This window comes from Salmo trutta, chromosome 1 (genome assembly GCF_901001165.1).
Source record: "Salmo trutta chromosome 1, fSalTru1.1, whole genome shotgun sequence".
In the NCBI taxonomy this organism is placed as follows: Eukaryota; Metazoa; Chordata; class Actinopteri; order Salmoniformes; family Salmonidae; genus Salmo; species Salmo trutta.
This window is the reverse complement of record NC_042957.1, coordinates 47,205,333-47,349,194: the sequence shown is the minus strand read 5'-3', so window position 1 is coordinate 47,349,194 and position 143,862 is coordinate 47,205,333. Positions and strand designations below refer to the sequence as shown.

Sequence of the window (143,862 nt, the reverse complement as noted above, 5' to 3'; positions counted from 1 at the left end):
AAATTTCTGTACTGAATGAAATATTACCACTACCTGTTTCCCAAACACAATTCAACACCATCACAATCACTTTGTAGTCTTGTAATAATTTGAAGCATCTTTTAACACTTGCCATTGGCTCAACCATTTACCCCACTGCCATTGGCTCAACTTACCCCAAGGCAAACATTTTGACTAAATTAGCCCACACAGCTACAAGAATGCACTTTCATGCTAGGTTTAGGACCTCATATTGAAGCTTATAGAGACCCCAAATTATGTATAGAACAATTTTTCACAGACTCCATGAAATGTTGACCTCTTCCTAAGTATTTTGTCAAATTATTAATTTTGTGTATGGTTTCCTAAAAACAACTAACCCCTTAGGCTCAACTTATCCCACTCTCCCCTATCTGTTTTCATGTGTTGGGTTTATATTTTTGTATAATAAAATCTGAAGTGCTTTTCACTTTTTTTCTGTGTTAACCTGTTGACCCGTCTTAATAAAAAAAAGTTTAATACAACTATCACAAAGACCACACACACACACACACACACACACAGAGTAAATGGGGAGTGGTGATGATAGATTAATCTACGCCTGACTGATTATCAGCTGTAAACAACATGGCTAACTCATGACCTTGCACCTACAGGCTTCTGTTCAGGCAGCAACAGCTGAACTGGGTTAGACACTTCAACACACAGCTTTATTAGCGAGGTAGAAGAAATATGGTCAAGCTCTGGACTAAGGAGAGTACAGATGTAGGATCTTAATTTGAGCAAGTTTGCTACAGCAGGAAAATAGTCCTGCAGTAACAAGAAATGTGAATTATTATGTGGATTATAATTAATGGACATTTTTGTAGGGGCTTATGTATTTTTTTGTATTGAAAATCAAGTCTGAAATTTCAAAGTGGAAATTACATACTTCAGAAGATTTCTCAAACTTCAAATACACTACAAGTTTTAAATTTCCTGAAAGTTCCCCTGCAACAGGGTGATACAATTAGTGCCTAACATCTTACCATAAGGATGGAAACGTAAAACTTGTAAACTGACTGAGCTGGACATCTCTACTGAATTCTTGTTTATACAGTGCATTTGGAATGTATTCAGACCTCCTGACGTTTTCCACATTTTGTTACGTTACAGCCTCATAATAAAATGTATAAAATTGTTCGCCCCCCCCATCAATCTACACACAATACCCCATAATGAAAAAGCAAAAACAGGTTTTTAGAATTTTTTGCAAAATCATAAAAAAAAAATGAAAACAGAAATATCACATTTACATAAGTATTAAGACCCTTTACTCAGTACTTTGTTGAAGCACCCTTGGCAGCGATTACAGCCTTCAAGTCTTCTTGGGTATGATGTTACAAGCTTAGCACACCTGCATTCAGAGACTTGTCCCAAAGTCATTCCTGCATTGTCTTGGCTGTGTACTTAGAGTCATTCTACTGTTGGAAGGTGAACCTTCACCCCAGTCTGAGGTGCTGAGAGCTCTGGAGCAGGTTTTCATCAAGAATCTCTCTGTACTTTGCTCCGTTTATCTTTCCCTCGATCCTGACTAGTCTCCCAGTTCCTGCCGCTGAAAAACATCCCCACAGCATGATGCTGCCACCACCATGCTTCACCATAGGGATAGTGCCAGGTTTCCTCCAGACGTGACGCTTGGCATTCAGGCCAAACAGTTCAATCTTGGTTTCTTCAGACTGGAGAATCTTGTTTCTCATGGTCTGAGAGTCCTTTAGATACCTTTTGGCAAACTCCAAGTGAGCTGTCGTGCCTTTTACTGAGGAGTGGCTTCGGTCTGGCCACTCTACCATAAAGGCACAATTGGTGGAGTGCTGCAGAGATGGTTGTCCTTCTGGAAGGTTCTCCCATCTCCACAGAGGAACCCTGAAGCTCTGTCAGAGTGACCATCAGGTTCTTGGTCACCCCACCTGACCAAGGCCCTTTTCCCCTGATTGCTGAGTTTGGCCAGGTGGCCAGCTCTAGGTGGCTCTAAACTTCTTCCATTAAAGAATGATGGAGGCCACTGTTTTATCGGGGACCTTTAATGCTGCAGAAACTTTTTGGTACCATTCCCCAGATCTGTGCCTCGACATAATCCTGTCTCGGAGCTTTACGGACAATTCCTTTGACCTCATGGCTTGGTTTTTACTCTGACATGCACTGTCAACTGTGGGACCTTATATAGACAGGTGTATGCCTTTACAAATCATGTCCAATCAATGGACTTTACTACAGGTGGACTCCAATCAAGTTGTAGAAACATCTCAAGGATGCTCAATGGAAACAGGATGCACCTGAGCTCAATTTCGAGTCTCATAGCAAAGGGTCTGAATACTTACCAAGGTATTTCTGTTTTTCTCTGTTTATTGCTTTTTCCCCAGTAGGCTAATATCTCCATCGGCTCTCTGCCCAGGACACACTGTTCCAGTCTCGACCCACATACTGTAACCTCTCTACTACTTTCTCTCCCCTGTCCCTTCATGTTTACTTTTTCCTTCCAACTCAGTTTCTCCAACTGGGAATGTTTTGGGAACATTTTCTCCCACTTCCCTTTCCTTCGGTCTTTCTCTCCATCTCTCCCTCTCTCTATCATTTTGGTGTCTAGTATGGCTCTGTGTAGGAGTCTCGGTATTATTAGCAGGGTAAACATTGCTATCACTAGAGAGACAGAGCCAGAGAGACAGCCGTATCTGCCTGTTCTCCTCTGAGCTCTTAATCCCTCACTGTTTTATCAGATCTTTGGGTCATCTGGTCTGCTTCCTTTCCCCCCTATCTAGAATATTACCCCCATCTAACACCCCCCTAAACCCTATCTGCCACAGCCACACCCCAAACAGGCCGAGACAGAATCCACCATAGACGCTGCCAAGTCATGAAACTCCCCTCCAGTAGCCAAGGAATGTCAGTTGACACGGAGAGTGAAGTTCATGTGGAAAATCTCAACACAACACGGACTCCCCCAAGTCTCAGTCCATCAGATAGCCCTCATCCCATTTCTCCTACTCCATCCAATAACTGTACATGCATTCTAGCACATATATTAATATTGTGTAACTCCATCTTGATTGAATTGATCCATCCTTCCATTTTTTGAATTACCGGTATGTGCTGTATTGTCTCCCATTTCAAGACTGACCCCAGATTTGGTTGTATTCTTCATCACCTTCAGGGTTCATGGAGTCAATTTGCTTTTGATCTCCTGCCTTCTAACCCCCCTGTGTACTCATCACAGTACATTGAAACCCTCAGGGGGTCATGGGGGGGCATACTGTGGTGAAGTACGGTAGAATGCAGAGTCACTGTGAACGCCTGTCAAAACATAAAAGTGTTCAATTCTCTTGTAATCTATCAATAGGCTCTTAAAAGCACTTATGTCACACTCTGATCTACTTCACCTGTCTCCACGCCTCTCACCAGGTTTATCCCATTTGTCCCTAATATCTCCTGTGTATCTACTGTATACCTGCGTTTTCTGTTTGTCTGTTGCCAGTCCGTCTTGTCCAGTCAAGTCCTACCAACGTTTTTTCCAAATTTTTGAGTTTCCATAGTTGCTGTTTTCTAGTTCTCACGGTTTTTCCAACATTTTCAAACTACTAAAGAACAATAGCGATAAAAACAGGGTGGCAGGTACCCTAGGGGTTAGAGTGTTGGACTAGTAACCAAAAGGTTGCAAGATCGAATCCAGGAGCTGACAAGGTAAAACTCTGTCGTTCTTCCCCTGAACAAGGCAGTTAACCTGTTCCTAGGCCGTCATTGAAAATAAGAATTTGTTCTAAACTGACTTGCCTAGTTAAATGATAAACAGGAGCTGCCTCCACTATTGCAGCACCATTTCAACTTCTAATCACCTATGCTTAGACAACTAAAATAAACCAAAAAATGATTTAGTTCAATCAACATAAGCGATATGATGTGGCTCTAGAAAAAACATGTTGACTGACCCTACTTGTAGAGAAACATCAATGCCATCCTCCTCTTTCATGTTGCCTAAAACTTTTAGTTTTTATTGTCCTAGACTACCTGTCTAAAACGTTTGCTTGCTAGCCTAACTTATTTTCATAGACAACGATGCGCCAGGCCATCTAGTTAACATTAGCATACTAAACTCAGCAAAAAAAGATACGTCCTCTCACGGTCAACTGCGTTTGTTTTCAGCAAACTTAATATGTGTAAATATTTGTATGAACATAACAAGATTCATCAACTGAGACAAACTGAACAAGTTCCACAGACATGTGACTAACAGAAATGGAATAATGTGTCCCTGAACAAAGGCAGGGTCAAAATCAGAAGTAACAGTCAGTATTTTGGTGTGGCTACCAGCTGCATTAAGTACTGCAATGCATCTCCTCCTCATGGACTGCACCAGATTTGCCAGTTCTTGCTGTGAGATGTTACCCCACTCTTCCACCAAGGCATCTGCAAGTTCCCGGACATTTCTGGGGGAAATGGCCCTAGCCCTCACCCTCCAATCCAACAGGTCCCAGATGTGCTCAATGGGATTGAGATCAGGGCTCTTCGCTGGCCATGGCAGAACACTGACATTCCTGTCTTGCAGGAAATCACACATAGAACGAGCAGTAAGGCTGGTGGCATTGTCATGCTGGAGGGTCATGTCAGGATGAGCCTGCAGGAAGGGTACCACATGAGGGAGGAGGATGTCTTCCCTATAACGCACAGCATTGAGATTGCCTGCAATGACAACAAGCTCAGTCCGATGATGCTGTGACACACCGCCCCAGACCATGACGGACCCTCCACCTCCAAATCGTTCCCGCAGAGCACAGGCCTCGGTGTAATGCTCATTCCTTCGACGATAAACGCGAATCTCACCATCACCCCTGGTGAGACAAAACCGCGACTCGTCAGTGAAGAGCACTTTTTGCCAGTCCTGTCTGGTCCAGCGATGGTGGGTTTGTGCCCATAGGCGACGTTGTTGCCGGTGATATCTGGTGAGGACCTGCCTTACAACAGGCCTACAAGCCCTCAGTCCAGCCTCTCTCAGCCTATTGCGGACAGTCTGAGCACTGATTGAGGGATTGTGTGTTCCTGTTGTAACTAGGGCAGTTGTTGTTGCCATCCTGTCCCTGTCCCGCAGGTGTGATGTTCGGATGTACCAATCCTGCGCAGGTGTTGTTACACGTGGTTTGCCACTGCGAGAACGATCAGCTGTCCATCCTGTCTCCCTGTAGCGCTGTCTTAGGCGTCTCACAGTATGGACATTGCAATTTATTGCCTTGGCACATCTGCAGTCCTCATGCCTCCTTGCAGCATGCGTAAGGCATGTCCACGCTGGTGAGCAGAGACCCTGGGCATCGTTCTTTTGGTGTTTTTCAGAGGCAGTAGAAAGGCCTCTTTAGTGTCCTAAGTTTTCATAACTGTGACCTTAAGCTGTTAGTATCTTAACGACCGTTCCACAGGTACATGTTCATTAATTGTTCATGGTTCATTGAACAAGCATGGGAAACAGTGTTAAACCCTTTACAATGAAGATCTGTGAAGTTATTTGGATTTTTATGAATTATCTTTGACAGACAGGGTCCTGAAAAAGGGACGTTTATTTTTTTGCTGAGTTTACATCTAGCTACATGTTGAACTTCCATTCTCCCAGGCCAGGGGCACAATGTATGAATCTATGGTTGGATCAGAATCGCCCTTATAATTATTGGCCAGTACGGAGAATTAAGTAAAACCACAAGTCCATATCCCTATCTTCATCCATGGCTAATTTAGGAAAGGCTAATTTTAGTTAGCTAGCTAACCACCGGAGGACAACGACAAAGCGAGATGCAACAATATACGTTTTTTTCTGTCAATGACGTTTGGTTTCTGATGTGATGTGACTGGTGTGAAGCCAAATCCAAACTGGCTTCCGTTGACACTTTTTGGGGGGGGTGAGCCAGGACCATCTTCTTCTTTGGTATCATGGCATTTGCACATTTTGTTTGTGCATGCTGCCACCTAATGTGCGGTGGTGTCAATCACATTCCATTTGTGATAATAAAATAAAAAGGAAGGGGGAAAAAATATAAAATTGCACCACCAACCAACCCTACACCAATAGTTGAAGTCGGAAGTTTACATACACTTAGGTTGGAGTCATTAAAACTCGTTTTTCAACCAATCCACAAATTTCTTGTTAATTAACAAACTATAGTTTTGGCAAGTCAGTTAGGACATCTACTTTGTGCATGACACAAGTACATTTTCCCACAATTGTTTACAGACAGATTATTTCACTTATCATTCACTATATATCACAATTCCAGTGGGTCAGAAGTTGACTGTGCCTTTAAACAGCTTGGAAAATTCCAGAAAATTATGTCACGGCTTTAGACGCTTCTGATAGGCTAATTGACATCATTTGAGTCAATTGGAGGTGTACCTGTGGATGTATTTCAAGGCCTACCTTCAAACTCTGTGCCTCTTTGCTTGACATCATGGGAAAATCTAAAGAAATCAGCCTAGACAGAAAAGAAATTGTAGACCTCCACAAGTCTGGTTCATCCTTGAGATCAATTTCCAAACGCCTGAAGGTACCATGTTCATCTGTACAAATAATAGTACGCAAGTATAAACAACATGGGACCACGCAGCCGTCATACTGCTCAGGAAGGAGACGAGTTCTGTCTCCTAAAGATGAACGTACTTTGGTGCGAAAAGTGAAAATCAATCCCAGAACAACAGCAAAGGACCTTCTGAAGATGCTGCAGGAAACGGGTACAAAAGTATCTATATCCACAGTAAAACGAGTCCTATATCGACATAACTTGAAAGGCTGCTAAGCAAGGAAGAAGCCACTGCTCCAAAACCGCCATAAAAAAGCCAGACTACGGTTTGCAACTGCACATGGGGACAAAATCGTACATTTTGGAGAAATGTCCTCTGGTCTGATGAAACAAAAACAGAACTGTTTGGCCATAATGACCATCGTTATGTTTGGAGGAAAAAGGGGGAGGCTTGCAAGCCGAAGAACAGTATCCCAACCGTGAAGCACGGGGGTGGCAGCATCATGTTGTGGGGTGCTTTGCTGCAGGAGGGTCTGGTGCACTTCACAAAATAGATGGCATCACGAGGGAGGAAAATTATGTGGATATATTGAAGCAACATCTCAAGACAATACTCAGGAAGTTAAAGCTTGGTTGCAAATGGGTCTTCCAAATGGACAATGACCCCAAGCAAACTTCCAAAGTTGTGGCAAAATGGCTTAAGGACAACAAAGTCAAGGTATTGGAGTGGCCATCACAAAGCCCTGACCTCAATCCTATAGAAAATTTGTGGGCAGAACTGAAAAAGCGTGTGCGAGCAACGAGGCCTACAAACCTGACTCAGTTACACCAGCTCTGTCAGGAGGAATAGGCCAAAATTCACCCAACTTATTGTGGGAAGCTTGTAGAAGGCTACCCGAAAGTTTGACCCAAGTTAAACAATTTAAAGGCAATGCTACCAAATACTAATTGAGTGTATGTAAACTTCTGACCCACTGGGAATGTGATGAAATAAATAAAAACTGAAATAAATCATTATCTCTACTATTATTCTGATATTTAACTTTCTTAAAATAAAGTGCTGATCCTAACTGACCTAAGACAGGGAATTTTTACTAGGATTAAATGTCAGGAATTGTGAAAACTGAGTTGAAATGCATTTGGCTAAGGTGTATGTAAACTTCCGACTTCAACTGTATATACCACTATTTCATACACATTTAAAACCTCAGAACATCTTATAACTCTTCTGCAGTAAAATCTCATACACCCAGGTACTTCTCTGCAGCTGCCACCTACACTCAAAAGCAAGCAATAACAAAATGTACTGAATAATTCACATTCCTTTCAATCTTATAACCAGATTTTAGCAGAGATGCAGAGAATCATATTTAGTTTCTTTAAAAATTAACAACTAGTCTGGAGGATACAGAGAGCTCAAGGAAAATGCTTAGATATGCAATACAATAAGCATATTTTTGACATACACTAAATATACAGAAGTATGTAGACACCCCTTCAAATTAGTGGATTCTGCTATTTCAGCCACACCTGTTGCTGATAGTTGTATAAAATCAAGCACACAGCATTGCAATCTCCATAGACAAACATTGGCAGTCGAATGCCACCTTTCCAACAAGTCAATACGCAAATGTCAGCCGCTCCTAGAGCTACCCCGGTCAATTGTAAGTGCTGTTATTGTGAAGTGGAAATATCTAGGAGCAACCACAGCTAAGCCGCAAAGTGGTAGGCTACACAAGCTCACAGAAAGGGACCACTGAGTGCTGAAGCGCATAGCGCGTAGAAATCGTCTGTCCTCGGTTGCAACACTCACTACTGAGTTCCAAACTGCCTCTGGAAGCAACGTCAGCACAAGAACTGTTCGTTGAGAGCTTCATGAAATGGGTTTCCATGGCCGAGCAGCTGCACACAAGCATAAGATCACCATACACAATCCCAAGCGTCCGCAGGAGTGGTGTAAAGCTCGCCGCCATTCCTGTTTCAGCATGACAATGCCCCCGTGCACAAAGCGAGGTCCATACAGAAATGGTTTGTCGAGATCGGTGTGGAAGAAGTTGACTGGCCTGCACAGAGCCCTGACCTCAACCCCATTGAACACCTTTGGGATGAATTGGAAAGCCGACTGCGAGCCAGGCCTAATCACCCAACATCAGTGCCCGACCTCACTATTGCTCTTGTGGCTGAATGAAAGCAAGTTCCTGCAGCAATGTTCCAACATCCAGTGGAAAGCCTTCCCAGAGGAGTGGATGCTGTTATAGAAGCAAAGGGGGGACCAATTCCATATTAATGCACATGATTTTGGGATGAGATGTTCGACGAGCATATGTCCACATACTTTTGGTCATGTAGTGTATATATGAACTTGTCAGAAACTCACTGAAATAACAAGTGACATGCTGATAGACATGCTGGTAGACATGAACATAAACGAACAGCTTGACATTTGTCATGAATCTTGCACTGGAGGCAAAACTGAGCGATTTCCGCTAGATGGGCCAGTTGCAAAGTCAAAATTGTCTAAATCGTAAACATGTATGAATACAAAAATGTGCTTTTTGGTCTTAATTTAAGGTTAAGGTTAGGCATTAGGGTTAGCAGTGTGGTTAATGCTAAGATTAAGGTTAGGTTTAAAATCAGATTTTATGACTTTGTGGCTGTGTTAGCTAGTGACCTCTGCAGAGCTGCCTCCAGATCAAGATTCATGACAGTAAATGCCAACCTGCTATAAACTAACTCACACGCTCATGGAAAAACACCCTCTGACTTTGTCATGACAAAGATGATGCTGCTGCTCCCTGCTGGATATTTTGTGTAATGCATGTAGAAATAAGGCCAAAAACGGCTATAATATTGGATAATATATGCCATTTAGCAGACATATATCCAAAGCAACTTACGGTCATACATTTTATGTATGGGTGGTGTCGGGATTCAAACCCACAACCCTAGTGTTAGATGTGCCATGCTCTACCAACTGAGCCACAGTACAAGTCTGGAAGTGAGCTTAAAAACATTGAACAATGCCGAACAATGATGATCTTGGCCTTTTCTTTACTTGAAATAACAAATCTAAAAAAGACACACATTAAAATGTGTAAAAAAAACAGAACAATGGCGAGCATTATACGATTTCTGCAAGATACAGAAACATGATATTATGAATAACTATTATCAATAGTTAAATGACTAAAAATGTAAATCAAGAACAAAACGGCGGTGCCTCTGAAATGTAGTTCTGTTTACTATGACACGTTTAGGATGACTCTATCTTGCTAACGATGAATGGAAGCTGTAGATTTCTGCTGTTGTTGTCACTGTCTTCTCTCCGTAGCGTCATAGTAATCTACACACAAGAGACAGAGAGAGACATGGAAAGCATCTGACGAACACATTCTTCACGAGTGTTTAGTATAATCAGCCTCGTTATAACCCACAGTATCGCAATCAGCAGCACTGTCAGCACCCTCATCAGCATCATTATGATCCCCCACCAACCAGCATCACAGAGCTCTCACATCATCTAACAGAGGGTGCTAATTGGGATGTTAGATCCGTAGAATTAGGAATTAGTAGTAGTAGTAATTTAATAAGATATATATGGTTATATCCTACATGTTAGAAGACCCTTACGCAGCCCCTTACATGCCCAATAAGGGCTTTGAGACTTCCCATCCCCCCACTCAATGTTCTGTATGTACAGTACCACATATTATTGAGTCATTCTATTTCTATGGTAACTCCCTCCCAATGTTTTATCTGGTGTTCTGCTATGGACACCCGTGTGTTAACGCTAGTGCCGCGATATGTGTTGTACAGACATACAGCGGAGATGTACAGAGTGTTCCAGTTGTGTACCTGTTGCTGGAGGGACGTCAGCACCCACGGTCCTGGTAGCGCTGGGTGGGGGAGGAGGTGGGACCGCCCTCCTGGATGACATCACACATGCGTATCATTGTTATCTCCGGCCCACGTTGTGTCACAACATCCGTCTATGTAAGTGTGGGTACGGTAGGTGTTGTGAATGGGCTTGTGTTGTGAATCACCTGGTGGTGTCTCTGTGTGGTGAGGGTGCTAGCTCCAGGGGTTCAGGGGTGTTGCGGTAGACCAGGCTAGGGTGAGGCTGGGGTGGAGGAAACCAGGTTGGGTAGGGCAGGTAGGCCGGGGGAGGCTGGTAATGGTAGTGGTACACCTCGGAATCCTCCTCCTCCTCCTGTAGTATTTAACCTTTATTTAACTAGGCAAGTCAGTTAAGAACAAATTCTTATTTATAATGACGTCCTAGCCCTGCCAAACCCTCCCCTAACCCCAGACGACACTGAGCCAATTGTGTGCTGCCCTATGGGACTCCCGATCACGGCCGGTTGATCAAACCAGGGTCTGTAGTGACGCCTCTAGCACTGAGATGCGCCACTCAGCTGTAAAAATCACTGGGGGCCAGCTGGCCTGGAGGGGAGGATAAAAAACAGCCCATTCAGACACAGCATGTGTCAAATGGCACCCTATTCCCTATTAAAAAATAATTATAAGAAAATAGTGCACTATATAGGGAATAGGGTGCCATTTGGGGCACATCCTTACTCTCCACTTCAATGGATTGGACGACCAACTGCTTATGGAGCCTCAACTCAACCACTAAACTGACAAGGAACAGTGTGACCCAAAAGAGACTCCAAAAATAACTTTTAGGTGCATTAGCTAATGTGAGGAGCCACTCTGACCTCGGTCTGTTTACGTTTCCAGATTGTCATATCAGATTAGGTATGTCTCTACCTACTGAAACACATGTTTTCAGATGAATAATGTAAGATGAGTGTGCTGCACACAGACAGGCTGGATGATAAGTTGGCACATGTGACTAACAGTAAATGTACCTCAGCGGTGGAGAGTGGGGCTGGGAATAGCCAAATGACTATACCTCAGAGGTAGACGGAGGGTGGAGCTGGGGCTGGCCAAATGAGCTGAGGGCTGACATGGTCATGTTGTTCATGATGACCTGGTGCATCTGAGCATTTTGGATCATCATCAGCTCCACCAGGTCTGGAGAATAGCAGAGAGCAACATTATACACACACACACACACACACACACACACACACACACACACACACACACACACACACACACACACACACACACACACACACGGATGCTAACTTCTATATGCCTGTTGTGCTGTCCTTTCTCCTTTAAGTGACAATCAACCCGTTTCAACCGGCATGGTGTCCAATCACGAGATCTAAATCCTGAATGTTCTATCCTCTCCCTTCCTCAATTTCTGTCTAACATCCTTCCAGCAATATGAAAATATAGATTTTGCCCGCTGGCTGCTTGTCAGGGTACTCTGGCGACAGCCTGATGCAACATTTCGCAAAACGACACTATATTATACAACTCTGTCAAAATGAGAGGAATCCGAACTACTCATTGAATAACATCAGAAATAATGCCAATGCTGAAATGAGCCTCAATATAAGTGAGTTGAAAGTAAGAAGAGCAGAAAAAGGTCAGTCAGTCAGAGCAAACAATCACTGCCCTGGCCTGAGCGACCAACAGACAGACAATGATGAGGCTAGAGGTGGAGAAGGAGTGCCATAAAGAGCATGACCGCCATTATAGATGGTTGAGCTCTGGCCCTTAGGTCCAGCTGGCCTCTGCAGTGCCATTCAGAGTTTCACAGACACACACACACACACACACACACACACACACACACACACACACACACACACACAGAACGAGTGAGGTGAGAAAACACACTTTATAATATTGCACGCATGTGTTGGAGGCAGAAAGCCATGTCAGAGAAGCTGAGAGACGTGGGCTCTGTCTGAAAAGTTATCTTGACAGCTTGCCTGCCATACGCACCCTGCTTGACGTGTCCTGGCCGGATGGAGGGAGTGGGAGATGACACAGCAGCAGGGAGCTGCTGTAGGATGGTGGTGGGCTGCTGGGAAGCCTGGGATGGAGACATGAGACTTTAATGAGGCTCGCTGACTGGAGGCATACAGCCAGGGAGAATATCTATCTCCCATATCTAATACTGCCATGGATGAACTACTGTTAAGAGGCAGGCAATATCAGCCCACTCTCTCAACATAGTTAACAGTAGCAATGTGTGATAAAACATCCAATTAAAACTATAAGGTAGTGAGCCAGAGATATGCATCAAGAAGATATGACTAATCAAGCTATTACAACAATACTCAAATCCCAGCTGTTGGAAGCTAAAGATGCCTCCCTTAATGATGCTGCAAATGAAGTCAATGGCATATAGAGAGCCAACTTTCTCTGTAAATGAGCGTGGGTGTTAAATATCACATAGAATTACAGTCTCTTTGATATGCCAAGTAAACAGGTCAACTGTATTTTTTGCTATTGAAAAAAATCCCTATTTGCTACACTTACAGGCTGTTGAATGATCTGCACATTCTGTGCGTCCTGGTTCCACTGCTGAAATTGTGGGTAATTATCATCTGTCCATGCCATTGAGTTTCATATGTCGGTAAAAAAAAACAAATAGAGCCGTTAAACAGTAACTGAAGATAAACCTTGTTTTGATCCCACCCAGGCTTGGAGTATACACTCACCAGTTGGGTTGCCAAGGCTTTAAAGCGCAAACAAAAAGTACGAGAAATATGCGCAGGTTGTTGCGCACCTATAGGCTGGTGCGTCACTTACTGTAATGACTATGCTGCTGCGGGATATTTAAATTAGGACTAATTAGTCGCTCTCTTTATCACATTTATTTTCTTACCATTTAGGCTTGTATGATATAATCGAGTTCTAAACGTTTCTAAAAGAGCAAATGAGGTGGTCACACTTGAACTGATTTTGACAGCTGTGGCACAAAGATAGCCTTCTTCCATGCAGCTAAGTGAGTGAATTCACAAAAGTAGCCTATAATTGGGATTTCCCGCCCCTAGACAATGAGCTTGGCAAGTCCATATGGTCACATGCATCAATGTTGACGGGAGGGGCAGGGAACTGGTGGGCCACCGCTACGTAGGTCTCTCACTTTAAACTGAGTGTGCTAAGTTATGGACACCTGGGATAGGCCTGGGCCAGCTCTCTTTCACTTCAAAGACCACTAATTACAGATTCCATTTGAGGAGTATTTCGCTCTGACTCTCGCTATCTCCGTTCTCCTCCTCAGTGTTTCTCTCTTCTTTCCTTCTCCTACACGCTGTCACTGTCTCCCACGCGGATCCATCCGCCCCCACCGCAGCATTTCAAGCGGTGTAATTAATCAATGTGTGCGCCATCTCGGAATGATCGCCTCTATTTTTAAAAAGCCCTGTCACCACAGCCATTTCTAGCATTTTTGGGGACCTAAGTGAGATTTGTTTGTGGGGCCCCACCACCTGGGGGACAAAACATTTTAGTGGGCCACCTATTGGCAGAGGATAGAAAAAAAATTGCAGCTTTAAAGTGAATGTTCTGCAATTCCAAAATAATGTGCCATGGGGCATAGAGTCATTTCTTGCAGTTCTACACATTTTGTCATGGGATGGAGATAAAATGTTTCCGTTTTAAAGCTAATTCCTGTAATTCTGAGTGAGAATGACTAATAAAATCAACGGGGCCCCCTGGAGGTCAGGGCCCCTGGACACCAGGGTTGGGCTCAATTCGAATTGAAGGCAGTCAATTCAGGAAGTGATTTGAATTAAAAAAAATCTAAAACACTTTTGAAATAAATAGCTTCTACTTTTCAGTTTATTGAGAAGTTGTTGAAACATTTAAAAATTGTATATTATTGAATTGTGATTTTAGTTTACTTCCTAAATTGACTGCTGGGCATGTGCCTTGCAATTTGGCCATGATTACTACAAGGTTAACATGGCTAGAAACGTACCTTCCAATCTATAAAATGTTAGTTGACATGGTCTAATTGAGTGACTGTCAACCACTGACATAGAGGAAACTGCTGATGGGTCTTTCTATAAACTAGGGAACCAGTTAGAATTTCTCTCTCTGTTTGGAGCTGTTACAAAGTCATTCATAATAATTCGATTTTTTTCAAGTGACCACATTAAGATGTAAAAGGGGGAACATAGATACATTCAATACATTTCATGAGTTGAACCAAAACCTATGTTCAAAACCCTTTCTCATGCTTGGAGTCTTTACCGATTTGGCAAAAATCGCGTGACATAAGAAACGTTGACCTTGATCCTGTGAAATTCCTGGATATTGCTGTCAGACTCTTTTTTTGTATGGAGGTCTCATAAGTGTACTGTGACCGCTTAACATTTCGTATCTCCCTATCTCATGGTGTGAAAACAGTTTTTATGGGCACACATATTCAAAATAATGTATGTGATTGCAAAATCCAATGCTTCAAACAGAAATAGTAGCTTTAATATGATTAATAAAACTAAAATAGAGACTGTCATTTAGTGAGGTTCTTTATTAATAATTATGCATAATAGTTGTTTGATGTGCTTTTGCAGCCTGGTCTCATAGACTAGACAAAACATAGTAAATGTAAATCAAATTAGTAATCAAATCAAACTCAAATTAGAATGACACACTACATGGCCAAAAGTATGTGGCCAAAAGTATGTGGACACCCCTTCAAATGAGTGGATTCTGCTATTTCAGCCAAACCTGTTGCTGACTGGTGTATAGAATCGAGCACACAGCCATGCAATTGTAACTGCAAGTGCTGAAAGTGCTGTAAACTATAAGTCCTGTTATTGTGAAGTGGAAACGTTTAGGCGTAACAACAGCTCAGCCTCTAAGTGATAGGCCACACAAGCTGACAGAACGGGACTGGAGAGTGCTGAAGCCCGTAGCATGTAAAAATCGTCTGTCCTTGTTTGCAACACTCGCTGCCAAGTTCCAAACTGCCCCTGGAGCAACGTCAGCACAAGAACTGTTCATCGGGAGCTTCAATGGGTTTCCATGGCCGAGCAGCCGCACACAAGCCTAAGATCACCATGCGCAATACCAAGCGTCAGCTGGAATGGTGTAAAGCTGGCCACCATTTGACTCTGGAGCAGTGGAAACGCGTTCTCTGGAGTGATGAATAACACTTCACCATCTGTCAGTCCAGCAGACGAATCTGGATTTGGCAGATGCCAGGTGAACGCTACCTTCCCCAATGCATAGTGCCAACTGTAAAGTTTGGTGGAGGACGAATAATGGTCTGGGGCTGTTTTTCATGGTTTGGGCTAGGCCCCTTATTTCCAGTGAAGGGAAATCTTAACGCTACAGCATACAATGACATTCTAGACGATTCTGTGCTTCCAACTTTGTGGCAACAGTTTGGGGAAGGCCCTTTCTTGTTTCAGCATGACAATGCCCCAGTGCACAAAGCAAGGTCCATTCAGAAATGGTTTGTTGAGATCGGTGTCAAAGAACTTGACTGGCCTGCACAGAGCCCTGACCTCAACCCCATCCAACAACTTTGGGATGAATTGGAACGCGGACGGCGAGCCAGGCTTAATTGCCCAACATCAGTGCCTGACCTCACTAATGCTCTTGTGGCAGAACGGAAGCAAGTCCCCGCAGCAATGTTCCAACATCTAGTGGAAAGCCTTCCCAGAAGAGTGGAGGCTGTTATAGCAGAAAAAGGGTGGACCAACTCCATATTAATGCCTATTATTTTGGAATGAGATGTTCAACGATTAGGTCATGTAGTGTATGTTACATTTGGTATGGTTACGTTGGGGTTGATGGGTGGGCGTATAACGCAAACGTCTAGCAACCCAAAGGTTGCGAGTTCAAATTCATAACATATTGTACATTTTGCAAATTCATAACATATAGTATGAATTGTAATTTGTAACTTATACTAAATGGAGTGTCCTCGGATTAACATACAGAATAATATGAAATGCTCTGAGCCCAGGTTCGCGTTTTAGTCTGAATGACATCAAGTGATAAAGAGATTGTGTGATACTGAACTCAATTTAAAAACAGCCAAAGTGCAGGAATTAATGTTGATCTTGAGGATTGACAGAACATTTGTGTCTATGTTGTTAAGTGGTTAAGGTAATGTGCCTACTTCATAGATGACATTAAATCAAGATTCCTGAGGTAAGATTAAGGCCTGTGTACATTTTGATCCTTTGTTTTCCAAGCAAAGAAATAATGGGGGAGCATGAACAAATTGCTTGTTCGTGTTTCAATGTTAAAATGTGGGTGGGGTTAAATGTGGAATACCTGGTCAAGTGCACAGCCAACACTTCCCGTCCTTTCAAAGTAGGAAGTCACCCTTCTAACTCCATTCATGAATCTATTCATGAATTGATTTATAGCTGCTCATAACATGCCACAGTGCCAAGATAAGGTAAGGTCACTTTCTGCATAAGATTCAGTGTGTATTGACTTATTAATGAACTGCTGTTACTGTAAATGGTTAGCTGACTGATATATCCTAGTTACTTGACTAACCATTGGTAATCTTATTAAATGATGGCATACAGCCATTACAACAGTATCTATTTCTAGACTAGACATATGCCCCTAGTTTGATGACAGGAAGGACCGCTGCTCCACCTTCCTGTTCAAGTGAGCACAGCACAACAAGGTGAGTCCAAAAATGTATGGTATGCTTCTGCATAAGGATGTATTATGCCAGGGAGATATGTATACTGTAGCTAAGAAAGTAATACTAAGTGTATGTTGTGTAGTAAGCTGTTAGTAGCCCATGTGCCTCACCCTAATATTTTGGTCCCTTTCCCCCTCATAACTTAGCCTACCGTTCTGACTTGGTCGTGCACATGTAGCCTATAGCCTGTTTTAGAGAAATGTCATCATCAAATATTATAAGAGCTTTCATTGTCTGTTTATATGCCCCCTTTATTTATCCTACAATTCTGACTCGGTGTACAGGGAGAATACTGTAAGAACGGCCCATATTCAGAATTCAAAAGTGCTGAACAAATAGTTATATTGACTAAGTCCATCTAAGCTTGCTCATTAATGTCTTAATCGAAAATACGGATTGCGCTCATGGTTCCTTGGTTCCCTTATGCCATAGTTTGTACATCTCAATTGTCAGTAGAAACCACATTTGTTTAAGGAAGTCAACCATATCAGCTCTGTTTTTTTAAAAGGCAGTAAATTAGGCTGAATTAACTGTTTCGCTGCCAGACAAGGCTCCGTTGATAGCCAGGTGTATCGGTGGTAAAGATTCACTTAATGGTGCTGAAAAGAAAGCTCTGCTGTTAGGACAGCTTTGTGTAGGCCCTAACAATTTATGGGTACCATTTGTCACCATTATAGTGCAATTAATGTATTGTTTAGTGTTGTGTTGTGTAGTGGCTTTGCTGGAATGCATCGAAAAAACATTTTGGGAGTTTGCCCCACCAAGATTTTCATGCTGAAATTGCTACTGGTCAGTGGTTGCACATCTAACTAGCTGGAATGAAGCAAGGGTGTGAATAGTAGACATGTAAATATATCCTTTCACTGTTTGCAGCAGGTCTTCAGTTCACTGTTTACAGCAAGTCTCTGGCTACCTAGACCTGCCTGATGAGCCTGATAGGGTGCCGTGGGTGTGTCCAGTTTACACCTGTGCAAATCTGTGTGTATAGCAATTGAATCAAACATTCAACCAATGCCTCAAGTGTGGTGCTGTACGTCCACCCCACACCCAAATGTTTGTGGGGTCGTGTCCAGAAACAACCCCAAGACACTACCCCTAGACACTGTGGAGATCTGAGAGAATTGGACAGATTTAAGCAACACCGCCAAAATTCCACCAAGCCTATCAGAGGGTAAGGTGGAGCTCTCACCATGTCACCGCCCATCAATCCCTCTCAGATCTCCACAAATGTCTAGACTCTGGGCAGTAGGGGTAATGGGTTGTTTCTGGACAGGCCATTGGTATTAGGGTAGCTCAGTCAGTCTGGCACTGTAAAAAAAAAGTTTAACTGTCAAATACTTGCTTCCTCTGTCCTCAATTGCATTTCCTTGATTCGTTGCGTCTTCTGTCCTCGTCTCCTTCTCAAAAACTATTGGATGAAAAGGTCAGAGGTCACTCCCCTTCAACTTCTTATCTAATGGGTTTTGAGAAGGATGCGAGGATGTTTGGAATGAAGGAAATGCAATTAAGATTCTCCCCTTGTTTCCTCCATTCCTCACCTCCCTCTCAAAGCACATTGGGGGAGTGGAGGGAAGAGGAAGCAAGAATATGATGTCTAGTTTTCACACACACACACACACACACACACACACACACACACACACACTCACACACACACACACACACACACACACACACACACACACACACACACACACACACACACACACACACACACACACACACACACACACACACACACACACACACACACACACACACACACACACACAGCTTGAAGGGTTTACTGATTATAATTATTTCATTATTTGTTATTATTATTGTCAATTATTTTATTGATAGAACCCATTGTATTATATTATTGTATTAAATTATTATATAAACTGCTTAAAAATATATAGAAATGCGGTTGTTTATCTTTTTCATTCTTCTGGAAGGTTCAGCATAGCTATAAATGATAGAGAATTTGACTAAAGCAAGTGACATTTGAAATGACTTGTAGATGTTTTGTTGTTGCTAGGAGTTATGGACTCATTGTGCCTATCTAAACTCTTATTCCTGTAACTACACATGTGAAGCTACAAGACAATCATATTTAAATATATATCAAACCATTTAGAAATGTTGACCCTTGTGTCACACATTGGCCCCTTTTTCTATACACTGAACAAAAATAGAAACATACCATGTAAAGTGTTTGTTCCATGTTTCATGAGCTGAAATAAAAGATCCCTGAAATTTTCCACAAGCACAAAAACTTTATTTCTCTCAAATTTGGTGCACAAATTTGTTCACATCCCTGTTAGTGAGCATTCCTTCTTTGCCAAGATAATCCATCCACCTGAGTTCCCCTCGCCATTTTAGCAGCCAGACATTTTGCATTTCCCAACATCTTTGCAGGAACTAGTCGTTTCTAAGCGACGTGGCGGCAACTACGTCACACGGTGCAACCAAAACAAAGATCTACACACATGCAAGAGGCTTTTCTCACTCGATACAAAAAGGGGTTTTAATAATTTTCTGAATATTCTCTGGTTTTTGGTGTTCCACCTGCAACTGGACACAGAAGTTTATAATAGGCCTTGTTTCTTCCGAGTCGAGAGTTGAAAAGTTGCTGCCGTGGCTTTCCACTAGCTAAGGTGTAACGGCTCTATGGAAGCGTTCACATATCATCGTTACAATGTGCAGCGAGTAAGCATTTGTAGTCATGTGTGAATGTTGCTGTCTTATCCGACTTGCCAAAAACTGAAGATCCTTCTGGAAAAATCAAGTAATTCTATTCTATACAGTTAAACCTGAGTGCTCAATTAAGTAAATATACACTTGGCCCGTTGCACTATCCTAAATAAATCTCCAATGCCTGTTGTGTGCTGCCTGCATCTGAATTATGCTTAAATTATCTTCAGTAATATTTAATGAAAACGCAAATACACTGGACAGTGTGGGTTAAGGGTTAGCTCCATCCCATTAAGGATAAATTATTAATGCTTTAAGCCCCTGATATAACCTCATGCCTGAGATGAGTTCAGCTCCCCTTCTCATCACAGATAACATCATTAACATTAACTCAGCATTAACTCAATCCTCCGCTGAATACATTATAGAAAATAGAGTGACAACGCTGCAAATGCTATCCCATTACTGTAAATGTTATCCTATTAGTGAGTTAATTTTGTGTGCTGGTGTTGTCACTATGAACAAGTGGCTAGTAATGTTGAGGGTGCGGTTATGAATGTGTAGACTAGAGAAGGTTTTTCTCTTTTAACTTCAACCCCTCATCATCGGTCCTTATTCTGACTCACTTGCATCCCCCTCGTCCCCTCCCCTCCTTTGCCCCCCTCACCCCCTGCGGCATGTGCTCAAGAACATGGCCATTACCTTTATTGGTTCCTATGGCAACCCTACCCTGCTCTTGCAGCCCATAGGTAATGGTGGTAGCAGTGACAGTATGTGTGCTCAGTGGGGTTTGTTGGTATAACAAAAATGTATATGTTTACAGTTAGGATAGATAAGTGCTATTTTGGAACATACACTCAGTCTCTCCTTCTCAGTCTTCATCTCTATCTCTATCTCACTTACTCGCACGCGCACACACACTCACACACACACACACACACACACACACACACACACACACACACACACACACACACACACACACACACACACACACACACACACACACACACACACACCCACACACATCTCTTCATAATTCTTTAAAACACTAATGCACCCAACTAGGGATGAAGAGAGAGGGGGGGGCAGAGAGAGAAAGAGAGAGAGAGTAAGTAAATGTTATTCTTTCTTTGACATATACCTTTTGAAAGAGAGGGAGAGGGAAGGACGGAGGGAGGGAGATAAGGCCATGAATACATGTCTGTCCTCCCTTTTTCTTGTCAGTACCCCAAGGAGACTAGTTGAATGACAGACACACACACACACACACACACACACACACACACACACACACACACACACACACACACACACACACACACACACACACACACACACACACACATTCACACACACTCTGCGTGGTAGCAGGCAGCATGTGTGTGGTGCACCCCACCACCGACTGCTTCTAATTAGCACGTCTCTGCACACACACTCAGCTCTTGAATACTGCATTACCCAGTTAGCAACAGACTCCAATTTCATTTGGTCTTTGAGGGAGCTGGGAAACGCTGGGGAACGCAAGCTCATTACTGGTGATTTTCAGTGGAAATCAATGGTACAATACCCTGAGTCCTCCTGGGATAGAGGGGTCAGTGAGAGACACTTTCATGTCAATTGTCTCAGATATCATCCTGGCAATTCTAAGCTCTCCAGAACCCATTGTTGATTGTTTCATGTTTTTTTTACAGGCAGGCACAGAAATTGAGACCCATTAATACTGAAAAATACCTGCCTCTGTCTGCAGTGAATGTGGCAGAGCTGTCATGCCCGTCTTTATGCTACTCCCATCTCCCCGTCTTTATTACTCCCCGTCTTTATGCTACTCCCAATTGTTTTGTCATTACTGATCACAGAACTGCTCATGAGTTGCTTTAGGTGCTAATGGATGTGGGGGATACCTTATGGAAAGTACCCCCCCAAGACCATTGTGATTCGCTTTACCGAAAGAAAGATTCCAGTCCGTATGTAAACACACAAATTCTCCCTATAACCCAGGGGTGTCAAACTCATTTTGCCCCAGGGGCCGCATTCAGTTTTCAATGAGGTCTGGGGACTGCACAAAAAAAACGTGTTATTTCCTCGTCGTCAAAACGTGCAAAAAAAATCCCCCATATTCCCTGACTGTCTGGGTTTAATTCCGGTGGCTATTAGCAAGCTAGACACAGTCAAGAAACTGTGTACATGTAGGTTCATTATAAGTTTTACACAGTTTTAGTCATTTTAAGCAACTCTAACCACCTGCGGGCCAGATTGGACCCCCCCCGGCCCGCGCACCGTATGTTTGACACCCTCGCTATAACCCTTTTAGCTTGTTAGTGTGATTGTGCATCTGTTTTTTTCTATCATGCAGCATAGGGCTGACCTGGACATGCTCCTCAACTAAATACATAAACAGAGATAAAAGATGGGTCAATACAGTCTCTGATGGCCCATTCCTCTTCATGGGAATTTGATTTGGCCACAGTGCCAAAGGGCTGCCTCTGCAGACAACGAGCGCTGCAGTAATATAATGCTCAGTCTCAAATGTTCATATGGTTAGAGTATCATTAGATCTATTCAATTCAGAATCCTATATGTTTGGTAAATGAAGTCAAGAGGTCTGAATGTCAATATATGAGAGGGAGTCATAGACATAGTCTGCCCATTATTCAATCTTTTATAATGATGTTGAACTTCACTGCAAGCGTCAATATCGTCAATTACTTCATAAGAATCTGTATTTTAGAGGACCTGTATTCCATATTGGTTTAGGTGTAACAGTGGAGACGAATGGCAAACTGAAGGCTGAGTTAGCTGGCTGAATTTCCATAATAATTCCTTTCACATCCTGCAGTTTGAAGTCTCTTCAAATCCACCAAAAGCATCTGTCTCATCAGTTGTTACCTGGCACACCTGGTGCATGCTGCTAAAAGATATGTCTTCTACATTTGTGTGACGTGAATTCAGGGCTAGGGCTAGAGAAGAACAGCAGATGGAAAGCTGAGGAAGAAAGAAGCAGAAAGGAGGATGGTGAGGAGGAGGAAAGAGGATAACATCAGGACATGCTGACAGCTAAGGAGCTTCAGGACTGTGCAGTTAAATAACATTTCACCCTGGAGCTGAAGAATCCACACGGTTCATATTTGACAGCATGCCATTATACTGCACATTCAATTAACTACCATCACCATTGACTTGCATTCAACAGGCCAAACCTTCCCCTCTCACTGTACTATAGTAAGAATATTTATGTTTGTGAAAATGTGACACAGTGGAAGAGTACAGGTATTTTTATTGACTGTTTTATTGGCTGAATATGTTTATGCGTGTGGGTGTTTCTCGAGAAGAAGACCGGCGTCAAAATGGCTACCAGCCTTACAATATGGCTAACAGTAGGGTTGCAAAGGGTCGGAAACTTTCCGGGAAATTTCCGGAAATTTTCCTTGGTAAGTTAATCCCTGGAATTTGGGGAAATTTCTTAAATTAATCAAAAATGTAGCTTATAACAGTGAACTTTTTTTTGTGGGATACACATAAGGTCTTGTGGCATATTTTGGTTACACTATCCCCATTTTAATGGAATTGCAACCCGCTGCAAGCACAGTGCATTCTTCCATCGCATGTGCAGTGCACTTTTCCATCACATGTACAGCTGATTCTCAAGATCTTGCACACTAATGAGATGTTATTGAGCCCACACTACTACACTGTCTGAGCCAAGGACTACATGCTTTCTGGTAAGTTTTGATTAAAATACTGGGTGGGGTGAATATATTTTATATGACATACATGATTTTTTGTTAATAAATAGTTGCCTACAACAAAGTGTGTTTAAATAATTTCTAACTTGTTAACAATTTCTGCTAGTTAGTTTTTGCTACCATGTGGGTTTTAGCTTGCTTGAGCCTGCTAACTGAGGAGTGTTAATTCACCTGTTTCCATACATGTTTCATTTTAAATCATTTATCTTACAAAGGAGTTGTTCAATCTAACTGCTGAACTATTTATCTGTACATGGAATTGTGTTAATTTTTTCCTAATCTTTACAGGATAATGTCACGGGCACTATCTGATGTGTGGAGATATTTCACTGCAGCTAATGTAGAAGGAAAGCTGTGTACATTTGCAAATACTGTGCCAAATCATATGTGAAGAATGCAACAAAGATGCAGAATCATCTGGCCAAGTGCATAAAGTTCCCTCAGTGCTCACAACAAGCAACCTCTGACAAAAGTCCCTCTACTTCTATTCAAGGTGAAAATTATGAATGAGACACCTTATCGATAGCAACAGCTCATGGTCCTCCTGGAATCAGACGTTTTTTTGACTCAATGGAGGAATGTAGTCAGAGAAATGCTGATGAATGTCTTGCTCGAACTGGTTCACATCTGATGCTCACAGGCAATGTGTATTAGAAGAGATTTCTGAATGTTCTTCACCCAGCATACACCCCTCCAACCAGACATGCTTTATCTACTCATTTGTTGGATGCAGAGTTTAACAGAGTTCAAGTGAAGGTCAAGCAAATCATAGCGAAAGCAGACTGTATTGCAGACTGTGGTCGAATGTTCGTGGGCAAGGAATAATTAACTTCATCATCTCCACCCCTCAACCAGTATTCTACAAGAGCACAGACACAAGGGAAAACAGATACACCGGTCTCTACATTGCAGATGAGCTGAAGGCTGTCATCAATGACCTTGGACCACAGCAGGTATTTGCACTGGTGACAGACAATGCTGTGAACATGAAGGCTGCTTGGTCTGAAGTGGAGGAGTCCTACCCTCACATCACACCCATTGGCTGTGCTGCTCATGCATTGAATCTGCTCCTCGAGGACATCATGGCACTGAAAACAATGGATACACTCTACCAGAGAGCCAAGAAAATAGTTAGGTATGTGAAGGGTCATCAAGTTATAGCAGCCATCTACATCACCAAGCAAAGTGAGAAGAATAAGAGCACCACATTGAAGCTGCCCAGCAACACCCATTGGGGTGGGGTGTTGTCATCATGTTTGACAGTCTCCTGGAGTCTCTCCAAGAAATGGCCATATCACAGTCGGCCAATATGGACAGCCCCATCAATAGGATCCTCCTGGATGATGTACACTACCGTTCAAAAGTTTGGGGTTACTTAGAAATGTCCTTGTTTTTGAAAGAAAAGCAATTTTTTGTCCATTAAAATAACATAAAATTGATCCAAAATACAGTGTAGACATTGTTAATGTTGTAAATGTCACACACTGATCTGTTTCACCTGTCCTTGTGCTTGTCTCCACCCCCCTCCAGGTGTCGCCCATCTTCCCCACTTATCCCCTGGGTATTTATACCGGTGTTTTCTGTCTGTCTGTGCCAGTTCGTCTTGTTTGCCAAGTCAACCAGCGTTTGTCTCTCAGCTCCTGGTTTTCCTCAGTCTCTCTTTTTCTCATCCTCCTGGTTTTGACCCTCTCCTGTCCTGACTCTGAGCCCGCCAGCCTGACCACTCTGCCTGCCCCTGACCTCGAGCCTGCCTGCTGCCCTGTACCATTTTCGACTCTGGCTATGAATGCTTGCCTGTCCCCGACCTGCCTTTTGTCTTTCCCTTGGATTATAATAAATACCAGAGCTCAAACCATCTGCCTCCTGTGTCTGCATCTAGGTCTCGCCTTGTGTCGTGATAGGAGGAACTGGCCCTGACTGACCCAGGAGACTTGGACCAGCTCCGTTACGCTGTCTCCCTGCAGGGAGCTACCATTAAGAGACAGGAGGAGCTACTTCAGAACCTGATGGAGGGGTTCCGATCTCTGGCGGAACGCCACGACCTGGGGTTCATGGCATTGACGGAGCAGCCACTTAGTAACTTCCCTACTAGTGGTGGGTTTGTTCAGCCTACCCCGGCTCCCCGAGAACCTCGCTTACCTCCTCCAGAGCGATTTTCTGGTGATCCTGGAACCTGCCTGGCGTTTCTTTCCCAGTGCTCGCTCATTTTTGAGCTACAGCCATCTTCGTTCCCTTCGGATCGATCAAAGATAGCGTATCTATTTACGCTAATGTCCGGAAGGGTGCTCTCCTGGGCGACAGCCGTTTGGGAGCAACAATCCGCCGTTTGTCATAACCTGAAAGATTTCATGGTGGAGGTGAGGAAGGTATTCGATTCTCCAGTGTCCGGGAGAGAGGTGGCCCGAAAACTAGGGACATCAGAACTCCCGTAGTGTGGCAGAGTACCCGGTAGAGTTTCGCACATTAGCTGCCGAGAGTGCCTGGAATCCGGAGACTCAATTCGATACCTTCCTTCACGTGCTATCGGTGGAAATAAAAGATGAGCTCGCAGCGCGGGAGTTACCATTGAACCTCGATTCCCTCATCGCCCTCACGATTAGGATTGATGGGCGTCTACGAGAACGCCAGAGTGAGAGGAGGTCGGGTCTCGTGAACATTCATTCATCCGCTGCTGCCTGCTCACCTCCAAAGGAATCCGAAAGTCCATGCATTGACTACCGGGGCCTTAATGACATAACGATCACGAGTCGTTACCCCATACCACTCTTCTCCTTGGCTTTAGAACATCTCCAGGGGGCTACCATCTTCTCCAAGCTGGACCTTCGGTTCGGATACGTGAAGGGGATGAGTGGAAGACAGCCTTCAACACTGCCAGTGGACATTATGAGTACCTGGTCATGCCGTTTGGACACACCAACTGTCTTCCAGGCCCTGGTCTTCCTGGCCACGCTGTCTTCCAGGCCCTGGTAAACGTTGTGCTCCAGGACATGTTAAATAATTTTGTGTTCGTCTACCTCGACGACATACTGTTTTTTTCCCCTTCTGCCCAAGAACATGTCCTCCATGTTCGACAAGTCCTACAGCGCCTCCTGGAGAACCAGTTATTTATGAAAGCGGAGAAGTGCGAGTTCCACCATTCTACACTCTCCTTTCTGGGATATGTCATCGCTGAAGGAAATGTCCAGATGGACCCGGAAAAGGTGAGAGCGGTGGTGGATTGGCCCCAACCCACGTCCAGGGTACAGCTACAACGTTTCCTGGGGTTTGCCAATTTCTACCGCCGTTTCATTCGAGGCTACAGCACCCTGGCGGCCCCCCTCTCTGCACTCACCTCTCCCAAGGTACCATTCACATGGTCCCCAGCTGTTGACAGAGCCTTTGTGGACCTGAAGCATCGGTTCACTACAGCCCCATCCGGACCCATCTGGTCAGTTTGTTGTTGAGGTTGATGCTTCTGACATTGGAGTGGGGGCTATCCTGTCCCAGTGATCTGCCCAGGACCAAAAGCTCCATCCCTGTGGCTTACTGTCCCATTGTCTCAACTCTGCAGAAAGAAACTATGACGTGGGTAACCGAGAACTCCTGGCGGTCAAGATGGTACTGGAGGAGTGGAGACACTGGCTGGAAGGAGCAGAACATCCGTTTCTGGTTTGGAACGACCACAAGAATTTGGAATATCTCTGCACAGCCAAGCGCCTTAACTCCAGGCAGGTCCGGTGGACTCTGTTATTCACCAGGTTCAACTTCACAATTTCCTATCGCCCAGGGTCCAAGAATGTTAAACCTGATGCCCTCTCTCACCTATACAGTCCCGCTGCCATATCCTCTGACTCCCAGACCATCCTCCCTACCTCATGCCTTGTGGCTTCTGTGGGCTTGGATATTGAGACCCTGGTCCGCAAGGCACAACATTCCCAGCCTGCCCCTGGAGGGGACCCGGCAAACCGGTTGTTCATCCCTAATTCAGTCCGGTCCTGGAATGGGCTCATTCCTCCAGGCTTACCTGTCATCTGGGTTCCTGTCGAACCCTGGCCTTCCCTCCGACAACGTTTCTGGTGGCCCACAATGGTTCCTGACGCCTCTGCCTTCATCGCCGCATGCACCGTTTGTTCTCAGAACAAGACTCCAAGGCAAGCCCCGTCCGGCCTCCATCAGCCAATACCTGTCCCTCATCGTCTCTGGTCCCATATCTCCCTGGAATTTGTCACTGGGCACACCTCCGTCTGATGGCAACACCGTCATTCTGACAGTAGTGGATCGGTTTTCCAAGGCCACCCATTTCATCCCTCTCCCCAAACTATCCTCTGTCAAAGAGACGGCCCAGCTCATGGTGCAGCACATCTTCAGTATCCACGGACTCACGGTGGACATGGCCTCCGACTGGGGTCCTCAGTTCTCGTCTCAGTTCTGGAAGGCGTTCTGCACCCTTATTTTGTTGTCGGCAAGCCTGTCCTTCGGATTCAATCCCCAATCCAACGACCAGTCGGAGTGAGCAAACCAAGACATGGAAACAACCTTAAGATGCCTAATCTTGGCCAACCCCAGTACCTTGGGCCGACAACTGGTCTGGGTGGAGTATGCCCGGAACACTCTTTTTGTTTTATTTTTTTATTTTATTTCACCTTTATTTAACCAAGTAGGCTAGTTGAGAACAAGTTCTCATTTACAACTGTGACCTGGCCAAGATAAAGCAAAGCGACACAAACAACAACACAGAGTTACACATGGAATAAACAAACATACAGTCAATATAATGCAATAGAAAAAAGTCTATATACAGTGTGTGCAAATGATGTAGGATAACGGAGGTAAGGCAATAAATAGGCCATAGTGGTGAAATAATTACAATATAGCAATTAAACACTAGAGTGATAGCTGTGCAGAAGATGAGTGTGCAAGTAGAGATACTGGGGTGCAAAGGAGCAAAATAAATAACAGTATGGGGATGAGGTAGTTGGATGGGCTATTTACAGATGGGCTATGTACAGGTGCAGTGATCTGTGAGCTACTCTGACAGCTGGTGCTTAAAGCTAGTGAGGGAGATATGAGTCTCCAGCTTCAGTGATTTTTGCAGTTCGTTCCAGTCATTGGCAGCAGAGAACTTGAAGGAAAGGCAGCTGAAGGAGGAATTGGCTTTGGGGGGACCAGTGAAATATACCTGCTGGAGCGCATGCTACGGGTGGGTGCTGCTATGGTGACCAGTGAGCTGAGATAAGGCGGGGCTTTACCAAGCAAAGACTTATAGATGACCTGGAGCCAGTGGGTTTGGCAACGAATATGAAGCAAGGGCCATCCAACGAGAGCATACAGGTCGCAGTGGTGGGTAGTATATAGGGCTTTGGTGACAAAATGGGTGGCACTGTGATAGACTGCATCCAATTTGCTGAGTAGAGTGTTGGAGGTTATTTTGTAAATGATGTTGCCGAAGTCAAGGATCGGTAGGATAGTCAGTTTTACGAGGGTATGTTTGGCAGCATGAGTGAAGGATGCTTTGTTGCGAAATAGGAAGCCGATTCAAGATTTAATTTTGAATTGGAGATGCTTAATGTGAGTCTGGAAGGAGAGTTTACAGCCTAACCAGACACCTAGGTATTTGTATTTGTCCACATATTCTAAGTCAGAACTGTCCAGAGTAGTGATGCTGGATGGGCGAGCAGGTGCGGGCAGTGATCGATTGAATAGCATGCATTTAGTTTTACCTGTGTTTAAGAGCAGTTGAAGGCCACGGAAGGAGAGTTGTATGGCATTGAAGCTCGTCTGGAGGTTAGTTACCACAGTGTCCAAAGAGGGGCCAGAAGTATACAGAATGGTGTCGTCTGCGTAGAGGTGGATCAGAGAATCACTAGCAGCAAGAGCGACATCATTGATGTATACAGAGAAATTGAACCTTGTGGCACCCCTATAGAGACTGCCAGAGGTCCGGACAACAGGCCCTCTGATTTGACACACTGAACTCTATCTGAGAAGTAGTTGGTGAACCAGGCGAGGCAGTCATTTGAGAAACTAAGGCTGGTGAGTCTGCCGATAAGAATATGGTGATTGACCGAGTTGAAAGCCTTGGCCAGGTCGATGAATACAGCTGCACAGTATTGTCTCTTATCGATGGCGGTTATGATATTGTTTAGGACCTTGAGCGTGGCTGAGGTGCACCCATGACCAGCTCGGAAACCAGATTGCATAGCGGAGATTGTACGGTGGGATTTGAAATGGTCGGTGATCTGTTTGTTAACTTGGCTTTTGAAGACCTTAGAAAGGCAGGTTAGGTCTAGAGTGTCTCTCCTTTCCCTGTTTGGCCACAGGACTCTCCCCTTTCGAGTGCTCCATGGGGTATCAGCCTCCGCTCTTCCCGGAACAAGAGCAGGAAGTCAACATACCCTCGGCCCAGATGTTCATCCGCCACTGTCGGCGTACCTGGAGAAGAGCCCAGGCGGCACTTCTCAAAACCAACTCCAGGTATCATCGAAAAGCAGACCGCCGCCGGACTCCAGCTCCTCTCTATCGCATTGGGCAGAGGGTATGGCTATCCACACGGGACCTGCCCCTTCTTGTGGAGTCCCGCAAACTTTCCCCCCATTTCATTGGCCCTTTCCCCATCTCTAGAGTCCTTAGTTCCACTGCTGTTCGTATTTTGTTACCCCATACCCTCCGTATTCACCCTACGTTCCATGTGTCTAGGATTAAGCCTGTGTCTCACAGCCTTTTGTCTTCTGTTTCCAGGCCCACCCCTCCGACCCTTGTCATCGATGGCCACCCGACATACACGGTGAGACGCCTCCTGAGTGTTCGACCGCAGGGCAGTGGTTTCCAATACCTGGTTGACTGGGAGAGTTATCTCAGGAGGAGAGGTGCTGGGTCCCCGCTAGAGACATCCTGGACCCAGCCCTCATTGCCGACTTTCACCGCCGGCACCACGGTCAATCAGGTATGCACCCAGATAGGATGCCAGGTGTCGCCCCTGGGGGGGTTCTGTCACACCCCACTTATCCCCTGGGTATTTATACTGAAGGAAATGTCCTCAACTGGCAGCTTCATTAAATAGTACCTGCAAAACACCAGTCTCAACGTCAACAGTGAAGAGGTGGCCCCGGGATGCTGATGATCAACTAGCCTTTTAAAATGATAAACTTGGATTAGCTAACACAACGGGCCATTGGAACACGGGAGTAATGTTTGCTGATAAATGGGCCTCTGTACATCTACGTAGATATTCCATTAAAAAAAAATGTCTACACTGTATTTCTTATCAATTTGATGTTATTTTAATGGACAAAAAAATTTGCTTTTCTTTCAAAAACAAGGACATTTCTAAGTGACCCCAAACTTTTGAACGGTAGTGTATTTTGGGAGAGAGTGGTAAGCAGCCTGAAACTCCTGAAACCTATAGCGGTAGCCATTGCACGGATTGAGGGAGACAATGCCATCCTGTCTGATGTTTAGACTCTGCTTGCAGATGTAAGAGAAGAAATCCGTACTGCCCTGCCCACTTTCTCCAAGCAGAGGAAACTGCAGTTCTGAAATACAGTTGAAGTCGGAAGTTTACATACACTTAGATAAGTCATTAAAACTCTTTTTTCAACCACTCCACAAATTTCTTGTTAACAAACTATAGTTTTGGCAAGTCGGTTAGGACATCTACTGTGGGCATGACACAAGTAATTTTTCCAACAATTGTTTACAGACAGATTATTTCACTGTATCGCAATTCCAGTGGGTCAGAAGTTTACATACACTAAGTTGACTGCCTTTAAACAGCTTGGAAAATTCCAGAAAGTGATGTCATGGCTTTAGAAGCTTCTGATAGGCTAATTGACATCATTTGAGTCAATTGGAGGTGTACCTGTAGATGTATTTCAAGGCCTACCTTCAAACTCGGTGCCTCTTTGCTTGACATCATGGGAAAATCCAAAGAAATCAGCAAAGACCTCCACAAGTCTGGTTCATCCTTGGGAGCAATTTCCAAATGCCTGAAGGTACCACGTTCATCTGTACAAACAATAGTATGCAAGTATAAACACATTTACATTTACATTTAAGTCATTTAGCAGACGCTCTTATCCCATGGGACCACGCAGCCATCATACCGCTCAGGAAGGAGACGCCTATGCAGATATGCAGATAGCCCGGTTGGCCAATTTGCGGGAGCAGTGGTTGGTCGGCCCAATTGAGGTAGTTTGTACATGAGTGTATAGCTATAGTGACTATGCATATATGATAAACAGAGAGTAGCAGCAATCAATCCCAGAACAACAGCAAAGGACCTTCTGAAGATGCTGGAGGAAACAGGTACAAAAGTATCTATATCCACAGTAAAACGAGTCCTATATCGACATAAGCTGAAAGGCCGCTCAGCAAGAAAGAAGCCACTGCTCCGAAACCGCCATAAATAACCCAGACTATGGTTTGCAACTGGACATGGATAGAACTGTTTGGCCATAATGACCATCGTTATGTTTGGAGGAAAAAGGGGGAGGCTTGCAAGCAGAAGAACACCATCCCAACCGTGAAGCACGGGGGTGGCAGCATCATGTTGTGGGGGTGCGTTGCTGCAGGAGGGCATGGTGCACCTCACAAAATAGATGGCATCATGAGGATGGACAATTATGTGAATATATTGAAGCAACTTCTCAAGACATCAGTCAGGAAGTTAAAGCTTGGTCACAAATGGGTCTTCCAAATGGACAATGACCCCAAGCATACTTCCAAAGTTGTGGCAAAATGTCTTAAGGACAACAAAGTCAAGGTATTGGAGTGACCATCACAAAGCTCTGACCTCAATCCTATAGAACATTTGTGGGCAGAACTGACAAAGCGTGTGCGAGCAAGGAGGTCTACAAACCTGATTCAGTTACACCAGCTCTGTCAGGAGGAATGGGCCAAAATTCACCCAACTTATTGTGGGAAGCTTGTGGAAGGCTACTCGAAACGTTTGACCCAAGTTAAACAATTTAAAGGAAATGCTACCAAATACTAATTGAGTGTATGTAAACTTCTGACCCACTGGGAATGTGATGACAGAAATAAAATCTGAAATAAATCATTCTTTCTACTATTATTCTGACATTACACATTCTTAAAATAAAATGTGGATCCTAACTGACCTAAGACAGGGAATTTTTACTAGGATTAAATGTCAGGAATTGTGAAAAACTGAGTTGAAATGTATTTGGCTAAGGTGTATGTAAACTTCCGACTTCAACTGTACATTAAAAAGCGTTAAGACTTCTGCCTGAAGCCCATACACTCCGCAGCGTACATGCTGGCAAGAGCATCCTGTCTGGTGCAGAGATCAACAAAGCCTATGGTGTCATCACTACCATGTCTCGCCACCTTGGCCTGGATGAGGGCAAGGTTCTTGGCAGTTTGCCGAAGTACACTTCCAAGCAAGGGCTTTGGGATGGAGATGCAATATGGCAGATGTGCCAACATATCTCATCACCCACGTGGTGGAAGGGACTTTGTGGATCTGAGGCTCTTTCCCCTGTTGTCCCTATCATCCTCCAAATCCCACCAACATCAGCCGCCTCAGAGCGCAACTGGTCCTTGTTTGGGAACACACACACCAAAGCACGCAACAGGCTGACCAATACAAGGGTTGAAAAATTGGTGGCCATCCTGGCAAATTTGAGGCTTTTTGAGCCTGACAACGAGCCATCCTCAACAAGGTTGGAAAGTGACAGTGAAGATGAGGCCTCAGTCTGATGTTCAAGAGGTGGACATTGAGGAGGTCCAGGGAGAAGACATGGAAGCCTGATTGTCTAGAAACTAAAGCTTTGGTTGTCTTCCTATCATTTTACAGATGTATATTGAAAAGGTTTTTGAGAGATATGATGGATCATTGGGGATCATTAAATATTCCCTTTCTTTTGTTGTTCAGTGAAATCATCCCATGTGAAGAGTCGACTCATTTAATACATTTTTCTATTGGAAGGATTTAATAATTTGCAATTATGTCTACTTATGTTAAAAGGTAAAAGGTTTATGTTTCTGTTTCCACATGATATGGTAAACATCTACATTTAAATGGTATTAATATTAATCGGCATATTTTTCCATTAATTCCCATATATTCCCGTTAATTCCCACAGAAAGTTTCCACCTCTGAATATTCCCCAAAATGTGCAACCCTAGCGACCAGCCTCAGAAAATGGCTGAATAGGAATGCATCTCCGTCTATCTGAGAAGAATCAGAAAGGGGGATGCAAGGGGAGAGATGGAATAGTAAAACCCCTTTTCGATGTCGCTATTGTCTAGTGTCACTGCTATGCCTCCGTTCTCTCTGTCTCCGTTCTCTACAGCACGTCCCATTAGAAATGACTTGAATTGGGTTGAGAAAGGCCACTTAAATTATAGTGAGCCTGGTGCCGGCACAGAAATTGTGTCTATTGTGGATTGCTCTCCCCCAAGATACAAGGAGAATAGCTACTTGTTTTTGTAAAAGGTTGGACTCATCTCTCCCTGGCAAATTTGTATTTTGGATATTTCTCAAATACTCAAAATCATTCCCAGACAGAACATATTCGGCAACACCAGAAAACAATGTAATATGTGAAAGTTTCATTCCAGACAAAATTTCTATGCTGGTAAATCATTTAATGCATTATTCCGCTAAGTGTTAAATACCAACCATGACTTAATCACCATTTCTTCTGTCATGTTTCCAGTCCTGGTGTAGCGTTCATTATATCCACTGCTGTTTCTGTTGTTAAAAGTCACCGCTGACGTTGCCTGACAAGCTAATATAGCTCTATGGAGCGCTCCGAGCAGTGTACCAGAGCAATAAAGGGCCACATTCTCCACAAAGGGGAAGGGTTAACGTCCGTCAGTCTAGCACTGAATGACTGCATGAGAAACAGCTCCTGCAACAGTACAGTGTACTTACTGTGTGTTTACACAGCATAGCGATCCAATGCTCTTGATGCCTCTCAATCTTCCCCATCAACCGTTTTGAAACAATCATCCCTATCTCTCCCACACCAGTCTTCGTCATATCATTTGCATTTTAATTTATCCTTGTCACACAATCAATCAATCCTTCAAAGTGGAATTTGCATAATTAAGCATGTCATTCCTTTTAATCTTCATTAAGGGACTTCAGATATGACAGTTCCAATTAGGTCCCATTGTTTCCATGATCCATCAGTGAGTGTTGTAGCTAAGCATTTTCCTTTTTTTCACATCTAAGAGTGTTTTCCTGTTATTGTCATCTTCCCTGCTATAACTAGTGGTTCATGATAGATGTTGTTTTTCCTCCGACACAACAGTGTGCTGGACTCTCACCATCCCCCTCTCCCTCCCTCCCTCCCTCACCCCCTCCTCCTCCCTCCCATCCTCCCTCCCTCCCTCACCCAGGCAGTCTGGGGTCTCATGTAATTTAGTTAAGAAGTGAACCGCCTTTTCTTCTAAATATAGAGCAGCACGTTGTTCTCGCTCAATCAGCATTCACCTGCAGATCACGACTGTATCTCAGAACACTACAGTGTGTTTGTTCTCCAGATCACAGTGGCAATGAAGAAACATCTAGATTCATTATTGTTATTGTGCCTTATAAGCAGGGGTTAGCCAGTGATCAAAGAATGGTCATATCTACAGCAAAGGGCTTCAAGTTTCATGGGCTTCAAATCTAAGTCTAAGGGTTTTGTGGTCTCCATGTCAACGGGCCCACATTCTCAGAACGTTGTGCTGTGTTGTTTTCTTTCACTTCTTTTGATTAAATGGATTTCAGCCTGAGGGTATGTGGATGCCTCAGTGGACAAGGAGCTAGTGTGTGCGTGTGTGTGTGTGTGTGTGTGTGTGTGCGGGCGTGCGTGCGTGGACGTACTTATCCACCTCTTAGAGACTCAGCTCCCCTGACAAGTGATAAAATAATAATGAGAACATTTGTTGCTTCTGAGTAGAGAGTCAGAGAGGGAGAGGGAGTGAGAAAAGTAGAGAGGGTCGGGGAAAGCAGAGAGGAGAGCAGAGATAGGGATATGGGTGAGGGAGAGAGAGAGAGAGAGAGAGGCAAAGAAAGAGAGGAAGATGGGGGATAGATTTTGACGTAGACTCTACTCGGTATGATTTCCTTGAAATGCAAAGAAACTTCAAGGAAGACAGGGAAAGTGGTGAAAAGTATGATGGAGCGAAAATAATGATGGGTTTTGGTGATGGGGTGAACAGAGTGAGATCTGCTTTAAGAGACGTGACTGCAGGTAGAGATGGAGAGAGGAAGGGAGAGAAAGAGAAAGTGAAGGATAGATGTCTGAAGGTGCTTTGACAAGCTGTTTCTTGGCTGTATAATGCCCAGAGATGTCAGCCATTCTGAGACTGCATTCAGCTGCATACGCTCCCTCTTTCGTTCTCTGTCTCTCCCTCGCTCTCTGTCTGTCTGTTGTTCTCCCTATCTCTGTCTTTCCTCTCTCTCTCTCTCTCTCTCTCTCTCTCTCTGTCCCTCTCTCTGCCCCAGCATTGTTTAGATCCTGAGGGAAAGAGATTAATGTGGATGTCTTGAGGACAGACAGTGTGCCTGGACCAAAGCCCTTAGGATCCAGTAGATAGATGCCCCAGGGGTGTGAGGAGGTGTAGAGGGGTGAAAGGGTTCCTAATTGTGGTCAACTGGTGCGGTCAGTCAATTGCAGGGTTTGACTAGAGAGAACTGGTCAGATCCTGTGAATCCAATATGGTGTGAGTCCAGTCCTATGGGTTTTAGCTGAGGCTGGGCTCACATCTCAAGGTAGACAGTGTACATGGTTTTATTATTAGGTTTACAAGCGCTTGTTCAGTTTAGAGTTTAGATTGTAGGCCTTGGACTGGGAGTATATGGTTAGCTGTTCACAATGTTAGCTGTTTACAATGTTAGCTGTTCACTAGCCAGTATTCCTCATAACTTTGGAGATTCATGAGCCCACAATACCGTGTGTGTGTGTGTGTGTGTGTGTGTGTGTGTGTGTGTGTGTGTGTGTGTGTGTGTGTGTGTGTGTGTGTGTGTGTGTGTGTGTGTGTGTGTGTGTGTGTGTGTGTGTGTGTGTGTGTGTGTGTGTGTGTGTGGCAACCAAAGAGTCTCATGGACTGGAGCCTGCATTGAGAGAAGACTTAGCACCTTGCTGAGTGCTAAGAGTATTTGACCAGACTTGCAGGCATACCTCAGTCTGACTTTGAAGTCTGAACCATATCGGTTACTGTCCCACTGGGCACACCACATCATTTCAAAGTGAAATTTGGGTAACATTTGGTGGAAATTAGGGTAATATTTTGTCTAGACATTAATCAATGAGATTTCAACCTTTATTCACCCACTCAAAAAGACAGCCAGAGATTTGTTGACTTTCGGATGTGTTAGCACTATGCTTTCAAGCATCTAAAAGCACAACCAAATTCCAATGGAAAAATAATATCAGATTTTTGGTTTAGTTATCATCTAAATGTGGAACCACTGCACTTTCAATCATTTTTAAAAGCAGGAGATGTATATTTTGTGCTACAGACTTAGTCTGGCTTTAATTCCAGTTTGTCTAAAAATGTATAATTGATATGTTGGATTCATGTCTCAATTTCAACCAAAAATATAAGTTAAAGAATAGGACTAAATCAAATCAAACCGTTATATAAGTTCCATTCATTATCCGACATGTCAATTATTAATTTGTAGACAAAGTGGAATTAAAGCCAGACTTAGCCCTAGTTCAAACACCGCTCTAAAACGTCACTTTCTCACTGGAAGAGCGGGGATCGAGTGCCGCCTGAAACGATTATAAGTGCGCCTCGTCGGACTACTGATAATAGTTCAGCAGCCTCGGCTCTTTCAGCGCAGTGCGGGTGAAGCGCGCCTCTGTTTCATGTGGCGCACCAGAGCAGTTCTTCCACTGTCGGAAGACATGGTAATGCATATTAACACATGTTAATTGCATGCAAATAAAGGTTGCTTCGCTACCACACCCACAACGGAAGCACAATCAGGGTCTCGGATTCGCAGGTGGAGGACTTCTGTGAGAGGTCGCTGTTATGCCTGAATTCGACCCAAAACCGACAAAGATGTCGCTGCAGTGTTAAGCTGAGAAACCAATCCGTACGTCAAGCGAAGTTTATAACCGTGCCAGCCCGTTCTTAATTTCTACTCACTTCAACTCGTCATGAATTCGGCGTCTGGACGGTGCGTAAATCAGTGGCACAGGTGGAACTATCCAAGCTGAAGATACCTCTCCTTCAAACGTTGATATCTGGTTGCGATGACAACCAAACACAATTCAATATCCAGTTTGTCTACACATTAATAATTGATATGTTGGATTCACATCTCCATCTCAACCAAAAATCTAAGTTAAAGCATAGCCCTAAATCGAAGTTAATGATCTGATCAAACTTTGAATGCACTTTAAATAAAGTTTTGATTTAGTGCTATGCTTTAACTTTGATTTTTGGTTGAGTTGGAGATGTGAATCCGACATATTAATGATTAACTTGAAGATTACATTTGAAACCAACCAAAGCTTGAAACCATAGGCCTATACTGTATGTATTGTCTATTTTGTAGTTGAACCACGGGTTGAATTGAAACAACAGCTGTTGATGACTTGCAAATGCTATCTAGGAATAAATACTATAATATTGATGATATATGACTTATAAAGTATGGTTACATTTTATTTGCTCTGTTTAAACCTACTCTTTGGACTGACTTTGATAACAACAGTGAATATATTTCGTTATTTAGAAATCAATAATCCTTCTCATGATAGCACATTGGTAGTAGCCAGTGACAAATATGAAAACTAGCAGAGTTTGGGTAAAACTCTGGATGGGCGACCAGTCGGAGCTAATTGGGTGGGCGACCAGTAGGAGCTAATTGGGTGGGCGACCAGTAGGAGCTTATTGGGTGTGCGACCAGTAGGAGCTTATTGGGTGGGTTACCAGTAGGAGCTAATTGGATGGGCGACCAGTAGGAGCTTATTGGGTGGCCGACCAGTAGGAGCTTATTGGATGGGCGACCAGTAGGAGCTAATTGGGTGGGCAACCAGTAGGAGCTTATTGGGAGGGTGACCAATAGGAGCTTATTGGGTGGGCGACCAGTAGGAGCTTATTGGGTGGGCGACCAGTAGGAGCTTATTGGGTGGGCGACCAGTAGGAGCTTATTGGGTGGGCGACCAGTAGGAGCTAATTGGGTGGGCGACCAGTAGGAGCTTATTGGGTGGGCGACCAATAGGAGCTTATTGGGTGGGCGACCAGTAGGAGCTTATTGGGTGGGCGACCAGTAGGAGCTAATTGGATGGGCGACCAGTAGGAGCTAATTGGGTGGGCGACCAGTAGGAGCTAATTGGGTGGGCGACCAGTAGGAGCTAATTGGGTGGGCGACCAGTAGGAGCTTATTGGGTGGGCGACCAGTAGGAGCTAATTGGGTGGGCGACCAGTAGGAGCTAATTGGGTGGGCGACCAGTAGGAGCTAATTGGGTGGGCGACCAGTAGGAGCTAATTGGGTGGGCGACCAGTAGAAGCTAATTGGGTGGGCGACCAGTAGGAGCTTATTGGATGGGCGACCAGTAGGAGCTAATTGGGTGGGAGACCAGTAGGAGCTAATTGGGTGGGCAACCAGTAGGAGCTAATTGGGTGGGCGACCAGTAGGAGCTAATTGGGTGGGCGACCAGTAGGAGCTTATTGGATGGGCGACCAGTAGGAGCTTATTGGATGGGCGACCAGTAGGAGCTAATTGGGTGGGAGACCAGTAGGAGCTAATTGGGTGGGCGACCAGTAGGAGCTAATTGGGTGTGCGACCAGTAGGAGCTAATTGGGTGGGCGACCAGTAGGAGCTTATTGGATGGGCAACCAGTAGGAGCTAATTGGGTGGGAGACCAGTAGGAGCTAATTGGGTGGGAGACCAGTAGGAGCTAATTGGGTGGGCGACCAGTAGGAGCTAATTGGGTGGGCGACCAGTAGGAGCTAATTGGGTGGGCAACCAGTAGGAGCTAATTGGGTGGGCAACCAGTAGGAGCTAATTGGGTGGGCAACCAGTAGGAGCTAATTGGATGGGCGACCAATAGGAGCTAATTGGATGGGCGACCAGTAGGAGCCCAGCCTATTGTTTAGTTTCTTTTTGATAGTGGATATAACATTGAAGATCTGACATTGTTTTAAAGGTACAAATTCAAAATATTTTATACAAGGTTTGTCTATGTTGAAAATTGTTTACAATTACGACATAATCCTTCGGTTGAAATTCCATCCTCAAAACATGTTTACGTTGATTACCTTTTTCAATCCATGCCACAATAAATTTACAAATGACATTGAAACAACGTCGATTAAACCAGTTTCTGCCCAGTGGGATATGTCTCTTCTCAACCTTGACTTTATTTGACTGCATGGATTTTATAGAGAGAAGGCCTCTATGGGCCATACCCTCCGTGGATTATCTCCAATTTATCGTCAGATAACAAATTCACAAATACATTCTGATAAAAGTCAAGGCATGAGTGCACAACATGTAATAGTCTTGAGTAATTGTTCACCTGTGCATTAAAACGGACTAGTCTTACAGCCAATTAAAATCTATGCATTTGAACAATATTAGATTTTACACACAGTTATTTACGTGCGTAACTGTGTGCAAATGGTGAATAGTTTAGACTTGTGTCTATAAACCATTAATATGCATCCTTATAATAGATTATTATAATTATAATAGACTAATAATATAATCATTATTATTGTTATTATTATAATCGTTGTTATTATTACTGCCTTATATTATTATTATTGTTACTGTTATTGGTATTCCTATTACAGTACAGTATAACATGCACAAGATCCTTGATCAGATTTAAATGTAATTCACTTGTTTAATTTATACTGCATATTTATGCTGCTTTGTGCGATAGGCCTATGCCATACTTGATTAAATCGAATCTACTGCAACAGGTAGCTTAGGTACATTATGTACAATGGATATCAATGAAGAGATACGACAACGTCACGTTTATTCGTAGCATGCTGCACTTTTCATTCAAGTTTCATCTTTGTACAAAAAAAGTCATGCAGCATCAGGTGCTTTCAAAAAGTGCAAAAACAGTAGGTCCAAATACCACCTTGTACTGCAGGCTACAGACCAAGCCGCTTGCATGCTGAACTGGACCAGAAAACACTCTTTCAAGCAGTGATGGGGTTAGTTAAACATGCAAAGATCCCAGCACCTTGAGTGTTTGCCCGACATGCTACTAAGAAACGGGACCAAGAAAAATATATTTTCAGAGAATTCCCACATCCAAAACGTATAGCCTACTGTCAGAACTGGAAAGGAAAAAAACATAACATCTGCATGCGTAAAGTTGCTGACGAGTTAGTTTTGTTACTTAAACAATTATGAAATATCGACTTTTGCAAATAGAATGAGGTAACAACGTGTAAACACTTATATCACAAGAGTCCATTACTTTGTTCAAGTTGACAGTCAATAACAAAACCATATCCAACAGCCTATGCGTAAACAACGATGCATTCCTTGTTCTCTTTGAACTTTTGATGTGAGGAATTGTCCGCGCTTGAATGCAATTGCAGTCTTTATTGGCAAACATATTTCGTAAGGAAATCAAACGCATTGCATATCATCGTGCCGCCCCAAAGACAGCGTGGTGAGGCTATGGGTCCGTGGCGCGCTGCTACACACCATTCTCCATCCCGGCGCCAGAGACTAGCTGAGTCCTATCATCCCCGGCGCTTCTACGTCTTTGGAAGGTCTCCGGTCCTTCACCATAAAGTTAATCATACTCTCCGATTTGATCATGAGGTTGCAGCCGAGGAAAAAGATACCAAACATGACGGTGAGCGACAGTACGCACAGGACGGCGATCTGTACGACGCGACTGATGAAGAGTTTCCGCTCGTCCGGAGGTAGCGCCAGCGAGCCGCCGTCACTGGTTGCCACGTCGGTCGCGTTGCAGCAGTTCACCAGAGTACCAGCGAGGACTTGGCTCCTGTTGAATAGTGCGCCCTGGGCTTGGTCGAAGAAGGAGATGTTCATGTCTCCGTGGATGTCAGTCTGACAGCGCTTGGCAGCTATGGGCGCACGCGGTTCAACAGAAACACACTCACGGCTAAAACTTGGCTCACAGTTGCAATTTGCGTCATGTGACTGGGAAAACAAACCAAAGTAAAAATCAAATGAGAAATGTATAATCTTCTTTTAAATTCGATAATAGCAGCACGGCCAAAAGCTGATATGTCGGTGCGTGTCAGCTGAGAGAAACTATCACAGTCCTAACCAGATGCCCTATTCAGCATCATACTTGCGAGTCAAAGTAATAAACTGAACACAACTTCTACACAGCTCGAACCTCTCAAGCGGGTCCTCTTGGACATCTCGAAGGAGGTGTAAATCTGTACGTAAGACTGCCCTGCATGCGCACATGTGCCCGCTTGAGTGCGCTTTCGTACCAAGTCTCACGTGCATTTTAAAGAGATGATGAGTTCCGCTCTCCATGAGGGGGGTGGGGTGGGGTGGGGGGGGTGCGGAGAGTAGACAATTGAACGATTTACGCAACCTTCATCGACTGTCAGTGACAGGCAGTTATATGGAGTGTTATTATTAGAATATGTAATCAAAGGCATAAGTATTGGTTATGGTCTGTCACCACCACTGAAGAACTCCCATTATATGAATTCTGATGGATGTAGAATGTGGCAATGCTTTGTAACCTTAATTATGGTAGATGAATGTATCAATCTCGACAACACTTTGCTCAAGCTGCATTTCTCCCTGAAGTGCCAACATTCGAATATCCACAGCATAATAAACAGGAGGCATAACAACAAAGGAGGGTTCTGAACTGTACAGTTACGTTCTGCACTCACCCTCTAAATGCCACCGTAACAGTATAACATTGGAGTAAGCACAGTCATAGAGAGACACATTCAGAGACAGACTACTTGAATTGAGAGCTGGGGAAATGTAATCAAGTTGATCAATCTGGGCAAACTTTCCAGCAGAGAAGTCTATTTCCGTTCCTCCTCTCTCTCCATACTTTCCCCGTGTGTGTAGACGCCAGTGCTATTTTCGCTGAGATTAACTTGCTGGGTAGCAGCCTCTCTCTGTTTTATGAACATGCCTTATTCAAATATCAGTTTCTCTCTCAAGTGCACACAGTCAAGCTATTTCAGCCAACCCCCGACGAACAGTAGGATCTCTGCAGCACTATACGGCACTGTACTATACGGTACTGTAGCCTATACCGGTCAACCAGATGCGTAGGTTTAGATGCTCTGACAAACTGAAAGCAACCATAAATCACCATCATCTACATGCAGATTGAAGATTGGGTATGAGAGCTTATTGTCTTTGCCTCCTATGGACTCAACCTTATCAACCATGCCTTTGTAATGAAAACCATATATGTGCCCTAGTGATAGGCTATATGATTGGCTCACATTATACATATCTTTAATGGTTTGTAAGGTCTTTTTCCCTCCCCAGTTTGGCTTTCAGTGTTGAGCTTGTGTCAAGATAGAGGACCTCACACAGGAGCCTTAAAGAGGCAAATTGCATCCAACTGTTCACATTCTTCTTCTCGTGATGATCCCCTGCTACAGTAATATTATTCTCCTGCTTCCATTACCATCTGTTATCTTTAGTACCATCAAGCCCTCTTTAATGGCCAAACGGGGGACTGTATTCTCATAGGTCATTATCTCTGGCATCCACAATGACTTTGATTGTAGAGAACATTGACTTGGAACAACAGCAGTGATATCATCCTGAGTAGTAAACAGTATCTCTCATCATCGGCCAGACCGCTACTATTATTCACATAGAACCTCCATGGTTCAGTATTTATTACGTTTGAACAGGAGTATTATAATAACCTTACAGTCATTTATACTTGTCCTGTCCCTGGGCATTGTTGAGTAGGCTATTATATGAAGAAGCAATGGCACCGACGTTATGGTGAGCAGGTATAGGCAGGGGCGGAAATCACGGGGGGGACGGGGGGGACACGACCCCCCCATCCTGGGAAAAATATGATTTGTCCCCCCCAATATATCACTGAAACATAACTATGTAATTTAAATAATATTAATAATACGCAATGAAAGCAATTGTGCTGATTATAGACACTTAATAGCGCGTTTTTAAGTTTCAAAAGAGTGCGACCCGCCCCACCCTTTGCCTCACAATGGTTTGATCCACTGCCAGTTCCTTAGTTGGCAAGGTAACAGAGGGGTCGTATCTACTGTCTGAAAGGCACTCAATGAACGTAACTGATGTGAGGTTAATCCAGTCAATCGCGCACACACACTAGCTGAATATGCAGAGCTAGCGCGCAAATATTAACTATTAAGCTAGCTAGTACCTATTCCATTTATGTGGCCTCGTCAAAGATGGAATCTTTGCTATCGTCAATTTATTCCAAGATCAGCATGCAGATGATGTAAGTTAGTGCTTCAAAGTCCCTGTGATAAGGTTAGCGATAAACTGAAGTCCAAACTGAACAGAACTACACTCTCTTCTACCATTGTCTTAAATATATTTAATGGTCTCGTTGCAAAAGCTAAATTGTCGCAAGGGAACTTTTATTTATTTATTTTATTTAACCCGGGTAGCAAAGATTATAGCAAACACCACTGAAACGGAATTGGTGCTCGCTTGCTTTGCAAATTGAGCTATTGTTGGAAGCCAGCCAATATGAAACAAACTATTAAAATTACAAAAGGTTGCAGCATATGTTATGTAAATGGTGAACTCATACAGCTGTCAACTCTTGTCATTTTAATCCGTTTCACATTTGCTAGCTACCTTTTAGATCGAAGCCCAAATAGAATGATAAAAGATAAGATGACAGAAGCCCATCTCCTACTGTAAATAACCTACACACTGTGTGTGTGTGTGTAGCCAGCCAGCCAGGTAGAAAAATGGCAGAAAAATAAAAGACAGACATCAGAGTATTTTTCAGTACACCAAAACGCAAAGTAAGAACCCTAGTAGCCTAATATCTCAAAGACTAGTTGATAAAATGTTCATAAGAAAGAAATGAAATTCTAATGGAAATGTTTCACAATGATGTCATTAGGCAGAGCAGGCAACAGATGGCACACAGACAGCAGAGTTGGGGACAGATATGCAGGGACAGACTGGCAGAGACGGAGTCTCAGGTAAGTTTGTTGAGTCTTTGTTTGGCAACATTATGAAAGGTTCTCAATTTTTTTTACTTGTAAAATAGGAACATAATTGGAAAATGCCATGCATACCCCCACTCTCAACTTAAACTGGTGACTGAACTAAGATTTGTTAAAGGCAATGGTATTGCTGTTGTGATTAGTTGTGTAGTTTTGGGTACCGGTAGTTAGGAGTACGGCAAACACCTTATTTCTTTGCTTCCTCAATATACATTTACCATATTACAATGTAGGCTATGTGTTACAGCACTACTTTTGGTCTCCCCCTCAGGAATTGCTCTTGAGAATATTTCATGTAATTGTCCCCTCCAAAGTTGATATCAGATTTTCGCCCCTGGGTGTAGGCTATGATGATGCTTTCAAAATAATCCCTCAGATAGTGTGAGAGAATATTAAAGCCCCCCCAGACCTAATATTTTGTTTATCTGCTCAACAAAGCCTGTGAAAGCCAATTTAGGATGCTCACAATATGTCTGGGTATATGCGCTTTAGGCTGCGAACTGACAAGCGTGTGTACAAACAACAATTCGCTCTTTACACAAATATTTAATTACACTTCTAGGGGGTCAGTTACAGTTTATTTATCACTGTATAATAACTGGAGATCAAACAAAGTGTTTGGTGTCCACCAAGGTGGAATAATCCTATTAGCTTATCTAATTTCTATCAGGGACTTGTAAATGACAACAGTTGGCGGTATCATCAACTAATGCTGTGTAGATGTCATTCTGTTCATTCATTTAATAGTGTATTGTAATTATAGAAACAGGTAAGGATTTAAATGTTGATTCCTTTGTAAGTACAGCCTGCCTCCCCGTTAACAATAAAGCAATCAGTCGTCTATTTATGAAACATTAAACAGCAGCCCACGCAAAGTTAAATACGGTTACAATACAAAGTACAGCCAGGGACTTTAATTCCTGAATCAAAGTGAAGAGAAAGTTCTTGAATGAAAATTCTGTTACTTTCGAACATTTTGATATGAAGCAGCTTACAAAGACTCGTTCACAACATTTCAGCAGACTTTGAAGTTAATGAATTATATTTTTCTTTCATTTGCTGCATACAACCTGTTGGTTAAACTGAGGCTTATATGTGAAATACAGAAGTTATATTTTCTGTGAAGCAGCACGTTCTGTTAAAACCTCTTAAGGATCGTACCCTTTTTTTCAATTGTCACTTAAAACGACATACCCAAATCTAACTGCCTGTAACTCAGGCCCTGAGGCAAGGTTATGCATATTGTTGGTACCATTTGAAAGGAAACACTTTGAAGTTTGTGGAAATATGATAGGAATGTAGGAGAATATAACACATTAGATCTGGTAAAAGATAATACAAAAGAAATAACCAACCTTTTTTTATATTTATTTTACCATCATCTTTGAAATGCAAGAGAAGGCCATAATGTATTATTCCAGCCCAGGTGCAATTTAGATTTTGGCCACTAGATGGTATGTGCAAAGTTTTAGACTGATCCAACGAACCATTGCATTTCTATTCAAAATGTTGTATCAAGACTGCCCAAATGTGCCTAATTTGTTTTTATTAATAACTTTTCATGTTCAAAACTGTGCACTCTCCTCAAACAAAAGCATGGTGTTCTTTCACTGTAATAACTACTGTAAATTGGGCAGTGCAGTTAGATTAACAAGAATTTAAGCGTTCTGCCAATATCAGATATATCTATGTCCTGGGAAATGTTCTTGTTACTAACAACCTCATGCTAATCGCATTAGCCAAAGTTAGCTCAACCGCTCCGCAGGGGACCCACCGATCCTGAAGAGGTTTAAAAGTAAATGATCGACATCATTAGTGACACTAGACGCAATACAGAACTCAACACAGGTCACAGGTGGCATGAGCTCATTGTTATTTCATATCATGACACACAGCATGTAGGTCTGTGTATAAAGATATAAATAGATATGGAAAGTACATATAGACATGTATGTGTGTCCCAGACTTGTTCCTTAGCAACAGTAGACCTGTGAGCATAATGATAGATGGTTGGTAAAGTTATTTTGGTTGAGAAAAGGAGGGGGGGAAGAAGAGAGGGAGAGAGAGAGAGATGGGGTGCCTGGACGAAGGAGAAGGCAAAACGCTTCCACTTAGCACGGGGGAATTGGCAGCCTAGCAACACAAACTAAGTAAAGACATCCCCTAGCAACACGCAGGGGTTTAGCCCATACCTCCCACCTCCCCCTTCCACCTCCACCCGTGTCTTTAGAGGCCTTCACACACGGCATGGCAGCATCTGAACACAGCAGAGTAGAAGCCCACACCCTCCTCCATCCCCCACCCCAGCCCCTTCATCTCCACATCCCTTCTCCAGAGGTGCAGCTGGGGGCAGACTTCTTAGGATGTTGATCCACTTCAATTAGTCTAATAGATTACCTACAGCCAGGTCTTCATTAGATGAACAAAGTGTGTGTGTGTGTGCGACGGGCGTGTGTGTGAGTGGAGGTCAAGATTAAATGAGAGAGTGAGGGGATTAACCAGCAGGAAACACAAATAAACAGAGAGAAGGTTAGGGAGTATAGAAGAGAGAATCAGAAAAAGAGAGGGAGAGAGAGAAGCAGAGAGAGAAACAGAGAGAGAAACAGAGAGAGAGAGAGCGAGAGAGAGGCCATGTCTGGGGTTGCGGGCACTGTCACCTGTGGGAGAGTTAATCACATAGAGCTAAATGTAGTCATTAGTTCCCTCCTGACAGAGACTCCAGGTACACAGCAGCAGAGTGTTTCTGACCGCTCCGCTCAAAAACCCCTTAACAGGCTGCATCCATTAGTCATTCAACTTATTTCAGCGAGATAATGGCTTCATTACCTTCATTTGTTGTAGCGTTGTCCTGTGTGTGTGTGTGTGTGTGTGTGTGTGTGTGTGTGTGTGTGTGTGTGTGTGTGTGTGTGTGTGTGTGTGTGTGTGTGTGTGTGTGTGTGTGAGTGAGCGTATCTGTTTGTGTGTTTGAGGGCAGTGAATTTGAAATGCATGGCCTTAATTGAATTAACTTACTTTTTCTGCCTCCTATCTCCAGGGACAACGTCTCCCACACTTCCCTCATTGAATAATCTCCTGGCCTGAACATGTTGGCAGATCTACACATCTCTCATTAAACTTTCTAACTTGATTCCTCTCCTTCTTTCGCCCCCTCTTTCTCTCGCCACCTCTCTCTCTCCCTTCCACCATATCTTATTCTCCGCTCTCCCTCCCTCTCTCTCTTTGTCTCCAGCTTTCTGTGTTACACAGCAAGCTACGAAACAACCCCATTGTGCCAAAGAGTGGATGTGCTTTTAAAAAGAGCCGTGGAAGAAAAATGCTCACCCACTCCTTATCCCTCTATCCCTTTCTCCCCTCCGTTAAATGCCAGTTAAGAGTCTTTCTTTCCCTATGCGTTCTCGTTTGAGTTGCTCTTTACCTAGGGACACCTGTTGAGGAGAGGAGCAGTGCTCTCCGAGCCAGAGAGGCAGGGGGCCAGCGGGGTCAGAAGGCACAGCGTCACAACACCAACAACATGTCCGCCATGAGAAGAGCTAGGCCACATCTCGTAAGGTAAACCCCGATGATACATAGACTACCTGAGTTGCAACAAACCCCAGGTGGACCCTCTCTTACACGACGAGGTGGTCTTCATTATGTCCAGACCCAGTGAAAAGGAAAGGGGGGACGTGGTGGAGGTTGGTTATCCAAACACTGATATTAGGCAGAGCGATTGCATTCTCAGGCTCAGTGAAAAGCTTGACAATGTGTTCCGTGGAGCGGAGACAGAGGTCAAGACAAATCTCCTACCCCTCCCCCCCCCCAATGGTCCGGCTCACTGTCTTAATTGGGTGCCATCTGACTCCCTCTTTAGCTCTTTACCAGTACAATGTGAGCCACGGAGTATTATCCCCCACCCGCAGCCAGGAGCAATCAGAGCCTAATGTAAGCACACTGCCTGCCTTCCTGGGTATTACAGCTTATCTATTTCTCTTTTTCTATCACCCCACCTCGCTGCAATTCCAGAACACTGGCTGGTGGCAGTAGCTTAGCAACCAACGAGACAGAGAGAATAACGGTATAGAGGGAGAGGGACAGTGATTCAATAAATGGACAAGCTTAGAGGCAGAGAGAGAGATAGAGAGAGAGAGAGAGAGAGAGAGAGAGAGAGACATTGTCTGGCTCCCACTTCCCCGGCCCCCCCCCCCCCTCGTTTTTGTCCCCCTCCTGCACTTTTAGAGGTACACAATTTCTCTCCTGCTCCATTACTCCACAATGGACAGGCCTGGGAGGGCCACTAAACAGGTCAGATTCAGATAAAGGAAGAATGGATCAAACAGGACTACTGAATCCTTCTCTAAAGAATAGATGGCAGAGAATGGATGTAAATAGTCCAGCCTACATGCCCACATGCACAACAAGCAAAATATGCTCAAAGCCCTGTAAACCCTTATCTGAAAACTAAACAAAGATGCAAACAACGTTTACAAACACTTTTCTCTGCATTGTTATAACAGTGTATTGTTTTTTACAATATGTTTTTATTTCTATACATTTTCTATTTCATGTGTCTTATTTTCATTCATACATTTGTTTAGTTTATATATAAATGTATTCATTCATTTATTTCAGTTTTTTTTGAGGGGGGGCAGGGATATTGTCGAATAGACTTCAAAAGATTAGCAGGCAATTTGTATGTCTTGAATCACACAGATGCTTGCTACCATTATAGCGACAGACAGATCTATGCCACTGACATGTGGAGAATAGGCCAACAGCATATTCTTTAATATAATGCATATCCATACTCTAGTCTATATATTATGTCTTACAGTTACATTTCTATAAAGTTGCCTGAACGTGTGTGTCAGAGCCTCTCTGAATCATAATCAGCATTGCATTTTGCAAGAATGAGGAAAAGCATTCTAATTGGTGATCCACTGGTTTGAGAGTAGGCTACTAATACTACTACAGAGGTGGAGCAGGCAGAGAAAGTCAAGCAGTCAGTCCTAACCGGTCTCTCCAACATGGGAACTTTTTTTGACCGACTTTGGATATTTTCTGGTTTATTATTAGCTTCTTCTGAAGTTCTTGGTAAGTATTTTCTTTTTCATTTAATCATTTGTATGTATTACGTTTTCCTCTGCCATTCTATAAGTCATTTTCTATTCTAGAATGCCGACTGAATTTGAATTATACTTTTGTTTTATCCTATGTTTTTAATAAGTAATACGTCTTAAGTTCCAGGAAAACTCACAAAACGATAGTTTTTGACGATTTTATTTGCTAAAACAATAAAACTGTATGGTACTGTATTGCGCTACTGGAATAGAACATTGGGCATGTTGATTGCTTAAAAGGGATCGCTAATTCGCGAGAAGTTGTGCCAGAGTGCGCTCATATTTGTACAGGCCACACCTTTGCATCGTAAGGTAACACTTTCACATAGTATTTGTTTTGGCCTCCTGTTTTTATAGAAACAGTGCTATATAGACAAGCAATCACTTCAACATGCACAATAGCGAATAGCTTAATAATAATAATAATAATAATAATAGAAAAGGATATCTAACACATAATTAAACCTCAATACATCGAACAGACAACGCGTGTACATCTCATAGATTGTTTTGTTGTTGATAAGACTGCAATCAGGTCTTAACCAACTGTTGCAAGACATAATGTTTAACATCAGAGACTTATTGAGCAGCGTCAACGTGACACATTTTAGCGTCATACAGTGGTGGAAATTACTGCAGTGTGTGCCTCTTTCACTAGCATCGAATTGCCTGCATGACGTTACAAAATACTGTGCGTGACAGGACAGGCTTGAGGAGCAAGCAGTATGGCGTAACAGAAGAGGCGAGAAGTAGAGCCTGGGGCAGAGAGGGAGCAGAGGAGGAGGAACCAGCAGAGAGAGAAAAGAGAGTGTGTGGTAGAGAAACGGAACCGTCTGTGGCCCAACTAACTACTGAAGTAGTGAGAAAAGAAGAAGAAGAAGAAGTGTAGTTTAAATGCAGAGTCAGTGTGGAGAAACGGTCACGAGTCACAATTACTGGGCAAAACAGCAGGTAGAATAACATTGTCAGAAACACTCAAAGCTAATAAAGAATCAATCTAAAAGTGTCCATACAGCACATAGCCTATATGATTCCTATTCAAGTGTCCATATATGGCTTATTTGATTCCCACTACTGGACCTCCTACCGATTCACTCATGTTTCAGGCTCAAACATCTGCACATCTCGAGGGGTGAGCACCTGCAGACAGTGTTTGGCTATCCACCCTAGCTGTGCTTGGTGCTTTAAGGAAGTAAGTATATCCCTGGGGGACTATGTACAAAAAGTGCTGTAATTTCTAAACGGTTCACCCAATATGGATGAAAATACCCTCAACTTAAAGTTTACATGCTGCACTTTAATGCCATAGTCATTGCATCATTTCAAATCTAAAGGTCTGGACTACAGAGTCAAAACAACAACAAATGTGTCACTGTCCAAATTCTGTATTCATCTACCGAACCCCCCTTCCACTGTATTGCATTTAGATGCACTTTTTTTATTGATCACTGTCCCTTTACTGGTTGTCTCATTGGGAAGTGTTACTCTCACCAGTGTGTGTGTGTTGTTTTCATGGGGTCAGGAGTTTGGCCAAGGGGGCTCCAGTGTGTCCCGTTGTGACCTGAAGCAGAACCTGTTGGATGGGGGGTGTACGAAGGGGGGGCTAGAGTTCCCCTTCAGTAGCCTCAGTGTGCAAGAAAACACGCCCCTCAGTGACAAGGCATCAGGGGCTGCTGACGACGTCACCCAGATCAGACCCCAGAAACTCAGCCTCACTCTGAGACCAGGTACACTTACATACCAACACCCATATACACTGGCTTCACAACTCATCTAAAGTACATTGAAGTACATCTTTCGCCTCTCCTCTCTCACAAATTCATCCACCTCCTTTTTATCCTATGTACCCCACCTGCCCTCACCGCTTTTGACATTTCCCCACATCTCTCTCTCTCTCAGATGATGCCAGGCGTTTCACAGTGACAGTGAAGCAGGTGGAGGACTACCCAGTTGACCTGTACTATCTTATGGACCTCTCCTACTCCATGAAGGACGACTTGGCCCGCCTGCGCTCCCTGGGCAACCAGCTGGCTGCAGCCATGGGCCGCACCACCAGCAACCTGCGTATGGGCTTTGGGGCCTTTGTGGACAAGCCCCTGTCCCCATATATGTACACCTACCCTGAGGAAGCAATCAGTAACCCTTGCCATGGGTGAGTGGGGGGTGGAGGGGACGGAGAGGTGGAGGAGGAGGAGGAGGGAGAGGAGGAGGAGATAGTTCAGAGGGGAAGATTTTGATTTTGAAAAAGGTTGATATTCTGTGTTGAAGCTCAAACTTCCTCAGGATGTGTCTTTGTTAATAGCTGTCAAATTGTGTCCAACAGCAATGTATTTATCTTTCTTTCTCTATCTCTCTCCACCTTTTTTTGTCAATTTCCTGTTTTCGTCATGGCATGGGGTGTGATGTGTAGGATCCAGACGCGGTGCCTGCCTCAGTTTGGCTACAAGCACGTGCTGTCTCTGACCAAGCAGGTGGAGCGCTTCACCGAGGAGGTGGCGAAGCAGCAGGTGTCTCGTAACAGAGACTCTCCAGAGGGAGGCTTCGACGCGGTCATACAGGCAGTGGTGTGCAAGGTGATACACACACACACACACATGTACGCATACACCTAGAGACATACAGGCGCACACACACACACACTCAGTGGTTTAGAAAACAGCTCACAAACTTGAACACGTACCGTTTCTCTCCTCTCCTCTTCTTTCCCTCTCTCTCCCTCCCTTTGTCACTAGGACAAGATAGGCTGGCGTACGGATGCCTCCCACCTGTTGGTGTTCACTACCGATGCTACGACACACGTAGCCCTGGACGGCCGGCTGGCTGGTCTAGTGCAGCCCAATGATGGACAGTGTCACATCGGCAGAGACAACAACTATGACAAGTCGTCAACCCTGGTGAGTGGTGTGTGTCAGGGGAGTTTGTGTTTGAGTTCTATTCTTTTGTTATCACAAGAGAAACATTATGATAACGATGGTCTCCTCCTTCAGGACTACCCCTCTCTGGCTCTGATCACAGAGAAGATGTCGGAGAACAACATCAACCTCATTTTCGCTGTGACCAACAATGTGATGCCCCTCTACCAGGTGAGTACACCTGGCTGTTATCAGGGTCACCATGGTTACTAGGTGTAGGGTTATGGTACAGTACCTATTATGTCCCCTTGGACCCTCTTTCCTCAGAACTACAGCCAGCTGATTCCCGGCACCACAGTTGGAACGCTGTCGGATGACTCTGGGAATGTGATCCAACTCATCCTGGATGCTTACGAGGTAAGAGACAGCCGTATATGTGAGAGTTGGGTTTCGATTTCAATCATGCTCAGTCATGCCCACTTTACCATTAACACGAGTTGGTAACACCTAGGGAGAATTGTCATGCACTGAGAAACAGCTGCGCTGAGTGCGCTCTATCCAATCGTAGCAGCAGAATCAACCTCCAGCCCGGCCATTTACAGACAACAGAACTACCCATTAGCATGCAGCACCTCGTAGCCAATGTTATGTTGAAAGGACAGGAGAAAACATCACCGACACAACTGTCATAAAAAATACTGATACTCCAGAAAGCAGGAAATGCCTGGAGCTTGTCATGCTGCGTCATGCGTTGCTAAGCCATTCGTCACGTACATTGGCTGTTTGAGATATTTCAAGAGGAACACACAACAGTAGCGAACATAACACTCCCACTTCAAACTCTCATCGCTTCTAGCATTTTTTAATGAGGATGTGGAAAGCGAGGCTAAATGAGTGAGTTCAGCCCCCCTTAAATTCTCAAACAGTCCTATTTGACTTCCCACGAGCCCATGGACACACTGTATCCATTTCCACAGAGACTAAGAGTAGAGGTTTTCTGAATCGTTTATGTTTCTGATTGAGTTCTTTCTGACCTCTGACCTCTGCCCATTGACCCCTGACCTGTGGAGTAGAGGATCCGTTCCAAGGTGGAATTGGAGTTGCTGGGTGTTCCAGAGGAGCTGGCTCTGTCGTTCAACGCCACCTGCCTCAACGGAGAGCTCATCCAGGGACTCAAGTCCTGCTCCGGACTTAAGATCGGAGACACAGTCAGTACCTGTACCACTCACCATCTGGATGATAAATGCTGGCCTAGTGTCAGATCTTAGGTATAGGAATAATGCTCTGTTCTTACAGCAGGTTACATTTGAACTGTGCAGTATCACACACACACCTTTCCCCCCAGGTGTCTTTCAGTGTGGAGGCAAGGTTACGCGGCTGCCCTAAGGAGAAGAACCGTACCTTCACCATTAAACCTGTGGGCTTCAAGGATGCCCTGGAGGTTACGGTCCACTTCGCCTGCGGGTGTGACTGTGAGGCCACAGCCCAGCCCGAGAGCCCTCTCTGTAACCAGGGGAATGGGACCTACGAGTGTGGTGTGTGCCAGTGTCACCCGGGGCGCCTGGGAGACCGCTGTGAGTGTGCCGACGGGGACTACAGGCCCTCAGACCAGGGCAACTGCAGCCCCAAACCTGAGGACCCCATCTGCGGTGGGAGGGGCAACTGTGTGTGTGGCCAATGCTCCTGCCACACTAGTGGCTTTGGAAAGGTGTGGGGCAAGTACTGCGAGTGTGACGACTTCAACTGCCTGCGCTTCAAAGGAGAGATCTGCTCAGGTGAGTGGATAGACCACTGTGGTGTCTGTCAAGGAGACAGCCATCTTGGTTTCTTTTTGTGTTTTTTTTTTTTTACCCTTTTTTCTCCCCAATTTCGTGGTATCCAATTGGTAGTTATACAATCTTGTCCCATCGCTGCAACTCCCATACGGGCTTGGGAGAGGCGAAGGTCGAGAGCCGTGCATCCTCCGAAACCCAACCCAGCCAAGCCGCACTGCTTCTTGACACAATGCCCGCTTAACCCGGAAGCCAGCCGCACCAATGTGTCGGAGGAAACACCGTACACCTGCTGACCGTGTCAGCGTGCATGCGCCCGGCCTGCCACAGGAGTCGCTAAAGCGTGATGGGACAAGGACATCCCGGCCGGCCAAAACCTCCCCTAACCCAGACGACACTGGGCCAATTGTGCGCCGCCTCATGGGTCTCCCGGTCGTCTGCGACAGAGCCTAGACTCGAACCAGGATCTCAAGTGGCACAGCTAGCACTGCGATGTAGTGCCTTCGACCACTGCACAACTCGGGAGGCCCCGAGTTGGTTTCTTTTACTACATGTTCTTTTCTGCTGAGTTTTGAAGCTTATCTCATCAACACACGTTGTTTTTGTAACATTCCGTGTCTGTGTTTGCTTTAGGGTTAGGGTTTTTGGCAGACTTACGGTTTTAGCAGGATAGAGGAGATTTCCATAGAACATGTCCACAATGCCTCAGTTGACCCTTATCCAGACCTCTCTCTTTTACTGTTAATTTAACCCAGTCCATGATTAGCTTGGCTTTAATCGTAGTTGAGCCATTGTTACCACAGTTTCTTCGTTTTTCTTGCCACTGTATATGGTATTAACTATGTGAACCCTTTGGAAATACCTGGATTTCTGCATAAAATGGTCATACAATTTGATCTGATCTTCATCTAGGTCACAACAATAAACAAACAGTCTGCTTAAACTAATGACGCACAAACAATTATACATTTTCATGTCTTTATTGAACACACCTTGTAAACATTCACAGTGCAGGGTGGGAAAAGATTGTGAACCCTTGGATTTAATAACTGGTTGTCCCGCCGTTGGCAGCAATAACCTCAATCGAACTTTTTCTGTGGTTGTGGATCAGACCTGCACAACGGTCAGGAGGAATTTTGGACCATTCCTCTTTACAAAACTGTTTCAGTTCAGCAATATTCTTGGGATGTCTGGTGTGACCTACTCTCTTGAGGTCATGCCACAGCATCGCAGTCGGGTTGAGGTCAGGACTCTGACTGGGCCACTCCAGAAGGTGTATTTTCTTCTGTTAAAGCCATTCTATTGTTGATTTACTTCTGTGTTTTGGGTCGTTGTCCTGTTGCGTAAACCCAACTTCTGTTGAGCTTCAATTGGCGGACAGATAGCCTAACATTCTCCTGCAAAATGTCTTGATAAACTTGGGAATTCATTTGTCCATTGATGATAACAAGCTGTCCAGGCCCTGAGGCAGCAAAGCAGCCCCAAACCATGATGCTCCCGCCACCATACTTTACAGTTGGGTGTTGGTGTGCTGTGCCTTTTTTCTCCACACATAGTGTTGTGTGTTCCTTCCAAACAACTCAACTGTAGTTTCATCTGTCCACAGAATATTTTGCCAGTAGCGCTGTGGAACATCCAGGCGCACTTTTGCAAACTTCAGACGTGCAGCAATGTTTATTTCAGACAGCAGTGGCTTCGTCCGTGGTGTCCTTCCATGAACACCATTCTTGTTTAGTGTTTTACATATCGTTGACTCGTCAACAGAGATGTTAGCATGTTCCAGAGATTTCTGTAAGTCTTTAACTGACGCTCTAGGATTCTTCTTAACCTCATTGAGCATTTTGCGCTGTGGTCTTGCAGTCATCTTTGCAGGACGGCCACTCCTAGGGAGAGTAGCAACAGTGCTGAACTTTCTCCATTTATAGACAATTTGTCTTACCGTGGACTGATGAACATCAAGGCTTTTAGAGATACTTTCCAGCTTTATGCAAGTCAACAATTCTTAATCTTAGGTCTTCTGAGATCTATTTTGTTCGAGCCATGGTTCACATCAGGCAGTTCTTCTTAATAGCAAACTCAAATTTTGTCAGTGTTTTTATAGGGCAGGGCAGCTCTAACCAACATCTCCAATCTCGTCTCATTGATTAGACTCCAGGTTAGCTGACTCCTGACTCCAATTAGCTTTTGGGGAAGTCATTAGCCTAGGGGTTCACCTACTTTTTCCAACCTACACTGTGAATGTTTAAATGATGTATTCAATATAGACAAGAAAAATACAATCATTTGTGTGTTATTAGTTTAAGCACACTATGTTTGTCTATTGTTGTGACTTAGATGAAGATCAGATCAAATTTGATGACCAATTTATGCAGAAATCCAGGTAATTCCAAAGGGTTCACATACTTTTTCTTGCCACTGTAAATAGTAGATAAATACCAGCTTAAACCAGGCTGTAAAATAAGGTGTTACCCCACATTCTTATTATATGCCATATACTGAACGCTGTTGGCTTTGAAATAGACCAAGAAGACTACACAATGTTATGTAGCAATAAACAGAGAATGCAGTGGTTCACCATTGGTCGATGTCTTTGACCTCTAATGTTTGCTGAAATTCACTATGCTTACTGTACTGTAGCGCCAATGGATATACCTAGTCTGCTCTTACACTTAGATTGTATTACGAAGGTGAAAACATTCGAAGGAAACGGAACATGTTTACAATATACTTACTCACAAGAAGTTATTCAGATTATTCAAATCAAAACCACGTCTTCTTCCATGATCATTTTAGCATAGTAAATGAGCTCACAGCACTCACTGATTCTATCAATCTTCTAACCACTCTTGGGAATGAAGTATGAGGTGTCATCACTGATCATCTCTCCCTACTGCATGCCTGCACAGCACACCCGTTGTGAAATCAAAGTAGAGCGTTGTAATAGGTCCTGTCATTGGATAATTGAATGTTGCTGCATAGCAGATGAGTCATGGTGCCGTAGCTGCGTTTATATACACTGACATTCGAGAGTTTGGACCCACCTACTCATTCCAGGGTTTTTCTTAATTTTTTACTATTTTCTACATTGTAGAATAATAGTGAAGACATCGACGCTATGAAATAACGCACATGGAATCATGTAGTAACCAAAAAAAGTGTTCAACAAATTCAAGTATATTTTATATTTGAGATTCTTCAAAGTAGAGACCCTTTGTCTTCATGACAGCTTAGCACACTCTTGGCATTCTCTCAACCAGCTTCATGAGGTATTCACCTGGAATGCATTTAAATTAAACAGGTGTGCCGTATTAAAAGATCATTTGTGGAATTTCTTTCCTTCTTAATGCATTTGAGCCAATCAGTTGTGTTGTGACAAGGTAGGGGTGGTATACAGAAGATAGCCCTATTTGGTAAAAGACCAAGTCCATATTATGGCAAGAACAGCTCAAATAAGAGAAACGACAGTCAATCATTACTTTAAGACATGAAGGTCAGTCAATCTGGAACATTTCAAGAAAGTTTAAAGTTTCTTCAAGTGCAGTCGCAAAAACCATTAAGTGCTATTATGAAACTGGCTCTCATCAGGACCGCCACAGGAAAGGAAGAACCAGAGTTACCTCTGCTGCAGAGGATAAGTTCATTATAGTTAACTGCACCTCAGATTGCAGCTCAAGTAACAGGCACATCTCAGCATCAACTGTTCAGAAGAGACTGCATGAATCAGGCCTTCATGGTTGAATTGCTGCAAAGATACACTACTAAAAGACACCAATGGGCTAAGAAACACGAGCAATGGACATTAGACTAGTGGAAATCTGTCCTTTGGTCTGATGAGTCCAAATATGAGATTTTTGGTTCCAACCGCCATGTCTTTGTGAGAAGCAGAGTAGGTGAGCGGATGATCTCCACATGTGTGGTTCCCACCGTGAAGCATGGAGGAGGTGTGATGGTGCTTTGCTGGTGACACTGTCTGATTTATTTAGAATTCAAGGCAAACTTAACCAGCATGGCTACCACAGCATTCTGCAGCGATACGCCATCCCATCTGGTTTGCTCTTAGTGGGACTAGCATTTGTTTTTCAACAGGACAATGACCCAACACACCTCCAGGCTGTGTAAGGGCTATTTGACCAAGAAGGAGAGTGATGGAGTGCTGCATCAGATGACCTGGCCTACACAATCACCCGACCTCAACCCAATTGAGATAGTTTGGGATGAGTTGGACCGCAGAGTGATGGAAAAGCAGCCAACAAGTGCTCAGCATATGTGGGAACTCCTTCAAGACTGTTGGAAAAGCATTCCAGGTGAAGCTGGTTGAGGGAATGCCAAAAGTGTGCAAAGCTGTCATCAAGGCAAAGGGTGGCTACATTGAAGAATCTCAAATATAAAATATATTTTGATTTGTTTAACACTTTTTCTGGTTACTACATGATTCCATATGTGTTATTTCATGTCTTCACTATTATTCTACAATGTAGAAAATAGTAAAAATAAAGAAAAACCCTTGAATGAGTAGGTGTGTCCAAACTTTTGACTGGTACTGTATGTGTTGGCTGTAGCTATAACTCTGTGTTTTAACCACAGCCATTCCCTTATGGATGGACTGAGCTTTATTAGACAACCAGAACTTATGGTAACAGAGGTTAAAGTCAGACTGGCCAATCGCTGTTGTAGTCACTGAAAGAATGAGAGGCACTGGATACCTGTAGAGAAGTTATGTCTGTTTCTCTTTCAGGGAAAGAGCTATGTAGTCTATTATAGTAATTTTACTAAAAATAAGACATCCTTTGTGGTCAAATAGATGGTTGCCATTAGTTCCCAGCGTAGCCCTGAGTCTTTCGACCTAGGAATGAGGATGTTCCCATGGTCAACCACTTCACATGTTTGTTTTCACATTGTCCAGACTTTTCCTCATCCCCCTCTCCCCTCACCCAGCCATAGCATGCCTCCACAGGGATTTAGACGGGAAGGCGGGGGGGGGGGGGGGGGGGGGGGGGGGTCTGAGTCGTGTGAGACAGCATCTCTTAACCTAAGCAGTCTGGCCCTTTGGGAAGGCACTATAGAAAGGGCCCGTGGGCTGAACAAGAGGGGTAATGTGCACCGGAATATTTTTTTTTAATTCAACGTACCTAAGGCAACCAGCTGCAATAGGATTGTCAGTTTGCTCAAAATTTGGGCATATAGCTGAACCAACATACAGTCTATTCTACTTTATCTGCATATTTCCCAGTGTAAAATTAAACTCTTCACGACAGTTTAATACATATATCATCAGGCTTTTCTTTGAGGGACTAATTACACCCTAACGCAGTCGTCTGAAACTCCTGGTGTACAGGCCACATCAAGCCTGCAAGTCACATTATGATATGTAATTCCTATTGGAATCCAACTAGAGTGAGGATATCCAACAATTGGAACTTTCAATCACCCACAACCTGCAGTGAGAATGACTGACAGGGTAGAAAATATTGATTATTGAGACTACCTAAATCATATAAACCCGGAACAGCCATCTCAGTAACGGGTACAAAAAGTCCAACTACTAACAGATTGGATTAGTTTTGAAAAATGTATGTTTTTTTATTTTTGTGTAGCATAAGATTAATCAATCAATGTACATGCAAAAACATAGATATTGAAACAAACAATTCTGAAAATCAACCTGCAATAGAGCATGCTGGGAAATATAATAACGATGGGTGTGGTTTTTAGCAAACATATTTGTAATTTTACTCCAAAAGGAAAACATGAATTTGTAATTTGTCTCAACAAGTTCATATACATTCGTTCATATACATTGAGCAAAGTTTGTTGAATGAACAAACCTTCACACATTAGCTACATTTATTTTCCTTCAATTCACAGAATAATGCTGATTAAGCAATTGGTTAAGTTGGCCTTTTTGTGTGAAATGTGTGCTATGTGTGAAATATTATGTATGATGGTTAGGGTGAAGTCAGGACTTGAGAATGGGATATATTTGGTTAAAACAGTAATTACTGTCTTAACTCAGCATTAGCTATGGTTTCGTCAGTGGAAAATATGTTGTTTGTGGGATTGTGGTCTTAGTCATTGAGATGAACTCTTGTCTATGATTGGCACAGAAATGCAACAGTCCAGAACTCCATATTTAGTGAGTAGAGCACGCTGAAGGAGACTCAACTTAGTCAGCCTGTGTCTCTGGAGTCTTGTTGGCATTATGTCATTGCTGTGTGACGAACAGTAAAGTATCAGAGTCCCTGGGTCCAGCTCAATTTGAGTCTCCCCCGTCCCGTCCTCCCAACCCCAGGCCCTCCCACATCCCCCGGAGGGTGTGTATTTTTCCCTCTACTCTGGAGCTGGGGCTGTGGCAGTGGAGCACAGTGGAGCAGGAGTCAGCAAGCACATCCACAGGGCACACAAACAGGCAAGAGAGAACAGGAAAGTTAGCATTCTTCTGGCACTCTGCCCTTTCTATCCTTCTCTATCTCCCTCTTTTAAAGTTAATCTCCATCACAAATACTCCCACTCATCTCCTCTCTTTTTTTACATTTGTATTATTCTCTCATCGGTGTGTTTACAGTACCCCCCCTCTCTCTCGCTCTTTCTTTTTCTCTCTCTCTCTAATTGTAAATGAGAACTTGTTCTCAACTTGCCTACCTGGTTAAATAAAGGTGAAATGAAAAAAAAAATATATATATATATATATTTATGTCTATGACTTCCTCCACTGCTTCGCTCTCGTTCGCTCTGTCCTCCCTCCTGGACTCCATGTTTATGTGTCTCTGTAGTTCATGTTTACGACTTGATAAATTGGAGGATTAGAGTGCCGTCTCAGACTGAGGCAGATTATTTGGATATGCATGCCAAATGGCACCCTATTCCCTGTACAGTGCATTACTTCTGACCAGGGCTCACGTCAAAAGTAGTGCACTGTGTAGGGAATAGGGTGCCATTTGGGATGTATACCTAGAAATTCCTTCCCATGTCTCTGACTCGACCCTACAACAAGTACAGTAGAGAGAACAAGGTACAAGCATGAACTCACTGTACGGATGAGGTAGAATATAAGGAGCATTAGCCAAACACAAGAACGTTTTTAAGAGAGGAAAACCGGGACTTTCTTTACCATGTATTGATTGTGTCCCAGTCAAAAGCATTCAGTTGTGTTCGTGCTCTGTTTGTGGGATACATACTGTAAAACATTAACCAGCTCAACTCAGACAGCTTATGTGCCTGCAAGACAGTAAATCGACTTTTTATAACTATAGCTGCCTCTTTCATTAGAAACACACACACGCATACACACTCACTTATCTCATAGTGATGACAGAGTCAGATAGGGTGTGGGAACTGGGGAATTTAGCTGACGGAGGTGGTTTCACCTGAAATCAACAATGCCCATGTCTCGAGGGCCTGTTTTTACAGTTTACAGACCTCTGTTCAGTTTCCATCGGTCACTCTAACCCAGTTGAGCTCTGAGACAGTGACTCACTTTGTCTCTGCTCTTCGTCATTCATTGCCCAGCCCTGTTGCATTAACCTTCAGTCGGTATGTCTGTCTGAGGGCAATCAAACAATCATTTCTCAATTTTGCTGGCTAGTCTGAGAGATATTGTGGAGGCTCCTGGGAGTGGTCATCGCAGCCAGGGATTGTCCCAGTGTTGGGAGGGGATGAGTGGGATGGATTACCAGTTTGCTTCATTAAGAAGGGAGCTTATCCTGCCATGACTGTCTGGTCATGAATTGATGACTTAATGTTTTGGGAATTATTACTCAATATGGACTCATCACACATGTGCCTGCCTGCCCATGCTCTCATTAATACAGAGACAAACACATGCAGAATTGCTGACAATTATACTGAACAAAAATAGAAACACAACATGCAACAATTTCAAAGATTTGACTGAGTTATAGTTCATATGAGGAAATCAGTCAATTTAAATGAATTCATTAGGCCCTAATCTATGGATGTCACATGACTGGGAATACAGATATGCATCTGTTGGTCACAGATACCTTAAAAACAATGGGCCTCACAATGGTCCTCAGGATCTCGTCACGTTATTTCTGTGCATTAAAACTGACATTGATAAAATGCAATTGTGTTCATTGTCCATAGCTTTTCACAGTGTTGACATCAGCAAACCGCTCACCCACTGTAGAATAACTATCTTCAAAGTAATGACTCGGGACGTCGGGTTTGAAATGAAAGCTTCTTTTAGTAATATTACTTGTTCACGTTACATTTAACAACTTCAGATTCTACAAAACAATAAAAGAAAGTTGCTAGCGAAAGTCAGGATAATCACTTGTTACTTGTACATAACTGGCGCGTTCTCTCTCTCTACCTCCTGTCGCAAGGCATTCTGGAACATGCAGTCAATAGCGTAATCCAATACTAACCAATACAACAGAGATATGTATGTAGTTCTCTCAATCTCCAACACACAAATTCTAATACAATTATATATGTAAATACTCCAAAGAAAATATCTTTAGATACAGCTCAATGAATTAACTGTAAACATTAACTCTGTAACACATTAAAGTTACAACATCCTCCTCCTGATGAACAAGTGTTCATCTAAATCTCTAAGCAGTATATCAACTGAATAGGTCTCCTCAACAAAGTCCCTGAAGCACTACGAACTGAACATGACCTAACTAGGCCATCTCGGCCTGGAAACACTTCCTCAATCTTTCCTAGTTTCCAGGTTTGTCTGGGTGAGTTATCTTCTCCGATGAGTACAACGTCACCCGCTTACAGTGGGGTGGGCTGTGGTGTGTCACAGCGGTGTGCTGACTTTAGATCCAGCAAGTAGTCTCTTCGTCAGCTGTTCCAGAAGCTGGTCACAAGTCTCTGCCTGTACTTCCATCTGCGTGTCATTTCCTCCTTGTTTAGCGTTGGGAGCTGATTGTCAGCTGGAAATGGCTTTGTCGGCAAAGAGGTTATTCTTTTACCCACCAGGAAGTGTGCTGGTGTCAGGGGTTGTGGTTCATCCACTTCATTGTGCACGAAGGTCAGAGGCCTAGAATTTAGGATAGCTTCAACCTCTGTCAGGACTGTGCACATCTCTTCAAAGTTGAGTGAAGCTCTCCCAAGAACCTTTCTCAGGCATGTTTTCACTGACCTGACGAGTCTTTCCCAGAATCCCCCCACCAGGCTACTCGCTCGGCGATGAACCTCCAGGTGATGCCCCTTTCTGAGAAGAACGCCAAGCGTTGGGGCTCTTTGATTGCCTTCCACAGTGCTTTCAAGCCCTGATCAGCTCTCTTGAACGTTTTTGCATTGTCTGAGTAGATTACCTTGCATAATCCTCTCCTTGAGATGAATATTTTTTAGAGCTAACAGGAATATCTCTGGTGACTGATCTGAGACCAGTTCCAAATGCACTGCTCTGGTTACAACACAAGTGAACAGTGCAATGTATGACTTCTTCACAGAACCATTTTCTTTCACGTAGAGCGGTCCTGCAAAATCCACACCTGTGACTTCAAATGGTGGGGATTCAGTTATTCTGTCTTTTGGTAAAGGCACAGTGACCTGCTGTCCGGCCCTTGCCTTGAATCTCTTGAACACTATACATCTTGTCACTGTGCTCTTGACTAGCTGCCTAGCACGCAAGATCCAGTATCGCTCTCTGATTTGTACTAGAGTGTCTCTTGCTCCAGAATGCATCACATTTTACATTACATTTACGTCATTTAGCAGACGCTCTTATCCAGAGCGACTTACAAATTGGTGCATTCACCTTATGATATCCAGTGGAACAACCACTTTACAATAGTACATCTATATTTTTTTTGTGGGGGGGGGGGTAGAAGGATTACTTTATCCTATCCCAGGTATTCCTTAAAGAGGTAGGGTTTCAGGTGTCTACGGAAGGTGGTGATTGACTCCGCTGTCCTGGCGTCGTGAGGGAGCTTGTTCCACCATTGGGGTGCCAGAGCAGCGAACAGTTTTGACTGGGCTGAGCGGGAACTGTGTTTCTGCAGAGGTAGGGGGGCCAGCAGGCCAGAGGTGGATGAATGCAGTGCCCTTGTTTGGGTGTAGGGCCTGATCAGAGCCTGAAGGTACGGAGGTTCCGTTCCCCTCACAGCTCTGTAGGCAAGCACCATGGTCTTGTAGCAGATGCGAGCTTCAACTGGAAGCCAGTGGAGTGTGCGGAGAAGCGGGGTGACGTGAGAGAACTTGGGAAGGTTGAACACCAGAACGCCACTGCCCGTCTGGATGAGTTGTAGGGTTTTAATGGCACAGGCAGGGAGCCCCGCCAACAGGGAGTTGCAGTAATCCAGACGGGAGATGACAAGTGCCTGGATTAGGACCGGCGCCGCTTCCTGTGTAAGGCAGGGTCGTACTCTGCGAATATTGTATAGCATGAACCTACAGGATTGGGTCACCGCCTTGATGTTAGCGGAGAACGACAGGGTGTTGTCCAGGGTCACGCCGAGGCTCTTAGCACTCTGGGAGGAGGACACAATGGAGTTGTCCACCATGATGGCGAGATCATGGAAAGGGCAGTCCTTCCCCGGGAGGAAGAGCAGCTCCGTCTTGCCGAGGTTCAGCTTGAGGTGGTGATCCGTCATCCACACTGATATGTCTGCCAGACATGCAGAGATGCGATTCGCCACCTGGTTATCAGAAGGGGGAAAGGAGAAGATTAATTGTGTGTTGTCTGCGTAGCAATGATAGGAGAGACCATGTGAGGATATGACAGAGCCAAGTGACTTGGTGTATAGCGAGAATAGGAGAGGGCCTAGAACTGAGCCCTGGGGGACACCAGTGGTGAGAGCACGTGGTGCGGAGACGGATTCTCGCCACGCCACCTGGTAGGAGCGACCTGTCAGGTAGGACGCAATCCAAGAGTGAGCCGGGCCGGAGATACCCAACTCGGAGAGGGTGGAGAGGAGGATCTGATGGTTCACAGTATCAAAGGCAGCAGATAGGTCTAGAAGGATGAGAGCAGAGGAGAGAGAGTTAGCTTTAGCAGTGCGGAGAGCCTCCGTGACACAGAGAAGAGCAGTCTCAGTTGAATGACCAGCCTTGAAACCTGACTGATTTGGATCAAGAAGGTCATTCTGAGAGAGATAGCAGGAGAGCTGGCCAAGGACGGCACGTTCAAGAGTTTTGGAGAGAAAAGAAAGAAGGGATACTGGTCTGTAGTTGTTGACATCGGAGGGATCGAGTGTAGGTTTTTTGAGAAGGGGTGCAACTCTCGCTCTCTTGAAGACGGAAGGGACGAAGCCAGCGGTCAAGGATGAGTTGATGAGCGAGGTGAGGTAAGGGAGAAGGTCTCCGGAAATGGTCTGGAGAAAAGAGGAGGGGATAGGGTCAAGAGGGCAGGTTGTTGGGCGGCCGGCCGTCACAAGACGCAAGATTTCATCTGGAGAGAGAGGGGAGAAAGGGGTCAAAGCATAGGGTAGGGCAATGTGAGCAGGACCAGCGGTGTCGTTTGACTTAACAAACGAGGATCGGATGTCGTCGACCTTCTTTTCAAAATGGTTGACGAAGTCATCCGCAGAGAGGGAGGAGAGGGGGAGAGGGGGAGAGGGGGAGGAGGATTCAGGAGGGAGGAGAAGGTGGCAAAGAGCTTCCTAGGGTTAGAGGCAGATGCTTGGAAGTCAGAGTGGTAGAAAGTGACTTTAGCAGCAGAAACAGAGTAGGAAAATGTAGAGAGGAGGGAGTGAAAAGATGCCAGGTCCGCAGGGAGGCTAGTTTTCCTCCATTTCCGCTCGGCTGCCCGGAGCCCTGTTCTGTGAGCTCGCAATGAGTCGTCAAGACACGGAGTAGGAGGGGAGGACCGAGCCGGTCGGGAGGATAGGGGACATAGAGAGTCAAAGGATGCAGAAAGGGCGGGAAGGAGGGTTGAGGAGGCAGAATCAGGAGATTGGTTGGAGAAGGATTGAGCAGAGGGAAGAGATGATAGGATGGAAGAGGAGAGAGTAGCAGGAGAGAGAGAGCGAAGGTTGCGATGGCGCAATACCATCTGAGTAGGGGCAGAGTGAGTAGTGTTGGAGGAGAGCGAGAGGGAAAAGGATACAAGGCAGTGATCGGAGACTTGGAGGGAGTTGCAGTGAGATTAGTAGAAGAACAGCATCTAGTGAAGATGAGGTCAAGCGTATTGCCTGCCTTGTGAGTAGGGGGGGACGGTGAGAGGGTGAGGTCAAAAGAGGAGAGGAGTGGAAAGAAGGAGGCAGAGAGAAATGAGTCAAAGGTAGACGTAGGGAGGTTAAAGTCACCCAGAACTGTGAGGGGTGAGCCATCCTCAGGAAAGGAACTTATCAAGGTATCAAGCTCATTGATGGACTCTCCAAGGGAACCTGTAGGGCGATAAATGGTAAGGATGTTAAGCTTGAATGGGCTAGTGATTGTGACAGCATGGAATTCAAAGGAGGAGATAGACAGATGGGTCAGGGGAGAAAGAGAGAATGTCCACTTGGGAGAGATGAGGATTCCAGTGCCACCACCCCGCTGACCAGATGTTCTCAGGGTGTGCGAGAACACGTGGTCAGACGAGGAGAGAGCAGTAGGAGTAGCAGGGTTTTCTGTGGTAATCCATGTTTCCGTCAGCGCCAAGAAGTCGAGGGACTGGAGGGTAGCATAGGCTGAGATGAACTCTGCCTTGTTAGCCGCAGACCGGCAGTTCCAGAGGCTACCGGAGACCTGGAACTCCACGTGGGTCGTGCGCGCTGGGACCACCAGGTTAGAGTGGCAGCGGCCATGCGATGTGAAGCGTTTGTATGGCCTGTGCCGAGAGGAGAGAACAGGGATAGACCGACACATAGTTGATAGGCTACAGGAGAGGCTACGCTAATGCAAAGGAGATTGGCATGAAAATTAACTAAACAACTGGGGAAGCGAGAGAGCAGGGCCTCCCTCACTAACAATTCACTGAAACACTAAAACGCTAAAATATAACTTTTCTAGCTACCACTAGAAATTAAAATTGATGTAAACTACAGTGGTTCAATGTTTCCAGGAATAGGCTCAAACTTAGTTTATTCCGCTAGATAACTTGGTACAGTATTCTTCCGTGAAAACCCACCTAGTGCACCGTGTCCTATGACGCCGTAGCTAACTAGCTAACTAGCATGCTAGCATCCTATAACACACGGTTAGCACCAATACTTGGTAACAACAAGCTACCAATGGATCATTCGTGTCCGTGTCTAGTTCATAACGCAGAAGTAATTAAACGTTGGCTAGCTAACACAAAGTCAGTCCTGCTAGCTACACAAGTGGACTACACATCTAGAATGTTCAGAAAGTTAAGCTTACGTTGCAAAAATCTTATTGACTAAAAATGATACAGCTAGCTGGTAGGGTTAGCTAGCTAGCAGTGGACGCTTTGTTGACTATGTTAGAAAATGTAGCTGGCTAGCTAACCTCGATAGTTACTCTGTACTACGCCTTTATCTTGATACAAAGACAACTATGTAGCTAGCTAACATTACACTAGTCAAATCGTTCCGTTGTAATGTATATAGTTTCTACAGTACTGCTAATTGGTAAAGTTGGCTAGCTAGCTGTGGTGTTATGGTGTTGATGCCGTTTCGAAAACGGCGCGAACGAACAAATACAGCTGGCTAGCTAACCTTGTTAGTTCCTCAGAGCTACACCTTTATCCTTGATACAAAGACAGCAGAGACAACTATGTAGCTAGCTAACAATAGACTAATCAAATCGTTCCAATGTAATGTAATGTAATGAAATGTAATATTACCCGCGGAGCGAGGTGCAGCACAACTACTCACTCCAGCATCACCTTCTCATGGTGGTACTGTATCAGCATTTCTGAGTATCTGTACTTGTTGGGCAGAACCCATGGGTGCTGCTCTCTGAATGTAAAGTTGGACTGTTGCAGTCTCCCTCCTACACTGAGTAGTTTGTGTTCGTCCAAGAACGACTTCAGTTCTCTGATTTTACAGTCATTGTTTAGGCTTTTTCCTGCCTTCAGTAGTTTGAGCTCCTGTCCGAAACTCTGTTGTTGGGTTACCTAGATCTAGTACTTTTCTGCATCGAACAGTTCGTCAGCAGTCAGTTCACCTTGCATCTTTATGTTTGTACGAGCATTGGCTATGAATCTCTTTATCCAGGCAGTGACTCTGAACACTCTTTTCAGTTTGCTGTACCTTTCAAGCTCCAACACAGGTTCAGTGTTGTCTGTGCTGTTTGCTGCGAGTCGTACAGTAACCTGGCGACTGGACTTGAGTTCTGTATTTACCTCTTCTGGAACCTTGTTATCATCAGTCTCCTCGGACTGATTGGGTGATGTCAGAATTCTGGGTCCATTCCACCATAGCTGGCTCAGTGTCAAGTTTCGAACAATTTGTCCTCTTGTAGGGAGATCGGCTGGATTAGTTTTCCTTTCAATATGTGACCATGACTATGGATTGGTCAAGGACTGGATCTCGGTCACTCTGTTCGCGACAAACTGTTTCCGTTTCTGAGCTGAGCTGCAAATCCAATGCAGCACGATCATCGAGTCTGTTCACATTTTGATCTGTTTTTCTTCCATTTTCATTGTGGTCATCAGGTTGTTTGCTAGTCTTGCTCCAATCACAGCTCCCATGAGCTCCAGGCGTGGCAGCGCCATTTTCTTGAGTGGGGCTACCCTGGACTTGGATGCGACTAGACTTGTCGTTGTTCCCCTGTCTTGTGATTCACCTTGCAAGTAAGCTACTGCACCTTAAGCCCTTTCACTTGCGTCATAGAACGCGTGTAGGTTCAGGGTGTGGCTGTCCTGTGGCCGCATGTCTGTTCTCTACCACCTTGGTATGGTGAGCTGGTGTAACTGGGGTAGTTCTGAACACCACTGTTGCCATTCTCGTGTCAGATCAGGTGGTAATTCTTCGTCCCAGCTGAGTCCCCTCTCACACATTTCCTGGAACATGCACTTGATCCTGATGGTGAAGGGGGTCAGGAAACCAAGAGGGTCGAAGATACGTGCAGACGACTGCAGAACACTTCTCTTTGTGTTTTCCCTTTGCTTTAGAATGCTCAGTAGCGGCCTGAGGTCAAACACAAAGTCCGGTCTCCATACTAAACCTTTAGCACTACTCCTTGTGTTTCTAGCGTCAACTGGTGGTCAGTTGTCGTACTCTCCTCCCATTTTGTTTTCAGTTCAGGAGAGTTGGTCATCCACTTGCAGAGGTCCATGCCTGCAATCGACAGCATTCACTTTGCAGTGGTTGTCACAAGGTAAGCCTCTTCAACATTGCGTGAACTTGCAATGAAGTCATCTACATAGAGTGACTCTCTCAATATCTCTACAACTTCTGGTTGTTCTGTTAAATATTGTTTCAGGTGCTTCCTGATTGTAGCTGCCAGCAAGAATGGACTTGGGGAAGCTCCAAATACCACTCTTTTCATCCTCAGCACACGCAGCTCCTCTTCATTTTCTCCCCTTGGTGGGCCTGTGAGCCATAGGAATCTCACGGTGTCTCTGTCTCTCTCTGCTAGGGATATCTGCAGAAAGCCTTCTTGATGTCTGCCATGAATGCGATCTTATGTAGTCTGAACCTTATCAGAACGCTGAGCAGATCCGGATTCAGGTTCGGTCCTGTGAGTAGACAGTCATTGAGGGATAGACAGCCATCTTCATGGGACAAGGCATCAAACACTACTCTCAGTTTTGTCGTCACCTTATCTTCTCGGAGTACTGCATGGTGAGGTAAGTAATATTTTACATTGTCTGCGCTTGATGCGTTGTCCTTGGGCACGTCCTCTGCCATATCCTGTTGTAAGTAGTCCTCTACAACTTCATTTTATCTGCTGTGCTACGTCACATCCTTCTTCTGTCTTTTCTTCAGACCTTCAAACCGTTTCTTGGCGATTCTATAGTTGTCTTGGAGTTCTGGCATTTGTTTCCATGGCAACTCCACGTGGTATTGTCCATCTTTGAAGGTGGTTGTTTCCTCGAACCTCTGTAGAGCCTTGTTTTCCTCTGGGTTCTGTGTTTTCTTGCTTACAATACCCAGAGACTCAAGCTCCCAGAATGCATGCAGTTGTTTGGAGACTAGTGTGCCTTCATCAAGTGGGATGAACATGCATGTTGCCTCGGCGACACTTGACATGGACACTGGTACCTGCACGACCATCCAAAGGTGCTCTCTAAAGCAACCAGCGTCTCCGTCAATTGCTCCACTCTGCCTGATACTATCTGCCAGTAGTAGTCTGCTCCTATCAGGACAGAGAGTTCAGGATCATTGTCATCTCCTGGAAAGTCTGCACGCTGCAGTCCCTTTCTATTGAGCTCATGTTGCATCTGTTCACCAGGAACCTTCATCACAGCTGTGCACACTTGTGGGGTTTCAATTGCCTCTATTTTGTATTATCTGCTGTTTGTCCCAGACATTCTCCAAGATGACTTTCACTGTGTTGCTTTGGGACGTTGCTGGAGCCAAACGTGTGAAGAGTGAGTGCCTCTTGTCTGATTACTGGTAGCTTCAAGCTCTTCACAAGGTTTTCATGTACGAAGCTTCTCTGACTGCTTCCATCTAGTAAACAACGAGCTATCTTCCTGCCCGATGGGCCTTCTACCCATGCCTTTGCCGTTTGTAGCAACACAGTGTTCTGTCCATCTGGTTTCATCTTCACTGAATGGGGAATAACTGAGGAAACAACAGCATCTGCAGAAACAGTAGGGGGTTGCACCTCACTCCTCTTACCGGTACACACAGCAATGTGATGTTTGCTTCCACATGTTGCACATGACACATCTTTGACTTGACAGAATTTTGCTATGTGTTTCTGTCCTAAACATACAAAGCATCTTCCCATTATCTTTAGTTTCTCTTTGCGTGTAGCAATATTGTGGTCAGTGCAGTTTTCTGATTTGTGGTCTGCACTGTCACAGAATAGACAGTTTTGTTCCTTCTGGCTGGCTGTGTGCAGTGCCGCAGCAGATGGCATGTTGGGTCTTTTTGTTTTCATTTCATTGGAGGAGCGTGACTTGTTCCATGGTTTGCTGTCTTTCTGTTGGTTGCATGATCTTGTCATTTGTAGTGCTCTTTCCCTGCTCTGAACCGCCTTCTGTAGGAAACTGACGATCTCAGACACTTTCTATTCATCATCTACTCCCCTCTGACGACTATAGTCAAGAGCTATGTCCTCTGGAATCATCTGCAGTAAGATTGGGCATAGTAGGCTTCCGTAGGTTTCTGACACTACACCCAGTGATTCCAAACTCCTAATCTGAATTTCACATTCATCATATAGCTGCCTCAATGCATTTAGGTCAGAGGATTGCTTCACAGGAGTGATATTCAGCAGCTTTGACATGTGGGCACTAATCACAAGATCTTTCCTTCCAAATCTGCTCGAGCAGAGCGATTGCATCATCTGTTAACATCAGTCCTGCTACTGTCTTTGCAGCTGGTCCAGTGAGATACATTTTCAGATATGTAAACTTCTCTTTATTACACAGTGAATCATTGTTGTGAATAGCGGTCTTATACTGGCACTCTTTGTAATCCTCTGTGCATGCAATCTCTGCCTCCAATCCGTCCAATGGCATTCATTGTTCAATTCCATGAACAAGTTCAAGCAAGCGGTCCTCCTTAGCTGACAACAATTCCAACAATGTACTCAAGTGATCAGTATCTGAACTCGACTGGGTTATTTCCACATCAAGGATTCAAAATCTTTGTTGTGGCACCTCGAATGGTTCCCCGCTTTCGTCTCATTCTTTCAGGTTCATGCCGACGTTCCTCCTCAGCCATTTCAGCCACTTCATTCCAACGATCTTCGTCGCAGCTCGTACTTTTCCCGGGTTTCGGGCACCAAAATATAGAATAACTCTTCAAAGTAATGACTGAGGACGTCGGGTTTGAAATGAAAGCTGTGTGGAATCAGGAGCAGGAGAGCAGATGGGTTCCAGGGAATCAAATGTTTTAATACAGGCGGTCCCAAAAGGCACAGCATAAACACAAAGGGTAACCGCACGAACTGTAGCTTCCACCCACAGGGATAGGAATTTAGTTCACACAGAGGAGAAATCTCGACTCCGATATACTAGCGAACACAAATGTCCCCGGTAAAACACATACCGCACAAAACGAAACAAAATCCCGTGGTGCAGGCACTCACCCCTACCGTATTAATTTAGTAACAATCCCGCACACAGCCTAACCTGCAGCGGGGAAATATAAACCCACCGAATCAGATACAACAAGACACACGTGTGACAAACCAGACAGTGCTAAACGAAAAAGGAAAATAGGATCGGTGGCAGCTAGTAGGCCGGCGACGACGACCGCCAAGCACCGCCCAAACAGGGAGAGGAGCCACCTTCGGTGGAAGTCGTGACTGTACCCCACCCCTGACGCACGGCTCCCGCAGCGCGCCGATGACGACCCGGAGGACGAGGTGCAGGGCGATCCGGATGGAGGCGGTGAAACTCACTCAGCAGAGAAGGATCCAAGACGTCCCCCACCGGTACCCAGCATCTCTCCTCCGGACCGTACCCCTCCCAATCCACAAGGTACTGCATGCCCCTCACCCGACGCCTGGAATCCAGAATGGATCGTACCGTGTACGCCGGGGCCCCCTCGATGTCCAGGGGGGGTGGAGGGACCTCCCGTACCTCAGCTTCTTGAAGCGGACCAGCCACCACTGGCCTGAGGAGAGACACATGAAACGAGGGGTTAATACGGTAATAACGGGGAGCTGTAACCTATAACATACCTCGTTTATCCTCCTCAGGACTTTAAATGGCCCCACAAACCGCGGACCCAGCTTCCGGCAGGGCAGGCGGAGGGGCAGGTTTCGGGTCGACAGCCAGACCCGATCCCCAGGCGTGAACACTGGGGCCTCACAGCGGTGGCGGTCAGCGCTCGTCTTCTGCCGGGCCTTGGCCCGGTTTAGGTGCTCCTGGACGGCCTCCCAGGTCTCCCTCGAGCGCTGTACCCACTCCTCCATCACAGGAGCCTCGGTCTGGCTCTGATGCCATGGTACCAGGACCGGCTGGTACCCCAACACGCACTGAAAAGGCGAAATGTTCGTTGAGGAGTGGCGGAGCGAGTTCTGGCCCATCTCTGCCCATGGAACATACCTCGCCCACTCCCCTGGCTGGTCCTGGCAATACGACCGCAGAAATCTACCCACATCCTGGTTCACTCTCTCCACCTGCCCATTACTCTCGGGGTGAAAACCAGAGGTCAGACTGACCGAGACCCCCAGACGCTCCATGAACGCCTTCCACACCCGGGACGTGAACTGGGGACCCCGATCAGAAACTATGTCCTCAGGCACCCCGTAGTGCCGGAAGACGTGAGTAAATAGGGCCTCCGCATTCTGTAGGGTCGTAGGGAGACCGGGCAAAGGGATGAGACGACAGGACTTAGAAAACCGATCCACAACGACCAGGATTGTGGTGTTCCCCTCGGAAGGTGGGAGATCGGTCAGGAAGTCTACCGATAAGTGTGTCCAAGGCCGCTGTGGAACGGGGAGGGGTTGTAACTTCCCTCTTGGCAGGTGTCTAGGAGCCTTGCTCTGAGCGCACACCAAACAGGAGGAGACGTAAAACCTCACGTCCTTAGCTAGCGTGGGCCACCAGTACTTCGCACCGTCCTATCTATGCCTGGGTGACCAGAGGCAGGTAACATATGCGCCCACCGAATCAATTTATCGCGGACACCAAGCGGGACATAGCTCCGTCCCGCAGGACACTGAGGCGGAGTAGGCTCCGAACGACATGCCCGCTCGATGTCCGCATCCACCTCCCACACCACCGGCGCCACCAGATAAGAGGCCGGAAGTATGGGGGTGGGATCGATGGGCCGTTCCTCCGTATCATACAGACGGGACAGTGCGTCCGCCTTAGTGTTCTGGGAACCTGGTCTATACGAGATGGTAAATCTAAATCTGGTGAAATACATGGCTCACCTTGCCTGACGAGGGTTCAGTCTCCTCGCCGCCCGGATGTACTCCAGATTACGGTTGTCAGTCCAGATGAGGAAAGGGTGTTTAGCCCTCTCGAGCCAATGTCTCCACACTTTCAGCGCTTTTACGACCGCTAGCAGCTCCTGGTCCCCCACGTCATAGTTTTGCTCCGCCGGGCTGAGCTTCCACGAAAAAAAGCGCAGGGGCAGAGCTTCAGTGGCGTGCCTGAACGCTGTGAGAGCACGGCTCCTACCCCAGCCTCGGACGCGTCCACCTCCACTATGAATGCCAAAGAGGGATCCGGATGAGCCAATACAGGAGCCTCGGTGAACAGCGACTTCAAGCGATCAAAAGCTCTGTCCGCCTCAGCCGACCACCGCAGACGCACCGACCCTCCCTTCAGCAGTGAGGTAATGGGAGCAGCCACCTTCCCAAAATCCCGGAGAAACCTCCGGTAGTAATTGGCAAACCCCAAAAACCGCTGCACCTCCTTCACCGTGGTGGGAGCCGGCCAATTACGCACAGCCGAAATGTGGTCACACTCCATTTTCACCCCTGATGTGGAAATGCGATACCCCAGGAAGGAGACGGACTGTTTGAAGAACACGCATTTCTCAGCCTTGACATATAGGTCATGCTCCAACAGTCGCCCAAGCACTTTACGCACCAGAGACACATGCGCGGCGCATGTAGTGGAATATATCAGGATGACGTCGATATAAGCCACCACACCCTGCCCTTGCAGATCCCTGAGAATCTCGTCTACAAAGGATTGGAAGACGGCTGGAGCATTTTTCAACCCATACGGCATGACGAGGTATTCATAATGGCCGGATGTGGTACTAAATGCTGTCTTCCACTCATCTCCCGCCCGGATCCGCACCAAGTTATACACGCTCCTGAGATCCAATTTTGTGAAAAAGCGTGCTCCGTGGAATGACTCCGTCGCCGTAGCAATGAGAGGTAGTGGGTAACTGTATCCCATTGTAATCGAATTTAGACCTCTATAGTCAATGCACGGATGCAACCCTCCTCCTTTCTTCTTCACAAAAAAGAAACTCGCGGAGGTGGGTGATATGGAGGGCCGAATGTACCCCTGCCTCAGAGATTCAGAGACATATGTTTCCATAGCCACCGTCTCCTCCTGTGACAGGGGATACATGTGACTCCTGGGGGGTGCGGCATCTACCTGGAGGTTTATCACACAATCCCCTCTTTCGATGAGGTGGTAATTTGGTCACCCTCTTCTTACAGAAGGCGATCGCCAAATCGGCATACTCGGGGGGAATGTGCACAGTGGGGACTTGGTCTGCACTCTCCACCGTCGTTGCACCGATGGAAACTCCCACACACCTGCCTGAGCACTCCTCTGACCACCCCTTTAGAGCCCTCTGTTGCCATGAAATGGTAGGATTGTGAAAGGCCAAGCAGGCCCTGCACCACCGGAAACGCAGGAGAATCAATGAGGAAAAAAACAAATTCTTTCCTCATGATCCCCCCGCGTAACCATGTCCAGTGGAGCCGTGGACTCCCTGACCACCCCTGACCCTAATGGTCGACTATCTAGGGAGTGCACCTGAAAAGGTTTGTCCAGCAGAACCTGGGGAATCCCGAACCTATGTGCGAAACCCCGATCCATAAAATTCCCTGCTGCGCCTGAATCGACTAGCGCCTTATGCTGGGAATGAGGAGAAAACTCAGGGAAAGAAATCAAAACATACATGTGACCATCAGGGGGCTCTGGGTGAGCCTGGTGCTGACTCACCTGAGGTGTCCGAACAGTGCTCCTGCTGACTCCATGATCGGGTGCGGGATTCTGTAACAAGCCTCTTGCAAGAGGGGTGTGTGTGTGGAATCAGGAGCAGGAGAGCAGATGGGTTCCAGGGAATCAAATGTTTTAATACAGGCGGTCCCAAAGGCACAGCATAAACATAAAGGGTAACCACACGAAATGTAGCATCCACCCACAGGGATAGGAATTTAGTTCACACAGAGGAGAAATCTCGACTCCGATATACTAGCGAACACAAATGTCCGTGGTAAAATACATACCGCACAAAAACGAAACAAAATCCCGTGGTGCAGGCACTCACCCCTACCGTATTAATTTAGTAACAATCCCGCACACAGCCTAACCTGCAGCGGGGAAATATAAACCCACCGAATCAGATACAACAAGACACACGTGTGACAAACCAGACAGTGCTAAACGAAAAAGGAAAATAGGATCGGTGGCAGCTAGTAGGCCGGCGACGACGACCGCCAAGCACCGCCCAAACAGGGAGAGGAGCCACCTTCGGTGGAAGTCGTGACAAGTTTAGATTCTACAAAACAATAAAAGAAAGTTGCTAGCGAAATCAGGATAATCACTTGTTACTTGTACATAACTGGCACGTTCTCTCTCTCTCTACCTCCTGTCGCAAGGCATTCTGGAACTTGCAGTCAATAGCGTAATCCAATACTAACCAATACAACAGAAATATGTATCTAGTTCTCTTAATCTCTAACACACGAATTCTAATACTATTACATATGTAAATACTCTAAAGAAAATATCTTTAGATACAGCTCAATGAATTAACTGTAAACATTAACTCTGTAACCCATTAAAGTTACAACACCCACACAACGCCATACAAGTAGTCTGCTGCCGGACGTACTGCCAAATTCTCCAAAACGACATTGGAGACGGCTTATGGTGGACATTCCTGTAGTCAGCATGGCAACTGTATGCTCCCTCAAAACTTGAGACATCTGTGATATTGTGTTGAGTGAAAAACTGCACATTTTAGAGTGGCCTTTTATTGCCCCCAGCACAAGGTGCACCTGTGTAATCATCATGCTGTTTAATCAGCTTCTTGATATGCCACACCTGTCAGGTGGATGGATTATCTTGGCAAAGGAGAAATGCTTACTTACAGGGATGTTAACAAATGTGTTAACATTTGAGAGAAATAAGCTTTTTGTGCATATGGAACATTTCTGGGATCTTTTATTTCAGCTCATGAAACAAGAGATCAACACTTTACATGTTGGGTTTCTATTTTAGTTAAGTATAGATACAATCTGGCAAAAACACATGCACAACCACTCACATACACATTGCTTTGAAATTCAAAACATTCCAGGCCAGGGTTGTAATTGCACTCATGGGTTTGTCCAGTACTGATAACGTGATGTATAAGAGAAAGATAAACCTAATGTACAAAATATACATTATTAGTGTCTCTAAGTTAGACATAAAATGTCCATAAAATATGGCCCATCCTCACTCTCTGTGTCTCTGCCAGGCCATGGGAAATGTGACTGTGGCTTCTGCAAGTGTGGCTCTGACTGGATGGGGGAGAACTGTAACTGCACAACCCGGACAGACACCTGCATGTCCAGCATGGGCCTGCTGTGCAGCGGCCGGGGCCAGTGTGTGTGTGGGGCCTGTGAGTGCACCCAGCCAGGGGCCTACGGGGCCACTTGTGAGAGGTGTCCAACCTGCCCTGATGCCTGCAGCATCAAGAAGTGAGTAAATACAGGGGGCAGTATAACTACCTACACACAGATACTGTATGAGTACATGTAATAGGGGTGATGATGAAATGGTGTTGCAATAAGGAAGAGGAGGAAAAGGAGGATGATTATGATGAAGAAGTTGGTGATGATGATGATGATGATGTATTAACATTGTGTTGTATCTGCAGGGAATGTGTTGAATGTCAGCACTTCAAGAGAGGCCGTCTCTTTGAGGAGAAAAGCTGTGCCCGAATCTGCAGGGATGAAATTCAGAAGGTGGAAGAACTAGGTAAGAACTATTAAACAATGTTCCCTTATTGTGTGTTCAACATGCTCTCCACGCAACAGATTGCATTATTTACAGTGTGTGTTAAAGTGCTTGATGATCTCACATATTCCTATGATGTGAGCGGCAGGTTGCCTTGTGGGCTGGGCCAGCGCTGGGCCAGTATCTGGAAGGTTGCTGGTTCGAATCACTGAGCCGACTAGGTGAAATATTTGTCAATGTGCCCTTGAGCAAAGCACTTAACCCCAATTGTTCCTTTAAGTAGTTTAAAGCGTGTTATATAAACTGGGTGTTAACAACCCACATTGAGGCCCCAATTTCTCTACAGTATCAGAGCTTGTTCTTCCTGAGGAAACTCTGCAGTTTCAGGGTGGATATGACGCTGATGACCATTTTCTAGAGATCATTCATTGAATCCATTTTAACATTCAATATGATCTGCGGATTCGGTAATCTAAACCTAAAGATCCAGAACAGGCTAAGTAACATTGTGAAACCAAGTAGCAGGATCATTGGTATGAACTTACAGTAACTGACCTTTCTTGCCAGCAACATACATGAATCATACGCAAGGAGCCACCCATTCTGAGACTCCTAGCATCCCCCGTTTGATTCATTTTTTGTATGCTTCAAAAGAGCGCAGATTCAGGCTCCCTATGTTTAAAACGAATAGCTCAAAACTCTCCTTCATCCCAGCTGCTATTAGCTTTCTCAATATGCAGTAGGACTGTACTGTTTTGGTACAGACTGGTTTATTCATGTCTGGTTTAGAGGTCTAATTCCTGTGGACACTTCTGTTTATATTCTATTTGTTTGTCTGTATATTTAATGTTATGTGTCCATTGATTTTACTATGTGCTGCGAAATAAATATTATTAACCTCCAGCTTCTCTCTCTCTCACACTCACTCACTCACTCACTCACTCACTCACTCACTCACTCACTCACTCACTCACTCACTCACTCACTCACTCACTCACTCACATATATATCCTCCACCACTTGGATCTAACTCTCTTTCATCCCAGTCTTCTATGAGAAGAATGCTGTGAACTGCACCTATAAGGATGAGAATGACTGTGTAGAGCGCTTCCAGTACTACGAGGATGCCAGCGGAAAGTCCATCCTGTATGTCATGGAGCCTGGTGAGTGTGTCCATTCATGTGTGAATGGGTCTGAGTTCTGTGCTCATATGTACAGCATATGATATGTGTTTGGCAGGGTCTGGATGAGAGTGAATTCCTTTAGTTATCTAGAGAATAATTGTGTGTGTAGAAATAATGTGCATTACTATGTGTGCATAGGACTGAAGCCGGGAGCTGTAGGAGTCGTCGATTTTTCTCCCTAGCTAAGAATAGTGTGTTCCTGGGTGCCACGTCAGTCTTTGTCTTTGTGGCTGGCAGGCACCACTAGAGAGTAGAGCAGGTACAGAGAGGGCAGAATGGTTCTGGAAAGCAGATAATAGCACTCAGCCCTGCCACCCCTGATAGTCTTCTCCCCTCTGACACGCACCCAAGAGGAACAAAGACAACTCCAAAGCCAGAGCGAAGTGCATTAACACTAGTCCCCTATTGCCGACACAAATATCATCCACCCAAACCCTCATCTCTCTCCATCTCTTTTCCCTGCTCTCTCCTGTTTTCTTCTCTCTCTTTCAGACTGCCCTAAAGGGCCTGATATCCTGGTGGTTCTCATGGCGGTGGCGGGGGCCATCTTGTTTCTGGGACTGGCTGGCCTGCTCATCTGGAAGCTGCTGGTCACCGTCCACGACCGCCGAGAGTTCGCCAAGTTTGAGGAGGAGAGGGCTAAGGCCAAATGGGATACGGTGAGTCCGACTATGCTTTTAAGACAAAGCTGCCATCTGATGGAGAAAATATGAATGGCAAGAATATTGATCCATGTCAAGATGATACGTGTCTGATTGGATGTTTCATATATTGTCCTCTATTTGTTTCCATTTTCCAGGCTAACAACCCCTTGTACAAAGGAGCCACCACCACTTTCACCAATGTGACCTACCGTGGGAACTCTTGAGGGACTCTTGACCAATCACAATCAGCAAAACTCAGGGGTTTATAAGAGAGATGCAATGTAGTGACACAGAGGGGGGGTTGGTGAGGCGAACCCTCTCCACTGTCGTGATAAAGTATGCTGACTCTACTGTCAGTCAAATACGTTTGTTGATATTACACTGTAGTGATGGTATTTTATATATCATGTAAAAACCAAAGCACTACAACTGCCTTATCCAACATTTCGATATCCGTCCAAATTATGGCAGGGCCTCGAGGACACCTATTTCACCCACAAAGTGTGACGTCATTCCCATAATAAGGCCTGGTATAGTTCAGAGACCCCAAACCTAACTTTAGAGAGAAAGACTTATGCTCTGTTATTGTTTCATGAAATTGCACTGCACACACCACAGCACACTTGCCCACAGGCCTCTTTTACAAACAAACTGGTTGTAGTATGTTATTATGGAACCAAACTGCTTGCTTCTACTGCCACGGTTTACTTGTGTTATGACACTAAACTCAGGTATTCACACTGTATTACAAAAAGGTCAAGACCAATACTTGTAATAAACAGCCACATGGGATATCATGAGTGAATGATGTTTTAGTTAATGGTGCTGGTGCCCAATTTATGCTGTATGTTAAAATATGTAAATGTTACATTTAATGTGTTTTGGGAATGAGTGGCTTTTTGGTTAGATGATTGGTTTTACTATGTTGATAAAAAAGAAAAGTGAAATCACTCATCCATTTTTCTGTCTTTTTTTTTAGCAATTTCACTCTGCTAAGAAACATTTTAGAAAAAATGATCTGCTTTTGCGTTTTGCTTTTATATATAACATTGTTTGTAATTGAATGAGTATCAATAACACAGTGCAAACCAGTACAAACACGATTTGCCATGGATAAAGATACGGAGATTTCTGCGCATGTGCAGCTTTTCACTCCGCTGCCTATGTAGCTGTTGATCAGAGCTCCGTTGCCGCTTCACCCACCCGTAACATGAGCATCTCGTAATTATATACAGATCTCTGGTTTCAGACACTTGTGAATTAAAAAGTTAAACTGGCAGGTGCACAGCGCACTGCTAAGGTGCTGGCTAACCCCTAAAGTACATTGGTGTTTTGCCAAAAGTATATAATTACCCCTGTCTAAATAAAATAATTCAAAAAAACTTTACCAGAGAGCTTGACTTAGCCATATAGGACCATTAGCTTCTTTTTTTATATATAGTTGTGGATTGTTTCAAATCACACGTGTGTAGACCAATGGCTATTTGGGAAGCCAGCAATTTGGGCAATGAGTGTGGCAATAGGCTTAGCTGATTATTGAGTTGCAGCTGTTAGTAAAAAGCATTTTTAATGTGTGAAGATAATGTGTCTCGACTATCATTTAAAATGTGCTCCACTGTCACCCGCCAATTCTTGCACATTCATTGTGTGAATTGCTTGCCCCTTGTTAATTTTGATCAATTCCCCATTACATATGTAACCAGTAGGCCTAGTTAATGTACAGGCAATCCCCATCATTTGGTTACATTCATTTCTATTATTAATTTCTGGTACTGTACATCTCGGTTGTTTTGCTCAAGGATTCCCACAAGCCACACAATACTTGTCTGAAGGTAGCCCAGACTCTTAAAAACAAACTTTGTTTAGACTTTTTCACTATCTGTTATTCAATGCATTTCAATGGGCCAATAGCAATAGCAGGCCAAATTCAATGTTTCATCAAATAATTTTTGTACATTTATTTTTGATACCTAAAGGGGTCCTAAAATTCTAAATCAAATAGCTAAATTATCCTTGGTATAACCATCTTAAAACAATTCCACATGTTAGCTGAGTAGAGGGACATCCCAAGGATTTCCAGAGGGCGGTGCAAAGTCTTATTTTTCTTCTAAAGGATTTTGTTTGGCGGGGCGCATCCAACTTTTAGGTGCATACACCACCACCTACTGTCCCTAACTGCATGATCCGGAGCGCACACTCCCTCTGGACTGAAGAAACACAATAAATCATCACTATTCCACTCAGAGTTACTTTCAACAGTCCCCAAAGTTTTCTCCATCCAACCTGACACCACATATGGATTAGCCAAAATGCAAGGATCGATTCCCTCCACAAATCTCAGTCCCACTTGGCCAGAATCATCCTTTTCATCCTCGGGACGCTCGGTGATCGTCACAGCAGGTACTACATCCATAAACTCGTCAGGTTCCACCTCTGAGCTACTATAGGACGTATCCCTCTTTTTGCACTTGGCGCCAACCTCCCTCACCACACCGCTGCCCTCTACACTCAGCTTATTCTCAGTGGTCATCACTGCACCTGCCACCACAATGAATTCACCCTCACTTTCCTACTCTAGCTCTTCCAAAAGTTCTGTGCAATCCTCAATTCCATATTTCCTCAAAACATAATACCCTTTTTCCCTTATCCACCATCTTCTCCTTCACCAGATCTTCCAGAAGGTTTGTGCAATCCCACACTCCATATTTATTCATACACTGCACTTTTTTCCTTGCCCGCCATCATCTTTCATCCTACCTCCATTCATCCCCACGCGGGGATCCCACCAGCAGCCACGTTCTCGATCATAATGCCAAATGTAGGGCTATGGCGCGCTCAACTGGTGTAACAGAGTACTCACAGGCAACGCTGATTTTGTTAAGAGCCCCAAGGCTTGGTCTGAACGTAAACATGCATCGCTTGTGGTACGGCTTTGGAAGCATAAATACCTTGCATGTCATATCAGCGAGAAATCAAAACAAGGTTAAATTGTTACACAGCTTTTTATATAGGGTTAGGGTTCCCACACGGCCATATTTCCATGTTACAGCGCTTGTTTACGGAAACAGATTATTAACTATCTGCGTCTTCTATCACCTTTGTGTACATTTGCTTTTCAACAGAACATGTAAGATCCTTGGACTGTGAGGAGTAACTTTAGGCTTCATTAGTCTATTATTGGGCTAACATATGGACAGAACAGAACTAGGCATGGGTAGCATGTCTTCCTCTTGGTTTCTAGTGGTGTTGGTGTCCCATTCACTTTCAGGGACAATGTGAAGTGGACAGAAGAGCAAGAGGCAGCTGCCAAGAAGAAGGTCCAAGAAAACAGTCAGCCCCTCCCTCAAGAGAAGCAAGGTTGGTTCTGAACCAGAATCTGGGTTTACAGGAGATGTCCTCCTTTATGGCCAGAACCATCCATTCAACTTGCCATTCACCAGCTTTTCAAGCTTAATAATGTCAAAATACATGTGGTACTTACCAAAGAAAGGAGTTTCACTGAGCAACTATCATCATTGCTGCCGTCCCAGACAGTATGTACTTCCAAAAAAGGTCTAAATAAAAAGTTACATGCAACTGAAAAAAAATCTACCTCGATACTGCCATCAGAGATCTGTATATAATGTCTCTAGCCTTCCCTGTAGCTCAGTTGGTAGAGCATGGTGTTTGCAACACCAGGGTTGTGGGTTTGATTCCCACGGGGGGCCAGCACAGAAAAAAAATGTATGATATGTATGAAATTGTATGAAATGTATGCATTCACTACTGTAAGTTGCTCTGGATAAGAGCGTCTGCTAAATGACTAAAATGTATATGTAAAATGTAAAAATGTCTCGACTGACTGATCCACAAATCACCTTGCATCATAAGTAACGACCCATTATTATTTGAAGATCAGTCAGCCAGTCACAATTTACCCATGATACATTGCAGTTTTAATGCTCTCAAACATGGCCAATGCCTTTTCTGGAAATAATCTAAATCAACCGCACCTCCTGCAATATTAGTAACATAATTAAAATACACTAAAGAAAGTCTTGAAATATGCAATCACTAAAAACGTACCCTATATTGTCTACTTATCTGTTGTTTCACCCCGTGTAGTGTGGGTGAAACAACAGATTATGAGGTTCATACACTGTTGTAGGTGATAAAATCAATTCCCTTTCCTGCTACTGGATCAGCCAATCTGTGCGTGGCATCAGAGAGGAAGAGGCGAAGCGAGAGGTTTCACTCTCGCCAAAATCAGTCCAAATATAAGCCCAATACGTTTCAATGGGCTTATTTTGGACCTAAGCTTGTCTACTGCTTTCCCGGCTTTGGGACAACAACTCCCATTGTTAGGGCGGAGACATGAGCATCTCGTCATTATAAACACATCTCAGGTGGCAGTAATGAGGTGGATTTGACACATGAGCACTTGCTCAAAAACAAGATTCTTTCCATATAAGGCATTTTTTCAGTTGTTTGTCACTTTTTATTTAGACAATTCTTGGGTAGGGCAGTAATGACGATAGTTGCTCAGTGAAACTCCTTTCTTTGGTAAGTACCAAATGTATTTTGACATTAGAAGGGATACTTTGGCTTTTTGGCAATGACATCCCTTTATCTACTTCCCCAGAGTCAAATGAACTAATGAATACCATTTGTATGTCTGCAACCATTGTGAATGAAGTAAAAGAGAGTTTTGTGAGCCAACGCTAACTAGCGTAATCACCATGACTGGAAGTCTATGGTATCTACTAGCATGCTAGCAGTTACCAAAGAATTCCACTCATTGCGCTAATGCTAGTTAGCAACTTCCTTCAAACTGCACTCAGAGACATAAAAATGGTATCCAAGAGTGCATCTGACTCTGGGGAAAGTAGATAAACGGCTTCATTGCCAAAATCCTGAAGTGTCCCTTTAAGCTTCAAAAGCTGCTGAATGGCTGCTTCCTAGGTTTAAAGGAGAATGTCTCCTGTAAGCCCAAATTTTAGTTCAGGTTGGCTCATTGCACCCCATTAATCCTTGAGAGCAGGTGGGTGGTGTTGAGGGGTGGGTGTTTCCATTGACAGTAACCAATTGTGGGAACAGTTTCACCACCTGAGAGTGTGGTATCAATTATTTCAGCGCTAGACGCTGATAAGTGGTAAAAAAAAAAACAATATACATAGGCCTGCTAGATACACTATGTAAACAAAAGTATGTATGTGGACACCCCTTCAAATGACTGGATTTGGCTATTTCAGCCACATTCATTGCTGACAGGTGTGTAAAATTGAGCACACAGCCATGAAATCGCCATAGACATACATTGGCAGTAGAATGGCCATACTGAAGAGCTCAGTGACTTTCAATGTGGCACCGTCATAGGATGCCACCTTTCCAACAAGTCAGTTCGTCAAATTTCTGCCCTGCTAGAGCTGCCCCGGTTAACTGTAAGTGCTGTTATTGTGAAGTGGAAAGGTCTAGGAGCAACAACAGCTCAGCCGCGAAGTGGTACACCACACAAGCTCACAGAACTGGACCGCTGAGTACTGAAGTGTCGTCCGGGTTAGGGGAGGGTTTGGCCGGTCGGGATGTCCTTGTCCCATCGCGCTCTTGTGGCGGGCCAGGCGCATGCATGCTGACTTCGGTCGCCAGCTTTACGGTGTTTCCTCTGACACATTGGTGGAAGAGGAATAAAGTATCTGGAGCTGTTTCTCATGGTTCAGGCTAGGCCCCTTAATTCTAGTGAAGGAAAATCATAAATGCTACAGCATACAATCACATTCTAGATGATTCTGTGCTTCCAACTTTGGCAACAGTTTGGGGAAGGCCCTTTCCTGTTTCAGCATGACAATGCCCCATGCACAAAGTGAGGTCCATACAGAAATGGTTTGTCAAGATCAGTGTGGAAGAACTTGACTGGCCTGCACAGAGCCCTGACCTCAACCCTATCGAACACCTGTGGGATTAATTGGAATGCTGACTGCGAGCCAGGCCTAATCGCCCGACCTCACTAATACTCTTGTGGCTGAATGGAAGCAAGTTCCCGCAGCAATGTTCCAACATCTAGTGGAAAGCCTCCCAAGAAGACTGGAGGCTGTTATAGCAGCAAAGGGGGGACCAGCTCCATATTAATGCCCATGATTTTGGAATGAGATGTTCAACGAGCAGGTGTCCATATACTTTTTGTCATGTAGTGTAAGTACCAGAACAAGATATAGTATATGTAGTAGTCAATTTGCATCTCTTCCACTAATTTGAATAGGGGACTTTGACTGTCGGGCGAACAAGTACTGGAATTTATTCTACACCATCCATGAGAATCGCTTCTTCAAAGACCGCCACTGGCTCTTCAGAGTTCCCTGAGCTGGCCCCACAGTGTCACCTCAACCAGGACTCCTGTATTGGGGACCGTGGAGCTGAGGACAGTGAACCACATGGTCTCGAACAGAGTCAGGGCCAAAGCAGTGAAGTCGCCCCTCTGGCCCCTTTTAGATGGTGACTTCCCTGGATCCAGTGCCATGTATTGCATACTGGAGGTGAGGAATACTGTATCATAGTATGACTGCAGCATATGTTAGCTTGAGTGCCAGTCTGTTATGCCAACTCATTGTCACTCATTGTAATGTCAAACATGTTTGTTGTGAGAATGAGCAATAGAGTTGGCAAGAGCACAAACAGATATGGGGCCAGCTAAGTATAAAGTAGTCCTTGTTTGATTCAATAGGTTGGCTGTTGGCAACACCGTCTTTCCCATTCTGAAGACCAACAAGTGAGTGGTGGTTGGGACCACGTGTATTGAGCAGTCCCATTATGCAGTATGCAGCCTGATCAGTTTGACTTTTTATACTAGCTACTACCCTCTTCGTATGCACATGCTGTATATCTGCTATTCAGATCTCAATATGTATTATATGCAACCCTGTTCGCACCTCCATGTTCCATGACCCTGTCTTCTTTGTGTGTGACGGTGACCCTGGGCTCTTTGTCTAATGCTGTGATTTCTCCAGCACCGCTGTAGAGCTGGTCAAGGTGAGAAGGAGAAATGCTTGATAGATGTCATTAGTTGGCTGATAAATAGATTCATTCATCTTGTCCCTTTCACCACCAGGCTAATTCAGAGTATGACCCCGGGCGCTGCTATGCCTTTGTTCATGACCTGGGTGATGAGGGAGCTATTTCTTTACCCATGTTATAGTGCTCATCTTCGTGCTCTCAGCCCTGCATCCTGACAAGTGAGCTGCCCCTGTGTGACGTGTGTGTTTGAGTGTGGCAACAAGCAAGTGTGGGTGCGTGTGTATGTGTGCGATAGGGAAAATTGAAGTGCAATCAAATTCCCATGTCTTTCTTTTTCTCTGTCAGGATGCAGGCCTCCATCAGCAGACTGGCTCGGCTGCTGAAGCCTGGAGGAGTGCTGCTGCTCAGGGACTATGGGCGCTATGACATGGCACAGCTACCCTTCAAGAAAGGTTAGTTACCACAGGCACTCGTGCGTGGGACTGTGTGGAATCGAATTATATTGGTCACATATTTAGCAGATGTTATTGCGGGTGTAGTGCAATGCTTGTGTGCAGCGACATGCTTGTAAGTTGTGATTAGCAATATGTACATGTTTTGGGGAAAATATTGAATGTTCCTTTTTCAGGAAGGTGTTTGTCAGAACTTTTATGTCCGGGGTGATGGAACACAAGTCTATTTCTTCACTCAAGGTAATAAATAAATCAAATCAAAAGGCTAGTATGTACTGCTTTTTAACAGTGGTAATTTGCAAGTGTGTTTTTTATTTAAAAACGCACCTGGGGGAACCCAGAGCTGTGTAGACAAATGGCTGAGGGAACACAATAGCAAAACATGGCAAATGCTTTGCACACACATCACCCCTCAATCCATCTCCATGGTGTCCATCATCACAATGGTCTCATGGAGGTATCCCAATTCTATCCATCCCTCCCAGGGGTTGCAGTCCCACATCTACCTCAGGTACTAGACACACTTTTTTTTCTTTTTTTTTTGGTGTGTGTATAATATCTCCATGACATCTCTCTCCAGATGAGCTACATGACTACTTCAGTGAAGCGGGTCTGGAGAAGGTCCAGAACATGGTGGACCGGCGGCTGCAGGTGAACAGGGGCAAGCAGCTGACCATGTACCGTGTCTGGATCCAATGCAAGTACTGCAAGCCTCATACCCAACCACCAGAGACACAGGAGTGAGCCAGGAACGGCAGAGAGAACACTGAGAACACTGCTTATCATTGAACTAGTGTCTGAGGTAGATGTGGGACTGCAACCCCTGGGAGGGATGGATAGAATTGGAGATGGATTGAGGGGTGATGTGTGTGCAAAGCATTAGACATGTTTTGCTATTGGGTTCCCTCAGCTATTTGTTTTCACAGCTCTGGCTCAGAAACGGCATATAGAAAAGGATGATGTGCTAATGAAACCTGAACAAAGGTCTGGAAACCAAATGTTCTAATGTTTACATTTGACAGACTGTTTGCCATTATTCTTTATTTTAGATTAATTGTGCTGTATGAGTAAAAAAATATTTTACATGAACACTTTCAAGATGATTAAAAAACTATGTGTAAACCCATCATTGTCACATGATTCCTTTCAGATAATTGCCTTCACTTCACATTTCAAAAGATGATTGCGTTTCTGTCTCCCTGAAAAGTTATGGGCAGTTTTAGATTGCGTGTAGCTAGTTTGTAAATCGATTTCAATTGGTCTACAGTCGGTTTTGGGGGTAGGCGTGGTTGGGGTGAAGGTGGAAAGCCAAATTTGAACAATCTCACGAGAATAAAGGAGATTTACCGATTTATTGTTTATATTATAAAAAAAAGAGAAACCGAACCAATCCAGATTAAACTGAAATGATCGGAACAACACAATTCCCGTAACAGATTGTTGGCTAGGGCGAGGAAGGTGAAGCCGAACACCAACTTTGTTCTGATTGAGTACAGAATTAGACCGAACATATCAGATCGGAGGACAACATAACACAAAATACCCACATTGTTGGATCATATTCGCGATGAAAAGGGCAAGTGATGGTCATTGTTCGGGTTAAAATACCCGAAAGAGGCATGGTACGGCCCTTGAAGAAAGGAATGTGAACCTGGGGATACCGGTGTAGGGAGTGCGGAAGGGCTGGTTCGGGATACCCCAGGACTAGGCGGAGAAGGGAACTATCCGTCGTTATTGGGGGGCCAAGCAAACGCTCGTCTCCTAACTGGTAACAAATCAACACCAAAGAACGGGGATTTGGATGAGGCCTCGTTTGACAGTGTCGAGGTAGGGAGACAAGAATCGTGGACAAAAAAAGATTGGACCCGTGGAAAATATAATTACAAGAGGTAACCTTGGTCGAGTTGTATTTCTGTTTTATTTCTAACATAACTTTGGGTTGGGACATAATATTCCTGAAAAACAGCAGTTTTCATGTAGCTAACGCTTGCTAGCTAACGCTAGCTAGCTAACCTTACATGTTAGTCGGACATTTGCCATGTCGCTATCCATCACCCTTAGCCTAGTAACGTTATCTATCCCCCTCCTTAAATTGACAATTTTGCAAGTAGATATAATTTGGAAATATAAAATGCTGTTTTCTTTAGTTACCTACCAGACATATTTGCTAACGAATTGACCAACTTGCTAGTTACTAGTTAGCTGCACCAGGTGGCTAACGTCGGACGTTAGCTGGCTACTGTAGTTAACTAGCTAGCTAACAAGCATTTAGCAACAACATGTTTGGAATACCATCACCAACAAGGCAGCCATAGACTAGCCAAGGGGGGAACCTGAATTATTGACACATGTCAACTAATGTAATGAACACATGATCATGAGTCATGACAATGTCTATCATGTTACTCTCATTGTTAGTATTTTGTCCCCTGCAAGTGGATGATGGCAAGCTGCCTGTATTCTTTGATCAGCTAGCTAGCTAGTTAGTTATCTAGCTAGTTGATTTGATATACTATTAACAAGTTGGTTGGTCGCTGGCCTGACCCTTCTTGCCAAAACTGTCAGCTTCGTTGCTTAGCTAGTTAGGTATGTGGCAAAATGACTCAATCAGATTCACAAATCTTATCACGGTACTGTAATCACAGTTTTGAAACCATATTTGCTGAAATGTCCCTTGTCAGCACAAGAGTATGCTCAGCTCTTGCCTGTTTAGTCTTTGCTTCATTTCTTGTTGTTGATCAAGTTCTGTGTTGGAATCAGTGGTGGTGACTTGATTAATAAAAAAAAAAAACAGGTGTGCCAGAGGTTATCAGTTTCTACGAATTGATAGTTGCATGCATCAACACGTTCATCTATAGGCAACCCTGAACTGGTTGTGTCACTAAATCCTCAAGCTGTTGTCAGAGGATTTCCAACCCATTGTATTCTTATTTTGTATGATGTTTGCCTGTGCTATGGAAAGTAAACAGATCTGATATCAAATTGTGTGTTTCTTGCTCATTGTCCCTCCAGCCATGATGGAAGAACTGCACAGCCTGGACCCGCGACGCCAGGAGCTGCTGGAGGCTCGCTTCACTGGGGTCGGCGTGGCTAAGGTCTGTGTTACTACACTATATCGTTGGAGATGAGAGAGGCCTATATAGGGTCTTGCTCCTTTCCCGCTCCACCCTTTCTTCTAATGTAGGACTGACTACAGGATCTCAGTAGTGAACTTTTATTTCAGGATCATATCTGTCTTTGTCTCTCTCTCACCCATTCTCTTTGTTTCTCCCTTTCTTTGTTTGATTCTCTATTTCTGGTTGAGCTTGGTCAGGGACAGGCTAGCCCCCTCCGCCTCTCTCTCTCTCTCTCTTGAGAATGTAGAGCTGTGTGTCTGTGTTTGTTGGCTGGTGTGATATGGTATCCTCTCCTACTGGCTCATGATGTGGCGGCTGCATATGGAAGTGCGGAGGGCTGCCAAATAGGGAACGGGCAGGAGGGGGAAGTGGGGCAGGGAAGGGCAGGAATGCCTGTCACTCTCATACGCGTAGAAACCCTGACCAGATGTTATGGCAGTAGCGCTCTGGCGTTTGATTAGAGGTCCTGCCTGGTGGTGCTGAGGTAGACTCCATCTTAGAGAGCTGCCTTTGTGGAAAGTGATCCGGAGCCCAGAGAGTGAATGAGAGCCAGGACTGGGCTCTATGCCAGCCGTAGGCAGAACTGAGCCCAGAGCATGGTGCTGTCGCAGAGAAAATGGCGGCCCCCGCTAAAGCGTCACGCCACAGCCGAACCCGTCTGACCAGGTTCTGTTTGACAGAGTTGCAGTGTGTGGAAAGACTGGGAGAGAGAGAACGGAAGTATTAGCCTAGAGAGAGATGAGAGGTATAGCCTGCACTGGTGTTATAGGTCTGAAAGCCCCAGGATATGGTGGGGGCAGCTCAACCTGTGTCTCTCGACCTTGAACAGCCCTGTAGCTCTGTTCCCTATCAGTCATCCTGAGCTGCCTTATAAGCGTTGTGGGCGTGGCTTAAATCGGTCCAGAATTGGCGGCAAAGAGAAATGTGCGGTTTTTCAGCTAATTTCCTGCAATTCTATCCATTTTTCCATGGAGCTGAGAGAATTTTGCAGTGTGAAAGCAAATTGATTTCCTGCAATTCTAAGCATTTCTGTGTTCATATGCTTAAACATTAGAACATAACCTATGGGGACCCCAATCGGGGCCCCTTGGCATGTACCCTGCATGCCACGTCAGTAATCTAGCCATTCCAAAAATAGTATTAAATAAATTGTTTTTGGAATTTTAGATTCTCCCTGACTGTCTAGCTAGTTTTTATTTTGGGGATTTGTAGTTCTCAAAGATTCTATAACAATATATAGGTTAATTATATTTTCTACATTCTGTCCATCCTTAAAATGTATTTCATTTAACAGCGCCACTGCTAAGGGAATACAAAGGAAACACTGAAAGCCCTCCAATACCCTATCTGAGTAGTAGGATTTTAAAATTATTTGAACAAGGCTGGAGAGAATGAGGATGAAATAATGAAAGGCGAGCGTGTGAGGGAGAAAAAGATTGAGAGACCTACTCCCACCTGCATTAGTTATGTCTGATGTTCAGCAATTTCAGGTTCAATTTAGTTAGAGGGAGCAGCATTATGTGTCCAGAATGACTAAGTGTATTTCTCTGATATGGCAGAGTCTGGTGAATTCAAAAGTGAGTCATCTAGGCAACAGACATTTAGAATTGATAGGGTAGGTACACAGTGTGGAGACGAATGGTGATGATATTAGCTCAACCCTATTCCTCTCCGACTCTCTTCTGCTCTCTCTTTCTCTCTCAGTCGCTCACCGTATCTGTTCACCAGAGAGTAGCCATGGGGAGAAACAGTCAGTCAAATGAAAGCAGAAAGCATAATCCCCATCCCTCTCTTCCACGCTTCCTCTTCCACACCCCTGGTTTAACTGTGAATTAAGTTTAGTCCCTCCCAGCCCTTGGCATATCCTTCCACTCTTTGTCTGACGTGTAATTGTGTGGGTTTGTTTGTTTTGAACAGGGTTCAGGCCACAATGAGTCGTCTAATCAGAGCCTGTGCAGCGTGGGCTCTCTCAGTGACAAAGAGCTGGAGGTCAGTGTCCCACAGCAGTGGCGCCATAAATCTTTTCACTCTTGTTATATGATATTTTATGCATCTTCCATTGTCATAAAGTACAATGTGTTTCTCCTACTCGTTTTCCAGACCCCAGAGAAAAAGCCCAACGACCAGAGAACGAGGAAGAGGAAAGCAGAGCCATACGACGGCAGCCAAGGTGAGATGTCTGTCTCCCTTCCTCCGTGATCTCTCTCATTCACCTCAGTCGTGCCTTGCCGGCGGCCATTTTGTTGTCAGAATATATCAACGGCCCACAGATTTTCAGCCTTTTTTCCCCCTCTTCTCCAGGGAAAGGAGGAGCAAGAGGACAGAAAATTAGTGATTATTTTGAGGTGAGTGTGCAAGACACACTTTTTGGCAAGACTCATCCATAGCTTTGAATTCCTTAGCCCTTCTTCTGACTTTTCCATTAAATCTGTCAGTTTGTGGGTGGTAGTGGTCCTGGTACCAGTCCTGCCAGGAGTCTCCCTCCAGTTGTCCGCTCCTCCCCACAACATCACTCCCTCTCCAACCCCCCAGGCACGGTGAGCATGCTCCCTCACCTCTCCTTTCTTTTTCCGCCTCCCTTTTCACCGTGCCTTTTTTCTCCCCCCATTCCTAACGAACCTATCGTGTCCTTCAAACTGACCTGAATGCAAAGCAGAATGTTACTGTGGTCCATGACATGATGTTAGTGGTATGTGTGGATGTCTTTGTATCCCAGATGCAGCAGGGCAGCCCGTCCTCTCTGGGTTCAGCCAACACAGAGCACTCATCCTGTTCCCTAAAGCCCGTCTCCCTCTACATGAACCACAAAGCCACACAGGTAGCTGTTACCTTACACCATCTGTACAGACACACACACACACACAGAGAGAGCACTGGTGATGTCTGTAATAACTCCAGTATTATATGACACATCTCCTTGTCTCTAATGACTTTGACTTCGTCTCTCTTTCTCGTCCTCTGGTTTTCCTCTTGCAGTCTGACCTGACGGTAGAGAAGCTAACTGCTATGGAGAACAACAAGAACTCGGACCTGGAGAAGAAGGAGGGGAGGATAGATGACTTACTGCGGGTGGGAACACATCTGCCATCAACGCGCCCTTGTTTTCCCATTCTGTCTTCTAATGGAATAGCGTGTTGTGGGCCTCGTCCTGAGACAGCATTATGCTCCAGACATGGAAACAGATCTTTTAAAACAGCTTTGTTTCATTTAAAAGGACTATTAATTAATAGGATTTTGACCCATTCTGTTTCAGGCGAACTGTGACCTTCGAAGGCAGTTGGATGAGCAGCAGAGGATGCTGGAGCGGTACAAAGAACGCTTGAACAAATGTGTGACCATGAGCAAGAAGCTGCTGATTGAGAAAGTGAGTTCTCCCTCTGTCCCTACAACAGGCTTGGGAGTCTAGAATACCGTAACCCATGTCTATTTTCTTGACCAAGGACTAGCTTTCCCCAAGTATAACGTGTGTGTGTGTGTGTGTGTGTGTGTGTCTTCTCTCCCCCCAGTCGAAGCAGGAGAAGATGGCATGTCGCGACAAGAGCATGCAGGACCGTCTTCGTCTGGGTCACTTCACCACCGTCCGACATGGTGCCTCATTCACAGAACAGTGGACCGACGGATATGCCTTTCAGAACCTTATCAAGTAAGGGTTACTCAAAAGCCTCTCTCACTCTGCATCTCATCCTCCTTCATACTCCTCCTCTCTACCTTCTGTTGTTTTTAATCTTTCTCTCTTTCACACCAGCACTGACCCTCCTCGTCACCTGTCTGTCTGTGTCTCGTCTCTAGGCAACAGGAGAGGATCAACTCCCAGCGAGAGGACATAGAGAGACAGAGGAAGGCCCTGGCCAAGAGGAAACCCCCCTCAATGGCCCAAACCCCGCCCCTTAGCCTGGAGCAGAACAAACGCAAGAGCAAGGCCAACGGTGCCGAGAGCGACGCGTACGTACCCCGCCTCTTCCCCTCTCTGTTTAAATGCATACATTTTCCCAGGTTTCCTTCTGTTTGTGATGGTGAGTTTCTTCTTCTTCCAGGTTATCACAGGCCGAGTATCACGAGCAAGAGGAGATTTTCAAACTAAGACTGGGCCATCTCAAGAAGGTGGTGTGCTGTTTACCTGCAATGTTTCTATATTTTGTGTATATAGTTTGTGCACTGTTTATCTTTTGGTTCCTGTAAAAGTTGCTAATAAGCTTGCTGTGTATTACAGGAGGAGGCAGAGATCCAGGCTGAGCTGGAGAGGTTGGAGCGAGTACGGAACCTGCACATCCGCGAGCTCAAGAGGATCCACAACGAGGATAACTCCACGTACGTGCTCTCTACCAGTGTTCTCTTATTTCTGTTCTCTCTGTTTGACTTTTAATCGAAATATGTCTGATTTCCGCAACAGGTTCAAAGACCACCCAACGCTAAACGACCGGTACCTACTGCTCTACTTACTAGGCCGAGGTGGCTTCAGTGAAGTTTACAAGGTGAGGGCACTCATTGGAACTGACCTTTTGTCATCATGGTCAAATGCATAGTTGTATACCCATTGAACTAAGTACAGCGACTACATAGTCTAAAGGATTTCTCATAATGATGAACTTTTGATGCTCACCTGAATACATTTTTTTAAGTCGGTGCCAAGGTTTCATATTGGTGCCAGGTTTCGCACAGATATGATAAAGAATAGTTATTTATTTGTAATTGATGTCATGTCTCTCACGTTTGAAGGCCTTTGACCTAACGGAGCAGAGATACGTTGCAGTCAAAATCCACCAGTTGAACAAGAACTGGAGGGACGAGAAGAAAGAGAACTACCACAAGTGAGTTCCCGTGTTCTTATCATAGACAGACACCTTTTTTCTCAGAGTGATACGGGTAACAAAAGCACTTTGGTTTTAACATTGGAGTTTAACGTGGTCTCTTTTTCAGACACGCATGTCGAGAGTATAGAATCCATAAGGAGCTGGACCACCCACGGATAGTCAAACTCTACGACTACTTTTCACTCGACACAGACTCGTAAGTCACCCCCCCCCCCAAACAGCAGCAGAACATATCCAACACATCTTTGGAATAAAACTTGAGATTTTGGGGGGTTTCTAGTTCCGGTGATATTTGTGTCTTTCAGCTCTGTATCCTACTGTTTTGAAACAGTACCTCACAGTTGGTTCCTTTGTCTCTCGTTGTGGAACAGGCTCTGTACGGTTTCTAAACTAAAACAGTACCACACAGCTGATTGCACTATCATTGTTCTAGGTTCTGTGCGTTTCTAGAGCTTAACAGTACCACATCCTCTCTCTCGTTATGTCCCAGGGTCTGTACGGTTCGAGATTAAAACACTACCTCACCGTGGGTTTCTCTGTCTCGTTGTGTTCCAGGTTCTGTACGGTTCTAGAGTACTGTGAAGGGAACGACCTGGACTTCTACCTGAAGCAGCACAAGCTGATGTCGGAGAAGGAGGGCCGCTCCATCATCATGCAGATGGTCAACGCCCTCAAGTACCTCAACGAGATCCGCCCACCCATCATCCACTACGACCTCAAACCTGGTGGGTACACACAGCAACGGATCGCACGGACACTAGCATAGCAGCAGTTACACTGCAATATTAGTACCAGGTCAACACTGATGCGATCACTTACAGTACCAGTCAAAAGTTTGTACACACCTACTCATTCCAGGGTTTTTCTTTATTTTTACTATTTTCAACATTGTAGAATAATAGTGAAGACATAAAAACAATGAAATAACACATATGGAATCATGTAGTAACCAAAAAAGTGTTAAGCAAATTATTTAAAGTAGCCACCCTTTGCCTTGATGACAGCTTTGCACACTCCTGGCATTCTCTCAACCAGCTTAACCTGGAATGCTTTTCCAACAGTCTTGAAGGAGTTCCCACATATGCTGAGCACTTGTTGGCTGCTTTTCCTTCACTCTGCGGTCCAACTTATCCCAAACCATCTCAATTGGGTTGAGGTCAGGTGATTGTGGAGGTCAGGTCATCTGATGCAGCACTCCATCACTCTCCTTATTGGACAAATAGCCCTTACACAGCCTGGCGGTGTGTACGGTCATTGTCCTGTTGAAAAACAAATGCTAGTCCCACTAAGCGCAAACCAGATGGGATGGCGTATCGCTGCAGAATGCTGTTATAGCCATGCTAGTTAAGTGTGCCTTGAATTATAAATAAATCGCAGACAGTGTCACCAGCAAAAAACCATCACACCACCTCCTCCATGCTTCATGGTGGGAACCACACATGCGGAGATCATCCATTCACCTACTCTGCGTCTCACAAAGACACGGAGGTCGGAACCAAAAATCTCAAATTTGGCCTCATCAGACCAAAAGGACAGATTTCCACTAGTCTAATCTCCATTGCTCGTGTTTCTTGGCCGCCCAAGCAAGTCTCTTCTTCTTATTGGCATCCTTTAGTAGTGGTTTCTTTGCAGCAATTTGACCATGAAGGCCTGATTCACGCAGTCTCCTGTCAACAGTTGATGTTGAGATGTGTCTGTTACTCTCTGAAGTATTTATTTGGGCTGAAATTTCGGAGGCTTGTAACTAATGAACTTATCCTCTGCAGCAGAGGTAACTCTGGTTCTTCCTTTCCTGTGGCGGTCCTCATGAGAGCCAGTTTCGTCATAGAACTTGATGGTTTTTGCGACTGCACTAGAAGAAACATTCAAAGTTCTTGAAATGTTCCGGATTGACTGACCTTCATGTCTTAAAGTAATGATGGACTGTCGTTTCTCTTTGCTTATTTGAGCTGTTCTTGCCATAAAATGGACTTGGGTCTTTTACCAAATAGGGTTTTCTGTATACCACCCCTACCTTGTCACAACACAACTGATAGGCTCAAACGCATTATGAAGGAAAGAAATTCCACAAATTACCTTTTAACAAGGCACACCTGTTAATTGAAATGCATTCCAGGTGACTACCTCATGAAGCTAGTTGAGAGAATGCCAAGAGTGTGCAAAGCTGTCATTAAGGCAAAGGGTGGCTGCTTTGAAGAATCTCAAATATAAAATGTGTTTTGATTTGATTAGTTTTTTGGTTAATACATGATTCCATGTGTGTTATTTCATAGTTTTGATGTCTTCACTATTATTCTACAATGTAGAAAATAGTCAAAATAAAGAAACGCCCTTTAGTAGGTGTGTCTAACTTTTGACTGGTACTCTACGTGTGAAGCAAGTTGAAACGATTACAGCAGACTAAAACGAGACAAGATAACTGAGTGAAGGGTAACTTTTGACTCTTAAGGCTGGTTTACAGTTGGTCTATCGACATCGACCGTCTGTAGGCTGTCGTCGCAGTGACATCCTGAACGTTCTATCGTTGTCCGACATCAAACATGTCGTTGTTGTTATGATATGCATGACAGCAGCCTGGTGGTCCAAATAGCATAACTGGTGTATTTTAACACCGATTAACCCATCCATTAATTCAATATATGTTAATCTAGCAAGCCAGACAACTAAAAGCAACTTTAGAAACAATGTTTTGGTTAGTTTCTAGCGTGTTAGAAGGTAGGCAGTTAATATACTGACCAGAGCATAGCTGACATCTTTTTAGGGAAAGGTGGATACCTAGTTAGTTGTACAACTGAATGTATTCAACTGAAATGTGTCTTCCGCATTTAACCCAACCCCTGTGAAAGGAGAGGTGCATGAGGCTGCCATAATCAACATCCACGTCTTCGGCATTTGGGGAACTGTGGGTTAACTGCCTTGCCCTGCCTTGGGGCAGAACGACAGATTTTTACCTTGTCAGCTCAGGGATTCAATCCAGCAACCTTTCGGTTACTGGCCCAACACTCTAACCACTAGGCTACCTTTTAGTACATTTTTATTAATTATTACAGGAAAGTAAACTCACAACAAGATCATTTTTCAAGGTAATGGCAAGCTAATTACAGAAAATAGCTTACGGTTGCGAGTGTGACGTATTAAATGCAGGGCATTCTAACGTTTTTTTTTTACTTGTTTGTAACCATGACAACACACCTTTTCATCGGTCTGCGACAAGGAAACTGAAGTGTCTCAGTGACAGTCTATAGACATTCCACTGGAGTATAAATGAAATGTTGTTTGGACCAGCGAAACTTGTCGCATTCGAATTGTCTACAGACACATCGTTAGACCAATTTATAAACCAGCCTTGACCACATATTACTGAGAAATGTTCATTATGACTTTTTTTGTCTTGACCTCTGACTTGTCTTTTCCTCAGGCAACATCCTCCTGGTGAATGGCACAGCCTGTGGGGAGATCAAGATCACCGACTTCGGCCTGTCCAAGATCATGGACGACGACAGCTACAACTCAGTGGACGGGATGGAGCTGACCTCGCAGGGTGCAGGGACCTACTGGTGAAGCGCCGCACAAACTACAACGACAGAATGACTATCTTGTTTGAATGATTGTTATTGTGGAAAGAGTGTTGCTCTAATAAATGATCTTCCCTTGCAGGTACCTTCCCCCAGAATGCTTTGTGGTGGGTAAAGAGCCTCCTAAAATCTCCAACAAGGTGGATGTGTGGTCAGTGGGAGTCATCTTCTACCAGGCTCTGTATGGACGCAAGGTAATGCAAGCACGCACACGCTACTAACTCCTCTCAGAATTGTATTCATACTCTTTATATTCCATTTAAGAGATGAGGATGTTTTGTGTTGCTAACTTTTGCCTTTTTTTCCTCTTTCTTTGTCTTCCTCTCCAGCCCTTTGGCCATAACCAGTCTCAACAGGACATCCTGCAGGAGAACACCATACTGAAGGCAACAGAGGTGCAGTTTCCCCCCAAACCAGTAGTCACCCCAGAAGCTAAGGTACTGCTAGTTTTTTTCTGTCTGTCCTTCCCTCACCTTTCTGTCATTTGTTAGTCCATTCCTTAAATTCTCCCTCACCTGATGTTGTTTCTCCAGCCCTCTTTCACTGCTCTGTTACTTTACACATCCATCCCTTTCTGATCTGTACACAAACTCTTCCCCTGCTACAACGTCTCTAAATGTCCCCTCCTTATCTCTCTCCAGGCCTTTATAAGGCGCTGTCTGGTCTACCGAAAGGAGGACCGTATCGATGTGCACCAGCTAGCCAGTGACCCCTTCCTCATGCCTCACATCCGCAAGTCTGTGGCCACGTCCGGGGCCTCTGGCACGGCTATACCCTCCACCTCCAGCTCCTCCAACAGCAGCGCCTCAAACTGAGCCCTCACTATGAACTGACTGACTGACCTGAGTGGAAGGTGGAGGTGGGGGTGGCTGCCTGATTCAGCCCCCTCACCACTTACCATCCTGCTATGTCCCGCCATGGGCTCAGCACCCCAGGGAAACCTCTGGGGTGCAGGCAGGGGGAGTGTGAGGAATCATGGGTGAGGTGGAGGGGTGGGGTAATCAGTGTTCCAACTGCAACTTGGAGCCCTCCATCCCCCATATCCACCTACCCAGCTTCCCTGTCTCTCCCTCCCCTGAGGGGTGGTGTTGTTCTGGGGGTCAAAGCCCTAGGGTCCCCCCACAGTGAGGGGGGCATGGCACTGAGCTGATGAGAAATGGTAAAATTCAACAATTTTAAGATGAAAAGAATGGAACAGGGCTGCGTTAGCTTTGAGAAATGGAAGGGCCTGTTTTCCATCTCATACACACCATGCCTCGGAGTCGTCCCAGATGCTCTGGGTTCTCCTTTGATAAATGCTTTGGTTGTCATCCAACCCAATCCCCTGACTGACAGTACCAGTCTAGCCTGCCTTTAGACTGGACCTGAACAAGACTTATGGCGTTCATTCATTTAAGCCACTCTCCTGGGTCCAGGTAGTTTTTGAAGGGAGACATACCCCCCCCTGGTCTGTTTTAAATCCTGTGACCAAAGCTTAAGACTTCCAGATGGTGGCACTGTTCCGCTGCAGTTTTTATATTGGTTCTAGTTGTGTTACATGATGTATGACGTGGAAAACGAATGAATGGTCCCTTTTTTAAGAATTGTTACTTTTACATTTTCCCAATTCTAAGGAAAAAAAGCAATTGGTGGTTTTTAAATTTGTTTTCTTTAGTTTTTTGCCCTGTTCTCTTTTTAGTAATTGCCCCTTCATGAAAACACATATTTATTTAGGTCTGTTTTATTGAATTTTTTTGCCAATGAAATGCAAGGGACTGGTTTACTCATTGTATTGTACTGTACTGTTGGGAGGAGATTGGGCCTTAGCAGAGAATTGCATAACCCATTAAATACAATTGGTTAAACTGTGCGATCTGAGTGTTTGTGGGGGTTTGGTTCTGGTTGGGTTGTTTACTCTCAGAACACTCGGCAAGCTCATTTCTCTACATCAAAAGCACACTTGTGTAATATCTACTATCTGTAACCTGGAGGTTCCAGGGGGAAAAGGAAACTGGGAAGACCCAGGAACAGCTGGAGAAGGTCTATCGAGGAAAAACTAAAATAATCAAGAACATCTTTGAAGGGGAGGCAGGTAGTCCAGCGGTTAAGAGCGTTGGGCCAGTAACTGAAAGGTCGCTGGTTCGAATCCCAGAGCTGACTACAGTTGAAGTCGGAAGTTTACATACACCTTAGCCAAATACATTTCAACTCAGTTTTTCCCAATTCCTGACATTTAATCCAAGTAAAAATTCCCTGTCTTAGGTCAGTTAGGATCACCACTTTATTTTAAGAATGTGAAATGTCAGAATAATAGTAGGGAGAATGATTTATTTCAGCTTTTATTTCTTTCATCACTTTCCCAGTGGGTCAGAAGTTTACATACGCTCAATTAGTATTTTGTAGCATTGACCTTTTAAATTGAAACGTTTTACCCAAGTTAAACAGGTAGCCTTCCACAAGCTTCCCACAATAAGTTGGGTGAATTTTGGCCCATTCCTCCTGACAGAGCTGGTGTTACTGAGTCAGGTTTGTAGGCCTCCTTGCTTGCACACGCTTTTTCAGTTCTGCCCACATATTTTCTATGGGATTGAGGTCAGGGCTTTGTGATGGCCACTCCAATACCTTGACTTTGTTGTCCTTAACCATTTTTCCACAACATTGGAAGTATGCTTGGGGTCATTGTCCACTTGGAAGACTCATTTGTGACCAAGCTTTAACTCCCTGACTGTTGTCTGATGTTGCTTCAATATATCCACAATTTTCCTCCCTCATGATGCCATCTATTTTGTGAAGTGCACTCACAACCGTGCTTCACGGTTGGGATGGTGTTCTTCAGCTTGCAAGCATTTTCCTTTTTCCTCCAAACATAACAATGCTCATTATGGCCAAACAGTTCTGTTTTTGTTTTATCAGACCAGAAGACATTTCTCCAACAAGTACGATCTTTGTCCCCATGTGCAGTTGCAAACCATAGTCTGGCTTTTTTATGGTGGTTTTGGAGCAGTGGCTTCTTCTTTGATGAGGGGCCTTTCAGGTTATGTCAATATAGGACTTGTTTTACTGTGGAAATAGAAATGTCAATGGATGTCAATTACCCTATCAGAAGCTTCTAAAGCCATGACATCATTTTCTGGAATTTTCCAAGCTGTTTAAAGGCACAGTCAACTTAGTGTATGTAAACTTCTGACCCACTGGAGTTGTGATACAGTGAATTATAAGTGAAATCATCTGTCTGTAAACAATTGTTGGAAAAAGGACTTGTGTCATGCACAAAGTAGATGTCCTAACCGACTTGCCAAAACTACAGTTTGCTAAACAAGAAATTTGTGGAGTGGTTGAAAAACGAGTTTTAATGACTCCAACCTAAGTGTATGTAAACTTCTGACTTCAACTGTAGGTGAAATCTGCCGACGTGCCCTTGAGCAAGGCACATAACCCTAATTGCTCCTGTAAGTCGCTCTGGATAAGAGCATCTGCTAAATGACAAAAATATTAAATTAATATAACGAAGTGGGAGAAACCAAACCTGATGGAAAAGTCTGAATGACCTAGAGACGGGTTGGCTGACAACGTCACGAGAATGTGGGCACATGATGAGGAAGAAGGCCATGTGGTGGTATGATTAAAATAGCTAACAACCATGTGGGGAATCGTAGGTGGCTGGTATCATCTCGTTGATACTGTGTTGAGGTGTTTTGACCCATGTCTATGCTAGTACGGCTCACATTCGCTAGCCAACCAACAACTGTAATGATGTATTTGAGAGACAAGTGCTCCCTGTGCAAATGTATTTGTTTTCAATAAACATTTTGAGACAAAATATAGTTTACATGTCAACAATCTAAACCAACCCTGTCTCTTTTGCCCCATTTTTTTATGAATATTACAAAAAACTGATTAAATGAATTTTGGCCAAGAGATCTGTAGAATAAGTTGAGGGTGTAATACAATACAGTGTAATATGATTCATCTACAATTGATGTTCTTAATTAACCCTGGGCAACATGGGCCTGGATATTGGTATTCACAGTACTCCACCAATTATCAACTCCATCCTTATTCTATTTTAGTTTACGTAAATGCACTGTAATTTAAGCTTTAAAACGGCAACGTTTTCCCTCTGCCTCATGACAAAATGTGTAGAATTGCAGGATACATGCTTTAAAGCTGCAACAACAAAAAATCTCTGCCCCATGACAAAATATGTAGAATTGCAGGAAATGTGCTTCTCTCCGATACCAGGAGATGGACCTTTAAAATGGTTTGTCCGGCCATGCACTGCCAAAGTCAAAGTAGAACGCCTTGTATGCTATTTTTTAGCCCACTCCAGTTGTGTTCTGATTATGAGGGGGTCCCTGATGAATGTGCTATCACAAAAGGAGTCCCCGACCCCAAAAAGTTTGAGAGCCCCTGAAGTAATTATCTATAATACAACCGTTACATTATTGAATGAATGATTGGGCTCACGCAGTGCTGAATTGATGCCATGAGCGATGATCACTCTACCATTGAACGACACTGGTTTATAAAATGTATGGGTAGGCCATAGAGATAGAAGCTCAATCTAGTTCTGTGGTTAGGCTACTACTTTGCACGGTGCATTCGCACGTTGTTTAAAATGTGTGTTAAACCGAGTGTTGTTGTGTGCAGTGCACTGCCAAAGCCACAGATCAATAATGATCAGTGGAGAGGGAGACAGACAGGGCCCTGAGCCATGCATACTGCTAATGATCCAACAATGACTGTGTTCAGGAGAGGATGAAGCTAACACATCAGTGACACCAGCTTTGAACTGTTAGGCTTCGTGTGCAGATTGTGTGCACACACACACACACACACACACACACACACACACATTATCCACCAATGTAAGATTGTTCTGATTGATGCATCATTCTTGCATTTCCCAACAGATTGACATTGGTTTGTTTCCACTCTCTCCCACATCCACCACTACCAATCCCCAACACGGAATCATTCCAGGGGTGAATAAACACGATCCCATGTGAAACTATGTGCACCATGGCATCTTAATTGGTTCACGAGGAAGGGACAGCAATACTGTGATAATTAAATAATCCAGAACACTTTCTTCACAACAGTGGAGGCCAAGAAGCCATCACTTTAGTATATATTTTTTACACATATTTATGAGTTGGCTTTGGGTCTCTGGCTTTGGAATGGGAAGTAAAACGAGTTCATGTTGCAATCTCACTTGGCTGTTCTGTGTGCATTGTCACCCCACTGCTGCTTTGGGGGATGATTCTATGAGCCTGAATCTAGTAAAATAAAACATTTCTGTTTTCAATCTTTACTGTAGTTTTAAATAAGCTAAATCGAGTGTATATAGGTGTAAACATTTTTTTGAAGGAAACAAATAGGCCTAGGCTAGCTAGGCTACATATTTGCAGCATGTAGCGTATCACAAGCAGGGATGTTGTTACAATGTAACAGCGGGGTAGATCTCAAGAAGACGCAAGGTAACAATGTTGCAAGTCTGAGATTCTGAGGTACAGTGTTGCATATCTGCAATACAATGTGTCTAGTTTGTGCACAACTGTGTATGCATGTGAGGCGGGCTAGAGTATGGTGACGCTGACGCAACACGTCTGCTAACTTCACTTTTAACGACGCACTAAAAAGACACAGAGCTCACTCTACTCCTCTCTTCTGCACCCCATCATACTCACCACCACTCTACCCATCCGTCCCGAAAGGAAAGCTCTCAAAAAAATTGCTCCGATTTACAATTTGCTGAGCAATAAGTGGGCATGCCACGCTGCGACCGAAACAAGGATTCGAGGAGAACATGGAAAAATCCCCTTCACTTTTACAAATGCACTTTATATTTATTCATCTTTAGTCTGGAACTAAACAGCAGCGTTTCAGGTAAGAGCAATATGTTGCTGTCGAATGCTTCTCGGCTTTTCATTCAAGGAAAACTCTGGAGACCGAGAGTTTATCCACCTAAAGCTTATTTAGCTTTTTTGTTTTTGGGTAGGAGACCTGGTGGGATTTCACTGGTACTTTTTATTTGAACTTCACTGATGCATTGGAATGCCACGAAAGTCCGAATTCTGAGTGGAACCAGATGTGTGTGTGTGTGTGTGTGTGGGGGGGGGGGGGGGGGGGGGGGGGGGGGGGGGGGGGGGGGGGGGTTCTCGTTTGGAAACTTGTAGTGAATTGCTAATATACTTTGCCATCTTTGGAAACTTAAAATGGTATTCATGTCCTACACCTCCGTGTCCTTCCTCTGTAAGCTGGTATGGGACTGACGCGTTGCATGTGTTTGTCATCCCGCAGGCAGATGTGACCTTTACATCCTGTTATACAATTATGTCCATCTCTTCTCGGTCCCCTTTTTAGTTTTTCTCACTACCGTGTAGGCCTATTGGCACGACAGTGACCTCTCGCTTTTGAACACTGACCTGCCTTACTCCTAGGCATGCAATGGGTCGATTTGTAGAGATTAAATCTAGGTTAAAAAAAGGTAGAATACATTAATGAAGACGGATAACACTAGGCTATAACAGTAATTTCGAGAAATACCACACTGCCACTTTGAAATGAAGACAAAGTAGGCACAGTAACCAACTTGACAGTGTAGACAACTTTGGAGGTGGGCCTAACTAAAAACTGAAATTCTCAATTCCTCCCAAGTGGAAACGAACTTAAACTTACTTGGCCGACCCTATAGCACAAATTGAACTTTCAACAAGATGTATTCAGTTCTTTGATATGGAGGTCTACACCGGAATATACATTGTGTGTTATGGGGTCAGAATTAGTTCAGTTAAGTACAAGGGAGGGAAAACAGTGTCAACAAAGCTGAGTATGATGATTCAAGGTGATGAAGTCAATAAGACGATCATATACTGTAATTCACCAGGTTCTGTTCTTACGGTATTATTACAGTCGTTGTTTTGGTTTTCTGTGGGATTTCTCTGAAAGCACTGTTGCGTCAGCTCTTATCTCAACACAATGTCATGTAGTGGCAGATACCTTGTTGTGTCTAACTGTTACACCTGCAGTGCAGATGTTACTGGGTTTGTTTGCCAACTGCAAAGGCAAGGCAGATCTCTCATTCACATGCTTTCATTCTTGTTTTCCACCATTTCTATTTATTCTGTCTTTTAGACACTTATTCACACCCCGAGGTCTACCTGAGTGTACAGGGTCTCAGAACAATCCCTCTATCCTGGGGCTCAGTCTTACCTTTAGGGTCATGGAGGAATTTCAGGTACCACCCCTGTGTCTTTGGACTCAAGCTGTACAGAAAGCAGGAAGCCAAACAGCCTGATCATCCCCTAACAAATCCCCCCCAACCCATCCACTAAAGGGCTTGATCAGCCCCTAACAAATCCCACCCAGTCACTGCTGCTTCTCCTCCCCTCCCACTGAGATGCTTCCTGGGTGGGGGCCTACCACCGCTCCAGCAGTGTCAGAGTCTGGCCTGGACCGTCATAAAAGAAATAGAAACAAACATACTAACAGGCTGGAATTTCCTGTCAATTTGTTGGTTGCTGTTTTTACTGGACAAGGAAATGTTTTGTTTTATAAAGCTTACCCGCTAAACAAGCGTCCCCTTTCATTTCAAACATCTATCAAAATAAGAAAAAGGTTCAAGGACAATCCTTTGGTCCCACCACCACACCTTCATCTAGACCTGGGGGTCTTTAACCTGATACCAGAATCTATCATCATTGTTGTTCTTATCCACTAACATCCACCCACACTTTTACTCCACTTTGCTTCAACATCTATGGGAGTAAAATGTTTGTTATCTCAAATTTCTATCACAATATGGTTCCCAGTCCCAGTGCCTCCATCTCTACAGTACGTCTCACCTCAGTGTGGATCAAGTCAGTCACCTTTGTTTCATGTACCTCAGCCTCCACTGGACCTCTGTGCACCAGCTCCAGTGCCCTGCTCACACCCCCACGCCCAGAGAGACCTCATCAACACACCAGCCAGAGTTGGAGGAGAAGAAGGTGGTTCTGGGAACATCAACCTCTCTGCTCTTGGCTCCTTGTGTTCCGTTGTTCTTGGCTGCAGGTTTAAGCCTCTCTCTTTTGCAGCAGGAAACTGGTGTGGGTCTAAGTAGGGTGACGGGGCAGGGAGTGGGAGAGAGGGAGAGGAGGGATCAGGCTAGATGGGTGTTGTTCTGGTTGTATTTCCCCAAGGATTAACTTTCGCCAAGATTCAGTGAAGCTGTTGATCTGTGCTTTACTGTGCTTCACATCAAACATTTTCAAAACTGCTTCTGGAATAACATTCAAAGTTTGTCTTTTACTTAGCAGAGCCGTCTGAGGTTGAACCAGCACTTCAAAAACACAGCTGCAGGGCCCAGGTTTGAACACTTTGAGAAGATAAGAGCTTCTACTTCACAACATCAGTAACATCAGCACCCAGCTTGTTGGGTACTGGTCATGGCCGTGGGAAATTAGTCATCGAGTTCAATCAAGGTCTTGGTAGCAACAGAAAACCAGCATTCCTTTTGTTGTGGCTCTGATTCTCATCATGACAAAAGACAAAATGACACCAGGCTGCTTTTAATAAAATGTACGTCTCCTAAAAACTCCTCTTACCACACCGCCGTGAGTGTTGCTAAGCCAAGCGTTAGCATGGCCACAACTATTGTTATGTAAGCCTTGTCAAGGAAATCACCCACCACTGGAAGCAGCACTGCTTACTTCAGAGCATCCGGCTTAAAGTCAGCGCTGTAGATGTTAAAAATGAATTCATTGTTCTGTACAGTGTTTTGACAAATTTGGGAAGGGCGAAGTTGATCCTGTAATCTGCTCACAGCTGGGGTGGATTGCCTGTCATGGCAGAGTAGAGCCAATTAAAAGAACAAATAGAATGGTTGGATTTTCAGACCGAGGTAGCTGGGAGCCCTGCTAAAGGTTTTGGCATGGACCGCAAGCTAAGAAAGATCATTGAATTGAGAGGCATCACAGATTGAGCGACTTTGCTGAACTGTCTGATCTACAGGGTCTATACGGTATGGCATTAACAGGACTCAGTTTGTCTTTGCTGTTGGAGATCTGTAGAGAAATGCTTGAATAACTGTAGCAAGGTTATTGAACACATGCCATTTAATGGAAATGACAGACAATGAGTTCCCTGGAGAGAAATGAGTCCATGGAAAGTTTTTTCATTCCAGACTGTTATGGATTGTGTTACGTTAATAATAGGAGTTTGAAATTATAAACTCATGGAAAGGCAGACTTGTCAATGTTAAGACATTCAGTTGCTTTTTGTCTGTTGGAATCTGCCCCTCATTCTTTTACTTCAATGACGAAGGTGCTATCTAGAACCAAAAAGGGTTCTTCGACTGTCCCCACAGGAGAACCCTTTGAAGAACCCCTTTTGGTTCCAGGTAGAACCTTTTCCACCGAGGGTTTTACATGGAACCCAAAATAGTTCTACCTGGAACCAAAAAAGGGTTCTTCAAATGGCGACAACTGCAGAACTGGGCTCCCGAGTGGCGCAGCGGTCTAAGGCACTACATCTCAGTGCTAGAGGTGTCACTACAGACCCTGGTTCGATTCCAGGCTGTATCACAACCGGCCGTGATTGGGAGTCCCATATGGGACTCATTTTTTCTAAGAGTGCAGGGTAAAGATTTTTCCAGAGGTGCACCATTACCATGTGAGAAAAGGTATTTTGACTTCTGACTCTTTATTGCGTCACACTTAGTGGACAGTAAACAGGGCTAACAACAGGTTGCTACAACGAGACGTCTGCAGCAGTCAGCGCCAGCTGGTAATTGTATCTGATTACACTGTACAAAGCACTGCCAGTGGAGGCTCTCAGAGCTCTGTGGAACCACTCAGCCATTGTGTTTTGTAACTACAGCGTTCGCAGCATCTGGAAGCCGACCAAGGCCACAAGCTGACTATTATTTCTCAACAACGTCGCAGACAGAGGTTGTGTGAGTCTGAGAACCTAGTGCAACACTGATTGAAGGTCTGCTTCATAACCACTTTGTAGGGACTCTTTTTATGGAGATTCAAATCAAATCAAATTCTCCATTGTTTTAGTGTTGGTAGTGCTGCAAGGGCGGTGTTGCTAGTTCTGTGAGAGAGCTACAGTGGACTGATTAGATGACTTGAGGAGGGGGTTTAGTACTACAGGCCAGGACCCCTATTCTGTGTGTGGACTGAAGGGCCCCCATACCAGAGCCATCTGATTCAGAAGGGTTGGGTTAAATGAGGAAGACACATTTCAGTTGAATGCATTCAGCTGTGCGACTGACTAGGTATCCCCTCTTTCCCTATGTTCAGCCCAACGCCCAGTGATCTGTCCTACCTTCCCCACTTCCTGGCCCCTTAGAGGGCCCCGTGAAGGAGGAATGCTGACGGTCTCTCTCTCTGTTTCTCTTCTCTGGACCCAGATTCACTAAGCAGAGCTTCTGTTTGTTTTGTGGTCTTTCCTTTTTTCTTCTCTTTGCTCTTTTTGTTCACCTAACGTCACAGCTGCACTCCCCCTCCTCTCTTTCTTCCTCTCTTTCTCTCCCTTTCCATCGCTCGCTCTCTCTTCCACCAGTGCGCAGACACTTTTGAATCACCTGGCCTTAACCTCTCAATCCCCATACCCCCCCCCCACCCCGCAGGAGACTAAAAAGAAAAGCTTGGAGAAGAAGTGGGAATGAGAGAAAACCACACTGGGTTTTTGGGAAGGCCGTTGGGTTTTCTTCCCGACATTCCAGTCATAGAGGCTGGAGTCCAGCCAGTATCGCCTAGCTAGCTTAGAGTTAAATATCTCACCTTCTCCATACCTCCTCCTCTTTTCAGTTCATACAGGGTTGGAGTGTATACACTATACTTACTCTTTTATTACACAGAGCCTACAGTAGAGACACAATGCGCATGGCACATTGACATATACATTACTACATAAGGATGAAATAAGCCAAGGTACCGTTCATGCATGACATTTCCTTGTAACTTTTTGGAGAATTAACTGTAGGGTCACTCGGTCTGGGTAAATTACTGACATAATTAAGTAAAGTAATGACATGGATATTATCCGATATTGACAACAGAAACATCTTCAAATATGAATCCAGACATTTTCTCCTGATAAAGTTCCAAACCAGTCCCCCAAAACCCCCAGACCGCCCAGTCCTCATTTCGTTCTTCAGCCAACCTTCCATCACATGACATTCAGACCACAGACTCCCCATGAGGAGAAAGGCCATGCCAGGTCACACGTCTGAAATGGGGCAAATATTCCAGAGTCTGACAGGAAATAACAAATAAATAGACATTACCAATGTTAATAGATGCGTGAACAAACACGTGCAACCACATTTTCAAAGCAGCAGGCCCTTCCAATTAACACATGTCTAGACACATAACCTGGGTCAATGTCTGCTTAAGTTGATACAGGTTTGTGAGCCTCCTATGGTCTTTTAAATACGCAAATGAAATGCTTTCTTTCAACTTTTTTGTCTGTTTTGTCATAGATGTGAGAGGAGATATGACAGTGGGCTAGGTATTATTGTGAGAAAGCTAGCCTTTCGACAGCACCACAGCCAGCTGAAATATGCTTGCTCTAACAAAGCAGAACATCCATTAACAGTGATATTGATCGTGTTCCGGCTCTCTCCACATTAGCAGCTAAAGATGGAATCATTTCTGAACAGTGTTATTGACTGTCCTCTCTCTCTCTCTCTCTCTCTCTCTCTCTTTCTCTCTCTCTGTTTCTCTATCTCTCTCTCCACAGAGCCTGTGAATGGTGATGTGTTTGTGTTCTTCCACGAGGGGGCTCAGGGCTGTCTAGGGGTGCAGGGTCACTCCCTGTCCCTGTCCAAGTCCTGCGAGGATGACGCCCAGAAGTGGAAGTGGGTGACCCGGGGCCGGCTCTTCAACCTAGGCTCCTCTCTGTGCCTAGGCCTGACAACAGGCAACTACAGCTCCAGGGAGGACGTTTCACCGCTGGGCGTCTACCCCTGTGACAGAGAGCCTCCAGGGGTCCGATGGACCTGGTACTGTGTCCATGTGTTGGAGAACCTCAACCTATACCTGCCGTCACCCTCGCACCCTGTTAACCCCTCCGCTAACTCCTCAGTGGTGGCCTCGGATGTAAAGCCCCCACGGGAGGGGCTCAAGTGGAGGCTCTTTGGGGACGATCAGGACCTTTGTTCTAGGAGCTATCGTGGTAAGTAGAAGAGCTTCTGCTTCTGGTTTACAAAGTCATTCTAGTGGATTACAAAGGGTTGATGAGGCTATTTTGGTACTCTTTGTCTGATAAATGAAAGTGTAAGTTGAGCAAGTCATTCTGGCAAGGAAATGACTGACATGTACAGTAGAAGTCGGAAGTTTACATACACCTCAGCCAAATACATTTCAACTCAGTTTTTCACAGTTCCTGACATTTAATCCTAGTAAAAATTCCCTGTCTTAGGTCAGTTAGAATCACCACTTTATTTTAAGAATGTGGAATGTCAGAATAATAGTATAGAGAATTCTTTATTTCAGCTTTTATTCCTTTCATCACATTCCCAGTGGATCAGAAGTTTACATACACTCAATTAGTATTTGGTAGCATTTCCTTTAAATTGGTTAACTTGGGTCAAACGTTTCAGGTAGCCTTCCACAAGCTTCCCACAATACGTTGGGTGAATTTTGGCCCATTCCTCCTGACAGAGCTGGTGTAACTGAGTCAGGTTTATAGGCCTCCTTGCTCGCACACGCTTTTTCAATTCTGCCCACACATTTTGTATAGGATTAAGGTCAGCTCTTTGTGATGGCCACTCCAATACCTTAACTTTGTTGTCCTTAAGCCATTTTTCCACAACTTTGGAAGTATGCTTGGGGTCATTGTCCATTTGGAAGACCCATTTGCAACCAAGCTTTAACTTCCTGTCTGATGTCTTGAGATGTTGCTTCAATATAACCACATAATTTTCCTTCCTCAAGAAGCCATCTATTTTGTGAAGTGCAACATGATGCTGCCACCCCCGTGCTTCACGGTTGGGATGGAGTTCTTTGGCTTGCAAGCCTCCCCCTTTTTCCTCCAAACATAACAATGGTCATTATGGCCAAACGGTTCTATTTTTGTTTCATCAGACCAGAGGACATTTCTCCAAAAAGTACGATCTTTGTCCCCATGTGCAGTTGCAAACCGTAGTCTGGCTTTTTTATGGCGGTTTTGGAGCAGTGGCGTCTTCCTTGCTGAGCGGCCTTTCAGGTTATTTCGATATAGGGCTCGTTTTACTGTGGATATAGATACTTTCGTACCTGTTTCCTGCAGCATCTTCACAAGGTCCTTTGCTGTTGTTCTGGGATTGATTTATACTTTTTGCACCAAAGTACATTCATCTCTAGGAGACAGAACGCGTCTCCTTCCTGAGCGGTATGACGGCTGCGTGGTCCCATGGTGTTTATACTTGCGTGCTATTGTTTGTACAGATGAACGTGGCACCTTCAGGCATTTGGAAATTCCTCCCAAGGATGAACCAGACTTGTGGAGGTCTACAATTTATTTTCTGAGGTCTTGGCTGATTTCTTTTGATTTTCCCATGATGTCAAGCAAAGAGTCAGAGTTTGAAGGTAGGCCTTGAAATACATCCACAGGTACACCTCCAATTGACTCAAACAACGTCAATTAGCCTATCAGAAGCTTCTAAAGCCATGACATCATTTTCTGGAATTTTCCAAGCTGTTTAAAGGCACAGTCAACTTAGCGTATGTAAACTTCTGACCCACTGGAATTGTGATACAGTTAATTATAAGTGAAATAATCTGTCTGTAAACAATGTTTGGAAAAATTACTTGTGTCATGCACAAAGTAGATGTCCTAACCGACTTGCCAAAACTATAGTTTGTTAACAAGAAATTTGTGGAGTGGTTGAAAAACGAGTTTTAATTACTCCAACCGAAGTATGTGTAAACTTCCGACTTCAACTGTAATTATAGAAAGGAATGGTGGTGGTTACTTGTTGGTTGACAAGTAAAGTAACATTCTTGGTTTTGTTTTGGTATGGAGCAACAAGACGTTAGTTTGAATCTGGTAGAACAGGGGAGTCAGCCATTTTGCAATAGAAAATACAAGCCAGAATATGGTTTGTCTCTATTTCTCCCAACAGTGCTTGTAAATGAAATGCTGAGGCAGGGTTAGTCAGCTGTGTTGTACTGTTGAGGAGGGTACAGCTGTATCTGTTCAGACGCATGCTGCAATTTTTTTGCCCTGGGCCTCTCTGTTGACTGTATGACTGACTGGCAGCCCGCCAGCTAGACAGCTAAGGAAGCCCTCTCTCTCTGTGTTCGTAAACTCAAGACGTAAACAGTGGAATGCCCTTGCCCTCACATAGACCACGGTAGAGCTGGGGCATTAAACCGGAAATTACACCGACACCGACCATAACAATCATTTATCGCAAGCATTTTCCTGATATGGTTCATTACGATACGTAGCCTATACTAGAGAAATGTGACGTTTGAAATGAAATACGTGTGTTAATATGGGTGATTGTTAATGGGACAATTGATGGCTACAACATCAGACTTGTAGTAGTAGTTTAAAGGAAACGTTTAAAAAAAACTTGTTGCACATTAATGTTAGAAACTATCCTTCTAACTATCGTCATCGCATCAATTCAGGCAATTTATCACAATATGGATTTTTTTCCCATATCGCCCAGCTCTATCCTACGGTATGTTAGTGTTTATGTAGGACTTTGGAGTTGAAGCCCCTGCTTAAGGGTTAGCAGTGTGGTTTTGAAGCAAATTCTTGTTTCCACTATTATTATTATTATTCATACAGATATCAAATGTCATAATTTAAGTTGCACTGACAGCCTTTCTGCCGGGTTCAGTCTGTGAAATACTGTCTCTAGCCTGTCTGAGTGCAATTAAAACCAGATCTCCTACAACCTAAGTCCAGAAAACGACTTATTTACCTTCCTCCTCTATCTTTCCTTTCCTCTCCTTCTTTTCTTGCCTTTTTTTGTGGCGAGGCAAAAGGCATTTGTAACTTTTAACTGCCATCCCTCACAACTTGCTTTTGTGAAGTCAACAGGCTGCTGAATAATGAATGCCACGGACATTAGTCACCACGCTGTGTAGCTAGCAGGCTAGCAGCTTGACACAAACCACCCACTGGTGGAGGAGAGAGGGAAACGAAGGAGGGAGGGAAGGAACGTTCTAGTCCTTTCCCCCTTTTTTAACACATATGCCCTACTTTCCATGGGCCTGGCTAGTTCTCTGTGTGTTTTGGTAACATCGCAAACACCCTTCTAGCCTTTCTCTTTCACAGCTCTCTCTCTCTCTACCGCTCTCTTTCTCCCTCGCCCTTTCTCTCTCTTTCCTCGCTCTTCTCTCTCTCTCTCTCTCTCTTTCCTCGCTCTATCTATCTTTCCCCGCTCGCTCTCTTCCCTCTCTCTCTCTTTCTCCACCGTGTCTTGGAGAGTTGATTTGCGTTTTCCCCCTGCTGCCCTTTCCTTCATACCCCGCCGTCCAGTGGAATGCAGAGGCTACCGTGGCAACCCCTGGGCATTTTGTCAAACTGTGGAGATCAGGTTTCATTCAAAATAATGTTCATTCACCTCTCAAAGAATAATGGAGTTTAGTTTATACATGGCAGTCTCATAATAGACTGGAAAAATAACTAAAACAGCTGCTTATGAATTAAACTCATTATTTTATTATTTTAGAGAAGGTTTTTATCCTTTCTACCCTTGTCAATTGCTAGTGAAAATGACGTTTTCTGGCATACTTTTTAGTTTGAGACAGTGTATTGAGTTTTTACAAGGCTTTGTCCTGATGTATTTATTTTTCAGATGAAAATCGTTTGATTGTTTTTCCATTATCTGGTCTTTTTTGGTTTACTGTTTACCTCTGATGAGCTTTCCCATACCTTTTGGCCCAAAATCACACTTTGGCATGTGTCTTCATTTCCTGTAATATATCTTCTATTTATTTATCACGTTTAATTGCACGTCTTTGAGTGCACAGATTTGTTTACTCAGTAAAACGATCCACACAAGTCAATATGGGACAGAAAGTGGCGCTTCAGTGCATCCTGGGATGTGAAGTCTTTCCATCGTGTGCCTTTGCAGAGATCTATACTATCCAGGGGAACTCTCAGGGTCGGCCCTGCTACCTGCCCTTCATGTACGACGGCCAGTGGTTCCACAACTGCACCAGTATTGGCAGAGAGGACGGTCACCTGTGGTGTGCCACCACCTTCGACTATGGCAAGGACGAAAACTGGGGCTTCTGTCCTGTCAAGAGTGAGTCACTGTCTCACAGCTATGTTCCTCCTCCACCTCCCCCCCCCACACCACAGACTCTTTCTATGTCTCTTTATGACATTCCCCCCTTGCTATGATCTCTGTTTCTCCTTCTCTCTCTCTCTCTCTCGCTCTCTCTCTCTCTCTCTCTCTCTCTCTCCCCCTCTCCCCTACTAGGCAATGACTGTGAGACGTTCTGGGACACAGACCCCCTGACAGACAGCTGCTACCAGTTCAACTTCCAGGCCACCCTGTCATGGAGCGAGGCTCGCATCAGCTGCCAACAGCAGGGGGCAGACCTGCTCAGTATCACCAAGCTGCATGAACAGACCTACATCAACGGTAAGAGACCAGAGGAGAGTCTAAAATGCAGTACTCTATGCTAGAACACGGGAGCGGTTTTCTTCCTTATTCTCGGTTTGATAGAAATGTGTTTATAGGTTTGTTATGAACTGGTATTAAACATTACTGGTAAACAACTATGTATTAAGCGTTTATAAGCCATTTAAAAGGATACCGTAAAATCAAGTGTTACCATCTCTTCCCAACTTACCTCTTCTCTAATAGTTTTAAAGAGGTAGAGTGGGATCTTGTCTCTGTTTATATGAGAACATCTTAGGTTTTTAAGAGAAGTCTCTCCCTGCTGCTGTAGGTTTGTTGACTGGTTACAGTGCTGCTCTGTGGATCGGTCTGAATGACCTGGACATCAGCGGAGGTTGGCAGTGGGCTGACTCCTCCCCGCTCAAATACCTCAACTGGGAGAACGGTGAGAGAACACTGCCTTTAACCCAACCCAACCTCAACCATCCTCAACCATCTGTTTAACCCAACCCAACCTCAACCATCCTCAACCATCTGTTTAACCCAACCCAACCTCAACCATCCTCAACCATCTGTTTAACCCAACCCAACCTCAACCATCTGTTTAACCCAACTCAACCTCAACCATCCTCAACCATCTGTTTAACCCAACCTCAACCATCCTCAACCATCTGTTTAACCCATCCCAACCTCAACCATCTTTTTAACCCAACCCAACCTCAGTCATCCTCAACCATCTGTTTAACCCAACCTCAACCATCCTCAACCATCTGTTTAACCCAACCCAACCTCAACCATCTTTTTAACCCAACCCACCTCAACCATCTTCAACCATCTGTTTAACCCAACCTCAACCATCCTCAACCATCTTTTTAACCCAACCTCAACCATCTGTTTAACCCAACCCAACCTCAACCATCCTCAACCATCTGTTTAACCCAACCCAACCTCAACCATCCTCAACCATCTGTTTAACTCAACCAACCTCAACCATCTGTTTAACCCAACCTCAACCATCCTCAACCATCTGTTTAACCCAACCCAACCTCAACCATCCTCAACCATCTGTTTAACCCAACCTCAACCATCCTCAACCCTCTTTTTAACCCAACCCAACCTCAACCATCCTCAACCATCTGTTTAACCCAACCCAACCTCAACCATCCTCAACCATCTGTTTAACCCAACCCAACCTCAACCATCCTCAACCATCTGTTTAACCCAACCCAACCTCAACCATCTTTTTAACCCAACCCAACCTCAACCATCTTCAACCATCTGTTTAACCCAACCTCAACCATTCTCAACCATCTGTTTTACCCAACCTCAACCATCCTTAACCCTCTTTTTAACCCAACCCAACCTCAACCATCCTCAACCATCTGTTTAACCAACCCAACTTCAACCATCCTCAACCATCTGTTTAACCCAACCTCAACCATCCTCAACCATCTGTTTAAACCAACCCAACCTCAACCATCTTTTTAACCCAACCCAACCTCAACCATCCTCAACCATCTGTTTAACCCAACCTCAACCATCCTCAACCATCTTTTTAACCCAACCTAACCTCAACCATCCTCAACCATCTGTTTAACTCAACCCAACCTCAACCATCCTCAACCATCTGTTTAACCCAACCCAACCTCAACCATCCTCAACCATCTGTTTAACCCAACCCAACCTCAACCATCCTCAACAATCTGTTTAACCCAACCCAACCTCAACCATCCTCAACCCTCCTTTTAAAAGCAGATTGATGTTTATTGTCATGAATCTTCCCCTGGAAGCAGACCTGAGCAATCTTGGCTCAATGGTCCAGCTGAAAAGTCAAAATTGGCTGTATAGTAAAAATCGATGAAAAAAATGAGCGTTTGGTCTTAATTTAAGGTTAGGGTTAGGTATTAGGGTTAGCAGTGTTAGGGTTATGGTTAGATTTAAAATCTGATTTTATGACTTTGTGGCTATGCCAGCAAGTGACCACTCTGCAGAGCTGCCTTCAGGGCAATATTCATGACAATAAATGCCAACCTGCGCCTTTTAACCCAACCTCATCCATCCTCAACCATCCTTTTAACCCAACCTCATCCATCTTCAACCATCCTTTTAACCCAACCTCATCCATCCTCAACCATCCTTTTAACCCAACCTCATCCATCTTCAACCATCCTTTTAACCCAACCTCATCCATCTTCAACCATCCTTTTAACCCAACCTCATCCATCCTCAACCATCCTTTTAACCCAACCTCATCCATCCTCAACCATCCTTTTAACCCAACCTCATCCATCCTCAACCATCCTTTTAACCCAACCCAGCCTCTACCATCTGTTTACAACACTAATACCACAGACTACACAGATAACATCTAAGCGTTCCCTTCTTTCTATCTCACAATATTTATTATATTTAAATCCCAGACCAGCCGGGCCATGTGGATGAGGAGAACTGTGCGGTGATCAGGACAGAGTCGTCTGGCCGCTGGCAGAACAGAGACTGCTCTGTAGCCCTTCCCTACGTCTGTAAGAAGAGACCCAATGCCACCCTGGACCCCTTCACCACCGGTACGTCTGCCTAGTCACCGGTCGAGACTCTAGACCTCCTTATCAAATCCTCCCTGCTAGAGCTTTTACAGATGTAGGAGCATAATTTGATCACTCTTCTGTTGCTGAGAATTTTCCTGCAAAGCAGGAAAGGCACCTTTTTTTGTATATTTGAGTTTTAGAAAGGCTTTTAATGTTTGTAATTTCTACTTTCAAATTTCAGACTTGATTTTCCCTTACGTAAAACGTATCAACCCCTACAAAATGTAAATTTGTTACAATCCACATAAGAATTCACATTTCCTGTTGCTGCAGGATTATTTTCCTGCTGTAGCAAACCGGCTCAAATTAAGATCCTACATCTATAGCTTGTTGTTTCATGGATAGTTACATCCCCTGGATGTGAGCAGTTTGAGTCATAAAAAAAAAATCATTGATTTGTGTTACCATCGGGTTATATGCTCGCTACTGTATTAACAAATAGTTAATATAGGGTTTATTTCCCTTCTGTTTGCTCTCTGTCTCTGCTCTGTGGGCTGCAGACTCGTGGGCGGATGATGAGAAGTACGAGTGTGATGTGGGCTGGCAGGCGTTCCAGGCAGGCTGCTACAGACTGACGTCAGAGAAGGTGGTCTGGGACGCTGCTCAGAAAACCTGTCAGAAAATGGAGGCCAACCTGGTCAGCCTCCACACCCTGCCTGAACTAGAGTTCATCATCAACAACATCAAGCGAGGTACACAGATAATACAGTATGTCATGGAAAGGTACCTCAACCTGAAGACAGGTAGCTACACAGATAGTACATTACTGTACATGTCTCGAAAGGAAGCTTCAACTTCGGTGTCAACAGTTTCTCTCATAGGAGACAGTTGATCTTGTTTCTTGTTAGTTTTTATATATAGCACCTATGTACAATTTGTTTAGGTTGTTTACCTGAAACAACAAAAATGAAATGAAATCAAAATGTAGAGTACCAGTCAAAAGTTTGGAAAGTTTTTGCTTACTACATGACTCCATATGTGTTATTTCATAGTTTTGATGTCTTCACTATTATTCTACAAAGTAGAAATAAAGAAAAACCCTTGAATGAGTAGGTTTGTCCAAGCGTTTGACTGGTACTGTATATAATACGTTATTTACAACTTTTTGCACGACCACACTATAAGGACAGGGGTTGGCGTACTGTAGTTCCACCCTACCTACACTCTTAGGAAAAAAAAGTGCTATCTAGAACCTAAACGGGTTCTTCGGCTGCCCTCATAGGAGAACCCTTTGAAGAACCCTTTTTGGTCCCAGGTAGAAAGAACCCTTTTAGTTCCAAGTAGAACCCTGTTGGGTTCAAAGTAGAACCCTTTCCATGGAGGGCTCTACATGGAACCCATAAGGGTTGTACCTAGAACCAAAAATCATTCTCCTATGGGGACAGCCTGAAGAGCCCTTTTGGAACATTTTTGTTGAAGATTGTCTAATACTCCATTCCACTCACTGCTTCTCCCAGCTGGTTTCTGTCCTAGTGTGATTGCTGTAGTGTCTCCTCCTCCCTGCTCTGTGATAGTTATCGTCATATCTCTGTGTGTCAGATGTGGAGGAGCTGTGGATTGGTCTCCATGACACGGCTATGCAGATGGACTTCCAGTGGACAGACCACACGCCCGTCATCTTCACTTACTGGCATCCCTTTGAGCCCAACAACTTCCAAAACACCCCAGAGGACTGTGTCACCATCTGGGGACCCGTGAGTGACCCTTGGCCTTTGACCCCTATCGTCTGGACCCTTCGTCATCTCACAGCAGTGTGTTCTCACTGCCAACAAGCCTTACAGAAAACTATTGTTTATACTCTGCAGCTGTGCCCTCTCTCTTTCTGTGTGTGCGTGTGCGTGTGTGTGTGTGTACAGGAAGGCCGCTGGAATGACAGTCCCTGTAACCAGACCCTGCCGTCCATCTGTAAGAAAGCAGCCCAGAAGACTGACGGACAGGCACAGGACCACGGGTGCAAACCAGTAAGATTTACTGTAGTCCCTTTCTTTATTTCACCCTTTCTACGTTCTCTTTTTTCCTCTCTCTTTGTCTCTCCTCTGTTTCTCCCTCCCCCCTCTCTCTACTTTCTTTCTCTCTCACTCCTCTCAATCTCTCTCTGTCTCGGTCACTACTTTCTCCCTCCCCCCTCTCTCTCTACTTTCTTTCTCTCACTCCTTCTCTCAATCTCTCTCTCTCTCTCTCTCTCTCTCTCTCTCTTTCTCACTCCTTCCTCTCACTCCCCCTCTCATTAGTGTGCTTGCTGAAGGCAAACAATTCCATCTGTTATTCCCCTCCTGTATCTATTGTATCTTTCTCATTCTCTAATCTGTCGCTCCCTGCCATCCTTTATCTGTTTCCCTTTATCTCGGTCTCTGTCCCCCTCGCTGTCTGTCTTCTGTTCACAGTTCTAGCAGCGTCATGCTGTTCTAACTCCAGATGCAGACAGTCAGCACTGGCACTCTGAATGCAGATTGTAAATATTTGAGTGCACCCCCTCACACTCTGCCCCCCCCCCCCCCCTCCCTGTGCACCCTTCCGCCCCTCTGCTCTCTGACCACACCCCCTCCTCCCCTCCTCCCCAGTCTGTATTTGCTCTGAATCACTCCCTCAGGGCCAGGGAGATCAGCCAGACACCCTACCCCCAGACAACCCCACAAATGTGTTCACATTCACAAAATACCCACACATAAATGAACCATATCCACAGGTCTCACATCTGGTAAACCCATCTCTCTTTTTCTCTCTCTCTCTCTCGCTCTGTCTCTCTGCAATTTCACAGACTGTAATTCTCTTCTTATCTTTGACTAGTTTATATTTCAACCCTCTCCTCCTGTTTGAAGGGTAAAAACGTTTACTCAGGCAGAGGTATTACTGTTTGATCCTGATGCGTCAGTAATTTAGTGTTTATGTGCTCCCTCACTCCCTCACCAGACATGAGGGATAGCCCAGCTAATGTCTCATGGCAAATGAGTTACTGCTGTTAGCTTGGCTCCTGCTTGGCCAACTTCTCTGTGGAGTTGACGGCATTGTGTGACTTTGTATGAGTTAACTCAACATCTGAAGAGAAAGTGTGAGACAACCAAGTTACTGACTTAATGGTTCTGCGGTTCTGCGGTTCTGTCGGAACAATAGGGTCTATATGATCGACAGCTCATTGGCTCAGGGAACTGTAACACTAGAGATCCCCAGAGAGGGTTGCATTGTGGGTTACGTGACAGGAGAAAGAGAGAGAGAAATAGTTAACATACGCATCTGCCTCTCCGGTATGATTCTCGTATAGAGGAGTGTCGCTCGCCAGCTGGAAGTCTTTGAGGTTTCTCCCTCCCTGCCAAGTGCAATTGTGCAAAAGCCTGAAGTTGGACTGAATCACACAAAGTGACTCTCTCCATCGCTCTCTCCCTCTCTCACGTACGCACTCACTCCAACGCACACATTGACACGACTACACACTCAAACCCTTGTGACCTTCTTGTGTGTTGGCTGTGCTCTCGGTCTGTACACGTCTGCAGATAAGCACTGAGAGGAGAGAGAGCGAGAGAGAGAGAGAGAGAGCGGTGGAGAGAGAGCATAGCTCTGAGCCTGGACTTGTTCTGTCCTGCCCCGGTTTTATAAGCAGGGGAAAATAATTGCCCTCTCCTTGTTAGCCATGTGTTGTTTATTGTACTTTATGCTTATACGTTCCCATCTCATCTGGTTGTGTTTTCATGCAAGTCTCTGGACGTAGATAGATCTCTTTGGACAGTTATTATTTCTACGCCTACTCAACCTTTCTCCTGTCTCTCCCCTACCTCTCTCTCTCGTCAGGGCTGGAGATGGCACAGTCCGGCCTGCTACTGGGTGGGAGAGGAGCAGGTGACCTTCGAGGAGGGCAGGAAGGCCTGCGCTGGCAGCGGAGCTACCCTCATCACCATCACCAATAGGTACGCACACACACATGCGTACCTGTACATACACTCACGCACGTACGCAAGCACGCGCAGACACAAACACACACACCTAGTGTGACCTCTGACCCCTGAGCCTTTTCCATGTGCGTTGTTGTAGGTTTGAGCAGGCATTTGTCAACAGTCTGGTGTTTGGCCGTTCTGGGGATTCATTCTGGATAGCCCTGCTTGACCAGAGCAGCCCCGGAAAATTCCACTGGCTCAGCGGGGATGAAGTAGCCTATACCAACTGGAACAGAGACCAGCCAGGTGGGACATGGACCTCTGTCTCTCTATCTGTCCACAGAGCTATCATGACGGACATGTTGGTCTTGTATTAGTCTTCAGGATACCTGTCTGTGCTGTATGCCATATGCCCAGAGCCCTGTCAAAACTAGATATGGTATAAACACTTATCTCTTGAGTATTCATTGTTGGCTAAATTGCCAGTGACTTAATCAGGTGATTTGTTTGCCGTTTTCAAGACCATCTTTTGCCATGATCTTTACCATCCCCACTGGTGTGCCAGTCAGTCAGTTACTCCCAGACCCACACTCATACACGTAACATGGACCACTCTCTCTCCCCTCTCCTCTGTCAGGAGGAAACATCAAAGGGGGCTGTGTAACCATGGAGACGGGCTACGCCACAGGCCTCTGGGAGGTGAAGGACTGTGCGTCGGCCCGGGCTAAGTTCATCTGTAGACTGAACCAGGACACGTCCCTCAGCCCTGAGCCCCCCACCCCGCACCCCACCCCCAGCCTCACTGGATCCTGCCCCAACGGGTGGAAGACAAACGGCAAGCTGCACCACTGCTACAAGGTACCCTACACCTTTACCACTGCTTGATATTACTACACAGTGAAGAGGCGACTCCGGGATGCTGGCCTTCTAGGCAGTGTCTGTGTTCTTTTGCCCATCTTAATCTTTTATTTTTATTGGCCAGTCTGAGATAAGGCTTTTTCTTTGCAACTCTGCCTAGAAGGCCAGCATCCCGGAGTCGCCTCTTCACTGTTGACGTTGAGACTGGTGTTTTTTGCGGGTACTATTTAATGAAGCTGCCAGTTGAGGACTTGTGAGACGTCTGTTTCTCAAACTAGACACTCTAATGTACTTGTCCTCTTGCTCAGTTGTGCACCGGGGCTTCCCACTACCTCTTTCTATTCTGGTTAGAGCCAGTTTGCGCTGTTCTGTGAAGGGAGTAGTACACAGCGTTGTACGAGATCTTTAGTTTCTTGGCAATTTCTCACATGGAATAGACTTCATTTCTCTGAACAAGAATAGACTGACGAGTTTCAGAAGTAAGTTCTTTGTTTCTGGCCATTTTGAGCCTGTAATCGAACCCACAAATGCCGATGCTCCAGATACTCAACTAGTCTAAAGAAGGCCTGTTTTATTGCTTCTTTATTCAGGACAACAGTTTTCAGCTGTGCTAACATAATTGCAAAAGGGTTTTCTAATTATCAATTATCCTTTTAAAATGATAAACTTGGATTAGCTAACACAACGTGCCATTGGAACACAGGAGTGATGGTTGCTGATAAATGGGCCTCTGTACGCCTATGTAGATATTCCATTAAAAATCAGCCGTTTTCAGCTACAATAGTCATTTATAACATTAACAATGTCTACACTGTATTTCTGATCAATTTGATGTTATTTTAATGGACAAAAAATGAGTTTTTCTTTCAAAAACAAGGACATTTCTAAGTGACGCCAAACTTTTGAACGGAAGTGTATGTTTTAAGCATATGTATCAGTTTAGTCAATATAGATACCATTTATTTGCCTCTAACGCCTCTGTGTGTGTGTGTGTGTGTATGTGTGTGTGTGTGTGTGTGTGTGTGCGTGCGTGCGTGCGTGTGTGCGTGCATGCGTGTGCGTGTGTATGTATGCGCGTGCCTGCCTGTCTGCCTGCATGTGTCCCAGGTGTTCGACTCGGCCCAGATGGACCAGAAGCTGAGCTGGCTGCAGGCCCACCTAGCCTGCCAGAGACACCATGGAGCCAACCTGCTGAGTGTCAGTGGCCCAGAGGAGGAGCACTTCATACTGCAGATACTACACGAAGCCTTTGGGTGGGAGGACACTCCACCTTGTTCATGCATGGGTTGTATGAATGGGTCTCTGTTACAGGGCCTAGACTGGATGGAGGGAGAACGTGGTTCTTATTTGAAAAGGGGATGGGTTTGTAATTTAATGATGAGGATGATAATAAATATAATAAGAATTTTGGGGGGGGTGCTTATAATTTGTCCTGTTACACACAGTGTGTAATGGAAATGTGTTTTTTTGCATATCCCAACTCCCCCTGAGATACCCGCAGGGAGTGGGGTCACGGGCAGGGTCGCCATTGTACAGCACCCCTGGAGCAATTAGGGTTAAGTGCCTGGCTCAAGGGCACAGTGACAGATTATATATATATATTATGATGATGATGATGCTGCTGATGATCATAATGACAATAAGGATGATACTGATGCTGACATCGCTCCTGCTGCTGCTGCTGCTGATGTTGATGATGATGATGATGGTCCACAGGGAGTCAGAGGACCATGAGCAGCGCTGGTTCTGGATCGGCCTGAACCGCAGGAACCCCATGGACAACGGCAGCTGGAAGTGGAGCGATGGACTGGCCGTGAGTCACAGCATCACCATCCAGTCATCCAGCCACAGCATTACATCACAGCATGGACCTAATTCGAGCAGCCAAACCACAGCACTATCTATTATTGACCCAGCTTAACACAGCGATCTTGATTTACTGATAGCTATAGCCCAGCTGCAACAACATACAGCCTCTTGCACCATATACGTGCAGATATAGCTACCTACTTTTTAAGCTAATTTTGTAACGTCCTTTAACCCATCTTCCTTTGTATGTCAGTATACGTACCAGAACTTTGGGCGTTACTACTACAACGTTCGTCAGTGTGCAGCAGCAGACCTGGGCACCATGACCTGGCTGGCCATGCGCTGCGACTATGAACTGGACTGGATCTGCAAGATCCCCAAAGGTAACAGCAAGACAACAGAACCACACATAGACACAGATACAGTCACAAAGCAGTGCTACTGCTGTATACAGACACAATAGAGACACGTGGCCACAAGGGGCCCTTGTTATTGCCTGAAAGCTTTCATTTTGAATATTCAAGTCTGTGTCATGTAGTGCTGAGCGATTAACCCCCCAAAATGTTTATATCGGTTATTAAACAACTAATTGTCCGACGTCGGTTCAATTACTTGAATTCCATTTACTTTTGGGGGGGGGGGGGGGTGGGGGTGAGCCTAATGCGCCGTTTCTCTGGAGAGAAATCAAATACTTCAGGAGGGAAATCCAGTCAATAACTATGTGGGATGTTGAAGGGAGTTGTAGTTTTCATTAAGCAAATATGTGACCGACCGGCTCGATTCGGTCTTATGTAGCAAAATTTGAAATTGTGTTTTTTCCATTGGATAAAAGTAGAGACTCAGAGCTAGAACATTTGATGTCTTACACTACAGTCGGTGCTTAATTTGTAACTCGGGAGGTGCTGGAACAAAAAGGGAGCACGAGAGGGGGGTTGAGGAGTTCTGAGGTACCGGAACTCATGAGAAAAAGAAATCCCCTTTATAATAAAGCGTTGCATGCATATCATCGCATTTGCGTAGTGGCATAGAGTAGTAGAGTAGAGGCACTTAAGTTGCACACACTGGGGAACATTTTTGTAGCCTAGTGTCCGGGAAGAATGTGGCCTTTTATGAACACATTTCATGCAATTCTAAGTGACTGGAGACTTTTGCAGAATATTTTTAATACAGCACAAATGAGAATCTGAGATCAATAAAAACGACCTAGGCCTAGGTGTGTGGAGACGCATGTTGTAGGCTACAATATGAGGAGGAAATTATAGTCCTAAAAATACTTTCCAGATTCACTGGCTCACCCAACGACATGCAGCTCATTAGCTGGTGATGGCCGATGCGCTCGTGCCAAAAGCCTGTCTCTCGCTTGCTTTACTTTGTAAAACAATTTTTGGAAGTTGATCAAATATGTTGGTAGCCTGCGACATAGTCTTCTCTTTTCAGCAGGAGCCATTTGCTTTCCAACCTCTGTTTCCCCTCGTTTGTATTTGTCTGTTTTGTCTGCATGACGCTTGTTCACTGACAGATTTGTCACGTGTTCCCGACTGTAGGCTATTATTGTTATTGGGCAACAATCCACAAGAAGCTATTGATCCTTCTCGTGGTGTAGTAGGCTATTCTGAATGATTTCATTTATTTATGAACAGACAGCAGTAATTCTAGAACCCTTCTATAAGGAAATTAATGATGAAGTGCAACGCTGGAGAGATGAGAGTTGCAGGCTCATGTCTATCAGAGCAGAGAGGGATAGAGAAAGTAGAAAGTGAATCTCATTCTAGTTATGTAAGAGATACAGGCATGCTTCTCACACAGCCACCACCCGTTCGTCTCACACGTACAGTAGGTTACAATGTTGCACCACGTTTGTTTATGGGGGCAGGAGAATTAACAAAGAGGCAACTCGAATGAAATTTGATCGCTTTTATTCAAATTTTTACATTGCAATTTTTTTTACTGGATTCGGCCAAATTGGTTCGGGATCAAAATAGTCCAAAACAGTGAGGTCCCGGATACTGTTCCAGCAGAATCCGGCTCAATTAAGCACTGGCTACAGTTGAGGAACAATAAAAAAAGAATTCTGCTTTGGAAGTTGATAATCTTGTAACACCACTTTTGAGAAAATGGCCCTTGAATGTTTTGGTACACCTATAGGAGAGCTCTTCTTTATCTACACCCATTCAGCATTTATTTACACCCTCTTAAGCCTTAGCCCCACCCATCTCTTTAAGGATTCACATGTGAGGCCATGTGAGAAACAGAGTGAGTATGGTAGTGCACTAAACAACCGAAGATTTCAAGACTAAAGGCTGGTTTATACTACTTCTATCGACATGTCTGTAGACAGTTGTTGCAGTGACATCATGAATATTCTATTGAATATTCTATTGTCTTGTCGTTGTCGTTATGAAAAAGTATAAACACAAAAATTAGCAGCCTGGTGGTCAAAAATAGCATAACTTGTCTATTTTAACACCAATAAACCCATCCGTTTAAAAATGAATTTAGTATATGTCAATCTAGCAAACCAGGCAACTAAAAGCAACTTTCTAAACAATGTTTTGGTTTGTTTCTAGGTTGTTAACCTCTCTAGGGCCGGCGGGACGAAATCGTCCCACCTACGTAACAGCCATGCTATTACTTCAATTTCTCAAACATATGACTATTTTACAGCATTTTAAAGACAAGACTCTCGTTAATCTAACCACACTGTCCGATTTCAAAAAGGCTTTACAACAAAAGCAAAACATTAGATTATGTCAGCAGAGTACCCAGCCAGATATAATCAGACACCCATTTTTCAAGCTAGCATATAATGTCACATAAACCCAGAAGACAGCTAAATGCAGCACTAACCTTTGATGATCTTCATCAGATGACAACCCTAGGACATTATGTTATACAATACATGCATGTTTTGTTCAATCAAGTTCATATTTAAATCAAAAACCAGCTTTTTACATTAGCATGTGACGTTCAGAACTAGCATACCCCCCGCAAACTTCCGGCGAATTTACTAACAATTTACTAAATTACTCACGATAAACGTTCACAAAAAGCATAACAATTATTTTAAGAATTATAGATACAGAACTCCTCTATGCACTCGATATGTCCGATTTTAAAATAGCTTTTTGGTGAAAGCACATTTTGCAATATTCTAAGTAGATAGCCCGGCATCACAGGGCTAGCTATTTAGACACCCAGCAAGTTTAGCCTTCACCAAACTCCGATTTACTATTAGAAAAGTTTGATTACCTTTGGTGTTCTTCGTCAGAATGCACTCCCAGGACTTCTACTTCAATAACAAATGTTGGTTTGGTCCCAAATAATCCATAGTTTGTGCGTTCAAGACACTATCCGAATGGTAAATAAGGGTCACGCGCACGGCGCATTCGTGACAAAAAAATTCTAAATATTCCATTACCGTACTTCGAAGCATGTCAACCGCTGTTTAAAATCAATTTTTATGCCATTTTTCTCGTAAAAAAGCGATAATATTCCGACCGGGAATCTGCAATTAGGTAAACAGACGAAAGAAAATAAAGCACGGGGTCGACTCGGGCACGCGCCTAAGCCCATTGTCCTCTGATCGGCCACTTGTCAAAGGCGATAATGTGTTTCAGCCAGAGGCTGCCTTGATATCGTTCAGCTTTTTCCCGGGCTCTGAGAGCCTATGGGAGCCGTAGGAAGTGTCACGTTACAGCAAAGATCCTCAGTCTTCAATAAACAGAGGCAAGAAGAACAACACCTTGTCAGACAGGCCACTTCCTGGTCAGAATCTTCTCAGGTTTTTGCCTGCCATATGAGTTCTGTCATACTCACAGACACCATTCAAACAGTTTTAGAAACTTTAGGGTGTTTTCTATCCAAAGCCAATAGTTATATGCATATTCTAGTTACTGGGCAGGAGTAGTAACCAGATTAAATCGGGTACGTTTTTTATCCGGCCGTGTAAATACTGCCCCCTAGCCCTAACAGGTTAACTAGCTAGTTAATGTTAAGTTAGCTAGCTAGCCAGTTCAAATAAGGACCATATCATATAGCTGACAACGTCTTAACTTTAGCTAATTTGTATTCATTATTACAGGAAAATAAACTCAAAACAAGATCATTATTTACAAGTTAATGGCAGAAAATAGCTTACGGTCACAAATAAAAGCAGGACATTCTACCTGAGAATTTTAGAACTTGGACACTGTCTTGTTGGCCTAACATTATATACTAATTTGACATTGGTGCAGGTCATGTTGTTCTCACATTACCGTCTCTGGTAAAGACACACTATATCAAATAAAATCTAAGTTTATTTGTCACATGCACAGGATACAGAAAGTGTAAACGGTATAGTGAAATGGTTACTTGTATAGTGGAGTATTTTGTGTAGACATGTAGCTAGCTAGCTAAATAAAGAACCATAATCCCAACTCATAATGTTACTACCATGCATGAATCTGCAGGTAGCTAACGCTAAACAACTAGGTTCAAAGATAGCTAGCTAGTTCTCATTAGGTTATATAACTAGCAATGCAAATGGCTCTGAGATACAAATAATATTACTACACAGATCATACACGTTATGTTAGCTAGTGAGCCATCCAGCTAACAACTTTATGATAAAATTAGAGAAACGTATAATATCTGAAAATGTAGCAAGCTAGACTCTCTTATCCATATATATGGATGAACGCTTCTCCCTCCCTTTTACAGATGCCATGGTTGTCCTTAGTTTGAAGATGTAATCCAGAGACAGGTGTTTTATACAACAGCCTTCTGTATCCCTTTTTGACTCCCTCCGCATATTTGAACACCAGAATTTTCAAACGGCAGAATTTTCTCCATCTCCTTAGCTATCATACTCTGCTTCCACCGGACATTCCACTGATTTCAAAATGCGCTTCATCTTGAAAGTGGAGAGTATCAGCAACACTTTTGCAGTTTTTCGGGATATCTTTCAAAAAAGCTGTGTTAAAAAGGATTACCTACACATACTGAGCAGCTCATGTTATACAGTCGTGGCCATACGTTTTGAGAATGACACAAATATTAATTTTCACAAAGTCTGCTGCCTCAGTTTGTATGATGGCAATTTGCATATACTCCAGAATGTTATGAAGAGTGATCAGATGAATTGCAATTAATTGCAAAGTCCCTCTTTGCCATGCAAATTAACTTAATCCCCAAAAAACATATCCACTGCATTTCAGCCCTGCCACAAAAGGACCAGCTGACATCATGTCAGTGATTCTCTCGTTAACACAGGTGTGAGTGTTGACGAGGACAAGGCTGGAGATCACTCTGTCATGCTGATTGAGTTCGAATAACAGACTGGAAGCTTCAAAAGGAAGGTGGTGCTTGGAATCATTGTTCTTCCTCTGTCAACCATGGTTACCTGCAAGGAAACACGTGCCATCATCATTGCTTTGCACAAAAAGGGCTTCACAGGCAAGGATATTGCTGCCAGTAAGATTGCACCTAAATCAACCATTTATTGGATCATCAAGAACTTCGAGAGCGGTTCAATTGTTGTGAAGAAGGCTTCAGGGCGCCCAAGAAAGTCCAGCAAGCGCCAGGACCGTCTCCTAAAGTTGATTCAGCTGCGGGATCGGGGCAACACCAGTACAGAGCTTGCTCAGGAATGGCAGCAGGCAGTGGTGAGTGCATCTGCACGCACAGTGAGGCAAAGACTTTTAGAGGATGGCCTTGTATCAAGAAGGGCAGCAAAGAAGCCACTTCTCTCCAGGAAAAACATCAGGGACAGACTGATATTCTGAAAAATGTACAGGGATTGGACTGCTGAAGACTGGGGTAAAGTAATTTTCTCTGATGAATCCCCATTCCGATTGTTTGGGGCATCCGGAAAAAGCTTGTCCTGAGAAGACAATGTGAGCGCTACCATCAGTCCTGTGTCATGCCAACAGTAAAGCATCCTGAGACCATTCATGTGTGGGGATGCTTCTCAGCCAAGGGAGTGGGCTCACTTACAATTTTGCCAAAGAACACAGCCATGAATAAAGAATGGTACCAACACATCCTCCGAGAGCAACTTCTCCCAACCATCCAGGAACAGTTTGGTGACGAACAATGCCTTTTCCAGCATGATGGAGCACCTTGCCACAAAGCAAAAGTGATAACTAAGTGGCTCAGGGAACAAAACATTGATATTTTGGGAATGGCCAGGAAACTCCCCAGACCTCAATCCCATTGAGAACTTGTGGTCAATCCTCAAGAGGCGGGTGGACAAACAAAAACCCACAAATTCTGACAAACTCCAAGCATTGATTATGCAAGAATGGGCTACCATCAGTCAGGATGTGGCCCAGAAGTTAATTGACAGCATGCCAGGGCGGATTGCAGAGGTCTTGAAAAATAAGGGTCAACATTGCAAATATTGACTCTTTGCATCAACTTCATGTAATTGTCAATAAAATCCTTTGACACTTATGAAATGCTTATAATTATACTTCAGTATTCCATAGTAACATCTGACAAAAATATCTAAAGACACTGAAGCAGCAAACGTTGTGGAAATTAATATTTGTGTCATTCTCAAAACTTTTGGCCACGACTGTAGACAGAAGCCTGCTACATGGCAGACCAATCTGACCTCTTGGCATGTCCAGCCCATCCATTATCTTAGCCAATTATGGCTAGCCGGAAGATTCCTGTCTTTTCCTTGGCTAAACCAACTAGGCTTGTAAATTAACAATTGTATTCGTATTTACAGATAACAAACAAGTTTGTTATTAAGGCACATAAAGGTTCACATGTTCCAGAAGGCATTTAATAAAAAATGCATTTTAATAAAAAATGTATGTTTACGTTCACGTCTCTCCTGTGAAGTAGTGACGCACAACATACGCCTAGTTTCCTGAAATGAGTTGTTGTGGAAATTCTTACACAGGGACACTCAAAGTCAATTTTAAATGAATCGTTGTTTATTGACACTGTGCTGGAGAGGTTCCAACAAACCTAATGCACCATAGTGAATGTCTGTCAGAAGCTCTGCTGGGGCAGTCCCAGCAGTTGTCTTACAGTGAGGGAAAAAAGTATTTGATCCCCTGCTGATTTTGTACGTTTGCCCACTGACAAAGAAATGATCAGTCTATCATTTTAATGGTAGGTTTATTTGAACAGTGAGAGACAGAATAACAACAAAAAAATCCAGAAAAACACATGTCAAAAATGTTATACAATTAATTGCATTTTAATGAGGGAAATAAGTATTTGACCCCTCTGCAAAACATGACTTAGTACTTGGTGGCAAAACCCTTGTTGGCAGTCACAGAGGTCAGACGTTTCTTGTAGTTGACCACCAGGTTTGCACACATCTCAGGAGGGATTTTGTCCCACTCTTCTTTGCAGATCTTCTCCAAGTCATTAAGGTTTCGAGGCTGACGTTTGGCAACTCGAACCTTCAGCTCCCTCCACAGATTTTCTATGGGATTAAGGTCTGGAGACTGGCTAGGCCACTCCAGGACCTTAATGTGCTTCTTCTTGAGCCACTCCTTTGTTGCCTTGGCTGTGTGTTTTGGGTCATTGTCATGCTGGAATACCCATCCACGACCCATTTTCAATGCCCTGGCTGAGGGAAGGAGGTTCTCACCCAACATTTGACGTTACATGGCCCCGTCCATCGTCCCTTTGATGCGGTGAAGTTGTCCTGTCCCCTTAGCAGAAAAACACCCCCAAAGCATAATGTTTCCACCTCCATGTTTGACGGTGGGGATGGTGTTCTTGGGGTCATAGGCAGCATTCCTCCTCTTCCAAACACGGCGAGTTGAGTTGATGCCAAAGAGCTCCATTTTGGTCTCATCTGACCACAACACTTTCACCCAGTTGTCCTCTGAATCATTCAGATGTTCATTGGCAAACTTCAGATGGGCATGTATATGTGCTTTCTTGAGCAGGGGGACCTTGCGGGCGCTGCAGGATTTCAGTCCTTCACGGTGTAGTGTGTTACCAATTGTTTTCTTGGTGACTATGATCCCAGCTGCCTTGAGATCATTGACAAGATCCTCCCGTGTAGTTCTGGGCTGATTCCTCACCGTTCTCATGATCATTGCAACTCCACGATGTGAGATCTTGCATGGAGCCCCAGGCCGAGGGAGATTGACAGTTATTTTGTGTTTCTTCCATTTGCGAATAATCGCACCAACTGTTGTCACCTTCTCACCAAGCTGCTTGGCGATGGTCTTGTAGCCCATTCCAGCCTTGTGTAGGTCTACAATCTTTTCCCTGACATTCTTGGAGAGCTCTTTGGTCTTGGCCCTGGTGGAGAGTTTGGAATCTGATTGATTGATTGCTTCTGTGGACAGGTGTCTTTTATACAGGTAACAAGATGAGATTAAGAGCTCCCTTTAAGAGTGTGCTCCTAATCTTAGCTCCTTACCTGTATAAAAAACATCTCAAGGATGATCAATGGAAACAGGATGCACCTGAGCTCAATTTCGAGTCTCATAGCAAAGGGTCTGAATACTTATGTAAATAAGGTATTTCTGTATTTCTTAAAACCTGTTTCGCTTTGTCATTATGGGGTATTGTGTGTAGATTGATGAGGAAACAAATGTATTTAATCTATTTTAGAATAAGGCTGTAACATAATAAAATGTGGATAAAGTGAAGAGGTCTGAATACTTCCTGAATGCACTGTACACACCTGAAATATTGTATTATTTCATAGTAATTTCCTATTTTTCTATTGACGTCTACCCAATGTGGACCTGACAAGACAATGAAATATTTTCAATGTTTTGGCAATTGAATGTTCACAATTTTTGGTTTTGGAATTTCCATTAAAAACCTCTAAAATCATTGTAAAGTCATTCATTATTTCATAATGCATTTAATGTTTTAAAAAATGATCGAAACTGAAATCGAAACAGTAATTATTTATTAATAATCAACACAAAACCGAACCGACCTCAAAAAACACTAATCTCTCAGCACAAGTGTTATGCATTTGTTCTGAATTATGAATTCAGACCACTTTTTGTTTTGTGTTTTCAGGAAAAGTTGATAAGGATCCAAACCCCACTGAAGGTCAGTTTAAAAACCGCACTCCTTTCATTGTCTCTGTTATTGTTATAGTCTTCCATCATAACCCACTAGCACCAACTTCTCTTTTCTTTCTCCTATTTCTCCTCATCCCCCCAGCCCCCCCTGCCAGTGAGTGGGTGGGCTTCCAGGAGGCAGAATATAAGTTCTTTGACCACCGGTCTACGTGGGACCAAGCCCAGAGAATCTGCTCCTGGTTCGGTGCTTCTCTGGCTTCCATCCACTCTGATATGGAGGAGGTTTTCCTTGCCAAAACACTGCACAAGGTACCACACACAAGCTTTTATAAAAACATTACAACAACTTTATCACCCTTCATAAAGTAACACATCCACTGCTGAGAAGGAGGTCTTCCTGGCTGACATACTGCACAAGGTGCGCTACATAACCTTTATAACCCTTCATAAAAAAGTTATAACCCTTTTATAACTGCTTCATGTTCATGAAGAACGTAACACAATTAAACATCCACGTGGGCACTTTCATACCTCTACAAAAGGTACCAGCCACCACATGTGTTGTTTTATCCAAGCCAAAACTCTATGCTGTACTGTACATCGCTGCATGTCACTGGAGGTCAAGTGTGTATGACTAGAGGTCGTGTGTGTTTTCTCTCTCACCTGCAGATGACCAAGGTAGAGGGGGACCACTGGTGGGTGGGGCTTCATACGTATGAGAACGATGGCCGTTTCCACTGGTCAGACCACTCTGTGCTCAACTATGTGTCCTGGGCTCTCGGCAGGCCACACCCACTCAGCCGCGACCGCAAGTGTGTCCACATGTCAGTCAGCAAAGGTGAGGATTGTGGGATGCTGTAATGTTGGTCCCTTAAATAGTATATTTAAAAAATTTTTTTTTAACAATATTTAATCTTTCATTCTAAAACGTTCTACAGCGGAGTGGGCAGATCAGAAATGCCACTCAGACCTGCCCTACATCTGTAAGAGAGTGAATGTCACAGGCACTATCCCACCCACACCCTCCACCCCGCTGCCCCCCGCGGGCTGCCCTGATGGCTGGGGCCCCTTCCTGCACAAGGTAGGGCTCCTGGGTTATGTCGTTTCTACTGTGCTGATAAAGATGTGCCAGTCATATGAATGTGACATTACGGTGTTATGTTATGATTCGATCTTCCATTTTAGCCTCTCAGTTGTTATAAGATCTCACGTTAGATCTCAATCAGACCTCTGACCTGAGGTACTGGTTTCTCCTGGGTTATGTTATATGTGAGAGCATGATGGTCCTTCCTGGCCTGACCTCTGACCTTCCTGTGTGTGTGTGTAGTGTTATAAGGTGTTTGGTCATGAGGAGAGTCGGCGGGCCACATGGTCAGGAGCCAAGCTCATGTGTGAGTCACAGGAAGGAGCCTTGGCTGTGGTGCCCAATCACGTGGAGCAAGGTAGTTTTATACTCGACTGACACATGCACTCACGCACACACAAACAAACACACGCACGGTTTCACATACACACACAAGGGCAAACACACACATACACCATCAATAACATCAGTGGTTCCAAAACTGTCGGGCGGTCGGCAGAGGAGGGGCTGAGAGGTAGGGGGAGATGAACATACACGAAAGCATACTTTTTTAAGGAACTCAGTCGGGCTTTCAACTTACTCTTGAAAGTTTCTAAATTGGGTAATGCATCAGCAGTTTTGCTCTTGTCATGTCAGTTATTGCAGACCTTAGAGAGCTTTTTGTAGCTTGTCCCAGTTCCCCAATGATGAAAGAGGGGCATGATTGAAAAAGTTTGGGAAGCACTGACTAACCCCATGCATGCTGTCTCCCACAGCCTTTGTCACCACTCTGCTGTCCAACGTGAGTTTTGACCTGTGGGTGGGGCTGACATCTGACTCTAAAGGCCACTTCCAGTGGGCTCGTCCTGGACTCCTCAGCTACACTAACTGGGCCTCTGGAGAACCCCTGGACAACAGTGGACCACTCCACAACAAGACTCCGGTACATACCACCCGGGTCTAATCTTTTTCTGTATTAATCCAGTCTTTGGTGGCATCCCAAATGGCACCCTATTCCCTACATAGTGCACTACTTCAGAACCAGGGTACTAGTCAAAAGTAGTTCACTATATATGTAATATGGTGCCATTTGGGACGCATATTTGGTCCGTGGGTCCAGTCTTTGTCATGTCCATTGTTCATCATTGTCACCTGACAGGGGAACTGTGTGGTGATGATCCATGGGAACCCAGCTAAAAATACGGGCATGTGGGCGTCCCGGGCCTGTGAGATGGAGAAACATGGCTACATCTGCCAGAAGAAACAAGGTACAGGACATGTCACAACTCCAAACGGTACAGCCACTCGCATTTCAACCGTGCATAACATAACTAACCAGTGAATTATGTAACGGGCAAGCATTCCTTTTGTGAATCTATTACATAGTACTGTACCTACTGAAACACATACCTGATATATTAAACAGTTGTGTTTATATCAGTCAGCAGAAACAGTTTCCTTTATATACTGATATAACTGTCTCCTTAGACCCAGCTCTGCCCCCTGGCGCTGCCCTCCTCCCCTCCTCCCTGTCGGGAGCCCTGGACCTGGGTGGGGTGTCGTACCGCATAGTGAAGAAGCGCCTGGATTGGATGGGGGCGCTGCATGTGTGCGAGTCTCTGAACGGGACGTTGGCTTCAGTGAGAGACCCCTACCAACAGGCTTACCTCACCCTGCTGATGAACAGCCTACACCTCCCAGCATGGATAGGCCTTTACAACTATGAGGTGAGGCCCTGGACATGACAAGCTGGGAGGAGTAATCTACAAGCTGGGAGGACTAATCTACAATATCTTTTATTGGTTTGTTTTTATACAACAACATGGTAACATGTAGGGGGAGATCACTGTATCACGACAAATCAATATTACATTGATATAATCAGATCTTCAAAGATGGATTTAACTAGATTGACCAATGAGGTAAGACTTGAGGTCAGATTATTATGATGAACTCCTCCTCTGTTCCACACTCAGGGACGGCGCTTCAGCTGGTTGGGCGAGGAGGACCTGATTTACACTGCCTGGCGGGATGGGGAGCCTAATACACTGTCTGGATGTGGTCACATGACCACGGGGGGGCAGTGGACTATGAACCCCTGTGACGCTAAACTGGACGCTGCCATCTGTCTCATTAATACAGGTGTGTGTGTGTGTGTGTGTGTGTGTGTGTGTTTGTGTGCATCCGTGTGTGTGTGCATGTTTGTGTGTGTGTCCTATCAATAGGGTAATACAGTATATGAACATGTGTGTATATAGTGTGTAAGCCCTGTCCTTCTCTCTCTCTCTCTATCTCTCTATCTATCTCTCTATCTATCTATCTATCTATCTCCACCAGAGGAGGCTTTGGTGCACAAGTGGAGTTTCCCAGGACAATGCCCTCACTCTCTGGGCGACTGGGCCTGGGTGCCTTTCAGAAACCACTGCTACTCCTTCAACCTGCAGATCCTCCAGCTGCAGACCGACGCCCACTCCTCCTGCAGGAAGGGTAAGGAGGACACTCTGTCAACTGCCAATCACACAGTCCAGATACGCCCATAGTCAGCCAGACACTCCTTAGTCTCTATACATGCACATTGAGTGTGTCCCAAATGGCACCCTTTACCGTATGTAGTACACTGCGTTTGACCAGAGCCCTATAGAGAATAGGATGCCATTTTGGACGCACAACAGTGGATTCCCGAGACGTGGTTAGATTTTAGCAGCAAGGACCGCTATTTCTTGTCCTGGAATCCCGCTTAACTGACAGGTTAAAGTCTGCTTGAAAGAGCCGCTAACCTAGCTAAGCTGCTAGCCATCAAGCTAACAAAGTTAGTCCCAGATTAGTTTTCCAATGGGGCCCTTTTGTCCAGAGAAGTAAATGAATGGTGCCAGCCCTGTAGGAGCTGCTGAGGATTATAGGCTTGAGGTGGCTTCCTTGATTACTCAGGTCGCCAGCCTACGTAAAACATTTTAGAAAACTGAATATTTACCTTTACTACGCCGGTGGCTGGACGGCGTTCGACCTTGTTGGATGCACCTCCGCCTTGTCGTTTGTCGTTATCACAATGGCCGGTGTTTCCAGGAGTTCGTTCACCAGGGGAGCCATCTCCTGCCTCTCCTCCCCCTTCTGATTGCGGAGTCGAAGGAGCACAGCAAGAGGAGCATGGCAATCAACGATGGTCGCATGTCTCGAGCCGTGGAACCGAAGACAGCGGCCTCCCGTAAAGCAGTCTACACTCCCAATGAGAGGCCTGGAGTGGATGAAAAATAACAAATAGTTTATCTGCCCTGGAGTCTGAACTTCCTGCACCTTCGTTGCTGAGGGTACCTGTGTCTGCAGCCGCTGTGCCTACTCCTACGCCTTCCCCTACGATTTCAAAGTTGACCCCTGCAACCTTCCGTCCCTGCTCTGGATTGCTGTTTATTTTCAGAGCCACATTCCTATAAAGATTAGAGAGGATATAATGTTGAATACTGTTGAAGTAATATGGCTACAGGTTCATCTGCCTCACCTAAAGACCATTCTTGTGGGAAGCTGCTATAGACCACTAAGTGCCAACAGTCAGTATCTGGATAACGTGTGAAATGCTTGATAATGTATGTGATATCAACAGAGGTATATTTTCTGGGTGATTTAAATATTGACTGGCTTTCATCAATCTGCCCACTCAAGAAAAAGCTTCAAACTGTAAGCAGGTTCAGGTTATCAGTCAATCTACCAGGGTAGAATGAAATCATCAACGTGTATTGATCACATCTTTACTAATGCTGCAGAAATGTGCTTGAAAGTAGTATTCAGATCCATTGGATGTAGTGATCACAATATAGTAGCCATATCTAGGAAAACCAAAGTTCCAAAGGCTGGGTCTAATATACTATATAAGAGGTCATACAATACGTTTTGTAGTGATTCTTATGCTGCTGATGTAAATAATATTTGTTGGTCTGTGGTGTGTAATGAGGAGCAAATAGACGTTGCACTTGACACATTTATGAAATTGCTTATCCCAGTTACTAAATCCCCGTGGATTGATGAGGATTTGAAAAATTGTATGTTTGAAGAGGGATGAGGCAAATAAGTCTGGCTGCACAACCGATTGACAAATGTACTGCAAATTGAGAAATCATGTGACTAAACTGAATAAAAAAGAAGAAGAAACTACACTATGAAACAAAGATAAATGACATAAAGAATTATAGTAAATTGCTTTGGAGCACCTTCAATGAAATTTTGGGGAAAAAGGCAAACTCAGCTCCATCATTTATTGAATCAGATGGCTCATTCCTCACAAAACGGACTGCTTATTGCCAACTACTTTAATGATTTTTTAATTGGCAAGATTAGCAAACTTAGGCATGACAGCAACAAACGCTGACACTACACATCCAAGTATATCTGACCAAATTATGAAAGACAAGAATTGTAATTTTGAATTCTGTAAAGTGAGTGTGGAAGAGATTAAAAAATGATTGTTGTCTATCAACAATGACAAGCCGCCAGGGTCTGACAACTTGGATGGAAAATTACTGAGGATAATAGCGGATGATATTGCCACTCCCATTTGTCATATCTTCAATTTAAGCCTACTAGAAAGTGTGGGCCCTCAGGCCTGGAGGGAAGCAAAAGTCATTCCGCTACCTAAGAATAGCAAAGCCCCCTTTACTGGCTCAAGTAGCCGACCAATCAGCCTGTTACCAACCCTTAGTAAACTCCTGGAAAAAATGGTGTTTGACAAGATACAATGCTATTTTACAGTAACAAACTGACAACAGACTTTCAGCACACTTATACGGAAGGACATTCAACAAGCACAGCACTTACACAAATTACTGATGATAAAAAGATTGTGGGGGCTGTTTTGTTAGGGTTAGGGTCAGCGCACCGACATGAAACAGCAACAATGACGACTGGGGAAGAAACCAAAGGGAGTGACATATAAAGGGCAGGTAATCAAGGAGGTGATGTAGTCCAGGTGAGTTTCATTATGCGCATAACGCTGGTGACAGGTGTGCGCCCTAACGAGCAGCCTGGTGACCTAGAGGCCAGAAAGGGAGCACACGTGACATGAAAGCACCAAGCTGACTGTTTAAACAACTAGCACACAGCTCAGACTTTTTATTTTATTTTTATTTAACTAGGCAAGTAAGTTAAGAACAAATTCTTATTTACAATGACGGCCTACCCCGGCCAAACCCTAACCTGGATGATGCTGGGCCAATTGTGCGCCGCCCTATGGGACTCCCAATCACGGCCGGTTGTGATACAGCCTGTAATTGAACCAAGGTCTGTAGTGACGCCTCTAGCACGGAGATGCAGTGCCTTAGACCGCTGCGCCACTCGGGTGCCCTGAGACACCCATGCATAACCCACAAGACATGCCACCAGAGGTCTCTTCCCACTCTTCACAGAACAGACTATGGGAGGCACACAGTACTACATAGAGCCATGACTACATGGAACTCTATTCCACATCAGGTAACTGATGTAAGCAATAGAATCAGATTTAAAAAAACAGATAAAAATACACCTTATGGAACAGCGGGACTGTGAATCAACACAAACATAGGCACAGACACATGCATACACACAGATGGTAACATACGCACTATACACACACATACAAATGGATTTTCTGTTGTAGATATGTGGTTGTGGAGTTGGGGCCTGAGGGCACACACTTAGTGTGTTGTGAAATCTGTGATGAATGTATTGTAATGTTTTTACAATTGTATAACTGCCTTAATTTTGCCAGACCCCAGGAAGAGTAGCTGCTGCCTTGGCAGCCGCTAATGGGGATCCATAATAAATACAAATACAGTCTCTATATGTGACACTTTACATGCACATTGTGACACTAAAAGATCACAGAGTACATTACAGCTCTTTCCACTCAATCGCTGTTGTCATGGAGAAAGCCTTCAGCACTCAGCACTGACGTCAATGACCAAATACGTCAATAAGTCTAAATTAGCAGTGATTCATTGAGCTGTTATTGAAATGCACTCACTTTATTATCTCATGATTCCCACTTTCATTTTCCTTATCATCATCCCTCTCTTTCTTTGTTTCACACCTCCCCCTGTCTGTCAGCTCCTCTCTTAGCGCATTTAATGATCTCAATATGGTTATCTGATCTCTCTCTCTCTCGCTATACCCCCCTCTCTCCCCTCCAGTGGGTGGCCAGCTGCTGTCGGTCCTGGATGAAACAGAGAATGGCTTTGTGTGGGAGCACATCCAGGGCTACCAGGAGCAGGCCCACGGAGCCTGGCTGGGTATGAACTTTAACTCCAAAGGTAAGGAACTCCTCAGGATGTACACAGTGAAAAGTATACACAGATGATTCCAACTGTTAAAAACATGTAAATATCATATACTGTAAGGTCATGTAATCTAATGGGTACAGTAAGAAGAGTCATTTATCAGAGTGACATATGCTATCCATATACTCATTCATATATTACATACATGATTTGTACACACCTTTTTGCAATAGGGTTTTCCAGGGCTATTTCAAGGTATTCTTCAGACAGGCGTGTGTGTGTGTGTGTATGGGCGTGTGTGCGCGTGTTTTGTTCCTGGTGTTGTCCTGCAGGGGGCAGTCTGATGTGGTCTGAGAGTGCAGAGGTGAAGTTCACTAACTGGGAGGTGCAGGGCACCAACTTGAGCATGCTGTTTCCCAACGCCTGCTTCTGGATCCAGAGCAACACAGGCCTTTGGAAACCAGGCTCCTGCAAGAACCGCACACACGGAGTCATCTGCAAGCGGCCACGCAGTAAGGAAGGCCTCACCCTGTAGCGCAGACAAATAACACTATGGACAATGTCATACGTGTACACAGTGATAGCAAAGATGTATAACCACTGACTGTGCTTCATTTAAAACTGCAAACGGCAATCTCTGAACTGACAACACAACTCAAATGTTATATTTTCCGTTGCAGGTGCTGAGGCTTTGGCGGTAGTCTGTAAGTATGGATAGGATGTCCTATGTTGTTTGTTCAAGTCATAAATGTTAGATTTGTTTAAATCTGTAATGCTAATCTGTAAAAAAAAAAAAACAGTCCCTCTTTCTCTCTCTCCCTCTCCCGCTCTCACTCTTTCTCTCCTTCTCTCTCTCCCCCTTCGTCCCTGTCTGTCTCAGCTGAAGAGGACCACCTGCCTACTCTGATTGTGATCATGGTGACGGGCCTGGCGTTAGTGATCCTCATCGTGGGCGTGATCTACCTGTACCGCCGGCGCCAGGCAGGCTCCCGTGGATCTTACGAGGGGGCGCGCTACAGCCGCACCAACTCCAACCCCTCCGAACAGGCCGAGAAGAACATCCTGGTGTCTGACATGGAGCTCAACGAGCAGCCGGAGTAGCACAGCCAACCAGGACTGGCCCCTCCCCCCGGGGCAGGAGACACCTGGGAGTACCTAATACTGACTGACCCACTGTCTGACTGATACACATTCTGCTTCTACATTTTATGTCCCTGTTCTGTTTGAAAAGATGTTGAAGATGCTGAAGGTCTGTGCTGTGTGGAGCGCAGCAGATGCCAATCAAATTCCATTTAAACAGTCATTCTCCAAAGGGGTTAATAATATGCAAATTACAATATGAACTGCTTTTCTTAGTAGTATAGCAATAATGTTTCTGATGTCAGTTTCACATTTCATTTCAAACAAGTTCCTGTTTTTGGTCGCTAAGTCTAAAAGGCAGATGCCAAAGACTAAGGCTTTGCACCAGTTCTTCCCCTGTCAGGAGACTCAGTATCATCCAAATATCAACACAACCTCCATCGAGACCATGACAGTATTTACCTGAGGTTAACTTCAGGTTTGTTTTGTATATTTCCTTTTGGTTTGTTTGTGTGTTTTTTGTCCAGTGCAGCTGTAGTGAATCTGTAGTGAATCCTCCTTCTAATTCTGGTTGTTGTAGTGAAGCTTTTGTTGTTGCCCGTCCCCTTCCTCCCTCCCTCCCTTCTGTTCTGACTGACACGTCAGCAAAGGCTGGTTGGAAAGCAATACTTACTTCAAGTGTGGAAGAGAAGAGGACAGTGATTTTTAGAGTGACGATTTTAGAGTGATTTTAAAGAGTCCCTGGCCTGTTCACCACAACTGCACATACAGTAGGAGAGAGAGAGAGAGAGAGAGAGAAGGGGGGAGACAGAAATTTGACGTTGATACAGACTGATACCGTCTTTTGTTGTCTTGGTACAGTGTGATGGGGTCGATAAGGGTATGACACCCATTATATTTCAGTATGTAACATTGTAGAGGGTTTTAGAGGGTTTGTTTTAGCACTTTCTACCACCATCATGAGAAGAGCCAACATTTATTACTTAAAGTAACTGTCCAGTGTTTCCAGATTTCTATGAAATAGGACCAATAATTAATTACAATATGAGTGAAATAGTTCTCCTTAAATTTGTTTTTAATTAGGTATGTTAAAAAGCAGCTTTTCTGTGTTGGAATGGTGTGGGCGTACCCCAACAACAGAATGGTATGGGAGTATATCGGTCATTTAAAATATTCATGCAAGTAGACTGCTGATTGGCCAACACATCCTCCTCAGGAGGATGAAATCATGTTCTATGAGGAAATAGCAAGCGTTTTTTAACAGTCTGTTTGAGATACAGGTTTGAGGTGGGGTTTTTGAAGTATTTTTTCTCCAATTCATGCTTTGACCACAAATACAAGTATAGGATAAGTCAACAACATTACTTGGTTATGAGTTAACAGAAGAAAAAAAAGTGAGATTTTCACTAGACAGTTACTTTTGTTTTTGTTGATCTTGTCTCATCGCTGCAACTCCCCAATGGGCTCAGGAGGGGCGAAGGTCAAGTCATGCGTCCTCCAAAAGATGACCTGCCAAACCACACTTCTCAACACCTGCCCGCAAGCTGCACTTTTCAACTAATTACTGAAGTCAGCATGCGGGCACCCGGCCTGCCACAAGGAGTCACTACAGTGCGATGAGTCAAGTAAAGGCCCCCGGCCAAACCCTCCCTGGACAACGTTGGGCCAATTGTGCGCCGCCCTATGGAACTCCCGGACATGGACAGTTGTGACACAGGCTGATATTGAACCTGGGTCTGTAGTGGCAGTGTAGTGTAGTGTAGACCACTGCGCCACTCAGGGGGCCTCTAGACAGTTACTTTAAGCAAAGGACAGTGCATTCACTCCTTTGTTTATGCATTATTACTAAGGTACTTTTCGATTGTTTTTGTTTTATTTCCTTCCTTTGGCTTTTGGATGGGTAACATGGTGTAAAGTATGTGAACGTCTGTGTTAGTTTCATGACTGGTATGTATGGTTAGGTTCCCCTGTTAATGTCTGTGTTTGTTGGTGGTACGATTACACACTGACCTGCAGCCATGGAAAACATACTTTATATAGGGTATGTGGAAACCCATTCAAAT

The 143,862-nt window shown here is 44.5% G+C and overlaps 6 protein-coding genes and 1 pseudogene across 9 annotated transcripts in view; 5 read left to right on the top strand and 2 right to left on the bottom strand.

Moving 5' to 3' along the window:
- The window catches only part of LOC115197627 (telethonin), a 3,015-nt gene extending 2,550 nt beyond the window's left edge, over positions 1-465 (top strand). Inside the window, exon 2 of the mRNA XM_029759335.1 lies at positions 1-465. This exon is cut by the window's left edge and continues 1,803 nt beyond it. The gene's annotated coding sequence lies outside the window, so the exon portion shown is untranslated.
- Positions 466-9,634: 9,169 nt separating this feature from the next.
- On the bottom strand, positions 9,635-13,137 carry LOC115203130 (proline-rich protein 29-like). Its single transcript, XM_029767569.1, has 6 exons — positions 12,915-13,137; positions 12,375-12,465; positions 11,425-11,546; positions 10,553-10,716; positions 10,365-10,435; positions 9,635-9,852 (listed from the first exon to the last, which is right to left on the bottom strand). Exons 1-6 carry the CDS (start codon positions 12,993-12,995, stop codon positions 9,821-9,823), a joined length of 561 nt encoding a protein of 186 aa, XP_029623429.1. The 5' UTR covers positions 12,996-13,137; the 3' UTR covers positions 9,635-9,820.
- A 27,267-nt stretch (positions 13,138-40,404) lies between these two features.
- On the bottom strand, positions 40,405-41,845 carry LOC115203066 (reprimo-like protein). Its single transcript, XM_029767442.1, has one exon. It carries the CDS (start codon positions 41,467-41,469, stop codon positions 41,140-41,142), a length of 330 nt encoding a protein of 109 aa, XP_029623302.1. The 5' UTR covers positions 41,470-41,845; the 3' UTR covers positions 40,405-41,139.
- Positions 41,846-49,563: 7,718 nt separating this feature from the next.
- On the top strand, positions 49,564-80,761 carry LOC115197615 (integrin beta-3-like). 3 transcript variants are annotated; one of them, XR_003879036.1, is made up of 16 exons: positions 49,564-49,688; positions 50,821-50,906; positions 51,231-51,441; positions 51,614-51,866; positions 52,125-52,287; positions 52,447-52,608; positions 52,702-52,797; positions 52,894-52,983; positions 53,640-53,774; positions 53,912-54,341; positions 77,498-77,720; positions 77,900-78,000; positions 79,026-79,142; positions 79,656-79,822; positions 79,963-80,169; positions 80,251-80,761. XR_003879036.1 is itself a non-coding variant. In XM_029759323.1 (15 exons), exons 1-15 carry the CDS (start codon positions 49,622-49,624, stop codon positions 80,029-80,031), a joined length of 2,364 nt encoding a protein of 787 aa, XP_029615183.1. In that variant the 5' UTR covers positions 49,564-49,621; the 3' UTR covers positions 80,032-80,761. The 3 variants fall into 3 exon arrangements, 2 of the variants coding, with proteins under 2 accessions (XP_029615183.1, XP_029615170.1); XM_029759323.1 differs by having other exon boundaries at positions 51,237-51,441; positions 79,963-80,761; XM_029759310.1 differs by having other exon boundaries at positions 79,963-80,761.
- Positions 80,762-82,633: 1,872 nt separating this feature from the next.
- Positions 82,634-88,372, top strand: LOC115194017 (methyltransferase-like protein 2-A; annotated as a pseudogene).
- Positions 88,373-88,423: 51 nt separating this feature from the next.
- Positions 88,424-100,596, top strand: LOC115197605 (serine/threonine-protein kinase tousled-like 2). 2 transcript variants are annotated; one of them, XM_029759286.1, is made up of 21 exons: positions 88,424-89,135; positions 90,259-90,341; positions 92,280-92,351; positions 92,463-92,532; positions 92,664-92,707; positions 92,798-92,899; positions 93,079-93,180; positions 93,339-93,431; positions 93,616-93,726; positions 93,869-94,005; positions 94,152-94,304; positions 94,397-94,463; positions 94,573-94,670; positions 94,753-94,834; positions 95,079-95,170; positions 95,280-95,369; positions 95,729-95,898; positions 98,592-98,730; positions 98,831-98,942; positions 99,078-99,185; positions 99,390-100,596. In XM_029759286.1, exons 2-21 carry the CDS (start codon positions 90,261-90,263, stop codon positions 99,561-99,563), a joined length of 2,097 nt encoding a protein of 698 aa, XP_029615146.1. In that variant the 5' UTR covers positions 88,424-89,135; positions 90,259-90,260; the 3' UTR covers positions 99,564-100,596. The 2 variants fall into 2 exon arrangements, with proteins under 2 accessions (XP_029615146.1, XP_029615155.1); XM_029759295.1 differs by lacking the exon at positions 92,798-92,899.
- Positions 100,597-104,323: 3,727 nt separating this feature from the next.
- Positions 104,324-143,160, top strand: LOC115197598 (C-type mannose receptor 2). The gene is made up of 29 exons (XM_029759272.1): positions 104,324-104,616; positions 110,461-110,895; positions 114,797-114,970; positions 115,148-115,312; positions 115,623-115,736; positions 117,712-117,855; positions 118,377-118,568; positions 119,416-119,570; positions 119,733-119,837; positions 121,660-121,775; positions 121,900-122,048; positions 122,380-122,600; positions 123,708-123,853; positions 124,317-124,413; positions 124,663-124,792; positions 133,410-133,442; positions 133,557-133,723; positions 134,084-134,252; positions 134,353-134,495; positions 134,742-134,856; positions 135,254-135,420; positions 135,637-135,745; positions 135,966-136,204; positions 136,454-136,619; positions 136,815-136,964; positions 140,633-140,752; positions 141,052-141,231; positions 141,400-141,423; positions 141,600-143,160. Exons 1-29 carry the CDS (start codon positions 104,499-104,501, stop codon positions 141,818-141,820), a joined length of 4,464 nt encoding a protein of 1,487 aa, XP_029615132.1. The 5' UTR covers positions 104,324-104,498; the 3' UTR covers positions 141,821-143,160.
- Positions 143,161-143,862: the final 702 nt, after the last annotated feature.

Excerpts from the sequence above, each read along its gene's own strand:
- LOC115203130 (XM_029767569.1), bottom strand. The coding sequence starts at position 12,995 with ATGGCATGGACAGATGATAATTACCCACAATTTCAGCAGTGGAACCAG. Across the intron at positions 10,717-11,424 it reads ACCCTCCGTCTACCTCTGAG|GAGGAGGAGGATTCCGAGGT; the intron begins GTATAGTCATTT and ends ATACTACAGGAG. Across the intron at positions 9,853-10,364 it reads TGACGTCCCTCCAGCAACAG|ATTACTATGACGCTACGGAG; the intron begins GTACACAACTGG and ends TCTTGTGTGTAG.
- LOC115203066 (XM_029767442.1), bottom strand. The coding sequence starts at position 41,469 with ATGAACATCTCCTTCTTCGACCAAGCCCAGGGCGCACTATTCAACAGG.
- LOC115197615 (XM_029759310.1), top strand. The coding sequence starts at position 49,622 with ATGGGAACTTTTTTTGACCGACTTTGGATATTTTCTGGTTTATTATTA. Across the intron at positions 53,775-53,911 it reads GACTTAAGATCGGAGACACA|GTGTCTTTCAGTGTGGAGGC; the intron begins GTCAGTACCTGT and ends CTTTCCCCCCAG. Across the intron at positions 79,823-79,962 it reads CTAAGGCCAAATGGGATACG|GCTAACAACCCCTTGTACAA; the intron begins GTGAGTCCGACT and ends TCCATTTTCCAG.
- LOC115197605 (XM_029759286.1), top strand. The coding sequence starts at position 90,261 with ATGATGGAAGAACTGCACAGCCTGGACCCGCGACGCCAGGAGCTGCTG. Across the intron at positions 93,727-93,868 it reads AGAAGCTGCTGATTGAGAAA|TCGAAGCAGGAGAAGATGGC; the intron begins GTGAGTTCTCCC and ends CTCTCCCCCCAG. Across the intron at positions 98,943-99,077 it reads AGGCTCTGTATGGACGCAAG|CCCTTTGGCCATAACCAGTC; the intron begins GTAATGCAAGCA and ends CTTCCTCTCCAG.
- LOC115197598 (XM_029759272.1), top strand. The coding sequence starts at position 104,499 with ATGCCACGCTGCGACCGAAACAAGGATTCGAGGAGAACATGGAAAAAT. Across the intron at positions 133,443-133,556 it reads GGATCCAAACCCCACTGAAG|CCCCCCCTGCCAGTGAGTGG; the intron begins GTCAGTTTAAAA and ends TCATCCCCCCAG. Across the intron at positions 136,965-140,632 it reads CCACTCCTCCTGCAGGAAGG|TGGGTGGCCAGCTGCTGTCG; the intron begins GTAAGGAGGACA and ends TCTCCCCTCCAG.